At 42.8% G+C, this 143,669-nt stretch overlaps 3 protein-coding genes and 1 non-coding gene across 23 annotated transcripts; 2 read left to right on the forward strand and 2 right to left on the reverse strand.

Annotated features, from left to right (window-relative positions):
* Positions 1-287: 287 nt before the first annotated feature.
* Positions 288-42,177, reverse strand: Atad2 (ATPase family AAA domain containing 2). 2 transcript variants are annotated; one of them, XM_034517584.2, is made up of 28 exons: positions 41,865-42,177; positions 37,856-38,004; positions 33,918-33,967; positions 32,509-32,674; positions 31,962-32,064; positions 31,657-31,744; positions 30,274-30,432; positions 28,937-29,054; positions 26,578-26,682; positions 25,160-25,268; positions 24,689-24,804; positions 23,386-23,560; positions 21,908-21,996; positions 18,178-18,337; positions 17,011-17,101; positions 15,166-15,480; positions 14,858-14,990; positions 13,536-13,722; positions 12,049-12,234; positions 11,011-11,146; positions 9,786-9,982; positions 8,940-9,099; positions 6,713-6,835; positions 6,463-6,603; positions 5,277-5,666; positions 3,801-3,934; positions 3,178-3,306; positions 288-1,507 (listed from the first exon to the last, which is right to left on the reverse strand). In XM_034517584.2, the coding sequence occupies exons 1-28, from the start codon at positions 42,039-42,041 to the stop codon at positions 1,463-1,465; spliced, it is 4,131 nt and encodes a 1,376-aa protein (XP_034373475.1). In that variant the 5' UTR covers positions 42,042-42,177; the 3' UTR covers positions 288-1,462. The 2 variants fall into 2 exon arrangements, with proteins under 2 accessions (XP_034373475.1, XP_076767485.1); XM_076911370.1 differs by lacking the exon at positions 41,865-42,177 and adding an exon at positions 41,285-41,375.
* Positions 42,178-49,724: 7,547 nt separating this feature from the next.
* Positions 49,725-68,164, forward strand: Ntaq1 (N-terminal glutamine amidase 1). 19 transcript variants are annotated; one of them, XM_076911374.1, is made up of 8 exons: positions 50,005-50,098; positions 50,250-50,359; positions 55,038-55,127; positions 55,828-55,935; positions 57,937-57,987; positions 60,808-60,956; positions 61,850-61,974; positions 65,263-66,033. In XM_076911374.1, exons 4-8 carry the CDS (start codon positions 55,891-55,893, stop codon positions 65,370-65,372), a joined length of 480 nt encoding a protein of 159 aa, XP_076767489.1. In that variant the 5' UTR covers positions 50,005-50,098; positions 50,250-50,359; positions 55,038-55,127; positions 55,828-55,890; the 3' UTR covers positions 65,373-66,033. The 19 variants fall into 19 exon arrangements, 17 of the variants coding, with proteins under 17 accessions (XP_076767498.1, XP_034371871.1, XP_076767486.1 ...); XM_076911371.1 differs by lacking the exons at positions 50,005-50,098; positions 50,250-50,359 and adding an exon at positions 49,731-49,989; XR_004608085.2 differs by lacking the exons at positions 50,005-50,098; positions 50,250-50,359; positions 55,038-55,127 and adding exons at positions 49,732-49,989; positions 67,517-68,164 and having other exon boundaries at positions 55,828-55,927; positions 65,263-65,464.
* On the forward strand, positions 54,076-54,200 carry LOC117719446 (small nucleolar RNA SNORA11). The gene has a single exon (XR_004608171.1). It is a non-coding gene; the product is annotated as a small nucleolar RNA SNORA11 (small nucleolar RNA).
* Positions 68,165-93,480: 25,316 nt separating the features above from the next.
* Fbxo32 (F-box protein 32) lies at positions 93,481-127,716 on the reverse strand. The gene is made up of 9 exons (XM_034516317.2): positions 127,207-127,716; positions 120,752-120,864; positions 119,173-119,222; positions 118,161-118,253; positions 105,399-105,492; positions 104,458-104,642; positions 96,828-97,010; positions 95,683-95,826; positions 93,481-94,221 (listed from the first exon to the last, which is right to left on the reverse strand). The coding sequence occupies exons 1-9, from the start codon at positions 127,320-127,322 to the stop codon at positions 94,132-94,134; spliced, it is 1,068 nt and encodes a 355-aa protein (XP_034372208.1). The 5' UTR covers positions 127,323-127,716; the 3' UTR covers positions 93,481-94,131.
* Positions 127,717-143,669: the final 15,953 nt, after the last annotated feature.

Genomic DNA, 143,669 nt, shown 5'->3' on the forward strand with positions numbered 1-143,669 from the left:
TGAGGCAATCCTCCTGCCTTTACTTCCCAAGGGCTGGGATTATTCAAGTAAGCACCATGATGTTTGGCAGTCAGTCCTATATTTATCTCTAAACAGTTTTTAAAAGCTGAAGAAGGGGCAGTAAGATGAGCCAGTAGGCTAATTACCATACAAGCCTAATTACCTAGTTTGATCCCTAGAATTCACATCACGTGAAAGTGGTAGCAGAGAAAGACTTCACAGAACTGTTCTCTGATCCCACATATACATTATGGCTCATATATATTCACACAAGAACTAGAAACAAGTTAACAGTTTTCAACTTTAAATTTTATTATACAAAATGTACAATAAAAGGATACATCTGAAATAAGTTATAATAAACTTCAATCTTAATGTGTGGCTAACCTTGAACTCCTGATCTTCCTGTCTGCCTCAAGGGCTGAGATCCAGATACATATACACTCAACATATACAATATTATCTCTATTAACATGAACATGTTCAAATGTTATCAGTGTTTGGCATTTTTAAATAGGCGTATAGAACAGCATCTACTAATTAAGCTATCCAAATTACTGCATTTTAGAAATATTTTAAATCTTACACTGAGCTCTTAGGTCTGACCCTTACCACCACCATCACATCACCAACAACCCCACAGCCTCTCAAACTTCACTGGCTATTCTCAAACAAGCTTTCCAACACATGCTGTTCTGCAGGCAGAGGTTTGAATGTCCCACTGAATAGTGTATGAAAGAAGCAAACAGTTTCAACTTAAAGAAACGTATTTTTGGTATCAATAATACAAAATTTATATTTATAGTCATATATGCATATAAAGAGTATTTATAGAATATAATCTAAACACAATGGTAGAAAGATAAACAGTTGTCAAAATACAAAAACTGGTCACTAATATTTGTTTGGCATATAATTACAAAAGTAAACAATACATTTAAAAATCTTTATTAAGCCAAATTAGAATTATAAAAATGTTTATCTAAAGACTAATTTTTATACTAAGTACAGAATTGTATTGAGGCCCTCTTGAAAATCACAACTTGAATTTTGGCAAATGGGAGAAAGGCATTAGAGGGAAAAAAAAAAAAAAGAAAGCAAACTACAACAGACATAATTCTAGTCTGACACAATAACCTACCAGGGAAGGGTAAAACTAAAAGTCCTTCAGCTAACAACAAAATATTCCAATGCTGCTAAGTTATTAGTGTTATAAAACATTAATTATCAAAATAGCTTTAAGATTTTGCCAAACTATTACTATTGTTACAGTACTTCCCTCAAACACCTAAGACTTATCAGTTATCTTACTACATGTACAGAAATATCAGGAAATTTAAAATACTTTTACTATTTTAATCTTTTCTTGAAGATGCAAGATTTCATCTTATCTTGCATCAGTTATGAAGATATATCCGAAGATAAATAGAAACTGAATATAAAATACTTGAATGTAATGACTTCATGATTTGGAACAATTGAAGTTTTCTACTGCTTGCTCCATTTTCTGTGTAAAAGACAGGAAGGAAAAACATTTCAATATTGAAAAAAGCTAAAAAAAATAATAATAAAAAAAAAAAATAATTTCTTTGCCTTTCCCCAACAGATAGTAATAAGGATATTAATTATCCATGTAAATATCGGGTCAGTTTGGTATACTTTTATATACAATGTAAGCAGTAGTATTCCATATTTAATATAAGACATTCCTAGTTTTACTGATACCATGGAGCCACTGTTTATCATAAATACAATCTAATTAATTTCTTAGATTTATGATATACACTCTATAATCATCATATAAAAATAGCCTCTATAGACCCAGTCCTTCTTTAACTTTTTTTTTTTTAACAGATTTGAGATGGTCAGCCTGTGAGTTAAGGGACTACAGCAAATTCATGGCTTGGAGTTTATTGATAGGGTGTTTTCTATGTTTTATTTAGAAATAGCTGAGTGGAGTTAACAGACAACAGTCCAGATTACCTTACATGGATAGTTGGTTTTCTTTTCTTTTCTTTCTTTCTTTTTTTTTTTTTTTTTTTGTTTTTTTTTGTTTTTTGAGACAGGGTTTCTCTGTGTAGCCCTGGCTGGCCTCGACCTCAGAAATCCACCTGCCTCTGCCTCCCAAGTGCTGGGATTAAAGGCGTGCGCCACCACCGCCCAGCGATAGTTGGTTTTCAAAACGTCAGAAGTCCACAGAATTGACAATTGACGTTACAAACATGTCTGTAGTAATGTTCATTTTGATTAGAGACCTGTCTGCTCCTGACAGCTTCCTGTATTGAATTCTAAGAAGAAATTGAGCATCTTTGGAGTTACTCCAATTGTGGTGACACAGCCACTAGACAAGAATTGCCTCTTTCTATCTGCAAATTACTGTCCAGAAAAGAACACACTTGCAGAATAGTCAACTGATTATATCTGCCTAGACAGAGTAATCAGCCCTTAATAATTCTGCAGCACTAGGTCTGTCAGATGATCCTGGGCCAGAAAGCTGAAGAGCGGATGCTCCAACGTTTTGTAGTATAGGGACTGTCCAGGTGTTCAGAGGTCTCTATAAATTGGCTAAGTTTTAGAAGCTATGCTTTGTGCTTCCCACAATTTTAGTTAACTCATTCATTCTGGATTTCTGACGGGGTTGAAAACTTATAGGCTCATAGCCAATCCTGGCTATTTACCTTGAGAGAAAAGATTTGAGTGGATGGTTTTTAGCTGACATTCATTCTAAAGCCAAGGAAAAAGCCAGGTTCAGAACTAAGTGTTTTAGTTAGGAGAGATGACAGAGGTTCTGGTTAGTCAACAAAATGACTGGGTATTAGGACTATCTTGTACCTCACTGGTACAAATTGGCATAATTATGCTCTAATTGTATTTTAAGAGAAAAGTTTTATTTTAACAGGAAGGGTGATATGTAGGAGGAGCTAAGGTGGGAGGAGTACTGAGAGGAAGAGAAGGAGTAAGGAGAGGAGAAGGAGAGGAGAAGCTAGGTGATGAGAGAAAGAGAGAAAGAGGGGGGAGACAGGGAGGCAGATGTTCACGTGTCTCCACCAGTCAAAGATATAGATCTCTGTAAATTTGAGGCCAGCCTGGTCTGCATATGTTCTATATAATCAGGGCTATATAGAAAGATACTGTCTCAAAATAAGCAATGAAACCAGTTGTAAGTTCAAACTTTACCTGAACAAGTGCTGTTTTGTCATAGTCCCTGCGGTGCTCATAAATACACTGGCTGATTACCGCATACAAATTTTCCAGTTGGAATATATTATATTCCTGACTTTTTTTAACAACAGTCTTCAAAAGATTCTAAAAGAAAACAAGTGTTTATATGTGCCAGATTAATTCCTTGCAACAATATTTTTAATTCTGAATGCTCAGGGTATAAAGGTAACATGCTAGCAAAGTAAGCTGCTGCAGAGATATATAGGCCTCTGGCAATGATTCTCTTAGATTTCCTTCATTCTATGACACCAGCTTTGGCCCTGGGTTAACTTTAAGTATCCTGAAAACCACAGCATACATTAATTATATCCACAAACTTCCCCAGACAAATTTCTTTATAAAAAATTATTTAAATATTTATCTAATGTGTACTTGGTGGCCAGAGGCCAGAAGAGGGCACAGGATAAGTCCTCACGAGCAGCCAGAGCTCTTAACCTCTGAGCCAGAGTTCCAGCCCAGAAGAGCTTTTCCTTAAGGAAAAGGAATTTAAGAGGAATCCTTATGTTGTTAATTTACCACTAGCTGGCAAGAAAGAACAAAATGTCTAGTGAAAGCATTATGATTTCAGTTTAACATACTTTTAACTGCTTATGGTCCACAACAAGTGAGGGTGTAGGCTGAGAGAGAATTGCCAGAGCCTTCTCCATACTGATGAGCTGCTGCTGTTCTACCTGGGAACGTCTAGCTCGAGTCATTCGCAGAAAACCCATCTCTAATGAGAAAAATTAAACAATTATTATTTGGTTCACAAACATAATGCCTAAGACAAATAACTAGATTATAATGCGTGCCTTTAATCCCAGCACTCAGGAGCCAGAAGATTGATCCTTATGAGTTAGAAACCAGGTTGTCCTACATAATAAGCTCCAGGATAGTTGAGGCTAATTAGTAAAATTTGTAAAAGCAAACAGAATCCTACCAAAACAAAAACAATATAAGAAGTACTTTTCAAATTGATTATTTAGAGGATTCTTCAACAGGCACCTTGAAACTGGCGGAAAGGAGCATACAAGTCAGGTATCATTTTCTCTCAGCAATTAATGGGATAATAATCACTAAAAAAGTTGGTATTAAGCTGGATGCTAGTTATGTAATCTCTCATTTGAACAATGTCTTTTCAGGACCTGAGTGTTTCCTTGCCTCATTCAGCACTCCTTCTCTAGCTGAGAAGTGCCTGCATCTCTGCTTCCCCCTTTTCCCAGCCCCTCCTTGGACATGGGTTAGAGGTTGGTTTGCATTCACTTGTGCAGTAGTTTACTACTGCGGTTGCACTCAAGAGACTTTCTGTAATATCTCCAGCTCATTACAGTACAGCTGAGAAACACGGGACCCTGCCATGACCTTAGAGTGACCACAGGGATCGAGTTCCCAGGACAGTCCATCAACACAAAAGCCTAGGTTATACATGGGTGTTTTGGTCTATTAGCTGAAAGGTTAAGTAAAGATAATGCTATTTTTCTACTTAGTTAACATCTGTGCTCTGAAAAACAGCAGAAGCCAATAAATTGGTATGTAATAACTTTGTTTAAAAATTATCTCAGCCAGGCAATGGTGGCGCACGCCTTTAATCCCAGCACTTGGGAGGCAGAGGCAGGTGGATTTCTGAGTTTGAGGCCAGCCTGGTCTACAGAGTGAGCTCCAGCACAGCCAGGGCTACACAGAGAAACCCTGTCTCGAAAAACCAAAAAAAAAAAAAAAAAAAAACCAAACAAACAAACAAAAAAAAACTCAAGTTTTAAAAGGTGTTTATTATTTTTTTTCTTTCTGTTTCTTTTTTTTTTCCGAGACAGGGTTTCTCTGTGTAGCCCTGGCTGTCCTGGAACTCACTCTGTAGACCAGGCTGGCCTCGACCTCAGAAATCCGCCTGCCTCTGCCTTCCAAGTGCTAGGATTAAAGGCGCCACCACCACCCGGCCTTTCTGTTTCTTGAAACAGGGTTTTTCTTTAATAGGTTAGAGCTAGCCCTATAGACCAGGTTGGCCTCAAACTCAGATCCACCTGCCTCTGCCTCCTGAGTGCTGAGGTATTTCCGTTTTCTGTTTCCATGAGACTTACCTTTTGATTCATTTTCTTCGGGAATGTCTATGACCGGGGAGCTAGAGGCACTGCCACTGCAAACAATCCTGTCTTTTTTCAGTTCTGTGCCCTCTGTTGTTTGCTTAAGCTCTTCAAGTTCATTCTCAATATTAGAGGAACTTGAGTTATTTTTCAAGTCTATGTTGCTTTCAGAGGTATTTTGCTTGTCACTGTCTTCTACTGACGACTCCCCCGTGTTTCCGAGCTCCGTGTGCTCTGCATGTGTACGCTGACTGTCCTCTGTGTCACTCCTGCTCGGACTGCTCATCGCAGTCTGGCTGCTGTCTTCAGCTTGGGAAATTTTCCTTCGCTTTATTTTGGAGCCTACATGCCACTTTGACTTTTTACGGAATTTTCTCTTCAACTGAGCTTCAAGGGATTTAACAAAAGAAAACAAGATGAAGAAGTAAAGAAGTCAAGGAACCACAGTACTTTCACATGGCTGGAATACAGAAACAGTACATTAACTGTGATAAGATGGAGAAGTAAACAATGGCCAGGCCACAAAATGACCTAGTTCTGGTTGATATTTTTAAATTATCAAAAAATCTGAAATAACTTTAAGGAAGGCAATGACATGATTTCTGTGATACACTTTAAGTTACTGCTGAGCAGCTGAGCAGCAGCATGGGATACAAACTGAGTGTGAAGGTCAAGCCTTACAATGACGTCACACACACGAATTCACTGGAACCTCACTTTAGCTGACGAGCTTTGCTGCCATTAGCATTATCAGTTTACAGTGGAAGAAACTAAATATGAAAGAGCTAATTTCTGTCTGGGGTAGACAGTAAAACTGCGCTTCATTTGTCTTGGGAAGAGGTGAAACTTAGCAGACACTACAACTGGAGAAATTCAAAGTGAACTTGAAAAACCACTACAAAAATAAACTTAATACAACTCAGAAGATAGCTGAGTGTTTGGGTGGTAACAGAAGGCAGAACTTCAGCACAACACCAAGGCTTTGTCACTGAACAATTCACTGCATTTGCAAAAATGTATATAGAAAAAGAAGGCTCTGGGTAATTTATAGTTTAGTTGTTTGAATACCAGCAAAATAGGTGCAATTTACTGTGTTAGCAAAGCAAAGTATAAGTCTCAAAGTAAAGGGTGTAAGAAGAGAATAAAGGAACGCCATAAATGAGTATTACTCCAGAGTACTTACCAGGAGTGCTGCACGCCACGGGAGTACAAGGTGCCTTTAGCTTCTCAGTCTGCTCTTGATCTGACTTTTTGTCACCAACAGTAGAATTTTGCTTTGGCATGACGTGGTAGTAAGATGGTGCATATTTGGAGGAGCTACAACCTTATAAACATTTAAACAGGATTTTAAGGATTGTTTCCAGAACTCAAAGTCATACAAAGAAGGAAAGAATTCATCTAAAACAACTTCAGATGCCCAAGCGTTTTCCTACCTCTTTTCTTCCTAGATTCCTGAATTTCTTCACAAAGCTGCTCAAAGTCTTCATCAAGCTCTTCTTTAATTATTGCATAGGCAGTGTCTCTTAAAGCACATGCTCTATGCCTAATAAGACGATCTGAGAAATAAGGAAATAGAATTCTTAATACTTTTACAAAAGTAAACAATATTTTGGGTAAAAATAGTAGCTATTGCAATTCCTTAACTTCATACAAAGAGTAAGTTATATTCTGGTTTGAGTGATAATCTAATGATTTGGATACATGTCAAGGCCAACCTGAGTTATATCATCTTAGGGGGCTGGCATTCTTTAATCCCTATTCTGGGGAAGCAGAGGCAGGCAGATCTCTCTGAGTTTTAGGTCAGCCAGGGCTACATACACTGTGAAACTGACTCAAATCAACCAACCAACCAACCCTAAAAAAAGAACAAAAGGAACTTTAATAGTTCCTTTCATTGGCCTAGAATGTTTTCAGCCTGAGACTTATTACTGAATAAACTCACCCTTTCTTTTTCTTTTTAAACTGTGGCTGGTTCAACTAACTGAGCCATTCTGGCTCAAACTCCTCTTCAAGCTGACTGACTCAACCTGCTTCTCTCCTTGGCAAGTAGACATCCCTTTCAAACATGAACTTTATGTAAAAGTCACTGTTTGGGATTAAAGGTGTGTGCTAGGGAGAGCCACACTACAATAACACAATCTTGGTGTTCACAGTGTGATCAAATATCCTGCAACAGCTCAGCTATTAAAAGCCTGGATTCACACAGCCAAACAGTGGATGCAGCTTGGAGACTCTTAGGGAAGAATAGGAGGAAAAATGGCAGCCCTGAAGATATGAACTCCATAAGAGGACCAACAGAGTCAACTAACCTAGACCCTTAGGGCTCTCAGAGTCTGAATCACCAACAAAAGAGCATACATGGGCTGGACCTAGGCCTCCCCGCACATATGTAACAGATGTGCAGCTTGGTCTACACGTGGGTCCTGAAAAACTGGAACAGGGGCTATCCCAAAAGCTTGTACATGGGGTGTGCTCTTCTAGCTGAGTTGCTTTGTCTGGCCTTACTGGGAGAGGAAGTGCCTAGCCTTGCAGAGACTTGAAGACCCAGGGTAGGGGGATACCAGGGAGGCTCCCACCCGCTCAGAGGAAAAGAGAGGTGGGGGAGGGGGGGAGGATTATGGTGGGGTGGTGACTGGAAGAACAATGAGCAGGATGTAAGGTGAATAAGTTAAAAAAATTTTAATCAAGGAAATTTAAAAAAAGAAATCAAGAAAATTAAAAAAACAAAACAAAACAAAAGCCTGGGTTCAAAGCCCAGCACCCACATGACAGCTCACAACTGCAATTTCAGTTTCAAAGAATCTAATACCCTCAGACAGACATAAGGCAAAACACCAATGCACATAAAATAAGAATAAATACATCATTAAAGAAACTTAAGCCGGGCAGTGGTGGCGCACGCCTTTAATCCCAGCACTTGGGAGGCAGAGACAGGCGGATTTCTGAGTTTGTGGCTAGCCTCTACAGAGTGAGTTCCAGGACAGTCAGAGCTATACAGAGAAACCCTGTCTCAAACAAACAAACAAACAAAACACCCAACAACTTAAAAAGGGGCTGGAGAGATGGCTCAGCGGTTAAAAGCACTGCTCTTCTAGGGTGTTTGAAGACAGCTACAATGTACTCACATACATTAAATAAATAAATCTTTAAAAAAAAGAAAAAAAATACTTTGAAATCTATTTTATTAGTGCTTTATCTGTCTTTACACTTTCAGAAAGAGCAAAACAAGCTACTTTGTGTTTCATTAGAGTAGTGGTTTTCAACTTGTGACTCATGACCACACAGGAGATGCATATCAGACATCCTGCATGACAGATACTACAATTCATAACAGTAGCAGCATTACAGCTTTGAAGTATCAATACATTATGTGGTTCATATTTGGGGATCTGAATGACAAAAACAAGCAAACAAACAGAACCAGGAACTGTGCATTCAAATTCTGCCATTGTCCTTTCCTGGCACTGTGATTCTGAACAAAGTTTTAATTTTCCTAAACTATAACTTTCTCAGCTGTAGAATAAGATAAGATTATTATGAGAATTACATGGTATTTTGAATGTAAAATATTTATAACCAACCAACCAAACATCAACAACCCTTATTAATTTTGAGTATCCCCCAAAGCCACACCTTGAAAGGGAATTCACTAATGCTCACCTCCAGGATCTCTATCTGGATTGTATTCTAAAGCGTTACTACAGATCAGATCAATATCCTTCAAATAGTCTTTCACAGTGAGATATTTATGTAAATCAATTTTACTGATTACAGATGAAAGGTCCATTGGTTGCTTTATGACAGTGATATAATCAGGAACCTAAAATCCAAGCAAATGAGCAAATTATTAACAAACACTATATATTTTAAAAATAAAAATAATAGAAATTTAAAAAGGATTTTCTGTAATAGCAATACAGAATAAGTAAAATAAATAAGGATGCTACTATATTGATATGAATGCTTTGGCTCTATCATAATCTATTTCTGCTTGATATTTACTCCTATTCTTGAGCAGTTATATTCTCTAGTATTATCTTTTATTTCCTTATGAAATTGCTGCCCATTCTTCAATGTCGGTTTAAGAATGGACTCTGCAAAATACTGACACAAGCCTGTAATCCCAGCACTTAGTTCATGGTAGCCTATACTATACAGTAAATCCAGACCAGCCTGTACTACAAAGTAAGTCCCTGTCTCAAAACAAAAAAAACAAAAAAACCCACCTCTAAGTTCAACTTTTGAATCTACACATAATAATACCATGTGTAATTAAAACATTCTAAAGTTCCTTCTGTCTAAATGTGTAGAAAAGTTAACTGTTTATTCTCTGATACAATAGAAATATATTAGCTAGCTCTTAAAGTCTATACATGCTTAGGACACTAAGTTCATGTGCCCATATAGAGACCACAAGTTCAGAGTTCTGCAGGGCACCTACATGAACTATTTTGTTTGTCTATCATTATGACCTAAACATATTTGATCCAAAGACGAAATTAATACCTCATCAGGGTCAACAGGCTTAGTAAAGACTCGGAACCGCTTATCAATAGCAAGCCTATGTGTGACATTTCTTAAGAAAATCCTGAGTTCTCTGAATGTATCTTCTTCTTGTTCTTCAAGTCGTTTAACTTCCTCTGCTGTCAGTGGTCTTGGTTCAGGCGGTGGTGCTACTGGGAGCACCTCCAAGGCCTGCAGAACTTCACATGGAGGGAAGATTTTAGTATATACCCTCCACAGCAAATAACTCAGTGCAAACAGAATAAGGGCTTGAGAGTTATTTTCTTTACAGTGGATAGGAAACTAATAATCAGGATTAAAAGAAGAAATGAGACTAGAGGTTGCTTAGATATAAGTGCCTGCCATCAAACCCCATGACCTGAGTTCCTGAAATGATTTTTGTAAGCTGTGTCCTGACTTATGCATACACACACTAAATAAAACGTAATTTAAACTGGGTGGTGGTGGCACATGCCTTTAATCCTAGCACTTGAAAGGCAGAAAGAAGCGGGTGGATCTCTTTGAGTTCAAGGGCAGCCTGAGTTCAGCCAGAGAGGAGGGTTACACAAAGAAACTGTATTTCAAAAAAACAAAAAGAAAAAAGGAAAAAAGGAGAGAAAGAGTTCAACTTTTTAAGAGCATCCTGTTGATCCTGCAAAGGATCTGGGTTCATTCCTAGCACTGACATCTGTAACTCCAGTTCCAAGTTAATGTTAAGCAGCAATGAGGGACAAAGATAGAAGCATTACAAGAACCTGTGCAATTTAAAGACAGTTTTGTTTTTGTTTGTAAACAGAAAGAGTTGATGGTGGTAGTCCAGCTAAGAAGAGCTCTAGAGCTGGGGCGGTGGCTTGGTGGCTAAGAGCACCTTGATCTGATAGAGGACACACATTCAGTTCCCAGAACTCACATTAGGCAGCTCACAACTACCTAAAACTGTAGCTTCAACCACACTCTTCTGGCCTCCACAGGTTCCAGCTCTCATGTGCCTTTACATAATTAAACATAAGTCTTGAGAAAGAGTAACATAGACAAGCGGGGGCTAGTCTATGAAACATGTGAAACACCTTATGTACCTTAAAAATTTAGTCCATTTTAGCAGGAAGCAGAGCTATTTTAAGTCCTATACATGTCACCACCATAACTGAGGATGAATTTGTGTAATCAGGTCGATGTCAATAACATTAGCTGTAAATTTCTTATAATTATTCTCTATTAGATAACTAACCTGCTTTCTTTTGTGACACAGGAGGCTTTGAAGCTTGTTTTAAAATTAAATCTTCAAAAAATTTGGTTCGTTCTTCTTTATCTGGTAACTGGACATTAAAAATTTCTCCATAATCATGGGTAAACAATTCTTGTACCTAAAAATATATATATATAGAACATAGATGTATGCAATATACACAAACACACATTTATGCTACTAATTATTAATTCAACAGCATTTTTTTTTTTTTTTTGGTTTTTTTCAAGACAGGGTTTCTCTGTATAGCCTTGGCTGTCCTATAGTACATATTTCTATATGTCTTTTAAAGTAGTATACAGAAACAGGGAGATGACTCAGTGGTTAAGAGCACCGGCTGCTCTTCTAGAGGACCTCTGTCTGGGTCCCAGCACCCACATGGCAGCTCATAGCTATCTCTAACTCTTTATTTCCTGGGGATCTGGCCTCTACAGGCCCTGCATGCATGTGGCATATAAACTTGCAAGCAGGAAGGGCACCCCTACACAGAGAATTAAGTGTGAATAGTCGTGCTAAATTAGTAACTAAATATCAGATCATAGTTAGAATTCAAGAATCTAATTAGAATATAGTAACAGTTATTATACTAATTTATGCAATGGGCTTACCAAAGTTATTTAATTAACTCTCACAACCCAAAGACATGAAATGGGAATCAATGTTTTAAAAAAAAGGCATAAAAGCAAGTGATGCTGAAAAGTGGTTACAATTCATTACAAGGTAATAATAAAAAGAACATGCAACTCATAAAGGAAGATGTTAAATATTGATTAATTCAGAAGACTCATGGAAAAGTAAATACAAAATAGTCTGTCATGTAACATTTTTGTAATAGGAAAACTGTGCATCTCCTTACTAGACATGTATATTCTAAACAGTGAGCACACAACACAAACAGCCATCGATGGTGTACCTGATAAAAGTATTCCTTATTGTTTCATTTACCTCAGTAGCACTAGAACTTTTAAGTAAGCTGTTTTAGTATAAAGTAACTCCTATGCACCCCGCCCCCACAATTACCTCTTCAGGCAAAGCTGAGTATGGTTTCTCAGAAGTTGCAAGTAGTAAAACTGGAGCAAATGAAGGTATAGTCTGTAATAATGTTGTAAATGTGGCTTTGAGTGTCGGTCCAACTATTTCCCACCACAAGTGGATATGTGGGATATAGACTATGCTGGGTGCTGTTTTCTTAGCTTCACGAATCATCTAATAAAAAAAAATTTTTTTTTAATTACATTTGGTTTCTTTTTTTTTTTTTTTGGTTTTTTTTGGAGACAGGGTTTCTCTGTATAGCCTTGGCTGTCCCTTGCCTGTCCTGGAACTCACACTGTAGACCAGGCTGGCCTCGAACTCAGAAATCCGCCAGCCTCCCAAGCGCTGGGATTAAAGGCGTGCGCCACCACTGCCCGGCTATATTTGGTTTCAAAGTCGGCATATTAGTAAAATTAGCACTATAGTAATGTCCCAAAATTCTCACATAAAACCTTCACATTTTTGAATGCTTATCCAAAAACCCTTATAACCACTTAAAAGTGTTCAATAAATGCTTTATTTGGGAGAAAATAATTTATTCAGGAAACTAGGAAACAGGCCAAGAAATCTACAAGTCTATTCTGCCGTACAAATATAAAACATTTTTATATTAACCAGTTAAGTCTAAATACGTCAACAATAGAAACAGCAAAGTAGAGCTGGGCAGTGGTGGCGCACGCCTTTAATCCTAGTACTTGGGAGGCAGAGGCAGGTGAATTTCTGAGTTCAAGGTCTACAGAGTGAGTTCCAGGACAAAAACCAAACAAATAAACAAAAAAAAAAAGCAAAGTATTTGTATACCACTAAGAAACAGTAATTTTTAAGTACATCAATTCCCACAATACCCAAATTATCTCATACCTTGCAAACAGGAAAATACAGATCTAATAACTCACCCAAGATCTTACAATTGTTAAGTAGTAGATAAAATATATACTATTTAATAACTAAGCAATTTTATTTTATTATTTTGTAACCTTTTAAAAAATATTTATTTATTTATTTAATATATGTGAGTAAACTGTTGCTGTCTTCAGACACACCAGAAAAGGGCACTGGATCCCATTACAGATGGTTGTGAGCCATCATGTGGTTGCCTGGAATTGAACTCAGGACCTCTGGAAGAGCAAGCAGTCAGTGCTCTTAACTGCTGAGCCATCTCTCCAGACCCTATTTTGTAAACTTTAAGTAAAAATAAAACTTTCTTTTTAAAAGTTCAAGTTTGCTGGGCATGGTGGGCCTTTAGTCCCAGCACTGGAGAGGCAAAGGCATGCAGATCTCTGAGGCCAACCTGGCCTACCATACAAGTTCAGGACAACCAGAGCTCTGTCTAGAAGAAAAAAAAAAAAAAAAAAAAAAAAAAAAAAAAAAAAAAAAAAGTTCAAGTTTAAAAAAACAAAAACAAAAAAGCAGTCAACTCTAGACTTTGTCTCTGAATGACTTTTATCTTATAACTTATTGGTTAGAAAACTTACTTGGGAACATGCCTCTTCAGGAGATGTAGTACTGATGCCAAAGAGAACAGGAATGTCTAATGTATATACAGTAAATTTTTCCAAAACATGGATGACAGCTGGTGCCAAGTGAGAACTCTGTCCAAATCCTGGTTCTCCTACTATCAACAGTCTTGGTCGAAAAGACATGGGTTGATAACAAGCATTTCTGGGGGGGAAAAAAAAATTAAGAAGCTGTATTTGGGGAAAACTTGAATGTTTCCTTTAAATTGCCAATTAAAAATTACAAATCTTCAGAAGTTTTGCCTATTTGACTAGCAATTATAACATGGCAGAACTTCTCACAATAATTGTCCCAGATTTAAGAATACTTTTACATCATAATGACAACAGCAACAATGAATTTTGATTTTTTTCTTTTTTAAGATAGGGTTTCACTATGTAGCTCTGGTTGTCCTGGAGCTCAGTAATAGAGTAGGCTGGCCTCACACTCAGAGAGGTATATGCCTCTGACTCCCAAGTGCTGGGATTAAATGCATGCACCACTACATCTGGCCAAAATTTGATTGTTTAAAAAAAAACAAAGACCAAAAACCAAACCAAACCAAACCAAACCAAACCAAACCAAACCAAACCAAAAAAAAAAAAAAAAAAAAAAAAAAAACCAACCCAAAACAAAACTTCAATTATTGATTACTATATTTAAAATAAATTCAAAAAGATTTTTTTATATTTTTATGTGCATGAGTGCTAAATGCATGTCTGTATCACCAGCATTCAGTGCCCATGGAGGCCAGCATATATCATGTCTTCTCCAGGAACTAGAGTTACAGATGGTTATGGTTATGTGGGTTTTGGGAATTGAACCCAACCAAGGTCCTCTTGAAGAGCAACCAGCGCTCTTAACTGCGTAGTCAATCTCTTCATATCCAAACTTTGTAAAGTGTATGTGGGTACAAATGCTTGTGTGGGGGCAGGCTACAGGATAATCTCAGGTGGCATCCTAAGAAACAGTAGTTACCTTCATTGAGACTGGGTCTCTTATTGGACCTTACTAATTAGGTTAGATTGGATGGCTAGTAAGCCCCAGGGAGCCTGCCTTCCCAATACTGAAATCACACCATTCCTACAATTTTTACATGGGCTTTAGGGGCTGAACTTAGGCTTTCATGATTGTAATGGAAGCATTTAAACAATTGAGGCTTCTTACCAGCCCTAATATTTTAACTTAATAACTTTAATAAAAAGCTGATTAGCTGGTATCTTTTATCCTGTCAAAAAAAAAGACATCTCATTTTTATGGAATTTATACACTAAAACACTCATTTGCAGGGAAAACATACCTATTTAATTGAAGAAAATTTAAATTTTCTTTTGCTTGATTAAAATTTTTTTGAGAAAGTCCATTTTCATACACCGATGGTGTATCATCATCACTGTATGCCAAATCACTTTCTAGAAAGGGGCAAGAAACATCTACAAAATAAAAAAAAAAAACCCTGTCCATTAGTAATCGTAATCTCTCTCTCTTCTCTCTCTTCTCTCTCTTCTCTCTCTTCTCTCTCTTCTCTCTTCTCTCTCTCTCTCTCTCTCTCTCTCTCTCTCTCTCTCTCTCTCTCTCTCTCTCTCAATGGTCAATCAAGTTTTATACCTGAATTTAAAGCTTTGTTTGTTCCAACTTCCACATGTGGAAATACTTTCTGTAGGGCTTCTAAGATCATATGAACAGTATTTTGCAGAAGGGGTTTCACGATGGCAGACAGTGCCTGTCCAGGTGATGTCACAGCTCTCTGGGAAGCTGGTATTATCTTCTGCATAGCTGCCTCAAAATCCTTAGCTGAGATATTAATTGAAGAGAGATCCAACTGTAGCTTCTCACTGGTGGTGTAGATCTGTGGGTAGCGTCGACGCAGGGCACATAAAGCAGCTTCGGCACACAGTGACTTAATATCTGCACCACAGTATCCTATAACCATCAACGGGGGTCGGGGGGAGCAAAACCCTCAAATTATTGACAGTCATAATTTAAAAAAATTTAAATATTAATCTTATTAGAATATTTATAGATGCCGGGTGGTGGTGGCGCACCCCTTTAATCCCAGCACTTGGGAGGCAGAGGCAGGAGGATTTCTGAGTTCGAGGCCAGCCTGGTCTACAGAGTGAGTTCCAGGATAGCCAGGAATACACAGTCTACCCTGTCTTGAAACCCCCCCCCCCCCCAAAAAAAAACCAACCAACCAACCAAACCCCCAAAAACCAACCAAACAAAAAAGAATATAGATAACAAAACTAAATAAAGTGAATTTAAATGGCATCAACAAATCAGTAACTTTTGAATGAAATATGCAAGCACTAAGTACAGAAGGATTAAGAGAAAAATCTCTGTTGTGTTGTTGTTTTGAGACAGGATCTCTGTGTAGTTCTGACTGGCCCAGAACTCTCTCTGCTAGAGCAGGTTGGCTTCAATTTTAGAGAGATCCACCTGCCTCTGCCTCTAGAGTCCTAGGACTAAAGGTGTGTGCCAGCCAAAGTCAGACAAAACTGAAGTTCTAGTTGTCATTTACTGTGTGATCTTCCAAGACTCACTTAAACTCTGCAGAGGACTCTGTATCTCAATTAATACTGTGTAATTCACAGGGCTATTACTCTCTTCATGTTTATGCTGCTCTCAAATTCCCTCAATGATCAATCTGTCCATTAAAAAAAAAAAGATTTAACTATGTATCATGTGGAGATATGTATGTTACAGTGCAGATGCACATGGAGGCCAGAAAGGATACTGGATTCCCTAGAGCTAGAGCTACAGGTAGTTGTGAGCCATCTGACATAGGTTCTGGAAACAGAACTCGGAACCTCTGAAAGTGCAGTGTGAACTTGTAACACTAAGCTATCTCTCTAGTCCTCAACTTTATTTTTATATTTTAATTTTCTTGAGACAAGGTACAATTATATATCCACGGCTGACCAGATACTATACTTAACATGACCTCAAACTCATGGTAATCCTGCCTCAGTTTCCCAAGTGATGGGGATGCAGAGATTATGTCACTACGCTTGGACAAGTACCTATTCTTTAATATCTAAGATCTTAAAGGTAATCACATGAAAGAGATGGAAAACAAATGCACGCGCTCCCTTTTCAGATCAGCTGTTTCTTCCTATGCAGTCAAGGATGACCATAAACTTGCAGTCTGTCTTTGTTTCCTACTACTAGCTCTGCAATATGTGCTACGACATCTACCACATCTGTGGCTTTGTTATGTGTGAGGACAGGTGCACAGAGGTCAGGATGACCTTGTAGAGCCAAGTTCTCTCCTTCCACTTTCCTGTGTCTTCCAGGAACTGAACTCAGGTCCCCAGGCTTGAATTGTAAGCACCTTTATCCACCAGGCCATCTCATCAGCCTTTTAAATCTGAACTTGAAGGCAAGACCTCAACTTGTTTCATTTCAAAAATGAACAGAATATTTTTCACATATGCTCAAAAAAGTATTTACCAACACAGTTTTCTGCTAGTTCTTCTAGAAACATGTCCACTGGTTTTGGATTCCAATCTCTTGTATGAATCTTCAGAATCTCCTTTCGAGCCTTTGGAGGAAAAAAAACAAAAAAACAAAACAAAACAAACAAACAAACAAAACCTCTCTTTTAATATTTTACATCTGTAATCATTAAGTTACTCCAATTAGAAATTCTTGAATCTAAATCTACTTTTGACTATCTAAAATTTTCAAGTAACCAAAACTTAATACAAATAGAAATATGAGACCATGAAAATAAGGGGGAAAAAAAAGACACCTAAAAGCATATAACAAAATTAAGCAATTTCTATTTAATGTGCCCAAGTTATATGCATTATTTATGTAAATTAAAAAATTAAACAGCATTATTCATTCAGGAGCACATTAAGAAACAAGAATACTGACAGCTCTAATCATTTGCTAAGAATACATATTTTAAAGTTTTAACTGTATTGTTCAGTGGGTATATGCACCTAAGTGCAGGTGCTTCTGAGTATAAGAGAAGGGATTCCCCAGTCTGGGTTATAGGTGGTCTTGAGCCACGTGATGTGGGTGTTGGGGACTCTGAAAAAGCTGTAAGTAAGCACTCTTAATCCTGAACTATCATTCCAGTCAGCTCTACTCGTATTGTATTATGTGCTTCTCAGAAACATTAAGTGGTCTTAGCCTAACTAATTGTAGTACAATAGTGCTCTGCAAAGCTAAGTAAGCTGGCTAAAGACTCACGGAGCTATTGAAACTAGCTGGCAATATCCAGGGTATGCTTAACTGAAAACAATTTTAAAAGCAGTTGGGGAAAGAGATATACTTAATGATAATAAATCACCTCTATTGAGTTCTTTTGAATAATCATAAGATCATGATATAAAACTAAATAAAGTCTTCAACTTTTTATTGTATCAGAACTTGTTATATGGGGAGTGGAAGACAGCTCAGCAGGTAAAGTACTTGCAACCAAGCCTGATGAGCTGAATTCTATCCACAGAACCACACAGTACAAAGGAAAAACTTACTCCCACAGGTTGTTGTCTGACCTCCACACCTGCATGGTGGCACAAACACTTTATTTCCCCACCCCCGTCACATAAAGAAATGTAATGTTACAAAACTGTTAATAATAAAAAGCATGTAAACTTTTCTTACATCTTTATCAGGTAGACTAAAAAGGAATTCTCTGTCAAATCGACCGGGCCTTCGTAAAGCAGGGTCTATGGAATCTAGTCTGTTGGTAGCTCCAATAACCACAATTTCTCCTCTGCTGTCCAAACCATCCATAAGAGCTAACAGGGTTGAAACAATAGAACTAAACACAGAAAATAAGAAAACAAATTAGTATTATGGACAAAGAATCATTCTAATATTCCTTTTGGTAAGGTTTATTTTAATGTATAAACGTGCAAATGAAATTTTATGGCACTTAGCTATTTTTCAATGAAAAACAAAACAAAACATAGGGAAACTAGAGATGGTTCAGGGGGTCAAGAACTCATGCTAAGAAAAGAGGACCTGAGTTAAAATCCCCAGCGTCCCCCACAGAAGCCAGGTATCACTGAGTATGCTTTGTCACCTAAGCGGAACAGGTGTCATCAAAGCTCACTGGCCCTAGCCAGCCTAGTCCAAAGTGAGCTTCAGGTTCAGCGAAGAGAACATGTCTCAAAAATTAATGTGGGGATGAGGAGATGGCTCAGCACTTAAAGTGCTTGCTTTGCAAGAAGTATTGGCATTCAGATCCCCAGAATTCATTTAATTTCCAAACTTGCCTATAATTTCCACCTCATAAGGTTAAGACAAGTGACCCAAACAAGTTGACAAGTAATTAGCCAGATTGATGAGCTCCAGGATAAAATGAGACCCTATCAATAAAGTGAAAAGAGGAGCTTTCAAGATAATTTACCACATCAACCACAAACTTCCACATGCACCCCCAAACAGCTTGTCTACATACATGCACATGTGCACATACACACAAAAAATGTAAAGTGGAAAGTGAAAGGCATTCAACATACTCCTCTGGCTTCCACATGAATGCATGTGAGCACCCACGTGCACATATGCACAGACTTAAAAAATAAAAACAAATACACTGAAATCAAGGGCTGGGATGTATGTAGTTCAGGGGTAGAGTGTTTACCTATGCAATGCTGTATGCTCAATCCCCAGGATCAGGGAAAAAAAAAGACAAGTAAATAACCTTTAGAGCCACCAATGGATCCTGGACATGATTTTTATAAAGCATATTTCACAGGGAACTTGAAAGTTCCAAATCAAGACTACAACATGAAAAAATATGAGGACTTACACATAGGACAAATTACCTAAAAACTATCAACAAACTCATGTGCACAATGGCAAACAAGGCAGAATGTATATGGGAGGCACTCATATTCAAACCACCTCAGGTGCTGTGAGGGGGATATCTGGGCTAAGTAGTATCTCAGAGAGTAATTTCGCTGATTTAAGAATACCATCTCAGCACTTGGGAGGCAGAGGCAGGCGGATTTCTTGAGTTCGAGGCCAGCCTGGTCTACAGAGTGAGTGCCAGGACAGCCAGAGCTACACAGAGAAACCCTGTCTCGAAAAACAAAAAAACAAAACAAAACAAAACAAACAAACAAACAAACAAAAAAGAATACCATCTCATTTTAAAGACAGGAAAAAAAAAAAAAGTGAGCTACTTGTGGTAGCACACACCTTTAATCCCAGCACACAGGAAGCAGAGGTTTTTGAAGCTAGCCTGGTCTAGAGTGTTCTAGGATAGCCAGAGCTACACAGAGAAACCCTGTCTTGCTAAAAGAAAGGTCAAAACCTACCTATCAATTACATTGTCTTGTTCATCGCTCATGAAGGCATACAAATATGCTTTCTGGTGTCTCGAAAAATCGGTCCGTTATTTTTAAAATTAGTGAGACTACTTAGAAAGAAGCTCTGAAATACTAAAGCTGACCTAGGACTGAAAGTAACTTATGGCTGCGGACTCTGGTTTATTTGAGGCCTTGGGTTCAGTCCCTATTACTTCAAAGAAAAAGATTTCAAACAAACAAAAAGCTAACAAACTAGACTTGGGGTAGATTTGTAGCTCTCTTCTAATCTTGGGGAAAAAAATGTCAGATGCCAACTAAACACTGGATAAGTTTCACTCAGTACCTGTGGCCCCTCCCAGTACCTCTTAGCCCATTCCTACCCTAACCCTCTCCAGCCCAGGGGCTGGGCTTCCCTTCCCCCAGCTTCTGATTCCTGTATAATCCAGCTTCTTGGCGACTTGGCTCCTGGCCAGTTTGATCATGGTTGCTTTGCCCTCTTCCTCTCTTGCTCTTCTACTCATGGCCTGGTTCAGTCTAGACTCTGGATGAACTACTCTACCTTGTACAACCCTTCTCAACCACACCTAGGAGCAATCATGTCATTTCCATTAAAAAAAAAAAAAAAAAAAAAAAGTACAGCTTTTCCATCTTTTGTTTGTTTGCTCAAGACAAATTTCTCTATTATTCTTGGCTCTCCTGGAGCTCACTCTGTAGAGTAGGCTGGCCTTGAAATCAGAGATCCTCCTGTCTCTGCCTCTTGAGTGTTGGGATCGAAGGCAAGTGCCACCACATACAGCTCAACTTTTCCCTTTAAAATGAGGTTTGGTATTCTTAAACCAGCAGAATTACTGAGATATTTTTATTTGACCCAGGAACCTGTGTCAGTTTAAATAAAAATGCCACCCACAGACTCTTGTATTTGAATACTTAAGTCACCAGGGAGGAAGCTGGAACTTTTTGAAAGGTCTAGAAAGATTAGGAGGTGTGGCCTTGTTAGAGGAATGGTGTCACTGGGGGTGGGCTTTGGGATTTCAAAAGTCCATTCAAGACCTAGTCTCTGCTGCCTGTGGATCAGGAATGTAAAGCTCTCAGCTACTTCTCCAGTGCCTTCCTGCAAGCCACCATGTTCCCTGACACAACAGACTAATCTTAAGCTGTAAGCTTAAGAGTTGCTTTGGTCACAGTGTCTCCACAGCAATAGTCAGTGACTAAGACAGCACCTTAACATTAGGAATACATCTCAGCAGTAAAGCACTTGCAAAGCCTAAGGCCCCGGAACTATCCCCAGTACTTTCAACTTATTACTGGAGTTTAAAAAGGAGAAAGCAACGGAATTAATTGGCAACATTTAAGATATTTAAATATTTGAGCATAAAACTTGATAAAGAAAATCTAATTCTCAGGTCTTAGTTTTAGACAGGCTAGAACTACAGATACCTGGCTAGGTCAGCCACATTTGTTATTATTGATAATAACAGCTGGGCGGTGGTGGCACACGCCTTTAATCCCAGCACTTGGGAGGCAGAGGCAGGTGGATTTCTGAGGTCGAGGCCAGCCTGGTCTACAGAGTGAGTGCCAGGACAGCCAGAGCTACACAGAGAAACCCTGTCTCAAAAAAAACCAAAAAAAAAAAAAAAAAAAAAAAAAAATTTCCTTTTCTTATATATTACATCCTGACTGTAGTTTGCCCTCCCTCCCCTCCCACAAGTTCCTCCCCTACCTCCTTTTATAAAACAGGAGGCCTCCCAGGGACTTCAACCAGACACGGCATGACAAGCATATAGTAACACCAAACACATATTCTCACATCAATGCTGGACTAGGCAACATAGGAGAAAAAGGGTCCCAAAGGCAAGCAAGGGTCAGAGACAACCCTCACTCCCACTGTTAGGAATTCCACAAGAACACGGAGCTATAGAACCATAACATATATTCATAGGAACTAAGTCACATGCTCTCTAATCTGTATAGGCCCACTTGAATCCCCGTCAGTTGATTCTGTGGGCTGAGTTCTTGTTCACCATTTGATTCTTACCTTTTATATAACATTAACACAACTTAATCAAGTTTACCTGTGAATCTGATCTTGCCTGCTAGATCGTACTGGAGCCAAACCATCGATTTCATCAAAGAATATAATTGCTGGGCGCATCTGATAGGCCTAAAAGAGGGTCCAATAGTCCTGTGTTACCACAAAATTCCTCAAGTAGATTTAATCAAAGAGGTTCAATCCATTTTAAATCAAATTTATTATAAATATATAATTTATAAATTGAAAAATATCTTTACAATCTATTTTCATTCAATCTTGCTTGCCAGTTTGTCACTTATAACTATAAGACTATTAGTTCAAAGACTATTTTTGGAACTTTACATATGTAATTATAATTAATTTTATTTGTATTTTTAACTTGAAATATCCAAAATATTCCAGTATTTAGATACCTTGGATTTCATAAAGTTACAGTTACTGGACACACAGAAAAACTTTATTACTGACTATGGAAACAAATAGTGAAGGACAGCTGTATTCTCCCTCCATATTACATAGAAAAACATTCCTCAACAACAAGCAAAACTTAAAAAAACTATTTTAGTGAAGGCAAAATACTTAGTTCTAAAAAGGGTTTCAAACCCATTTTCAATGTCAAGCATGTTGGCATATACCTTTAATCTCAGAACTTGGGAGACAGATCTGATTTCAAGACCAACCTAGTCTTCATAATGAACTGCAGGACAGCCAGGGTTATATAGAAGGACCCTGCCTGAACAAACAACCAAAACCAACCAACCAAAAAAACCACAAAACCCTTCAGCAGTATGCCCCAGTGAAGCAGAATGTTAGTGTTTCACAATATACCGTCAATACAATCCGGCATATGAAACTGAAAGATATGCTAGGGAAGAATTGCCTTGTTTCTATGTTGGCAAATAATCCACTATTAAACTGCTCAGAAGGAGACGCCTCCTCCTTATGAGGTATGAGTTCTCAAAATCCACATGGCAGAGGAAATTTCTGCATGAAGGCCTGAAGAGGGCAACAGGTGAAGACCACTCTGTAAACTGGGAAAGTGAAGCCTAGGCTGCAATGGAGAGCCCAGGATGTTAGAGATGTCAGAACTGGCTCTTCTCTTCTCACTCCCTTACCCTGTCTTCCCCTTTCCTCCCCATACCCCTCCCCCCCTCTCTGCATGCTCATGTCTGGCCTCTACTCCTCTCCTCTCCCTCTCTGCCTGTTTCTACTTCCTCAACTCTTCTCCCCATGCCCTAAATAAACTCTATTTTATACTTTAAGGAAAAAAAAGAGAAATAGATGTCAGAACTGTGAGGATACCTGACAAGGGGAGCTGCACACAAGGAGTGAAACCAGTCTAAGAGAGAGATGAATTCCCAGCTTCCTGTTTCTGCCACCATGCCTGCTGTTGCTGTGCCACCCCAATATGATAGACTCTTATCCCTCTAGAACCATAAGCCCAAGTAAACTTTATTCCATCAAATTAAAAAAAAAAAAAAAGGAAAGAAAATCTATATAGGTAAAATGCAGTCTCACCTGATCAAATAGCAATCGAAGCTGTCTCTCAGACTCTCCTACCCATTTACTCAGACAATCAGCACCTTTCCTCATGAAAAAGGCCACTCTTTTATCCCCTTGGCTGCACTCATTGGCAAGTGCTCTAGCCACCAGTGTTTTTCCAGTTCCAGGTGGTCCATAAAACAAACAACCTCTGGAAAATATGTTAAACACTTTCAGTATTAAACCAAAGGTAGACTACTGAAGCAAACATTCAGAACCAATCTCATGACCATTTTAATTAGTTAATTTAAAACATTAAACAACTGAAATAGTTTCATTGTACAAAGTAAAAACTTTGGCCAGGCAGTGGTGGCACACGCCTTTAATCCCAGCACTTGGGAAGCAGAGGCAGGTGGATTTCTGAGTTCGAGGCCAGCCTGGTCTACAGAATAAGTTCCAGGACAGCCAGGACTACACGGAAAAACCCTGTCTCGAAAAACCAAATAACAAAACAAAAAAAAAAACCTTTGAGAGAGTTAGTATCAATATGAAAACTTGAAAGAATCCTTTATTTGAAACATTGTCCTATATTACCTGATCATGTACATTATATGTTTATTACCTTACCTTGCATATGCAGTCATATAGCACAATCACAATTCTCTCTTGATTTTTATGTGGATGGGATAGTATTTTAAGGAGACATATATAAAAAATTTGTGTGTATTGGTTTAAAAAAATCATTAGAGATTCTGCGTGTAGACTGGAGAATAACTGTGGAGCTGGTTCTCTCCTTCCACCTATTACTATGGTTCTAGATACTCAGGTTGCCAGACGTGTGATTAAGGGCACCTGATGCTCTTCCAGAAGACCAAAGCTTGATGGCTCACAACTGTGCAACCCCAGCCCTAGGGATTGAATTACCTCTTCTGGACTCCAATGTCACTCCAAGACAGGTAGTGCACACTCATACATGCACATTCATACTTAATAGGACTGGGGAAATGGCTGGGCCAGTAAAAGCACTGGCTGTACACCTGAGTTCAACCTCAGAACACAGGCAAAAGCTGACTGTGGTCATGTGTACACCTGTAACCCCAGTGCTGGTGGGAGGATGGGGGAGGGCTGCTCAGGCTTGTTGGTTGCCAGCCTAGCTCCAGACTCAGTGTTTCAAGGTAAGTATCAGAGCAGACACCTGACATCTGCCTGGCCTCCACATGCTTACATGTGCACCTGCACCCATATCGCATACACAAAATTTAAGTAAAAAAAGAAGTCAAAATTATTAACAGCAACACTGCACACACTATGGCTATAAGTAAAAGCATCTTTTTATTACCTTGGGGGTTGAATTTTAAACTTTTCAAAGACTTCTGGATAAAGTAAGGGAAATACCACCATCTCTTTTAGAGCTGCAATGTGACTGGACAGGCCGCCAACACTATCAAATCGCACCTGCAGTGAAACAGGACACAGATCTGAGTTAAAATTAAAATGCTGCCTTATGCCTCCACAGTCAATCCACATCAACTGACTAACAATAGTATTCCAAAGATTTTTTTTTTTAATGCTTGTTTATTTTATATGTAGCTCCACCATGTGGATGCTGGGAATTAAACTCAGGTCCTCTCTAAGAGCCACAAATGCTATAAATGCTGAGCCATCTCTCCAATTCCCCAAAGATTTTTGGTTTTAAAATATATATAAAAATATAAGTTTCTGCTAAAGAAAAAAAGTCTTATTTACCTGTAAGACAAAAATAGTGACTGAAATTACACCTCAAGCCAAGCACAAATTTTAAAATACTCACTGAAGAATCTAGTTGCATTGGATCAACATCAGCAAGGTTTGCTCCAATTTTCATCCGATCTTTATAAATCCCTCTTATTTCATCTTTCCGGAAATTTAGTGGGAGGCACCTATTAAAAAACACATGCACACACACACACACATATATATATAAAGACACATCAAATCATCCTCTCTAAATTCCATGTTACAATATTACTCTTATTAAAAAATGTTTGGGGCTGGGGAAAATGGCTCAGTGGGTAAAGCACTTTTTGCCAAAGCAGAGGACAAGACTGATTTAGTTCTATCAAATCTATTTATACCCAAATCTACTAAAATATGGGTAGAGGTGGCAGGCCCTCTGTAATCTTAGGATCCTGGAGGTAGAGAAAAAGAATCTCCAGAGCAGTTGAGTTAACCCCAAAGATGAGCTCTAGGTCAGTCAGAGACCCTGTCTCAAAACAAAGCGATGTGTACCCAGTGTCAACCTTTGGGTTCTATATGAACACATGGAACTGGAGTTACAGACATCTGTAAGTTACATAGGTACTGCATGGCATGGTGGGTGGTCCCTGCAAGCACTTGGGAAATTAGGGAGTTCAAGATGCTGAACTACTTACAGCAAGTTCTAAGTTGGTGTGAGCTACATCAGACCTTGTCTCAAGAACAACAATCAACCAACCAATCCAGCCACCCAACCCTCCTGTTTCAGTAACCAACCATGTTCTATTCTACCATTTGTTTCAACTATAGATATTTCTAATAAGGCAAGAGTTCGCTTTGTATTAACATCTGGTGCAGCCTTTTAATCAGCTAAACTGTACTTACTATTCCTAAATTATTCTACTGTCTCACCAGCCATAAAAAGGTATTTGAGGGGCTGGAGAAATGGCTCAGCAGTTAAGAGCACTGACTGTTCTTCCAAAGGTCCTGAGTTCAATTCCCAGCAACCACATGGTGGCTCACAACCATCTATAACAGGATCTGATACTTTCTTCTGGTGTGTCTGAAGACAGCTACAATTTACTCATATAAATAAAATAAATAAATCTTTATTAAAAAAAAAAAAACTATTCGAGGCCAGCAACATCTCAGAAGCAATCTCTGGAACCCACACAGCAGAAGGAAAAACCAATTAAATCAATCCTCTGACCTCCACAGGCAAATCATGGCATGCATGTATACAAAAGCTGGCATATCATGTGTTTACAATTGTAAGAAAAATATTTTTAAAATACAGTTGGCAGTTTTAAAAGTCAGCAATGTAGAAGTCATCCATTCCACCTCCCCTCCTTCAATAATTTGTTTGTTTTTGAGATCAGGCTTACCACAAAGCCCAGGCTGGGCCTAGAACTCTTAAGCCTCCAATCTCAGCCCCAGAGTGCTTGAATTAAAGGTGTGAGCCCCCCAGGCCCCCACACCAGGCTCAGTGCTCACCTGTTAATAGTTCTGTTTCGGTTCCTTTTTCTTCTCCTCTCAAAGCATTCATCTTCAGAGGAGGAGGAGGAAGTAGAGTCACTACTGTGGATGGCATGCCTTCGCCTAAACAGCAGAATTGAAATCACAATGAAGGAAATAGAAAAAGGGACAAAAGATTTAAGTATCAGAAATAGCTAATGACCTAAAAAAAATAAACTTAATATATAAATATTCATTTTTATAATTAATATATTATATAATATAAACTTGAGATGATACTGTTACTTGTTATGTGCTACATAATAAGCCCTTGTAAACATTTCCAAAAACCTGACATTTCAACAAAATGATCTCTAGGGTTTTGAGAAATGGTTTGTAAAGCCAGAATAAATGAGAAAATAACTCATTTACATACCCAAGACTATTTCTGTAATCATTAAAATTATCTAATATAAGCCTGCCTATTTAAAATTACCATCAATACTCAAAAATCCCCATTATATGAAAAGATAATATGTAGTCATAGAATTAAGATAGATTTCACAATTAAAAATTTTTTTTAAATGTTGTATTTACTGACTTCTTTTCCATATACCTGACTGACTTATTTATTTCCCATCACCTTACTGCCCCAACGAGTGACTATTAAATCCAGGGCATTGCCTATGTCTAGCAAATGCTCTACCACTGAGCCACACCAACCAGCCTCCTTATTTTGATCTTAATTAAAATTCTGGACAACATACATTATTAGTAGGCTCATTTTATAGTCAGGATCACTGAGGCTCAAGGGTTAAATAACGCGAGCAAAATATCAGAAGAGTGTTCAAATTCAATCCTACATCTGTTCCAATGAGCCAAATACCAGTGTACTGGTGGTTTCTAGTTTATTTCACAAACCAGTAAAAGTTATAAGCCATCAACAAAGCCTTGTAGACCAACAAAAGGTATGTTTTCTAAATAGAAGAACCCTTCAACCACAAAGGCTTCTCTATTAAAGGCTTGTCAGCAGGTAGTGGCACTATTGGGAGGTAAGCATACCATGAGAACACTGACCTCATCAGTGGATTAACCCATTTATGAGTTCATAGATGAATGTGTCATTACAAAGTGAAGCCTAGAGTAAGGACCAGGTCACTGGGAATGTGGTCTTTGAAGAATGTATTTCTCTTTTTGGAGACAGGGTCTTTTGGAGCTAAGTTGACTAGGCTAGCCTTGAACTGCTCTGTTGCCAGGCAGGCCTTAAACTGTCAGTCTTCATGCATCAGTTTCCAGATGGGATTAGAGGACTGCATCACCAAGTCTGGCTCTTAACAGTAGTCCAATGAGCTCATAAAAATACTGAAAACACAGAATCTTTTCAAGCATAACTGATCTTGAGTAGCTCTGACAGGTGGAATCTGCCTTCCTGATCTTCCATCCTTCAGTTTGGTGAAAAGAGATGAGAAAAGAAACTCAGAGTGTCTAGTTGTGATTCTGACAGAATTACAACATGCAAGAATACAAATATACTTATTTTTCCTAAAAGAGATGAGTCTTTACCAGGCGGTGGTGGCACACACCTTTACACCATCTCTCCTCAATGATTCCTCAACACTTAAAACGTTCCTGCTTTCCATGACCAACACATGAGCAGACAGTTTACAGAGTCCCTGACAATTGTTTACATAGCTGAAAACTATGCTTTCAGTCTTATTTCTGATATATTTTATCATTCTTGTCCTTGTTTTTATTTACAGGCCACTGTAACACTGTCCAAACCTTGGTCATTCTATCAGAAAACCTTATACTACATAAGATGGGAAAATAAATACAGGTTATCCCTATAAACTTAAATCAGAAAGAAAACAACTATTGGATTCTCTTTAAAAAGAAATTCTTTAGTGAAACAAAAACAATTTCTTCTAAAACATAAAAGAAATAAACTATAAAATAGATCCAGAAAAAGATGGCCAGTGTCATGATCCAGTCTAGAAGCTGTATAACTTAGAATATTTAAGGTGGAGGGAGATTATGGTTGTGGAAGTATATAAAAAAGGCTACAATCTAAATGTGAATTTTAAATGAAATAATCTTTGTAAAATACTTAACACAAAGCCTAACTACAATATACACTAAGTCAAAGTAGATCCATCATTTGATGTGCTACAACGGAATAAACTACCTTACCAAGTAGTTACTAATACTTCCTATTAATGAAAGCAAAAGCAAAAAAAGTCACTGGTAATGGGAATTAGAGCACTAAATGCATACCAGAGCTCTCCCATGTATGAAATTCTAGAATTCTACCCTAATACGCTCAATCCAAAGACTCTAGAATCCTGTCATAACACGGCCAGTTATGTTATCATAAACTGATCACTATTTCAAACCTAACCTGTTCATTCGTTTACAATAGGGACTTCTTGGTCCTGTAGAAGACAATCGGTATCTTGGTCTTGCAGGAGAAGCTGGGCCACTATAAAACATGTTGGGCTTTCTCTGATGACGAGGTTCTAGAAAAAGAAATTTGAGCACATACATAGAAAATATAAAAAGTAATTTTTTCCTTTAAATATTTACAAAGGTACTACCTTCCATAAAAACGCTAGTATATCTATAGAAGATTTTACTTTTGTCATTTTATTTCTCTGTGGGGTTAATATTAAAAATATAGTGGGGGGGCTGAAGAGAGTTCAGCAGTTGTTGAGCATCTGCTGTGAGAAGACCTGGGTTCCATTCCTAGTATTCACACAAAGTGACTTACAACATCTGTAACTCCAACTATGGGAGACCCAACACCTTTTTGGCCTCTGTGGGTACTTGCATGCAGGTGCTGCACACAGACTCACAGACAGACAAGTATAATGTATGTATAGGACAACCAAGTAAAACACACTAGCCACACGCAAGATTTATGATTATAAAGACATAACTAAAAGCTCTACTGTATTAGGTATGATATAATAAAAATCAAAACAGTTTTATATACATACGATATAAAACAAAAACTCAAATCTCAAAATAGCAAGAAATGACAATGGACTAAACCACCCTTTCACATCTAATTTAGAATACTAAAAAAATACTATTAGAGCATAGTGACACACACCTATAATCCCAATACTCAAGAGGGTCAGGCAGTGGGATCGCCAAGTTTGAGGCCAGCCTGGGCTACACAGAAAATGTCCTGTTGCCAGGCAGTGGTGGTGCACGCCTTTAATCCCAGCACTTGGGAGGCAGAGGCAGGCGGATTTCTGAGTTCGAGGCCAGCCTGGTCTACAGAGTGAGTTCCAGGACAGCCAGGGCTACACAGAGAAACCCTGTCTCGAAAAACAAAAAAATAAAACAAAACAAAACAAAACAAAAAAAAAAAAAAAAACAAAAAAAAAGAAAGAAAGAAAGAAAACAGAAAATGTCCTGTCTCAAATAAAAGCAACATGACCATTTAGCAAAGTAAAAATGAAAAAAAAAAATTTTTTTTTAAGAAATCAAAACCAAAACAAAACAGGGCTAGAAAGGTGAGTAGGTAAAGGCCCTTGCTACATGGAGTTCAAGACAGCTGATTCCAAGTTGTCTTCTGAGTGCACCCCCATGTGCACAATGGCATGTGCACATGCACACATATACCACACAGAATACAGTGTAATAAAGAATGTTTTTAAAAAGGAAAAAAACAGAAAGCGAGTAATAAGGTAATGATCTTTGTCCTGAAAGATCACTTGCAGCACTTACTTTCCAGTGGAGCCTGATAGTAGACAGTCGCTTTTCTCTGCCGAAGATAGTATCTTTTTTGATTATCTTCTTCTCCATCTTCTTCATCTTCTTCATCTTCCTCATCTTCCTCATCTTCACCATCATCATCCTCTTGCTCTTCACCCTCTTCAGATGACTCTACAATTAATATTAAGCAGAAGGCCAGAGAGATGTCAGCAAATAAGGGTAACAGCCACTAAACTAACAAAATGAGTTCCACACCCAGGACCCACAAAGTCAGAAAACCAAGTCCTGCAACTGTCCTCCGACTTCCACATGCACCCTTACCATCAATCCCCAAATTAATGAAATGAAAATTTTACAAAGGAAATACATCCAATATACTCACCAAAGTGTTAATAATTTTTAACATAGGGAGTTAAGAGAAAGGGATTTTTGAAAAATTTACCTCCTTTTCCATTATTTAAATAATAATTAAGAATTTTTCAAAACAGAAGTAAAAATTATAGAATTAAAACTTAGATTCAGGGGTTGGGGATGAAGGGCTGTGGAGGAATTGGAGAATGGCTCAGTGGTTGAGAGCTTCCAGAGATCCTGGGTTTAGTTGCCAGCACTCACATGGTGGCTCACCATAGTCCTAGTTCTCTGGCTATGGGAATTATGTCAGTCTAACAAACACATTTATGATAATGGTAAGATAGCCTTCATCAACATATTTTAGAAAACTGTTTTTACTCAAGAAAAAATAGAATATGCTATTAAGTTTCAAAATCAGTAGCATAATTAACTTTAATTACTTTAAAATACAGAGATGTATGATAAACTATCTGCAGTTTTATTATACAACCAAACCATTTATTTTAAAACTGTTGATTTAGGTTACTTTCTCCAACATACTATCCTTTTCTGATTGACTATATTTCTTTTTTTTTTTTTTTTGGTTTTTCAAGACAGGGTTTCTCTGTATAGTCCTGGCTGTCCTGGAACTCACTCTGTAGACCAGGCTGGCCTCGAACTCAGAAATCCACCTGCCTCTGCCTCCCAAGTGCTGCGATTAAAGGCGTGCGCCACCACCGCCCGGCTGACTATATTTCTTTTAAATTATAACCACTACAAACTACAATAAATGCCACAGAATCTAAATAAGAAAGCTATTGTCTACTAAGTTAAAAATGCTTAACTTTGGGAGCTAGAGAAATCACTCAGCAATTAAGAGCACTAACTGCTCTTCCAGAGGTCCTGAGTTCAATTTCCAGCACCTACATGGTGCTCACAACCATCTGTAATGGAATCTGATGCTCTCTTCTGGTGTACATGCTATAAATAAAATAAATAAACGAGTGGGGTGGGGTGGGGGCTTAACTTTGAAGCCAGAAAACATGAGATAAAAAGAAAACTAACCCACACTGCCGTCTTGGTTATCAGTTGTTTCTTCATCAGCTTGCTGAACAGCCTTCCGTTTTCCTCTTGTGTACATAGTAAGATTACTCTACAAATGTTTAAATAAAATCCTTTAATATTTAGTATATGTTCACACAAAAATTAAAACCTAATTATTCTTAAAATGTAAACATACTATAAACTTTTAATTCTAGTAATAATTTGTGACAAATCAACAAGTGCTGGACAAAATGATTAATTATTACTCCTAAGTGAATCACACACTAAATGGGATGTTAAGTCACTACCTAATGAAGAATAGTTACCTCTTCTGTTTCATTGAACACTCCCAAATCTTCAAGTTTCTTCATTCGCTGTCTACGCATCTTTTTCATGTCATCCATCTTCTGAAGTACAGCTTCAGCAGTGCTTCAGAAATAGTTAGAATTTCAGCCAGGAGGCATTAACATACTTGGGTAAAATATTCAATATTTCTTTCCAAGAAATTAAACACATATATAGAGTAAAAGTTACTAATAGCCATTCTCCTGTATGTTTCACACAAATCAAACAGATTACAATGTTCAGGATGGGGTCAGGAATGCAGCTTAATTGTAGTGCAAGCACAAAATAAATATTCAATACCTAAAACCTAGGGAGAGAAAGGGGGGTGGGGGGAGAACCAGGGCGGTGGCATACACCTTTGGTCCTAGCACTTGGGAGGCAAAGGCAGGGAGATCTGAGTTTAAGGACAGCCAATTACATAGTTTTGTGTCGGGGAGGGGGAGAAAGGATAATAGTAAAATTTCACAATACTTTACCAATAAAGTTTGTTCTAGATACTTAAGTTTGATCTTAAATATTTTTACTTACTTTGTTATAAGCTTGTCAAATAGCACAGACTGGTTCATGGTACTGTAACGACTTCTAATCCTACAACTTCTTCGAACTTCAACATCTCCATTTTGTTCATGCAAACGTTCTGTACTTGAAGTGATGTTTCTATTCCTCAATGAGCGAATAACTGGCATAACTTTGTCTTTACAGATATGTACAGAAAAATAAACAGATTTTAAATAAGTATTAGCAACATATACCTATGGATAATCTACCTCACTTCAGAAAAGATATGTCATGAAAACTCGTATTTGAAAGTTTAAAGCAGTTTGTAATAGCTCACAATAAGTAACAGCTCAAGTCTATCGAAAGACAAGATATAAAGCCAGGTGTAGTGGCACAATGCCTGCAATCTCTGCCCTCAAGAAGCTCAGGCAGATCCTGAGTTAAAAGATCAGTCTGGGGCTGGAGAGATGGCTTAGTGGTTAAGAGCACTGACTGCTCTTCCAGAGTCCTGAGTTCAATTCCCAGCAACCACATGGTTGCTCACAACCACCTGTAATGGGATCTGATGCCTTCTTCTGGCATGTAGGTGTACATGCAAACAGAGCATCCTACATTAATACACACGCACACGCACACACACCAAGTGCTGAGTAAGATCCTGAATGATTTTGCTTATATAAACCTCTAGGTAATACAAACTAATCTACAGTCAAGTGGTGGCAGTGGTGCACACCTCTAATCCCAGCACTTGGGAAGCAGATGAAGGTGGATCTGTCTACAGAGGGAGTTCCAGGACAGTTAAAGCTACATGGAGAAAACCTGTCTATGAAAAAAGAACAGACTGGTGGTTACTTTGGAATCTGAGGGCAAGACAAGAACTAGAAGAGCCAAGATAGATTATATAAGTGTCTTAGCCACTGTTCTATTACTGTGAAGAGATACCATGACCAAGACAACTCTGATAAAAGAAAGCACTGCTTATAGTTTCAGAGAGTTAGTCCACTATCATCATGGTGGGGAGCATAGTCACATACTGGGAGTTATAGTAGCTAAGAACAACATCCTGTTCTGTAGGTGAAAAGAATGAGATGCACTAGGCCTGGTTGGGCTTTTGAAATCTCAAAGTCCACCCTCAGCATCACACTTTCTTCTTCATCAAGGCCATACTTCCTAAGCCTTCTAATTTCACCAGAGTTCCACTGCCTTGGGACTTAGCATTCAAATATATGAACCTATTGGGGCTGCTCTTATCCAAACCATAATAGGAGCTTGAAGCTTTTAGGAGTAAAGGTTATTTTTCCTGAAATTAGTATATGATGGCTTCTTTTACATACTATGACAAATCTAATGAAACAAAAAGGTTTTGGTATGTGCTTCAACAAGTCTATAAATATGAACTACAAGCTTTACAAAGTTGAAATGCTATTAGCACAACTTACCTTCTTTGCACTCTTCTCTTTTTTTATCAGCCTGCTGTTGAGCCAACTGCCTATTATAAAAAATATGCTAAATGAATTAAAAATAAAATTGACAGACGTTTAAATCCCACATTCTATATGACAAACTAAGGTGGAAAGTTAAATAAGTCAAGAAAGTATAATACTCAGATACTTAAAACCCCAAGAAACATTGAAAATATATGTTATGGCTAAACAAGTCAGTTTTGAATTTAATAACAAACCTATTTGCTTTTGTTTTTTGAGACAGTCTTTGTGGTGGTTTGAATAGGTTGGCTCCCATAGACTCATGAGTTTGAATGTTTGGTCCATACATAGTAGCACTATTAGAAGGTGTGGCCTTGTTGGAGAAATTGTGTCACTGTGGAGACAGGCTTTGAGGTTATCATATGCTCCAGCTACACTCAGTGTGATGGACCCCCCTTCTGCTGCCTGCCAATCAAGACATATAACTCTCAGCTCCTTCTCCAGCACCACGCCTACCTTCATGCCGCCCTGCTTCTTACCACAATGATCATGGATGAAACCTCTGAAACTGTAAGCCAGTCCCAATTAAATGTTTTCTAAGAGTTGCCATGGTCATGGTGTCTCTTCACAGCAATGAAAACCCTAACTAAGACAGTCTCACATTGTAGCTCAGGCTAGATTTGAACTAATAGCAGTATGTAGTTACTTAGTGTCTTAGCCTTAAGTTATACTTGTTTTTAATTATATGTACTTGTGCATGTGGAGTCCAGGTGTTGGATCTTCTGGAGCTGAAGTTACAGACCTGAGACAACTGACATAGGTGCTGGGAATTGAATTTGGGATGAGCAGAAGTATTAACTGCTGGGCAATCTTTCTAGTTCCAACCTGACTCAGTCTTCTAAGTGATAGGATTGTAGGTGTAACCTACCACATTGGCTATTAACTCTTAGCCAAACAGAAATATCAAGTCAAAGTATCTCACTTGAAATAATAAGTGAAATCCTTGGACTAAGTATTTAAGTATGATTTTAAAAAAGCATTGCATGAAAACATGTTTCACACAAGGCTATAGCAATCTCATAACCTTTAGAAATTTGGAATTCTAAAGAGAATGAATGAACTTTAGAGATATGGTAATTGTTTTCTATGAACAATCACTTCAAATTATTGCCAACACTGAAAAACTGGGTCAAGAGGATTACCATGGAGTGCTCACACACCCAGAAAGCAAAGAGACACAGATCTCTTGAGTTCAAGGTTAACCTGGACTACATATCGAGTTCCAGGTGAGCCAGGGCTTTATAGGGAGACACTGTCTCAAAAACAAACAAACAGCAACAAAAAACACAAGTCTACAGCTTTGAGTTCAAGGTTAGGCTCCAGCAGAGACCTTGTCTAAAACAAAACAACCCATCCACACCCAAAAATGATATAATCTACTGAATTGGAAAAAAAAAAACCAAAACCAAACCCAAACATTTTACATGGGGGGAAACAAAAACAGAACTTCATCTGATTTTTCAAAACATACATACATACATACACACATATATATGTGTACATATACATATATATAATTATATAAATAATTATATTTATTGACTATTCTCCACAAACAAGGGCTACGACTACAGTTCAGTGATAAAGCACTTCCTGGGGTCTTGGGTTCTATCTTCAGTATCAAAAAAAAAAAAAAAAGGGAAAAAAAAATCAATTTAGTGCCCACTATACAGGCATGAGAATCTGAGTCTGGATTCCCAGTACCCAACTAAAAACTGGGTGTGGCACTGGGGATGAAGTTGAAGGTGGAGATAAACTGAAACAGGTAGATTCTCCAGAGGTCACTGGCCAGCTAGCCCAGCTAAATCGATGAGCTCCAGGCTCAGTGAGAAATCCTGCCTCAAAATAAGGTAAACATTTATGGAAGAAGACAACTGAGATGGACCTCTGGCATCCAAAATGCATGCACCCCTACACACATGTTCACACCTAGACATGAATTCATATCAAACACAGAAGTTAAAAAAATAAGATGGGCAGTGGTGGTACATGCCCTTAATCCCAACACTTGAGAGGCAGAGGCAGGTGGATTTCTGAGTTCAAGGCCAGCCTGGTCTACAGAGTGAGTTCCAGGATAGTCAAGGCTATACAGAGAAACCCTGTTTCAAAACACAAAAAGCAAACAAAAATAAAATAAAAACTTAAAAGGAAACCATCTAGAATAATTCACCCATATATCCTCTGAAAAGCATGAGCAAACATTAATTCCTTATCTTTCTTAGAACACAGGTAAGAACAAAAGAGAAAATAAAGGCTTTTAATTTTAAGTAGGACCAGCAAGATGGCTCAGTGGGTATAAGCACCTGCCCACCAAGGCTGCTGACTTCAGTTTGAACCCTGGAATTTACATAGCAGAGAAAAAAATTCCTGACAATTGCCTTCAATCGATAAGCATAAAGAAAAAAAAAGTTTGAGCAATTTGTTGAACAGTTTTTAGGCTTATAATTTTTTTCTCTAGGAGTCCTGCCCTTCAAACCATATAAAACAATTAAAGTAACAATTTGTTGTTGTTCTGGACCAGATGAGCTTTTTTTTTTTTTTTGGTTTTTCGAGACAGGGTTTCTCTGTGTAGCCCTGGCTGTCCTGGAACTCACTCTGTAGACCAGGCTGGCCTCGAACTCAGAAATCCGCCTGCCTCTGCCTCCCAAGTGCTGGGATTAAAGGTGTGCGGCACCACGCCCGGCCAGATGAGCTTTTAATTTTACAGAAATTATTAAATTTTTTGTGAAGGTGTTTGAAGATAGCTAATATTTTAGTCTTATCAGTCTAAGATAAGTCTAAGCAATTCTGTGCCTGTCAAAACTATCTGACACTGTAAGTATGAAAGTTGCCATAGATGCATATGGCTGTGTGCCAAAGAAATTTGTCAAATCAGGTGGCCAGACTTTAACCCTGTGAATCTGAGTATAGCCTTAGTTTTTTCTACCTAGAAAAGTGCCTATACAAGTTTAAATATTACTTCACAAGTTTCATGTGTTCTCTGAAGGTGACTTATGTGATTATGATCTCTGGACCCAAGTCAAGAACATCATGATCACAAAAATATTTAGGTCTGTTGTGGAATGATTTCAAGTTTTCTTTTTCTTCTTAAAAAGAATTATTTATTTTATGTATGTGAGTACACTGTTGCACCAGAAGAGGGCATTGGATCCCATTACAGATGGTTGTGAGCCACCATGTGGTTGCTGGGAATTGAACTCAGGACCTCTGGAAGAGCAGTCAGTTCTCTTAACTGCTGAGCCATCTCTCCAGCTCTCAAGTTTTCTATATTTTTGCTACAGAATTGATTATCAAGTCTTTCAGACATAAATAAGATTTAAAAAATGGCGCCGGGCAGTGGTGGTGCACGCCTTTAATCCCAGCACTTGGGAGGCAGAGGCAGGCGGATTTCTGAGTTCGAGGCCAGCCTGGTCTACAGAGTTCCAGGATAGCCAGGGCTACACAGAGAAACCCTGTCTCGAAAAACCAAAAAGATTTTAAAAACGGGGTAAAAAGGAAAGAAAAAACAGAGTGCTGGCTATAGTGAAAAAGGCCAGTGGCAGGGAAAGTATATAATTAAGAGTTCCTAGCCGGGCAGTGGTGGCACATACCTTTAATTCCAGCACTTGGGAGGCAGAGACAGGCTGATTTCTGAGTTTGAGGCCAGCCTGGTTTACAGAGTGAGTTCCAGGACAGCTAGGGGCTACACAGAGAAACCCTGTCTCGAAAAACCAAAAAAAAAAAAAAAGTTCCTACAAAGATCAAGGAAGACAATCCACATCAGTCTCTGACCTCCTCGTGTACCCACCCACATACACATTCACATACTTGCCTACATACATGCAAACACATGCATGTACAACTCATGTAAAATAATAAAAACATATAAAAGCAAGCAGTTTTTCTTGTATTACCTTGTGAAATGTCTGCCATTGGAGTATTTCTCTGTTCTTTCCGAATTCTTATCAAAACTAGAATCTGAAGAAGTTTGTGGTTGCTTTCTCAAAGACCTTAAAGAACGTGTATTGTAGTAGATTTTAACTCCTGTAACTGAGGATTCATCCTTTAAGAAAAAAATTAAGAAAGCTGTTTTGACTTTAGTTAAGACCAACTTAACAAGTGGTAATTTCTTCTGATTATGTTAATAGTAAGTTGCTTTTAGTACAGGGTGATTTTTTTATCTCCCCAAGAAACAATAAATCAAAATAATTATTTCATTACAAGTATTAGAACAGGCTATGAAACTGCAAATACAGAATTTATTACCTGGCATGGTGGGTGACACCTGCCTGCAATCCCACCACTTGGGGTAATGGGAATAGGCAGGCATAGGGGGGCACAGCAGCAGGATCAAAAGTTCAAGGTTCCATATGTATGTCAGTTACATTACAGTGTGAGGCTGAGCTGGGATACTCATACCAAAAAATAAATAAGGTCAGCCCAATAGTTCAGTGATAAAGGAACCTGCCTCCAAGCTTTAAGACCTGAATTAAAATTCCAAGACTCAGGGTAGAAGGAGAGAACACTCTCGCAAGCTGTCCTATTTCCTCCTGTGTACAAACATGTGTACACATACACACAGTAAAAAAAAAATTAAAATAAAATTTATATGTTGAAAAGAACTGCCGGGCAGTGGTAGCACATGCCTTTAATCCCAGCACTTGGGAGGCAGAGGCAGGTGGAGTTCGAGGCCAGCCTGGTCTACAGAGTGAGTTCCAGGACAGCCAGGGCTACACAGAGAAACCCTGTCTCAAAAAAAACCTAACCAAACCAAACCAAACCAAAACAACCCACCCCCCACCCCCCAAAAAAAAGACAAAAAAGAAAGGAACTACAAGAGAGTGAAATTTCTTTTCTTTCTTCCTCTTTTTAAGATTTATTTATTTTCTGTATCAGTGTCTTGCCTGCCTGTGTCTGGCACCTGTGGGGGTCAGAAGAGGAAGTTGGATTCCCTGGAATTGGAGCCACAGACAGTTGTGAGCCACAGTATGGGTGCTAGAAATTGAACCTAGGTCCTCTCACCACTGACACATCTCTCTAGCCCCAAACAACTAATATCCCAACAACAAAATCTCAACAGTCAACCAAACTCTGGATTTGCTGACTCAGACCTAACTTACCAAATCCCTACTGTAGCTCTTCAGGGCTTCGTAATACTTCAGCTTCTAAACCTACAATTAAGAGCCCTTTCTGGCTCATACTGCATGCAGACTTGTGTTATGTGTCCCAACTCCACAAGCCCCCTTCAGCACTCCATGTTGAGGTGTCCCTGCACAGGCCTGTAATCCCAGCTACATGGGAAGCTGAAACTGACTATATGTTCAAGTTCTGCCATCAATGAGGTGGTGACCCAAGAATATGCCATCAACTTCCTAAGTACACCCAGAGCGTGGGCTTCAAGAAGTGTGCCCCTTGGGCACTCAAAGAAGTCCAGAAATCTTCCATGAAGGGGATGTGTACTCCAGATGTACATTGATAAACAGGCTCAATAAATAAGGAATGTTCCATATCATACCCACGTTTGTCCAGAAAATGTAACAAGGGTGACGACTCACCAAGCAAACACAATACGTTGGTAGCTTAACTGGCCCACTACCACATTAAAAAAAAAAAATCCAGTGAATGCAGACGAGAACGTGCTGAAAGTCGAAATTACAAAACTGCCTTCAAAACTAAAACAAGGTACATTGTAGTTATGGGTCACTCCTCATGCCTTCAGAATTTAAGGTCAGTCTCCAATATTAAACTAAGAAAAATCTTATTAATGAATTTAAAATGAATAAATTTAACCAACCGAAGTACCATCTCTACCATCTGTTGATAAATATGTGACTGGAAATTAAGAAATATTCAAAGACTAGGGTATGCAGAGAGTTAAGTCTTTGAAACATACATTTCACTTACAGAAGACATGGAACTGAATATAAAGTCCCCAGTTTATAAAACTTTTCAAATACAAAGCTGTATAGATGGTGTTTTGTAATAGGAATCTGTTGTCCTTGAGGAAAATCCAACATGACACTCCCTAATTAACCTCTAATTAGAAGATCTACAAAAGTACCTTGATTAATAGAAGAGAGAACTTCATTTCAAACATATAAAATGTGGCCAGGTAGTAGTGAATGCTTTTAATTCCAGCACTTTAGGTGGTAGTTCTGAGTTTGAGGCTAGCCTGGTCTACATATCCAAAGAGTTCTAGGATAACCTGGGCTACACAAAGAAACCTTACAGACCACAACAGGCTGCTGTATGTATGTACTTTAAAGGCTCAACCCCCATATAGTATGTATGGCATGATCTGTATACCAGGCCTAGCTTATCTCTGTGAATAATAACTAAAAACATATACTGCGCCCCAGCAGTGGTGGCTCACACCTTTAATCCTAGCACTTGGGAGGCAGAGGCAGGCGGATTTCTGAGTTCGAGGCCAGCCTGGTCTACAGAGTGAGTTCCAGGACAGCCAGGGCTATACAGAGAAACCCTGTCTAGGAAAACCACCCCCCCCCTCAAAAAAAATAATATAATATATATTGCATCTACTAAGTGCCGTGTTCTGTTCTAAAATACAGTGCTAATAGAAAATAAAATTAAAAATATACACTCTATAGTTACATTCTGAGTAAGGGAGAAATATAAAGAAAAAAATTAGGAGATTATAGATGTCTTAGACGGTTGTAATTGCTAGGACAGAGGGCAGAATAACAGTTCATGTAAAGAGGACTGGTTTGTAATTCTGAGTAAGAAATGTTTACCTGACCCAGATCTCTGTCACTTCCTGCACCTGACTGAGAAGCAAATCCTAAAAGGTCAGGATTTTCAATTTAAAAGCAACAATTTCAGAGCTTAAAAAAAATTACAGACTAAGTTTCATTCCAGTCCCCACGGAAGCAAGTAAGTCTTGTCTTCAAAACATTCACTTTCTATAGTGCCCTAACACAAGGCTAGCATTGTCTGAACTAAGTGGACAGTGCTGTGTCACTCCTAGCGCAGCGCTCTATCACTGACTTCCAGGCTCCTGACCAGTTATCCGGTTCTATTTTTCCTACTCCCTCACTGCAACACGACCATCACTACCGGTTTTCGGAAACTTTCGTGTTGCTTCCTCAACCTCAGCTTCAACCTTTTTAGCGAACGCTGTCCCCATCTGCCGGAGTGGGGGGACGTCTAATCCCCCCCACCCCCCACCCCCCACCCCCCACCGGTCCCTGAGATGGGCAAGAAGCATTTGCAAACCTCCCACTACAGAGACTGGAAATGCGGCATGAAGTGCCAGAAAAGGAAAGATGTGGGAGGCACAAAAACCTAAGTTCCAATTTCAGAACTGTCTACCACTTTCTGTCTACCTTTCTGGAGTCCATGTCTGCATCTGTCACACTGATAACCACCACTCGCGTCCTCTAAGGCTTGTCAAGAGACTTAAAGGAAGTGCACAGGAAACGATGCCTGCCGTCCGTCCCTCCACATTATGCAACCTGATATTTTACTTCGCTGAGGCTCAGGATGGAACCTCCCTGGACCGTAAATGGAGGTCAGCGGACTCTTTACTGTCTGGGCCCGCAACCCCTTAAAAAAAAAAAAAAATGTTGACGTGCACGCGCTCGAGCAGTCAGGGGGTCGCACTCCCCTCACTGACACGAACCCGGGAAGGAGCCCGGAAGGGGGGGATGGGGGGAGCACAGGGGCGGCCCAAAGCACCTCGGCTCGGCCCTACGCAGCGCTTCGGCTCTCGGTTTCCTCTTGCGTAGAAAGAGGTGGCGGCCAACTGCTCAGCCCGCTTCCAGCCAGTTCTGTCTCTCCAGAACCTTCCACCTCGCTGGTCCGCGACAGCCCACCAGGCCAGCGCGGGGCGCGGGTCCCCTCAGCGCGTCTCCACCCCACCCCCACCCCAGGGCCCAAGGCTCCCCGCCCCAGGCCGGTACTCACGCCCGCCGCCGCCGCCGCTTTGGACGCCGAAGATTTCCCCGCGGCTAGGGGCAAGCTGGGCCGCCTCCGGCCGCTGTCCTCCAGGCTGAGGAACTCAGTGGACAGGTCCAGAGAGTCGGTGGCCGAAGAGCTGGTGGAGCGACTGTGCAGCTCCAGGCTGCTGCGGAGGACCACCATCGTGTCCCGCTGCAAAAGCCGGAACCCGAGGCGAGGGAGACGGAGAAGGGTAGCGAGCTCGGGAGGAAGCTTCCCAGGCGCTCACGCGCTCTGAATTCTGGCGCCACAAACTGCGCGCCCAGCGGCCTCAGCGTACGCGCGCGGGATCCCTCCGCCGCCAGCCACGCCCACTCCGCCGTCGGCCCCGCCTCCTGACCCCCCCTTCCTCCCCCCCCCCCCCCAACTGACGAACCCGAAACTCTCCTTCGATCTGAAGAGCGCGGGAACCTATGCCGAAGCGAACTGGAACTCCAGCAAACTGTGTGGAGCACCGAACTGGAATTTGCGACGTCGTTCCTCCTTCCGTAGTTCCGGCTCTCCGCCCTCCGTGGAAGGAGACGGGAGAGAGCTGTGCAGCGTCTTGTTTGGAATTTTGGCGCGTGCATGCGGAAGGCCCCTTTGGCTACCTGCCGGCGGCTTCCCGCCATCTAGGCTTCAAACGCCAGAGAAAAAGGTCCTTAAACCAAGCCCTTTGCCTTCGATAGGTTTGGCTTTGAGACTGAAGAGGTTTTTAATTGATGAATTGACAAAAATAAATTAACTACACGAAAGAAAGAAAATATAACGGCTCTTCAAGACAGCTGAAAGAACCGACAACAGCCATTGGGATAGAATGTAACTTACCAGGGATAAAACTGTAAAATCCTAATCTTATAAAAGCTACTAACTTGTAAAGTGTTAAGGATAATTATGACATGCAAGTTAATGGTCACTCACTTTATAAATGATGGTTTTCTGTGCTCAGAATTGTTTGTAGTCATGCTAAGTACAAATGTGACTCATTTCCGGGGCAAGCTTAGCCTTCTGTATATGTTGTCAAGGTTAGACTTAAAGAAAGTAATTAAAAACAAGACTTTTTGAAATTAGGGGTATACTTAATAGGTTAGATGATGCTTCTCAAACCCCTCAGAGAGATCTGCTGACTAGCATTTAAGGTGTTTAATTAAAAAAAAAAAAAAAAAAAAAAAAAAAAAGGCTTCCCCTGTTAGACAATACCAGCCTCAGCTGAGGCTATCTCCAAAAACGAGCAGTAACGGACTCAACCTGGACCTGCTTCAAGTGTGGTAAACTGGCCATCTGTCTAAGAACTGCCCCGTTCCTCACCTGCTGCCAGGGCTCTGTCCAAACTGTGGACACTGGTTGGTTGATTGCTCTACTCTGCCTTGCAAAGGTAGTTCAGTTCCCCAAAATTCCTCCTCCACAGAAAAATCTCTCAGACCTTCTGGGTCTGACAGAAGGTTGATGGGGCCCTGTGTGGCAGCTGGTGGTGAGAGACTGACAACCTCTGCCCCAAACAAAACCATCAAGATCACCATGAGTAACCCAGGGTGGCTGTATAGGTAACAGGTAAATCTTTGACATTCTTAATTGATACAGAAGCCATTTGGGATTTAAAAAAAAAAAAAAAAAAGTCCCAATTTTATAGGAACAAATTGCTTGCTTTCCAGCTCTGGCCCACTTTGATTAGAGATACTCTCTTTCTTAATAAAGTTTCTGTAGTTGTTAGTGGTGGTTCATGCCTTTAATCTCAGCACTCAGGAGGTAGAGGCAGGTATATCTCATGAGTAGTAGGCCAGTCTGGTCTACAGAGTGAGTTCCAGGACAGTGGGGACTACACAGAAAAATCTTGTCTCTAAAACAAAACATGGTGTGTGTGTGTGTGTGTGTGTGTGTGTGTGTGTGTGTAGCAGTTCCTGTTTCTACCACTATCCACATGTCCCTGGCTCAATTTTTTGTTCTGAGGTAGAAGAAACTGGAAATCCCAGTGGGCATGTGCTGGACCCTGATACCCACCTATAAAACTCCTGCTTTCAGCCCTTGAGTGCTGAATTACACACCTGGACCATCACACCTTTTATGTGGTGCTGAGGATTGAGTCAAGGGTTTCTGGCATGACAGGCAAATATTCTACCAACTGAGCTACATCTCCAAACATCTGTACCCCAATAAAAAAGGATCTACACCAGGCCTAATGCTGAGACTTTGTTCAGAGAGCATGAGAATTAGAAGCATAATTGCAAAGTGATACACTTATTTATTGTATAGGGTGCTGAGTCAAGTGATACCAACATAGTAACTTCTGCTTTAAGAGACTTGACAAAACATTAACATAGTTTCTAACTTGTATCAGTAAGATGAATTCCTCTCTGTTCCCTGGCCCCCATTAATACTACTGCTTAGAAAAACTAAACACTGCCTCTTGTTCCTATTAAAATGACTGCTTGGAAAAGCTAAACACTGGTAGGAAATCTGTTTTTGCCAACATTGATAGGCCCGGACATCCCCTCACTGGAGCTTACTAAACAGATCTGTCAAGGTGTCTTTTGCAATTCAGAATTATCTCAGTGGCTCTCAAAGGAAGAGCCATTCCTTTTGAATGGAATCGTCAGGAAAGACACAGCTAGCTGACTCTTGAAGTCTCTGTGGGAGGACTATACTTCAAATATCTGTGACTTACATGATTATATGCCATCAACTACTAAGTACATTATATAAACAAACTCAATCCTTGTAGCAAACCTATTTTTAAACCTGATTTTTACAGATGTGGAAACAGGCATGGGGAGTATGGTGGTACAGAAGCAGCTCAACTCAAGGGCACATATCTATTTACTGGTATATCCATTTATGTTCAAAGTCTAGGTGTCTAGGTGTGGTGATGTACCTGGTAATTCTAACACTCAGGAGGTTGAGCAAGGAGGATATGTCAAGGCCATACTTGATTACATAGTAAGTTCAAGACCAATGCAGGCTATATTAAACCCTGTCTCCCAACCACCTTTGCACACACACCTCAAAAATAATCAGGAGACAATCACAGGTTAGGCAGCAGTTGAATACAAAGTAACTACAAAATAGAGACATACTCTGTATGCAGCTAAATTTGGTGTGCTGGTTTGAGAATGCTTAGCTCCCGGAATGACACTGTTAGGCTGTGTGGCCTTGTTAGAGTAGGTGTGGCCTAGTTGGAGGAAGTGTGGCATTATGGGGGTGAGCTGGGCACCAGTGAAGGAATGTGGATTTGAGGACTTGGATTTGGAAAGCATTGGAGTGCTTTGGGTGGGGTTTAATGGGACATCCCAGTAGGAATAAGGAAGACATTGGTGCTGAGTGTGATTTGAACTGTAGGGACCTGGCTCAAGAAGTTTCAGAGGAGAAAGTTAGTATATGGCCTAGAGACTGTTTCTGTGATAGTTTGGTGAAGAATGTGGCTACTTTTGCCTTTGTCTGAAGAATCTGCCTGAGGCTAAGGCTAAAGTGAAGAGAATCAGATTAATTGCATTGACAAAGGAAGTCTCAGAAAAGCCCAGCATACACTTTATCCTCTGGTTTACTAATGAAGAGTGTTTGGGAAATACAAAATGTATGGTTCAAGTAATAAAAGGCAGCAGGAAGTGTAATGGAGCGGATTCCTGGAAATTAAGAGAGTGGTAGCCTCAAGGTAAGACCCCACCCAGCTAAGCTTATTGTTTGTGTGTTTGCAGTAGAACAAGGAATAGGTAGGTATGTCCTGTTAGGTGTTATTACCTGGTTATTGTTTTCATTTGTACTTTTAACAATTCAGAAATGGAGGGCACACTTGTGTATTTTTTTAAAGAATTATTTATTTTATTTCTATGAATATACTGTAGCTGTCATCAGACACACTAGAAGAGGGTATCAGATGCCATTATAGATGGTTGTGAGCCGCCATGTGGTTGCTGGGAATTGAACTCAGGACCTCTGGAAAAGCAGTCATTGCCCTTAACCACTGAGGCATTGAAAGATAGAAAAATCATAAGTTGATCCCCTGAACCCTACTCTTAAAAGCAAAGACATAAAAACCTGTAAGTCAAACATTGTGTTGCCTCAGTCCCAGGAAATTAGCTGACCATTTGAACAGATGGCCCTAACTAAACAAACCTTAAGATTCATGGTGTCAGGATGCTATGGGCCTGAGATTAGCCTGGCCTCGCTTTGAACTAACAGCCCTGAGACAGTTGGTGCCAGGATGCTAAAAGTTTGAGATAAACCTAACCCCCTTGAACTGGAGCTCATGATATATAGTGTGAAACTAGTTCAAAATAGCCAATTATAAAGTGACACACCATCCATCTTAAGAATTTGAGATCAAATGTATCGATTACCTAGTGACCTGTTCCCCCTCCTTCCCCCTTCCCTAACTCCACCCCCACCTGGTTTGTAGATTCCCCCTTAAAGGCTGTAAAATTCTTTTGTTTGGGGCTGAATTCCTCTGCCCCTGCGTGGGCTTGAAGGGAAGACAGCCCTGGCTAGCCAGTAAACCTCATGCGATTGCATCAAGTTGTGTTTCTCGTGAGTGATTTGGGGTGCGTCTGCAGTTCTCCACGGATCGTGAGTTCTTTTTCGAGTGGACTTTACAGCATCTCTCCAGCCCTACACTTGTGATTTTAAGGCTGGAAGACATAGGCTTTTGATCCAGATCTTGAGAAATAGTGACCATGGAAAGCTTTGGCCTAGGCTTGGTAGTACACATCTTTAATCCCAGGAGACAAAGGCAAGCAGATCTCTGAGTTCAAGGCCAGCCTAGGACAGAGCAAGTTCTAAGTGAAGAAAAGCTTCAGTCCAGGCATGGTGGTACATGCCTTTATGTTCCAGGACAGCCAAGCTTAGGCAGTAAAGGAGTTAGAAAGCAGAAAGCTAGTAATAATGTAATAGAATAAGGGGGCCATCCATGTTCCAGCTTCAACAAGCAGCAGAACTCAGCAGTTTGGGCCATATGGCTCTGTATTTAGAGTCAAGAACAGAAAAGACTACTGGGACAATTGATGCTGGTTAGCTGAAGCTAAGAAATTAGCAGTGATTAAGAAAGGAACAACATCACTGAAGTGAAATCTTGGAATCAAAAAGAAGCTGTGTTTCAGAGATAGCCAAGGTTGTACCTCATGCTGCAGCTGGACTTAGTAATCTGTATGAATCATCCACTGGTGTTGATTTTGGAGGCATGAAGGGGTCATGGAGAGCAGCTGAGGCTTGCCAGGGAAGGCCATTGGTGAAGGTGCAGCCTCAGTTGCAGTTGATGGTTCAGGACTGAAGGGGTCATGCAAAGAAGTTGAGCCTTGGAACCATGAAGGGAGCCTATAGCAGTGATTAGTGAAGCCTAGTTGCAGCAGAAGACTCCAGGGAACTGGAGATGCCAGTACCATGGGATGATCACCAAGAAAGCAGTGGCAGTGGAGTGGATGAGCCTGAGCTTAGAGTACTATGGAGAACAGAGCTGGAGAAGTGATGCCAGCCCTTGGAGGAGCCTAGACGATCATGTGTGGACCTCAGACATTGAAACAAGAAGCTGTAACACTGAAGTTGCCTTTGAGACCCCAAGATGTTTGAGATGCCAGAGCAGTGGTCTGTCTTCTGAGGAAAGCTGCTAACAGAGAGTAGAACCAGCCCAGAAGAAAGAAGTTTGTTGCAGTCAACAACGGTGAAAGGAGTTGGAAATCTGAAGAGCACGTTGACATTAGACATGGAGATGCAGAGTCTGGAGTTTGCCCTGCTGGATTTTGGTCTTTTATGGTTTAGTGTTTCCTCGCTATGACGTTTTGGACTGGTAATGTGTTTCCTCTGATGTTTGAGGCATGTGATCTGCTTTTTTATTTTGACAATATAGGGATTGCAGTTAAGTGACTGAATGAATCTCAGAAAAAAAATTGAACTTTGGACTTTTGACATCCTTGACACTGAGACTATGGGGACTTTGGAAATTGGACTAAATATTTTTTATTATGCTATGGGTAGGTATGGCCTCCATAGACTCACATGTTTGGACAAGCCCTATGGGGTCTAGGGAGTGGAATATATTGATTTGAATATGCTTGGCTCAGGGAGTGGCACTATTAGGAGATGTGACTTTGTTGTACTAAGTGTGTCATTGTGGGCATGGGCTTTGAGACCCTCCTCCTAGCCACATGGGAGACAGTCTTTTATTTGCCTTTGGAACAAGATGTAGACCTCTCAGCTACTCCAGCATTCCTGCCATGAGGATGATGGATTGAACCTCTGACACTGTAAGCCAGCCCCTACTAAATGTCATCCCTTATAAGAGTTGCCTTAGTCATGGTGTCTCTTCAGAACAATGGTAACCCTAAGACAGTTGGGGTAGAATACTCACGTAGATACTAACTTGAAACTGGTTCCTATTCTCTGAGGAAGGGTTAATAGAAAGCAGATCAGTCTGCTGGAGTTGTCAAGTTTGGGATGATGTGCAGCTGCAGGGCAGATAGGCAACCCTTGGACCATGCATGGTGTGTGGGGGTAGGTGGGTGGGGTTGGGTGTTGTGTGGGGGCAGTTGAGGGGGAGTCTGAGTAACCGCAGGGCTGAGTCCCATAGCACCTGGAACAAGAGTGCTACGGAAGGAAGGAAGAAAGAGGACAGAAGGCCATTGTGTGACCCTGCTGTCCACCCACAACTGCAAGCAGGCTTCCTGAAGCTCTGATGTCTGTCCAGAGCTGACTCTATCAGAGGGTAGGATGATCACAGGACAAGCTCTGGTCCCTCTAGAAACTGCAGTGATCCTCTGAGAAAGCTTAACTTCACACTCACTTTATACTAACCAAGAGAGGTTTCATGACACCTCCCACCGGATCCCCACCGAGCCTCTGTTGAAGTGAATATTCAAGCTGAAGCAATAAATTGGTAGCAGACACAGACACATGTTTAGTTTGTAGAATTTATGGACTTTGGACAGCAGCTGAAGTTCACCGGTATACCACGAGCACAGGACTTTATGGGGTTTGGGCCTCAGAAGGCTCAGTCTGTGGGTGGCCTATAAACCAGTCGGAAGAAGTACAGCTTTTGCAGGGTACACACAGGAAGCTGGGGTGTCTACAGAGACAGTTCTCTATGTCCTTCATTCACTATGAATAAACACTGATTTAGCAATTTGGTCTTTCCGTTCTGCAAATAAGTATGGTTAACACAAAATGCTATCCAGGCTCTGGCTGTTTGGTTGTTTGTTTTGTTGTTGTTTCTGACTCTTTAAATATTTTAAGAAAAATTCTTTTGTAGTCCAGGCTCACTTTGCACTCGAAGCAATCCTCCTGCCTCAGTCTCCTGCATGCAAGGACTATAGGTGTCCGAGACAACACCTAGTTAAAACTTTTTTCTTTAAAACACACACACAAACACACACACACACACACACATCCAGATTTAAAAAAATTAAATAACAATATGGTGAGATTTGGGTGCACTCCCTCCATTTTAGTCTGTCCCTCTTTCTCGGTTCCTGCTCGATTTCTAAAGCTTCAGCTTTCGTGCCCAAGCATCTCTTATTTTAGAGGTTCTGGTTTCACACAGCTGGCAGCCTTAGCTGGAGTTTCTGGGTATCCGGAACCTCACTGCAACACCGCAAGCAATCCCTCCACCTGAGGGCAACTCGGTCCACACAGCGTAGCTCGAGACCGTCGTTCGGTCGTGGGCGAGGGGGAAGCCTCTAAGTGGATCCCACTCCACCACAGGCTCCACCCACCATACAAGACCTGGCAAGAACTACACAGTTCTTGGTATCCTAAGATTCGCATTCCCAGCACCGACTCCAGCAGCTCCTCCCTACCCCCACCTCAGCCCCCACGCATTCTCCCAGGCTCCGCCCATCCGGAACCACGCAGTCTTCGTCATCCCGGGCTCCGCCCTCACGCCGCACTGTGTCCCGCCCACCCGGCTCCTGGATCGCCCACCCGGCTCCAGGATCTTCCACCCGGAAATTGTCCTGGCCGTGTAGACTCTAGTCCGCTCCTCCCGGGAGACTGGTAACAATTGCGGCAAGCGGGTTGTGTAGTTGTGTGAGCCACAGCTTCGGGTCATGGAGGGGGACGGCCCCGCCGCCGCGGCCCCGCAGTACCAGCCGGTCTGCCCTACGCGAGACGCGTGTGTCTACAGCAGCTGCTATTGGTGAGAGAGCGCGGGCGCCGTCCCCAGGAATCTGCGCGTTTTCCCGCGTCGCCACCAATGCCACCCCCTCCCGGTCTTCCCCGGAGAGCTGCAGGGCTACAGTGCTCAGGTTTGGCGCGGGGATGAGGAGGGTGAGGAACGCATTTCTGGTCTCTGTAGCTGAGCCTGGGCAATGGGGTGGAGTTAAGGCGTCTCGGAGACAAGGTAGGGGAGTTAGGCTGGAGAACCTTCGGTAACTGTTGAAGTCTGTATTGTTTCAGGTTGAAGTATAGGTCTTGTTAATTTTAAAGACAACGGAGACACAGAGTTTGTGGTAGCCGGAAATCCAATTCAGGCAACTGGCCATCCTGATCACCGTACTGGCAAGATGGTAATGGTTGCATTTGCACTGTCCTTGCCATATGCCAAGCAAGCATTGTTTTGGGTGCATGGTGTAAATGAACTCAGATGAACCTCATAGTAACCCCAAGAGGTAGGTACTGTTGTGATCGCCGCTTTGAAGAACTTTGAGGCACCGAAGTGTGCTGCTGGTTTACACAAGGCCTCAGGATTGTGAGGTTAGTGTCCTAGGCTGCCTCTGCAGCTTAAAGCTTTTTTTGCTCCCAGATCTCACCTTCCTTTTGTGTAGGGACTGCTTCTCCAATCCAGGAGAAACCTCAGGGTCATGTAACTGTACTCTTCCCCACTCTACCTGGTCACTCAACCAAGGGCACTAAGAACTTAACGTTTATTCAGCTGTGACCACTTAGGCAAGTCCAAGTGCTTGCTCTGGTTCTCAACCTTCCAATGCTGTGACCCTTTAATACAGTCCCTCGTGTTGTGGTGATCCACAGCTGTAAAAACTTCGTTGCTATTTCACAACTAATTTTGCTGCTGTTATGAGTCATAATGTAAATATCTGATATTCAACCCCACGACCCATAGATTGAGAACAGAAGGTAGAGCGATCGATGTCTTGGAGACAGGCTCTGTGGCAATTACTGACAGTACAAAGGCTGAGCCATAGAATGGTTGTGGTTTGTCCCAGACTACACAACTAAGTAGAATGAAAGTCTGGAGTCTGCGTGGCGGTTAGGAGTCCTCGATTTTTAGCTGTTGCATTGTAGATCTTCTCTGCCTGGTTTCCAAGTCCTGCTAGTTTTTTATCTGAAACACCTTCTCTGTGTCTTCCATTTATTCAGTAGATATTTCTTAGGGATGTGAAATGTACATTGGTTGATTCTATGCACTGAGGATAGAACAGTAAACAACGTAGATAAATTTCCTGGCAGTGCCAAAGACCAGCCTCCACTAGGTCCGAGTTTCTGAAAGGGGTGTTTGGGAGCAGTGGTGCCTTGTGTTCTGCTGATGTGGCCTTCTAGACTGCTCTCTCTCTGTGTTCTGCTTGAGACAGCTTTTCAGACCACTCTCTGTGTCCTGCTCTCCTCTAGACAGCTTTTTTCTTGCTGTTCTGAAAACTCTCTGGTTGAGACAGCTAGCTTTCTGTTCAAGACAGCTCTCTCTGCTAGTAAAAATTCGAAAAGTTCTCTGAATAGCTCATGGGTTTTCTGACCAAAGTCAGGAATCCTGTTAGAAAAATTCAGAAAGTAATTCTTGGGTTTTCTGATCAAAATCAAAAAGCCAGGAAAAAAAAAAAAACTCTAAAAGATCTGTGTTTGTTCTTCAGTCTTCTCTGGATAGCTGTCAGGGAACCTTCTAAAAGACCGTTGGTGTCAGATCTCTAAGGAAATCCTATTAGAAAAAAATCTAAAAGAGCTATGAAAAATTTTGCAAGAGCTGTGTTCACCATCCTTGTATTGTTCCACCATGTTCTAAATCCTGTTAGAAAACAATTCTTGAAGAGCTGTTTTTGATCTCCAGAGATCTCCAATCAGCTCAGCTCTGTAAGAACTGCTATCATGTCTGCTAGCTCATTTCATGCAGACCAAAAGCCCAGTTTTTTTTTTTTCTTTTTTTAACATTGCAAAAGAATTCAGAGATCTGCCTGCTTTTGTAAACTTAGCTCGGTGTCCTGAGATTACCAGTCTGACCATACCTGGAACTAAATTCAATCTGTCCCAGGCTGACCTTGAACTCAGCTGCCTTTGTATCTTTCCGACAAGCTGGCACCTAGTGTAGCTGCCTCTTATTCTGTAGACCAGGCTGGCCTCGAACTTGGAAATCCGCCTGCCTCTGCCTCCCAAGTGCTAGGATTAAAGATGTGCGCCACCACTGCCCAGTGGCAGGCAGGCGGATCTATGAATTCAAGACCAGCCTGGTATACATAGCTAGTTCCAGGATAGCCAAGGCTGTATAGAGAAACCCTATCTCAACCAAAAAGAAAAACAAGCAAAAAGATGTTGCCATAGTAATGGGAAAAGTAACACTTTTCCATCCTTTGCTGGTTTCATAATGCTCAAAACTTCATACTACTCTGTTTGACTGTGTTGAAGACTCGTCTGAGAGCTTGTATAACTCTTCAGTTTTACCTGAGGGTTCTACCTCAGAGAGTTTGGACTTACAGGTGGTACAATGGAGAAGTGTCAGGCTGTTGATTTTTTTTTTTAAAAATGTGTTTACATATATGTCCATGTCCCCTATTGCAGGGTTCCTAGGCTTGGCTTTGTTGGCATTTTGAGTCATCAATTCTTCGTTCCATGAATTTTATAGCATTTCTGTCCTGTATGAGATAGATGATATTACCAGCTCCCCGCCCCCCCACCCCCAGTCGCGACAGCCAAACAAATCTCTAGACATGTCCTGCTGTGATTGGCTTGTCAGTAGGCACAACTGACTGTATGGTTTCTCCAGGTTCTTTTATCTTGCTTAAATGTTGCTTCTGCATTCTGTACTCTGTTTGACATTACTTATCATTCCAGATGATAGTGGCAGCTAAGACTTGTGTAGGACGATGTGGTCTTGGAGCTTCCTGCCCCCCCACCCCCCATCCCAGTGTTTCAGTATAGAACCCCAAAGGGTCTTGAGCCTGTCTAGCATTGTCATTGAGGACCCTTCCTCCCATCATGTTACAGTCCAGTTCACATTGCTGTGGTCTATGGTGCTTTCCTGTGTCTGCCTCTGAATTCAGCCCGTGGGTGGGACCTGCAGCAGTCTCAGCTCTTTGTTGCTTTGTTAGCCGTTTTGCTAGGGATAAGATCAACTGATTTCCTGGAGACTACCATCCCCACTCCCTGGTTTATTTTTCCATTGCCAGGACCTTTGACAGACACTGAGTACTCGCTACTCCTGAGGTAGCTCCCAGTATCTCCAAATGTAAGGACCTCACCCTCAAACCCCTTTAACAGCAGAGACGGCTAAGCAGTTTAGAACACTGACTGCTCTTCCAGAAGACCAGGGTTCTGTTCCTAGAAGCTGGCAATATGGTGGTTCCCAACTGTCTGTAACTCCATCTGCAGGAGATCTCATGCCCTCTTCCTGTCTCCTCAGGCACTTCACAGACGTACATACAGGCAAAACACCCCTACACATAAAATACATCTTTATTTAAAAAAAAAAAAGTTTCATGAGCAGTGTGTGGTGGCTCTTGTCTGTAATGGCAGCTCCCACCGGCAGAAGCTAGGATGTTAACCTCAAGTGGACCAGCCTGGCCTCAGACTCAGAGATGCACCTGCTTCTTCCTCCTGAGTGCTGGGATTAAAGGCATGCGCTGCCACTATCTGGCACATTTTATTTTTTTTACTCTATGTAACATTCACAGAAATTTAAGAAATAAACGGGCAGTGTGTATTCAAGCCGTATCATGTATTCTGCCTGCTTATGGTGTTTGTAGACTCCTGAACTCTGCATTAACTCCAAACCACCTTCAGGATGAAGAGGGGACAAGGCAAAAAGGAGAAACTGCTGACCTTTGCTGTTTCCCCATATCTCAATGATTCCCCCGCTCTTTGTTTATGCATCTTTAATGGACCCTCTGGGATAATTGGTGCTTTGCCTCTAGTCCCTTTTGCATCTGTAATCATTAATTCATTATATAAGTACTTAGCCGTGATTTGTGTCTCATGCCCTAGAAGATGCTTGTGGTTAAGTTCAGAATTCCTGTAGATTGGACCAACACATGTCTTCTCAGAGCTTGAACAAACATTTTATGGGGTGTGCTCAGAGCAGGGGGCCTGAAGAATGGCTTCTCTGTTTACAACACACCCAAGAAGAATCTGGGGCCATTGTAATGAGGGGCATAAGCAGTTTCCTCTCTGATTGGATCCCCTACATGTGTCTCCCCTGTTCATCCACGTGTCTCCCAGGCAAAGCCAGCGGGACAGGACTCAGTATTGGGGGAAGTGCTGCAGTATTTAGTCCATGCGTGGTCTGAGGCATGAAGACTGAACCTGACTTGGTTCTCTCTTCACTACCTGCATCCCCAGTAGTGTGCGCAGGTCTCCAGGCTTGGCCTTCACCCTCTGAGCTACTTTGCCTTCCCTGAATCTTCTCAAAAGGTTCAGTGGAGGGGGCGTGGTGAGGTGGAGCTAAAGGTACTGGCCAGCAAACTTGAGTGCAATCCCTGGAATCCATGATCCCTGAAAAGTTGTTCACTGTGGCATGCATAAATCCCCCCCCCTTCTCCCTCTCCCTCCCTTTCTCTCTCATTCGCTTCCCCCCCCCACACACTATGTAATAGAAAAGGCATATTTCTGTAATACTTTCAGTTTAATATAATTGTATAAATTCCCTGCATGCATTTCTGTCTTTCTTGGGTGTTGAGGTGTGGATGACTCGTTGGTCCTGATACCCTGAGTTATCGATAGGCCGTGAGTAGATTGTCGATGAGACTCATTTTGAGCAGAGGTGTAAGTAATTCGTTACACAGAGACAGGGACCCAGAGTCTGAGCCGGGAAGTGAGCGAGGAGTGCCTGTTCTCCCCTGTGCTTGAGAAGGAGGCTCAATGATACCCTCTGAACATTGCTTAGGCAGGTTCTGACCATGTTAGGTGGCTAACGGCCTGTCCATAGGGAGAGATTTGTCTGGGACAGAGTGTGGGAAGATGAACTTCAGTTTCTAAAAGAACTTTGTTTTGTGTGTGTTTGTTTGTTTTCAAAAATTACTTTTTTAGCCCTGGCTGTCCTGGAACTCATTTTATAGATCAGGTTGGCTTTGAACAGAGAGCTCTGCCTGCCTGTGCCTTGAAGTGCTGGGATTAAAGGTAGGCACCACCACTGCCCAGCTCCTAAAAGAACTCTAAAAATTATTCACCTATTTTTTTAAAAAAAATTATTTATTTATTTTATGTATATGAGTACACCGTCACTCTCTTAGACATGCCAGAAGAGAGTAATTGAATCTCATTACAAATGGTTGTGAGCCACCATGTGGTTGCTGGGAATTGAACTCAGGACCTCTGGACCTTATATTGAAATGGTTTTTGGTTTATTTTAATTTCATGTATGGATGTGAGTATGTCTATGAGTTTGTACTTATGAATGTGTCAGATCCCCCTAGAGCTGGAGTTAATCACCAAGCCTACCCTTCCAGCCATATTTAGTTTTGAAAAGGTCAGTCTGGCTTTGAATTCAAACAGATCTGCCTCCTGAGTACTGGGATTTGTGGCAGGATACAGTGTGGTGTAAGAATAAGTGCAAAGCTGCTTTTCTTGTTAGTGATTGAGTTGGGATTCCAGTGGTATCTCAGCTTCTGGAGTCCTGACATAGTGCTTTATTGGCCACAGTCAGCCTTCTGTGGTACGTAAGGACCCTCTGGACCTGTGCATAGAGTACAGGTTGGCTAGCAGCTGTTGAGGGTGCTAAGGCCACCTGTTAGCCAGCTGTCAGATGGTGGTTAAGGTCCTCTCTAGTTATAGTCCCATCAATCTTTTGTAAATTGTATAAACGATTGTTTTGTTTCAGTGAGGAAAACATTTGGAAGCTCTGTGAATACATCAAAACACACAACCAATATCCACTGGAGGAATGCTACGCTGTCTTCATATCAAACGAGAAGAAGATGGTAAGTTGGTAAGTGATTATAGAATGAGGTTCAGGGGACCTCGGAAGCCAAGTGCAGTACAGATGCTGTGCTGTTCTAACACGTGCTTTGGAACTGCAACCTTTTAAACATTTATTTTCATTTAGATTCAGTTTAGAAGTATTTATTCCCTTAGGCAGAGAACCTTGAGACGGCGTATTTATGCAGATTGCATTTCCTTCCTTCCTTTTTGAGAGGGTGTCTCATAGTGTAGACCTTGGCTGATCTGAAACTCACTGTGTAGACTGGACTGGCCACAAACTGTAGTACCCTTCTGAGTACTGGGATTACAGGCAAGCTCCTTGTATGGCTTAGAGCTTTTGAAAAATTGTATTATTAGAGAAAAATTGTATTATATACAAATTATTGTATTATGTAGTTTAAATAGAGCTGTAGTGAACTTTTGTGAATCATTAGAAGCAGCCCCCTGTGTCATCTCACTTGGGGTTAATAGGGATTCTATGAAATAGGCAAGGTTTATTTTATTGACTTCACTTCTGTTGTTAGAGACGGGGCTCATGTTACCTAAGGCACTGTAGCCCTCGTACTCACTGTGTAGCCAAGGCTGCGATTACAGGCATGGACTGCCATGACTTGCTAACTTTCTCAACTGAAAAAGCAGCAAAGAAGGAAGGAAGTCGGCCAGTAGTAACAGATGTATTCGGGTAGCAGAGGCAGACAGAGTTCAAGGCCAGCCTGGTTTACAGTGTGAGCTTCAGGACAGCCAGGGCTACACAAAGAAACTCTGTCTCAAAACAAAACAAAAAAGAAAAACAAACAACAGCAACAACAAAAAACATGAAGAAGGAAAGATGCAAAGAGGTCTCATGAATAACTAAATAGGAACGTAGGACTTGTCCCTGTCTGGCCTTCTGTCTCCTAATCCAGGCCTTTCTGCTCTCTAGAAAATACTGCAGTGTTCTCACCACGAAGGATACCTTATACTCAGGATTTGGACTTCATTCCTTCACATTGATGCTAATTGCTTAAAAACATAAACATTTTTTTAAAAATAAGTTTTATTTATTTTTATTTCATGTGCATTGGTTGTTTTTTATTTTTAATTAATTATTTATTTATTTAGTTTTTCTTTTTCTTTTCTTTTTTTTTTTTTTTTTTTTTTATTTTTGTTTTTCGAGACAGGGTTTCTCTGTGTAGTCCTGGCTGTCCTGGAACTCACTCTGTAGACCAGGCTGGCCTCGAACTCTGAAATCTGCCTGCCTCTGCCTCCCAAGTGCTGGGATTAAAGGCGTGCGCCACCACCTCCCGGCTATTTGGTTTTTCAAGACAGAGTTTCTCTCTGTATAGCCGTGGCTGTCCTGGAACTCACTCTGTAGACCAGGCTGGCCTCGAACTCAGTACATTGGTGTTTTGCCAGCATGTATGTCTGTGTGAGGATGTCAGATCCTCTGGAACTGGAGTTATAGACGGTTGTGTGCTACCCCATGTGTCTTGGGAATTGAACCTGGGTCTTCTGGAAGAACAGCTTAACCACTGAGCCATCTCTCCAGCCCCAACATTTTTGATTTTTAAATTTAATTATTTTTTTCTGAGATAGGGTCTCACTATGTAGTCTTGGCTGGCCTGGACCTCACTGTGTAGACCAGGCTGGCTTCAAATTCACTGAGAACCACCTGCCTCTGCTTTTGAGTGTTGGGATTAAATGTGTGTGCAAGCATGCTTGACTTTTTTTTGGGGGGGGGTATGGAGAGGACTAATATGTATGGGTGTTTGACTACATATATGTCTGTGTTCCTTGTGTGCATTGTGCCTACAGAAGCCAGAAGGGGTTGGATTCCTTGGAACTGGAGTTACAGATGTTTGTTAAGCTGCCATGTGGATGCTGGGAACAAATCCTGGGTCCTCTGCCAGAGCAGCAAGTAGTCTACATTTCTTAGCCCACTTATGAAGGGCTTCTTGCTCATCAGTGTACTGTTTTAGAGGATCTACAAGGATTTGAGTGAAACTCACAGATACCCTATGTTTTATAGGTACCTATTTGGAAACAGCAGGCAAGATCTGCGAACGGACCTGTGATCTGGGTAAGATGACCACCTGAGCCTCTCTGATGCGTTGTTCTGTGTGGCCTCTGAGTGACCGGTAGTAAAGCAGAACTGAAGAGTCTCTAGAGTGGGTCTATGACAAGTGTTGATAATGATAAAGGATCTTCTGAGAAAGGATGCTATTCTGTCTGTGGTAGAAGCACTACGGATATATGTTTTTCTAAATTTGTCTTTTGGGATCTATAATGGTTTGTGTATGACATGTCCCCTACAGGCTGCCGTGTTTAAATTCCTTTTCCTAGCTGGGGATACTGTTCTGTGAGGTTGTGGAACCCTTGAGACCTGAAGCCCAGCTAGTACATGTGTATTCTGCTTATGTTCTCTTTCTCTCTTCCTCCCAGCCTGTTGTCATGTGAGGAACAGCTACATCCTGTTCCTGTTGCCATGGACAGCTCCTCCCGTCTTACCCCTCCCATAGGGATGGTTGACTGTAGTCTCTGAAACCATGAGCCAAAATAAACGTTTCCTCACTTAGGTTGTCTGTGTCAGGTATGTGGTTCTGGAGCTGAGAAATGTTGGCGAGTACAGAATTACACAGGGAATCTGAGGCAGGGTCTTTCTGTGTAATTTTGGTTGGCCTGAACCTTCCACTTCTCCTGTCCCACCTCCCAAGTGCTGGATTTAGAGATGTGTTTCTGCCACTGTGTCTGGCTTTTAGTCATTTTTATAAATGTCCAGTGTAAGAGAAAAATTTGTGATTCCCTAGTCTTGTGCCTAGGCTGCACTAGGGGCTTTTTACGTATAAACTGGCTGCATGTTTGACTTATCTGGAGACGGATTAAAAGTCTTCAGATTATAAGTTGCTGTATTAGTTTATCTAGAGACGGTGTCAAGATTTAGTGTGCCCACCCACTCTTGTTCTCTTTCTCCCACCCTTCCAACCCTCCCCACACTCAGCTTAGTATTTTTCTGACTATTGAATTTATTATTTGTTTATTGAACGTGTGCATGCATGGATAGCAGGTGCACACAGAGGTGAGAACACAGCTTTGTAGTGTTGCTTCTGCTTTGTGGAAGCAGAGTTTCTTTTGTTTCTGTTTCTGTGTACTCTAGGCTCGCTGGCCTGTGAGCTTACAGGCTCCACTGCACCTTGCATCTCGCTGCAGGAGTGCTGGGATTGCAGATGTTCAACACCACATCCATAGGCTTTTTATGTGGGTTCCAGGAGTTGAAGTTGAACTGTCAGGCTTCTGTGGCTGCTGGTTCCTTTTCCTGCTGAGTCATCCTTGGCTCAGGATTTCCTATCCTTCACTAAGTCCTAGGTGAACTTGAAAAGCAGGGTTGCTGTGGTGGAGGAGAGTGTAAAGGCCATCAGGCCAGGAGGAAGTGGGATTCTTAGGTGGCAGCAGCTCTTAACTCATCTGGAGGGCAGGAGTGCACTGGATAGATCCATTTCTACTTTCCTCAGTTGGAGTTGGAGCTGCAGGGAGCATTGGGCACACAGTGTTTCCTGTGTCGATTATCCTTCCATCTCATAGGGAAAGCATTAGCATGCTGAGGGACCTGAGGTGCTGTAAGAACGGCAGGTGCTGTTAGCACGCTTTAAAACTCAACAGGTATTCTGGTGCATTTTCTCCTGGGTTTGAAGCACCAGCCTGTGTACATGTCCCTTGAGAGTCCCATGTCCTCCTAGGCATCAGCTGGTGCTGGCAGTGCCTTGTATCTGGGAGTGAGAGTAAGAGGTAGGTATTGTCCATTCTGTCACCAGGCAGAGCCGTGACAGCTGCCTTGTCCTTGGGATGAGATCTTCCCACACAGATGAGAACGTGGCTGCTTTGTTTCCTTTTTTTTTTTTTTTTTTTTAATTAGAAGAGTAATAAAAATTGGAAAGTCGCATCCCTCTTTGCCTTAACCTCGGGGAAGCCCCTATGGTTAGCAGTTTGGAGGGCCACTCACTTCCTGTCCCTGTAACTTTTACAGGAGATGAGTCACGGTAGAGGAAAGGTTTATTTTGTGCTCCTTTCTGGTTTTAGTCCATGACTGCTTGGCTCTGCGTTTGCGCCTGGAGAGAGGCAGGAACTCGTGGTAGGGCAGAGCTGTTTGTCTTATGGCCAAGGAGAGAAAGAAGAGGAAAGAGCTGGGCTCCCAATGTCTCCTTCAAGGATATGACTCCAGTGACCAGGAGACTTCTCACTAGGCTTCACTGTTTTTTTGTTTTTAAGGTCTCAATATGTAGTTCTGGCTGGCCTGGAACTCTGATGTGCGTCAGATTGGCTGTGGACTCACAGGGACCCACCTGCCTCTCCCTCTTGAGTGTTGGGATTAAAGTGTGTGTCGCCACATCCATCCTGGCTTCCCCTCTTGAAGCCTCCACAGCCTGTCTAATGCCCCCCTGATAAGTAAACCTTCAACACAAGGGTTTGGCGGAGGGGAAGAGGGGAATATCAAAGATCCAAAGAATAGAAGCCTGTTCTATCCTTGTAGCCTCCTTTTGCGTTCATACATGTGAATAAGTAAGTGTATGCTTCTGAATGCACGTGACTGTCTTTATATGATCAAACTTTAAAATAGAATACAAAATACATCTATGTCCTACGATCAGTTTTCCTGTTTAACTATAGAACATGGGATATCACAGAACATTGTCACACACTGATTGTTTAGACATTTCCCAGTCACTGGCCATTTTTCAGTATTGGCGGCTTTGCGTTTTATTAGCATTTAGCGTTGGTATTTCAGGTAGAGCGATGTTACCCTGACAGCTGCTTTTCTGCAGCTTGTGCATGTGCGCTGACCCTGTAATGTTGGAATCGACTGTCCTCCGCTAACTGGGTTAACCTGAGCGATTGTTATTCCTAGGATTATCATGTCGTTCTGCTTCATGTGTCAAAGGAAGGACAGAGCTTCATTTATGATCTTGATACTATTTTGCCATTTCCCTGCCCTTTCAACATTTACATAGAAGATGCCCTTAAGTCTGATGATGAAATTCATCCACAGTTTAGGAGGTGAGGAAATTCAGTACTAAGTTACTGATTTTCTGAAGTAAGATTTGGTGGTTACACAGAAGTTCTTTCTGCCTCCCTCCTTCTCTCCCTCCCTCTCCTTTTCTCAGTCTTTTCCTTTCTTCTCCCTTCCCCTCCCTTTGCTCCCCTTCCCTCCTCCCTTCTGTCTCGGTCCTCTTTTGTCTGCATTATTGGTGTGCCTGTTCTGTAAGGGCTTACAAGCATCTTAAAGCTTTAAAGGTCCCTCATTGTACAAAGGGTTGGCGGCATTATAAATATTAGTGTGGTGAGGACCAGCCAAGCTTGAAGACCCAAGTTCCATCCCTGGGATCCACATGGTGGAAAGAGAGAATTGATACCTATAGATTACCTTTGACCACACACACACACACACACACACACACACACACACACACACACAAACACACGTTAAGAAAAAAAATGTCTCGAAAAAACAAAAAAAAAAAAAAAGAAAAAAGAAAAAAAAAGAAAGAAAAAAGTGTGATGAGCTTCTCAACATTTTCTTTCAGATGTGTTGAGAATTTTTCTCTTGTTTGCTGGAGTGTGAGCATGGCCAATATTGTCGAAATCAAGAAAGTTGCAAGGCAACCACAAAATTCTTATCCTTTGCCCCTTACGGGCAGTATTATCAGCATTATGTGCCCCTTATGTGTAAATAAAAACAACTGAGTAGATTTACTCTCTGTACTTTCATAGCTTGGGGTTTCAATCATCTTTCAGATTGTTCAATAGTTAATACCCATGTGTTAATTAACATTGGTGCAAAACCTCAGGAGTAGCCTTGTGTGTATCATAAACAGAGTCCACTATAGCAGTGAGTTGGGTTGTCAGCCGTGACACCTCCCTGATATAAGCCTGTATTGATTTACCTGCAGGAAATTCAGAGTGGTTCGTGCCGACTCCTATTTGAAGAACTTCGCTTCTGACCGGTCTCACATGAAAGACTCCAGTGGGAACTGGAGAGAACCTCCTCCAGGGTACCCCTGCATTGAAACTGGAGGTGAGCCAGGGCCTTTGCCTGGTCACTGCTCAGATCCTTGTCTCCCTTAGTTTGAGGTTTTTTTTGTTTTGTTTTGTTTTTTGTTTTTTTGTTTTGTTTTTGTTTTTTTTTTTAGACAAGGTTTCTCTGTGTAGCCTTGGCTGTCTTGGTGCTTGCTCTGTAGACCAGACTGCCCTCTGACTCAACAGAGATCCGCTTGTCTCTGCCTCCCAGCCCTGGGACTAAAGGTATGAGCTACTACCCTGTCTCTGCACTTAGTCATCTTTGGAGAAGCTCCCCGAGTGATGAGGAGAAATGAGGGCTCCCGTCCTCTGTGCTTCCTGGATTCAGCAGTTGAGGTACAGAGAACAGGACTGGAAGGCAAAAGCTCTCTTGGGGAGAGTAAGTGCTGAGGACCAGAAGCCATGACAGTAGCCAGCTGCTTGATTATTTATTGTCAGCATCTGCTGGGATTCTGGCATCACACCGGTGTGTCCTACTGGAATCAGTAGCACATTGCCATGGTGGGGTTTTATTCACTGGTAGAAGAATTCCCCAGTGTATCCTCCCGATGTGAGAGATGTCATTTTAGTAACCCTGTAATAAACCTGTGTTCAGAGAGTTTTATCGCCACTCACTTCCTTCCCGTGCTTCTAGGCAGCAGTCCAGTTGAAGACGCCTTGAGAGTTAAGAATATAGCAGGCCGTTCATCCTTTTACTGTTGCTCGGCATTCACATGCTTTTGAGACATTATCTATGATTGTAGATCGTTCACACCATTCCAGTTATGGGTGAGATCATCCCATCATGTGGCTAATGCGGTCTACAGGAGAGTGGCCTGCAGGCCGGGCAGGATTCTGCAGAAACAGGGCTAGGGCATCAGTAGCTCTTTGGGGGAAGAAAGCATAAAATAGCTAGCGTATTTGAAGGGGGTGAACTCTTAACGAGGGTTCTGACCAAGTCTCAGGGAGAGGCTTCATAATGAAAGGAACAACAAGAACTGTGATTGCTTCCTCATGCCCCATCCTAACTTTCATGTGACAACTATGAAAGCTGTGTTAGGAGAAAGTATCTGGCTACCCAGGGGCTAGCCTGGGCACATAGTGCCTTCAGCAGGGACCCATTTCTCGTGTAGGTATGAATTCTTGAAGCCCAGTACACATACGTCATTAACCCACATGGCCTTATCAGTCCTTTGGCCTTGATGGTAGCTCATTAGGTGCCTTTACTCATTTTATGCTGGGCTTCAGTTAGCTTCTGCACGTATGGATGTATTCTGTAATGTGAACTGGGAAGATGGCTAGCTTGGTCACTGCCTGCCAAACAAGCATGAGGGCCTGATTTGGATCCACACACCTCCTACACCCCTGTCTCCTGGAGGCAGAGTTAGTTCTGGCTGTCCTTGGAACTGACTCCATAGATCAGACTGACCTTGAACTCACAGATCTACCTGCCTCTGCTGGGATTAAAGGTGTATGCCACCCCTGCCCAGCTGAGTTTGGATCTTTGGTGACACTGGAAGGAAGACACTGGATGTTAACCTCTGTTTTCCACACATGTGAAGCAGAGCCCTCCATAATCACATAATCACACACACACACACACACACAATCCTGCACTGTCTTAAGAATATTGTTTTCTTGGGTGGGTGGGGGTGGGCATTTTGGAGGAGTTTTAGGAAAAGAAAGAACATGGCCAAAATAATACATCATATGAAACACTCAATAAATAAAAACTTAAAAATTAGTTTTGTTTTTTTTTTCTTCTTTGAGACAGGGTTTCTCTGTATAGCCCTGGCTATCCTGGAACTCACTCTGTAGACCAGGCTGGCCTCAAACTCAGAAACCCGCCTACCTCTGCCTCCCAAGTGCTGGGATCAAAGGCGTGCATTTTATTTAAAGCATTTTTTGTTAGCTAGCCTGTGGTGGCTCATACCCTTAATCTCAGCACTTGGGAGGCAGAACCAAGAAGGTCTCTGTGAGTTCAAGGCCAGCCTGGTCTACAAACCAAGTTCCAGGAGAGCCAGGGCTACACTCAAAGAAACCCTGTCTTGGAAAACAAAAACAACATACAAACCAAAGATTTTTTTTGTTGTTTATTTTAAAATTTTAGGTATTTTAAATTTAATTTTATTTTAAAATTAAAACATAATTATACTGTTTTCCCCTTTCCCTTTTATTTTTTAAATTTTATTTTTAGAATATTTGATTTCACACGTATGAATGTTTTGCTTGCATGTGCGTCTGTATACCACATGGTGCTGAGAAGGTCAAATGAGGGCATTGCCTCTCTTGAAACTGGAGTTGTGAGTCACTAGGTGCTGGGACTCAAACCTGGGTCCTCTGCAAGAACAGGTGTCCTTAACCGCTGAGCCATCTCTCCAGCTCTGAGTATGTTTTAATATGTGTATGCTCTTTCCTTGCCATGTATATTGAAAACACTGGGAATAGGAGTGACAGCTTGCTGTTTGTGACTGTGTCCTTGTGACTGTGTTCCGTTGGATTTCCTGTAACTTGTCCATTAAGCTTGGAAACTGGCAGGTTGATTATGTATGCACCCTTTCTATAATCTTTTATTTTTAAATAATTTCAGGCTTCTAGAAAATTCGCTAAGTAGGACAGAGTTCTTACATAACCCTCCCTCAGGTTCCCTTAGTCTTAAAGTCTTTTTTTTTTAAAGATACATTTATTTTCAATTTTTTGATGCATACGGGGGTTTCATCTGCATGCAAGCCAGTATACCCTATGTGTCCAGTGCCCAGTCAGAAAAGGGCATCAGATTTTGATTGGAAGTTACAGATGGTTGTGAGCCACCATGTATGTGGCTGTTGGGCATCAAACCCAGGAGCCCTGGAAGAGCAGCCAGTGTGCTCTTAATTGCTGAGCCACCTCTCCACGTCTTTGGTGCTAACGGTAGCATATAACCGTAGAAGCATTAAGGATAACACTGTTCAGTTTTTCAGGGCTTCTCGCTTATTTCTTATTCCTGATGCAGAATCTAACTCAGACATGTAGTTGTCCTATCTTTTTATACTTCCCCCAGTCGGTCACCATTCTCCTTCTTCCTCTCTTGCCCAACCTTGATATTTGTAAAGACTACTGAACATAGCACGCTGAAGCATCCTTCCGTAGGCTGATGTGATGCTGTGTCTTGATGAAATTGCAGTGTGTTTGAGGCGAGAACGTTGCAAGAGTGATCTTGAACTCCTGTTTATTTGAATGGACTCCTCACTCCTTAGGGTTCTGGGTTCTTCTGTTGCTGCTAACCTGAAATTGTTTCAGCAGATGCTTCTCCCCTGTTCTTTTCTAGACTCCAAAATGAACCTGAATGACTTCATCAGCATGGACCCTGCAGTAGGATGGGGAGCTGTCTACACTCTGCCTGAGTTTGTGCATCAGTTCAGCAGCAAAACTTACTGAGCCTGATGCTCGGCGCGTAACTAGAGAAACTCCGGGGTTTGAATAAGCCATCCTTCCATTTAAGAGAGCAGCGTGGTGCAGGGGTCCTAGAGGTATATATTTCTCATTAAATTTGAGTGGAAACATTAGTGAACACAAATAAAAATGAATGAATAAGCCCTCTGCCCTCTTTTTTTTTTTTTTTTTTTTTTTTAGCTTGGGGACCTACCCCAGAGTTCTATCTCCAACCCTAATCAGTCAGTCTCCAGCCTCAGATATCGATATGCCACACTTGGTATATGGTTGCTAAAATGTTTCCGTGGCTTACTTGCTTCAATGTGTGATGACGTAGGCCAGCAATTGCTTTTGTCAAAGTAGAAGTGTGGACTTGGAGTCAGCTCCTTTTGTCTGCTCTCTGCTTCCTGTCTGGCTAGACCTAATCTCCTTGAGTACAGGCAGGGTTGTGGCCTGTGGCTCTAAGACTCTGTTGCCCTTAGAGGTACCGGTAAAATGTTTCTAGAGACAGCTCTGCTGCTTGGAAAGGGACAGTATTGTGAGCTGAATCAGCTGTAAGTATTAGTCTTTTTGGACTACAATGTTTCAAAAAGTTGCAGATATCTTGTCTGAGTGTTATTTGGCCCATTTATATATGTAGTTTTAAATAAAATTGACTTGAAATTAATTTTGCTTTTGAAGAATCTGTGCATTTTTTTTCCTGAGGTGGAATTGGGCAGTGTTGATGATTGAATCCATAGCCATGTTGAATATGTGGCAAGTACCAAACCACTGAGATAAACTCATGTCAGTCTTTCTGTGTATATGTGTGCGTGTGTGTGTCTGTATATGTGTGTCTGTGCCCATGTGTGGTGTGTGTGTGTGTTCGTGTGTAGGCCAGAAGTTGATGTCAAGTATCTTTCTCAATGACTGTCCCTTATTTTTGGGGACAGGGTATCTCACTGAATCTAGAGCTCACTGATTGTGCCACCCTGGCTGTCCAGTGAGCCCAGAAGTTCTCTTGTCTCTGTCTCCTCAGCATGGGGGTTCTAGGCACATGCTGTCTCGCTTAGCTTTTTGTGTGTCTTGGGGGTTGAACTCAGCTCCTCATGTGGCCACCACTTTACTGGCAGCCATTTTCCCCCATCTCCTTTATATCCTTATATAGTCTTGTTCAGAAATACCTAAGAATGTCTCAGTTATAGATTGCTTTCTAGAAGATATGAAAAAACAAAACCTGCTTTCTAGACGATAATTTGACTTTAGTTTTATAATTTTAAATAAAGATTTTTACATGAAAGATACATATCGTAATGACATCTCTCATTTATGGTTCTGCTGTAAAACAAACATTTATTTATTTATTTATTTATATTTTTATTTTTTGAGACAGTCTTTTTGTGGAAACATAGGCTGACCCTGTGCAGTCTGGGCTGGGTCTTGAACCCATGGAAGTCTTCCCACACCCAGCTTAATGAGTAATTTCTTAGAGAAAATATGCCTGACCTTTAGCTCTTTTTTTAGATTAATTTATTCATTTTAATGTATGAGTACACTGATGTTGTCTTCAGACACACCAGAAGAGGGCATTAGGTCCCATTACAGATAGTTGTGAGCCACCATGTAGTTGCTAGGAACTGAACCCAGGACCACTGGAAAGCAGTCAGTGCTCTTAACCTCTGAGCTATCTCTCCAGCCCAACCTTTTGCTCTTAAGATCAGTTTTCTACTTAAACTTTCCAGGCTGGAGAGATGGCTCAGCAGTTAAGAGCACTGGCTACATTTTCAGAGGTCCTAAGTTCAATTCCCAGCAACCACATGGGATCCGTAATGGGATTTGGTGCCCTCTTCTGGTGTGTCTGAAGATGGCTACAGTGTTGGCATTTAAAATAAATTAAGAAATCTTAAATAAAAAAAAAAAAAGAAACTTTGCATTTGATAGCAGTCCTATACCGTTTGATTTATTCAGGGGTCTTATTAGGTTAGGAAATGTCACTTTCTCACTGGGTTCATGTGTTTAGGACGATTCTGGTGGGAAGCCGTTGAACTCTTGTGTAAGTGGGAAATGTCTCTCTTTTTCTTTGTGTGTGGGGTACACAGGAGTATATGTAGAGACCAGAAGTCAACTTTTGGTGTTACTCTTCAGTAACTGTCCACCTTAATTTTTTTTAGGCAGTGGCTCACAATGGGACCTGAGACTGCCTGCCTGATTCTTGTCAGCAAGCGCCAAGGAGCTTCCTGTCCCTGCCTCCCTTGGTTTGATATAGCAAGTGGATCCTACTGTACCTGGCTCTCAAAGTTTTTAATTTAGCTGGGTGGTGGTGGTGCAAACCTTTAATCCCAGTGCTTGGGAGGCAGAAGCAGTCAGGTCTCTGTGAGTTGGAGGACAGCCTGGTCTATAGAGTGAGTTCCAGGACAGCTAGGGCTACCTAGAAAAACCCTGTTTCAAAAACAACAACCACAAAAATTTAATTTAAAATTTAGAGCGATGGCTCTTATCAGTTGATGGTATGTCATTCTTGCAGAGGATCTGAATTTTATTCCCAACACCCACATGAGGCAGCTCACAACTGCCTGTAACTGTATGCACACACGTATATAAATAAATGAATAAAAAATGTTTTTCAGGGGCTAGAGATAAGAGTCAGCAGATAAGAGTCAGAGGACCTGGGTTGCCAGCCACCCACATGGCAGCTCACACCTGTCTGTCACTCCAGTCCATAATTCCAGTTCCAGGGTTTCTGACACCCTCAGACATACATGCATGCAAAACACCAATGAACATAAATTAAAAATAAAGTTAATTTCTTTTTCAATTCAGTTAATTTGTGTGTGTGTGTGTGTGTGTGTGTGTGTGTGTGTGTGTAGGTGCTGGGATTGAGCTCAGTTTCTCTGGTTTGCATGGCAAGTACTTTATTGACTGAGCCACCTTCCCAGCCCCAGAACAAGACAGTTTCTTTTTTATGATTTTAAGATAAAGTGGACCCCACACTTAAATACCCTCATGGATATTTGAGTGACCATGGGAGGTCATTTAAAAGATTCGTGGCTAAACCAAAGAAGGTAAGTTTTGGCATGCTGTCTCCCGGAAATACTTTACCCTGAGCAAAAAGTATCAAGGCCCAGAGGATTGTACTTCGATTTACAAATTGCATTTAGAAAGGGCTTGCTTTTTATTTTGGCCTATTTTATGAGCATGTGTCAAATTTGCACTTGAAATGTATGTCTAGTACAAGCCAATGGGAAAAGCCACTTGCAGCCAAGTCCGATGACCTAAGTTCAATTCCAGAACGTACGTGATGGAAGGGAGAATTCACACACAATTTAAAACAAAAGTTTGCCTAATACAGTTCAGATAATTTCTGTATGGATGTTTGGGCTTCCCAGCCACCGTAGAATTGAAATTGCCTAACCTTAAACAGTAGCCATCCCTTTGTATCCCTGGCTATACTTGAACTTCCTGACTCTTCCGAGTATTTGGATCATAGGTGTCTACCACCATGTCCAGCTTGATTTCTGTCAGTTCTATCAGAAGCATGGGGTCCTTAGAAGATCAACCTTGCCTGCCTGCCTGCCTGCCTGCCTGCCTCCCTCCCTCCCTCCCTCTCGTTACCCCCCTCTCTCATTTGTGATTCTTCTTCAAAGTTGTCATTGTTACTAGCCTTAGGACTGCCCCCTGTGTATTTCTGGTTGCTTTGTTTATCTTTGCTTTTGAGTCAAGGTCCTCCTCTGGAGCTCAGGCTGTCATGGAACTCACCACGTGGCCCAGCCTGGCCTCAACTATATGGCAGTCATCTTGTCCTCAGCCTCCCAGCTGTTGGGATTATGGATGTAAGCCATCATGTGTAGCTTGGGGTCCGAATGCCAAGTCCCCATTCCACCTGATCTCTGGCCAATGATAGTGAAGTGCCTTTGAATAGTGTATCCAGTTACTTTTGCATCTCTGTGACTCAGCTACAATTTGACAGTTTAAGGGACGAAGGGCTTTTTTGCCTCGTGGTTTCAGAGCATCCTTGCAAGGAATGATGGATCAGGAGACAGAATGTACCAAGGCATGGTAGGAACCAGGGCATGGATATAACCTTCAAAGACCTGTCCCTGGTAGCCTACTTCTGCCATCTTGGCACACCTAAAGATTCCATAGCTTCTCAGTTCAGCAAGAACCGCTGAGAAGTGAACATGCAAACACCAGCCTATGGGAGATGTCTTATGTTCAAACAGTGACAACTCAGTTCTGTCTCTTTCTTCAGATTTATGCCATTCTTTTCCAGACAGGTGCTTCAGGCCTTAACTCTGAGTTTATTCTACCTTTTGGTCTGCAAATAACTTGTACATAGCAAAGAGCACAAGGAATTGGTTTAATTTTATTTCGCCATTCTTGGTGAACATCTAGTTCCAGTCCCTGGTTGAAAACATGGATGTAAAGTCTCAGGTCTTATGTCTGTACTGAGACTAGGCGCTCGCACACACAATGTTTTCTCCCTTTCCTTTTAGCTAACCGCAGTGTTGGGGGGTGAACTGCCTTTTACCCTCAGTCCACAGAGACTGGCCTTGCCCAGAAGCTACAGTAGGTGTCTCATGGAACCTGACTTTTAATAATAACTATTCATTATCAAGGGAGGAGTACCAGCAACATTTCCCTTAGAGTCAATAGTCTTTCCTGAGGTTTCCATGGAGACTGGAGGTTTTGAGCAATTTCTTGGAAGAATTTTGGAAGCGAATTGAAGGGCAGAGTGTTAATACAGTCAGACTGTGCTGGCACATGTCTTTCCTGCTATCATGGATGATGGATGAGTCTCTCCATTCAAGACCTGCAGGGTGCAGAGCTTCATTCAAACTCATTAGGACCAGATCCTAAGATCTTGTTCCTGTATTCAGATTACGAAAAATAAAATAAAAATAAAATTTCAGTCATAGCTCTCAGTGCTTGATATTTGCTAGTCTGGGAAGCCTCCCTGGGCTGTCTCACCTCATAGAGTTGTTTCGAGCCTCAAATGAGACTATATAGGAGAGAAGAGGAAGAAGAGAGAGAATGGCTTATATTCTGAAAGTCAACTTTGTGTATTTGTATTTTTGGTGTGTATGCCTGTGTATACATTTGAGTGTGTGTGTGCATGTGTGTACATGTGTGTTTTTGGGGGCTTAAAGTTGATGCCACATGTCTTCCTTGATCCCTCTCTACTTCCCGAAGCAGGATTTCTTGTTGAACTCGGTGCTTGGCAACTCTGCCCCAGGGTTCCTCTACCTCCTCCCTGCTGCTCTTACAGGTAGCTGCCATACCTGCCCAGCTTTCTGGCTGGTTCTGGGATCCATATTCTTGTTGGTTCTTTTTTTTTTTTTTTTTTGTTTTTTTTTTTTTTTTTTTTTTTTTTTTTTTTTTTTTTTTTTTTTTCCGGTTTCCCTGTATAGCCTTGGCTGTCCTGGAATTCACTCTGTAGACCAGGCTGGCCTCGAACTCAGAAATCCGCCTGCCTCTGCCTCCCAAGTGCTAGGATTATAGGCGTGCGCCACCACTGCCTGGCTCTTATTGGTTCTTATCTTAGGGTTTCTGTTGCTGTGATGAAACACCATTAACAAAAGTAACTTGGCAAGGAAAGTTTAATTTATAGTTCATCATGGAAGGCCGTCAGGGCAGGAACAGAAACCTGGTGGCAGGAGCTGGTGCAGAGGCTGTGGAGGGTGCTGCTTACTGGCTTGCTCCTCATGGCTCCTCAGCCTGCTTTCTTATAGCAACTGGGCCCTCCAGCCCAGTGATAGCTCCACCCACAATGGACTGGAGGTCCCTCTCCTATCAATCACTAATGGAGGAGATGGCTTCCAGACTTGCCTACGGCCTGGTCTATGGAAGCAATTTTTCAATTGAGGTTTCCTCTGCTAACTCTAGCTAGTGTCAGTTGACATAAAACAGCTGGCAAAAACTATATTATGTGTATGGATGTTTTGCCTACATGTGCATCTGTGTATCATATACATGTCATGCCTGCAGAGCCAGAAGAGGCCATTGTATCCTCTAGAACTGGAATCTAGAGACTGTGAGCCTCCAAGTGGGTTCTGGAAACCAAGCCCTGGTCCTCTGCAAGAGCAGTGAGTATTCGTAACTGCTGAGCCATCTCTCTGGCCCCTCAGTTCTACTTCATCGTCTATAATCAGACTTCATCCTGGCTTCAGCTACTACGTGGCATATGCCTTGTAATCTCAGTAGTCAGGAGACAGAGGCAGGGGCATCAGCAGTTCAAAGTCATTCCTGTCTACACAGCAAGTTTGACGACAGTTATGAGACTCTTCTTCAAAACCCTCAAAGAGATGTCTTAGTGGGAACCTGAATTCAAGTCTTCAGCATCCATGTGAAAGACGGGTGTATAGCTCATGTCTACAACCCCAGCATCACTGTTGTAGCAACAGATGGGTCCCAGGGACTCACTGGACAACCACCCTGGCTGACACTGCTAGATCTAGGCTTGGTCAGAAGCTCTGTCTCAAAAAACTGGTAAGCTGTAAAGGAGCCTATGTTGACCTCTGGTCTCCAGATGTGCTGACATAGGCAAGTGCACATCGCTACACACACACACACACACACACACACACACACAGACAGACACACACACTTTTTAAAATTAGCACAAATTCTTTTTTTTTTTTTTTTTTTTTGAGACTGGGTCTCACTATAAATGAAGTCCTGGATGTCCTGGGAATCTCTATGTAGACCAGTCTAGCCTTGGACTCAGAGAGATCTACTCCCCCCTTCCTCTCCCCCCCCCCCCCGCCTCCCGAGTGCTGGGATGAAAACGTGCCTAACCTGAATACAAGTATTTTAACAGGTGTAGCTTGAGCTACTTTGTGCAGTTCAAATTTGATTGATCAAAAGCAGGAAAAGCCATGGCACATCGGTGTTCTCTTCTGGTGTTAGCATGATTATTTTAGATGCTCTCATGTGGCCCAGGCTGACCTCAACTCATCATCTCATCCTGAGATGACAGGCTTTCACTACCAGGCCTGTTACTACACGTTGCTAGGATCAACTTAGGATTCCACTTGGCTTGGCTCTCCTCAGGCCCTGGCTAGCTTGCTTCTTCATCGGTGCTGACCCTTCTGACTTGGCTTTGAGATAGGAGACCTTTGGACTGCTAAGGCAAGGTCTATGTGCTGCTAGGGGGTATGTTTCTATGTCCTGAAGAACTTTGAGCAGCCATCCAGTGAAGTCTCAGAAGGCCCAGAGCACATACAAAGAGAGGAAACTTCATAGTAGACAAACCAGATGAAATAGCCAGATCCTTCCCTACTGTCACAGGAACTCCACACCAGACTTCAGGGAAGTTAAACTCAGGTATCTTCTTCATCCAGATAAGCTCTTAGAAACAGTGATCATGGGACTTTGTCTATTGCCTTGCTTGTTCCTTAACTATTTGCATCTATTGTCTTGCTTCTTCCTTAACCTAAAATTGATCTTAATACTTGCATGTAATTAAAGTGGTATAAAAGCAGATTGGGAAAACAATAAACCCACCTCAGCCTCAGAACTGGCTGGGGTCGTGCTACAATGTTTCTAATTGTCTGTTTTCTTTTTAATCCTTGATGGCTCCTAAGTGCTGGAGAAACTGTTGACTCACTCGGCTGGCTTGGTCATTGTTGCCCATTAATAAAACTTTATTGGCAACTGAGAATAGGTCACTGTTACATATCTTATGAAACCAAGTATCATCGCATTGTCTTGGTAAAGTAAAGTAACTGAATTTAAAGCTGAGAAAACACACTCTGGAACTCATGTGGCTTGTTAGTATTGGTTTCCTGAAGAAACAACCTTCTGTGAGTCTACCCTTTGTTCCTATAGGCTGGCGGGACACTGTTGGGTAACCTACACCGAGAGTCCACTGAACATGTCTGAAAACTGTGGCAATCCTGAAGCAATTTATATTTTACAACCGCAAAATAAGAATTTGGATTTTGGACTAGTTGTTTCTTATGTTTTTTCCTTTTCCTCTTCCAAAGACGGATGTCATAAATCTCTAGACAAAAACATGGTAATATTTTCACAAGGCCAGCTACTGAAGATCTCTCAGGCAAGCAGCACATAACCAAGTTTTTGAAATTAGTTTAAACACTACAGGTTTGATGCTGGATATGCAGGGTCATTCAATAATCCGGAGACTTAACTGGGTGCCTTGGAATTCCTTTCTGATGGCACCTGTTGTTTCAATCAGATCCGTGGGTTAAGGTCTCAGACTAATAACCTGTGTGCTACTTCAAATGCCAAACACAAGTAGTAGGTTATTATATGCCCTTCAGCCTTCTAACTGCCTTGCTATAAGTTGAGGTCCCCATGACTTTCTGGTTCACAGAATTTAGGAACGCATTTAATGTTGTCTGGGTCTGGTTATGGAGCTGACTGGCAGGTGAAGACATGGGCGTGGTAAATGCAAATAAGCAGCGCAGGGGAAGCCAATCATGGCGAGATTGAGAAGGGTCCCTTTCCGGAGGTCTTTGCCTGTGGGCATTTAGTCACTTACTGCTCACCTCAGAAGTTCCAATCAAGTTGGGTTTATGGAAGGATCATCACTTTTTCCCCTTGAAGATTATTCAATGTATCTGAGTACACTGTAGCTGCCTTCAGACACACCAGAAGAGGGCATCGGATCTCATGAGAGATGGCTGTGAGCCGCCATGTAGTTGCTGGGAATTGAACTCTGGAAGAGCAGTCAGTGCTCTTAACCACTGAGCCATCTCCAGCCTGAAAGGATTACCATTTTTTTGTTGTTGTTGTTTTTTGTTTGTTGTTTAGTTTTTGTTTTTCGAGACAAGGTTTCTCTGTGTAGTCCTGGCTGTCCTGGAACTCACTCTGTAGACCAGGCTGGCCTTGAACTCAGAAATCCGCCTGCCTCTGCCTCCCAAGTGCTGGGATTAAAGGCGTGCGCCACCACCGCCCGGCAAGGATTACCATTTTATGAACATAAAATGGTCTAGGTTGTTACAAGATTACTACAGTTTTCAGTCATGCTCTGTGATTGTACCAGCCTCTCAGTACACAGAAATGTTCACCCATCCAGGAGCTCTGTGAACCCAACAGTGCGGGGATTTAAAAAGTTTTTTTCCCCTGTGTAGTCCTGGCTGTCCTGAAACTCATTCTGTAGACCAGGCTAGCCTTGAACTCTGTTGATTCACCTGCCTCTGCCTCCCGAGTGCTGGGATTGAAGGGGTGTGCCACCACTGCCCCTTAGTGCATGAATTTTTAAATGAAGCCTTCATTCTACAGATATGGATTTTCTCCATTTTCAGCCCTCTTCCTCTGGGGAACATGGGGTAGGGCTGAAAACAGACTTCTTATCTTGGCCTGGGCTTCCTGGCCATAGAAGGCCAGCCAGCAAGAGACTCAGCATTACAATTGGAGCATGCTGGCTCATGCCTCTATTCTCAGCACTTGGGAGGCTGAGGCAGGAAGAACTCAGTGTTAGCCTGGGCTATAGGGTGGGACCCTGCTTCCTAAGCCAAACCAAAACAAGAGAGAAGAGTTTGTCTTCGAACAAGAGATGTTTTAGGAGTCCCCAAGAGATGCCTAAGATCCCAGCATCTCTGTCGACAAGGCCTTTAGGAGCTCTGTGTCAATAACCTGGACCCCAGACCAAAGATTAGAACAAATGATTTATTTTTTCTAGCATTTCTATTTCTTAGAAATGTAGGAACTCCGTGATAGCAACTAAGGATGGGCGCCTGTATTTATTATTTAATGTGTCTTTTCATGGTGGATGTTGTGATTTCTCTAAACAATTAATTAATATTGATTTTTATTAATGTATTAATTTGGTTTTTGAAGACAAGGTCTCTCTGTGCAACTTGCTTTGTAGACCAGGCTGGCCTCAAACTCAGAGAGATCCACCTGCCATTGAGTTTAAATGTTAGGATTAAAGGCATGCACCACCATGGCTTTCTAAACGTATTTAAAAGAGCATACTAGAAGCCATAATAATAGCTGATGCTCGGTGCTTATTTGCTTGGTTCCAGGTACCACCCAAAGCTTAAATATAAATAATCTCTACGTTAACTTTATGAAGGAGGAATTGTTCCTCCTATTTTTCAGATGAGGATATAGACATGGGTAACTTGCCCAGAGCAGTTAGTAATGAATACCATTTGAACCTGGCTCTGACTTGAGAATGACTGCATCCTAAGAGGATGACCCAGTTACATCGGAACACTGGACCTTCTCAGGTCCCCTTTAATCTATGTCCAGTTGTATTCCCAGGTCATGGGTACAGGGGCTGCTGCTTTAAGAGGTCTCTGAGCTTATAAGCAACATAGGGATGCATCCCAGAGCTCAGCCTCCAAGATTATGCCCATCATAGGCAAGGTTAAGACAGGTTCCTCAACTGCAGCCTTTCTGCAGCTGTGACTTCCCTTTACCCCAAACAGACTTAGGTATTCACATGATGGAGGTTCAATGGGAGCCATATTGGTAGTTAGGGGTGGGGAGTGGGCATGTTAAAAAAAAAAAAGCGTGGCTCCTTTTGGAAACAGAACCCCACTGTGGCCTAGAATGGCTTGTAACTCCTGACCCTCCTTCAATCTCGGGCCTGACACAGGTGTGCCACTTCGACCATCTCTGAAAGCCTTGCTGTCTCACCGTGGGGCATGGTTTTGAAATCCATTTTGATATACATTTTGCTCTCTTGGTACACAAGGGGGAGCATCTAGCCTAGGAAAGAGAACTCTAGACGGATGAATAGTCTTTGCTCTTGGCAGGGAAGAATTCTCTTGCTCTTAGTAAAGATCCTTTCAGTTTCCCCCTGAATGAACTGAAAGCAACTTTGCAGACACCATGAAACTTCACCTATAACAAAGACATTATAAACATCCTTCCTAATTATAGTATTCTTATTGTGTCCATGAAGTTTAATACTGATGCAGCAACCTGGTGTCTGGTCAGATGTCTTCCAGTGTCTCCAAGGAGTTCCTTCTCTTCCATTTTAAAGATGGGTTTGTGTGTGTGTGTGTGTGTGTGTGTGTGTGTGTGTGTGTAGTTGTACATGCATGCCTTTAATCCCAGCATTTGGGAGGCAGAAAGGAGGATCTGAGTTTGAGACCAGCCTGGTCTACACAGAAAGTTCTAGGCCAGCCTGGTCTACACAGAAAGTTCTAGGGCAGCCTGGTCTACACAGAAAGTTCTAGGCCAGCCATGTCTGCATAATAAAAGCCTGATTCAAACAAAACAACAACAAAAATGTGTTTTCTAGAAAAATTGTATATTCAAAACAGTAATAATCTGATACTTTATGAAGCAGCTGATAGGACAAGAACAATAAATAAACCCGGTAGGACCAGGTAGGAGTGGGGCTGGGAGGGGCTGGTCAAAATACATTGTGCACAAGTATGAGATTCTCAATTGGTAAATATTACATTAGTAAAAAAAGTCAACATATCCAGTTCATATGCATTCAGTAGTAACACGCTTATTTGGGATTAAAGTCTGTGTAATAACTCGAAATATTTCTATATTCCTTCCTAAGAAAGCTGCCATAAATTGTGTCTTGAAGTGCCTTTTAAAATCTAGGGAAAGGCCAGATGTGGTAGTGCACGCCTTTAATTCTAGCACTGAGGAGACAGAGGGTTGGAGCTCTGTGTGTTTAAGACTAGTCTGATCTACCTGTGAGTTCCAAGACAGAGCTACATCTTGAGACCTTCTAGTAAACAAACAAACAAAAAACCAAAAAAACCAACTCTTGTTCCCTTCAACAAATGCAAATAAAACTTAGGGGGAAACCCGCATTAAGATTATCAAGGGACAAATATATTCTTAGGGAAAAAAGATGTTTTTTATTCCTGCATTAAAATATAGCTTCACACAAAGGTGGCGGCTCACACTTTTGATCGCAATACTCAGGAGGCAGACGCAGGCTGATCTCTTAAGTTTGAGGCCAACCTGGTCATCTACAGAGTGTGTTCCAGGACAGCTAGGGCTGTCTGAAACCCTGTCTCAGAAAAAAACAAAAAACAAACAACATATATTTATATAAAACAAAACAAAACACACACACACACACACACACACACACACACACAGAGCTCTGTAGGGCTTAACGGAAAGCGTGGTAATGAAGGTGAAACATCCTGCTTCAAGGGAGTCACTGGACAAAGGTAGAAGCCTGCAATCTTCCTGTGGTTGCATTCAGATGTAACCTGCTCTTTTTAACCTAATACTTATGAGATCTGTGTCTAGACAGTTGAGCAAAACAGGAAATGAGTTACACTGTCTTAGCTTCAGAGAATTTAACCTCATGGTTTTCTTCTCGAAGCTGCATCTACATAAAAAAAAAAAAAAAAGCATGCTTTCTGGCCAGAGAATTTTTGGGACATTTCAGGAACTATAGAAATTCAGGGCCTCTCTCAGGGTATACAGATAGCTATTTCAAAAAAGGAAATGAGAAGATGATTTTATGGTGGTGCTTGGATCATAAACTGAACGCAGTTGTTTGTAGGAATACATTTGCCGGGCTTCTTCTGGATTCCAAGGAGTACGTAGCAGATTAATTCTTGAGCTCCTCAAGGGCAAGCTCAGCCGGGTGACTCATTCTCTGTGCTGGAAGCAGTATGATGCTGTAAACTCATCAGGAGGCCCTTGAAGAGCAGTTTGTAACAAAGTAACTAACATCACAGGGACACTTTCTAAGTGCCAAGCATTGAGCAAATCCTAAGTGTTACATTATTACATTATGTTGTTTATGTTGCTGAGATTTTAAAACACTCTGCCCCAAAACAACTGAGGGGAGGAAAGGGTTTCTTTGGCTTACACTCTTCCAGGTCACAGCCTATCACTGCGGGAAGTCAGAGCAAAGACTCAAGCAGGGCCTCGAAGGAAAAAAAAAAAAAAACATGGAGGAATGCTGCTTGCTTGCCCACTCGGTGGCTCACACTTAGTTAGCTTTCTCATGCTCATACAGCGCAGGCCCTCCTGTGCAGGAGATAGTGCTGCTCACAGTGGGCTGTGCCTTCTACATCAATTTAAAATCAAGACACTCCATCACAGAGATGCCCAGACAACAACCCTATAAACCATTTACTCAATTGAGACTATTTTTTCAAGTGATTCTGGCCTGTGTCCAGTGACAGTTAATGTTAATTAGGACACATATTTAACACTTGCAATGATCATAACCGGTGGTTACCACTGTAATACTAATTTTTGCCCCTGATTTTCTAAAATGAATTATTTTATTTATTTATACTCCAAATGTTGATCTCCCTCCCAGTTCCCCTTCCCAGAGTTCTTCACCCCCCTCCTTTGCCTTTGAGAGGGTGTGCCCCAAACCCCTCCTCTACTCTCTCCCTACCCTCATTCCAATCACTAATTTTCTAGCTGAAGAAAGGGAAGTTAAGGCTGAAGAATTTGCAAGGGTAGTAACCCTGGCATGTGCATTTAAATCATGAGTCTAGAATCTGTGCTCTTGGCTAATGTATTAATTTTCAGACAAAAATACTTGACAGAAGCAGTTTCAGAGAAGAAATTTTCAACTCTGTTTCCAGGGTATCAGTCCACCATGGTGGGGAGGTCAAGGGTAGTTCATGGCATAGTAGACAGGAAGCAGAGAAAGAGGAAGGCAGGAAGAGGTCAGGGCAGGCTATGTTCCCCAAGAACATACTCCCAGTGATCTATTTTTTCCAGCTAGTCTCATGCCTTTTGTCACATCCTGATTATGCCATTTTATTCTGACTACATTGAAGGATGAATCCCTTCATCAGGTCAGTGTCCTCAAGAGCTAGTGGTTTCTGGTGACACTCCTACAGACGGATCTGGGGGTACACTTTACTAATCTAGGTGCCTCTCTATCAAGCTGATAATCAAAATTAGCCATCAGAGATGGTATGGTGCCCTGGGTAGAGTTTGGCATAAGCCGTGGTCATCTGGGAAGAGAGGACCTCAACTGAGAAATTGCATCCATCAGACTGCCCCGTGGGCATATCTGTCCGGCATTTTCTTAAAAATTGATGTGGGAGATCCCAGCATACTGTGGGCGGTGCCACTCCTAGACAAATAGTCCCAGGTTACACAAGAAAGCAAGCTGAGCAAGCCGTGGGAAGCAAGCGAGTTAGCAGCATGCCATCGTAGGCACTGCTTCAGCTTCTATCTCTCCGTTCCTGCCTGAGTTCCCTCAATGTTGGCCCACGATCTGGGAGTTATATGCTTGAATGAACCCTTTCCTCCTCAAGTTGAGTTTTGGTCATGATGTTTATCACAGCATCGGAGAAGGACAGTATACCCTGTGATTATACAGCTATTGTGAGAAGTAAATGAGACGTTTGTAGTAAATTGATTGTAGTGCTGAGTCCATAATAAACATCATAATTCCAGTTGATGTTTACATATATTAACCAAAGTATGCTGTTCTTCGGTGTGGAGGTGATTTTCATCTTTGTCCTGTGAAAGCGACGTGTGCTCGGTATTCCTAAGTATCTATTGAAATGGCTTTCTACTCAAAGTTTTGCATGCAATATGACAGAAATTTAGTGATGGTCACAGCTGCTTAGGAGTTCACAAACAACGAGAATTGGCTCATGCTAAAAGAAAGTCTAACCGTCACTTCTAACAGTCTAAGATATAACTGCACAGCGCATGTAACAAATGCTTTGTGTCACCCAAAGACTGTTGAGACACATCCCCTTTGCTCAACGATCTAGCAGTCAAGGAGAGAATACATAAAAAAAAAAACCCCAAAAAAAAAAAAAAAAACCCACTCAAATAGTTACATAATAAGTTAAATGGCGTAATAAAAGAATTAAGATATAAAATAATAAATTTGAACCGTGGGTGTGCATCCAGATCTTACTTTGCGTGGTGGAAGTCATCTTTGAGTAGGTGACTTTTCATTAATGAGAAAGGGCCCAGGAAGAAGGGACTCTACAAAGGGCCAGAGATGGGTAAAAACTTGATAAATTCAAAGACCTGAATGAAGGTGACCATGGCTGGAGCGTAGCAGGATGGGGGGATTCTGGGCCTTCCTCCTCCTTATACTAGGTCCTTTGCCATGGCGATTTAGATGCCAAGTCCACAAGAAAGGTTTGTCAGCTGGAGAGATTGGCAAGACCAATGTTTATGTGGGACCTAGGGAATACTGAAGCTGGATATGCAGGCCAGAGTACAGTCTCTGGGTTAGAGGTCTGAAAGGAAACCAGGACTCTGATTGGATAGTTGGTGTTAGTATTCCGTCTAAACTCCACCTCCCCAGTTACCTGGCAACAGCCAGGTATGCTCCTCCCTACAGTTACCTGGCAACCGCCAGGTAGTCTGATCCACTATAAAAGGGCCCCCTCCTCCCTCTCTTCCTCTCTTGCTGTCTTACTCTCTTACCCCCCCCCCCCCCCCCCGCTCTTACACCCTCTCTCTCTCTCTCTGTCCCCTCCCCACTTCCTCTCTCTCCACGTGGTCATGGCCGGCCTCTACTTCTCTTCTCTCCCCACCTTTGCCCTTTCCCCTGAATAAACTTTTCCCACTTGGAACCGCATGGTCTGGAGTGGTCTGTTCTGAGCTGCGGTCGGACTTCTTCTTAAAACAACAACAGTTGGAAGAGAGTTTAACAAATGGAGTAAAGGTATGGACATTGGTAGGCGGAGCAACAGAGGATGCAGTCAATGTAGTTGGCCGAGGTCATTAACACTGCGGATCTACAGCAAGCAGTGTCCTTAGTTCTCTAAGACCTCCTTGTCCCAGTCACTCCAGCATGTGGCATGTGAAGATGCTACTGTAACCAGCAAGGCTGACTTTACAGATGGGACTGAAGGATTCTGAGATGATCCTGGCTTACTTAGTGGGGATCAGTAAAGTAAGAATACATTATGATGATCAGGGGGCGTCCTCGTTGGTGACTTCCAAATCTTAAGATACATAGTTTCAAACTGAGTATAGAAACAATAGAAAAATACATTTTGGGAGGTATTCCAGTGATAGAGCAAATTGGCTAGCACTGGCAAGGTCCTGGATCTTTAACACTGAAAAAAAAAAAAAAAAAAAAAGATAAAAGATGGGCGAGGTAGAGGGGAAAAGGGAGGAAAATCAGAACAAAGATTTTACTCGTTTAAATTATTGAATATTATAAATAGGGAAATGATTCAACTAAATATAAAACGGTGAATTAGGGACAATGCTATTTATGAGGCTACGGCCATGTTCCAGTCAAGGTAGCCTGAGTCTGATTATTTAATATGAATGGATGTTTTGCATGGCTTCTCTACAGCTATCGGCTGCCTTTTAGAGAGTGCTTCTATTTCGCAGGCAGATGGGGCTATTGTCCACATTTTCTTATCTAGCCTACAAGAGCGCAGCTATAAACCAGCACTCTTTGGGGACTGCTATGGTTATGTAAACACCATGAGCAAGCACAGTGTTTGCTTCGGGAACCAGAAATTCACCTTTGAAGGGTGTGGCATCCGGTTTCAAACAGCAGCCTGGATGAGGGGCAGCCGTTGATCTGAGAAGAAGAGCAGGGTGCAAGGTTGCAAACTCAATGTGGCAGGATGGCCCCTCTGTCACAGTTTATGCTCAGGACCCTAGAATGAAGTTAGGCCTCTTCTAATTTGAATTTGGATCTAAAAATGCATGGAAAGGTTTTTAAAATCAGAGCTGGGTTGCTGAGTTGTGAGTTAATGTAAAACAACGTTTTATCGGTCCCTGATTTGGAAAAAGGAGTTGTGTCTTTGCATTCCCAGGAGGGCCCAGCAAGACTTGTCACGCATAGGCTCAGTTTAAATGAATCCCACTGCTACCGAGTGCTTCTGAGTGAGCTCTATGTGTTCCCTGGGCCTCAGCTTCCTCCTTTTAAAAGTGTGACATGAAACAGAACCCAGTTAGCAGAATCTAGAAGGTCAGGCATTTATCATGCTTAGATCAGCTCACCACTCAATACAAAAACATCAAATAACTTCAGAATTGATTGACTTCTCAATTTACTGTCTCAGGTGCCTACCCGCTTGGCTTCTCACCTCTCTTTCTCCTCTGGTTTTTTGTTTGTTTGTTGTTGTTTTATTAGGTTTCTCCTCCACCCCCTGGAGACAGTCTCTCTATGTAGCTTGGCTGTCCTGGAGATCACTATGGAGACCAATTGTCCTTGAATTCACAGAGGTCTGCTGGCCTCTGCCTTCCCAGTGCTGGAATTAGAGTCTCCTGTACCACGCCTGGCTAGGACCTTTTCTCTGTTCAGTCTTCCCAACAGTCCGATGAGCACTTGCTGCTTTCACCCCGTGTTGTGCATGAGGACATAGGTGCAGAAAACCAGATTCAGTAAACGTGTTAAATGTCATGGTGTCTGCACTACACCGTGTATCCTGATTGCGGAATATTGTTTTTTTATTTTATTTTTTTATTTTTAGTTCACATATAAATAGTAGGTATCATTATGACATTTTATATATTCAAACTATATATATATATATATATATATATATATATATATATATATATATATATACATGTATATAGTCTTATTTACCGTCCATTATCATTTTTTAAAAAATTCACTTTACATCCTGGTCACAGATCCCCTCCTTCCTCCCAATCCCACCCTTACTAATCCCTCCCCCATTGCCCTTCCCCTTCTCCTCAGAGAAGAGAAGCCCCGTTGTTACCCTGGTACCTGTCCTCATCCCTCCTTTTCTCTTTATTTATTTATTTTTAAAGATGTATGTATGTATGTATGTATGTATGTATGTATGTATGTATGTATACAACTACACTGTGGCCATGTTCAGACACACCAGAAGAGGGCATTACAGATGGTTGTGAGCCACCGTGTGGTTGCTGGGAATCAAACTCAGGACCTCTGGAAGAGCAGTCAGTGCTCTTAACCGATGAGCCATCTCCCCAGCCCCCTCCTTTTCTCTTTTAGTCACCTCCTTTCCTCCATAGTTCCCCTTCTGCTTCCAACACACACACAAACATGCACACACACACACACACACACATAGACACACATGCATTCACTGTGCAACCTAGCTTCTGAATAGGAGAGAAAATGTGATATTTTATTTCTCCACACTGGACTGTAGACTACTGTAAATACTGCTTTACGTATTTAGGGTATTTACATACCCTAGTATGTAGGGCTCTCAAATATAGCTTGCTGTCCTCTTTGTTTCTTTAATCAATTTTTTGATATTAGGTCTCATATGTAACCCAGGTTAGGTTTGAAATTTCTGTAACCCTCCTGCTTCAGCTGCCTGAGAGCTAGGATTATGAACCACAATGACCAGGTTTGTTTTCTCTGAGATAGGATCTTGCCAGGTTAGCTTCAAACTTGCAATCCTCCTGCTGTAGTGCTCCTCTCTGGCCTCCCCATCTCAGTGCTATGTAATGTGACTCATTTATTTATTTATTTATTTATTGACTTGATAGACTTAGTCCCACGCATTAAGCAGACACATAATGATGGGTAATCGGGAGCAGCTTGCTGGGGGGGGGGGGGGCTTAATTTGGACCATAAATGTGAAAAGATGATTTTATCTTTTTCAAGTATTGGCTCTCAACTAGATCATATGTCCCTCCCCAAGTCTTCTTTCCTCTGATGACTTTCAGGTAAAATCTACTGTTTCAGGCAACTTTTTAGCTCCTGAGACATAAATCTGGTTTCGGTTTAAAACAGATGTTTCCTATAAAATGGCTGCTACTACTGTTTTAAACAATATGCAGAGACTAGCACCATGGTGGAACATGGACTGGCTGTTTCTCTTTGTCTTTTCTCAGGCCCATAGCACTAAGCAGAGAACGCAAAGTGAAGTTAGTAAATTGCAAAGGGTGCTTCTGTAAAACTGACTCCAAGTCGGACAGCCACTTGGATGCATCTTACCACACAAAAAGTGCCAACTCAGTCACTCTTCTTTGTGCGTGCCATCACAGACTGTGTCATCACACCCATTTTTCAGATGAGACAACGAAGGCACACCCAGGGCTAGCCCACTGTCCACTGCAACTAGAAGGCTGGGCTGGCTGACTCTATAGTCTATGTTCTGGAAGCTCTGTTGTCTCTTGGAAGGAAGCAGGGGCTGTGTAGAATAATTCTGAAGTGAAGAAAAGACTGACTTGTAAAATATAATTAAAACAACCCAAGGCAGGTTGGGGGAGTGCAGAAAGGGTGAGCCACACGCACTTTCCCGTGGGTGGGAACCTCCGCTGTCACCATCATGGCATCTGCCAAGTCTGGTTCCTCAGGATGTGGCAGCTGGCTGAGTGCCTCTAGTGGCCACTCGATTCTACCCTCCCCCTGCCTTTTGCCTTCTGACATCTCCTGTGTCCCAAGACATCTCCATCTGACTTTCCTCTCCCTCCTCTTTCTAGGAGGCTGTCTGAATCAGCTGCCGAGAGAGACTAGCTCTGGGCTGCCTCTATCTGTGTTTGTAGAAATAAATGCATAAATAAATGACCTTTAAAATAAAAAACAAAATGATTTCTTTAGTGCATGGATAAGTAGCAGGAGTTGGTTTTCTCCATCCACCACGTGAGTCCCAGGGCTCAAACTCAGGTGGTTGGTCTTGGTGGCTGGCATGTCTACGTACTGAGCCATCTTATTGGCTGTTCTTTATATGTATATATTTATCTATATCTCTATTTTGATACATACATTATTTAAAGAAGAATATTTTGTCCCTGAAATACCATTCCCTCTCCTCTCTTTCCTGTGTCTGTACTTAGATCAACTATTCATTATTAGTGATTTTTGTCTCTACCTTCTGAGGCCTTGTGCTCATTTGGCAGTCACGTGGGTTGTGGGGATCTGAACCACAGTCATCCTGGTTAGCAAATGCTTTAACTGTTGAGCTGCTCCATAGGACCTGATTTGACTTGCTTTGTTTTCCAAGACAGGGTTTCTCAGTGTAACCAGCTCTGGCTGTCCTGAACTCACTTTTAGACCAGCCGTCCCGCCCCTACCTCTACTTATTCACTTTACATCTCTCTCACTGCACTCTTCTGGTCACCCCCTCCCACAATCCTTTCCCTACCCCACTACCCTTCTCCTCTGAGCAGGTGGGCCCCCCACTGAGTATCCCCCCCCTACCCTGACATTGCAAGTCTCTATGAGGCTAGCAGCTTCCTCTCCCACTGAGGCCAGACAAGGCAGCCTAGCTGGAAGAGCATATCTCATGTATAGGCAACAGCTTTTGGGATAGCCACCTCCCCCTCCAGTTGTTCAGGACCCACATGAAGACCGAGTTGCACATCTGCTACATATTTGCAGGGAGGCCTAGGTCCAGCTTGGGCATGTTCTTTGGTTGGTGGGTCAGTTTCTGAGAGCTCCAAGGGTCCAGGTTAGTTGATTCTGTTGGTCTTCCTGTGGAGTTCCTATCGACTTAGGGCTTCAATCTTTCCTCCTATTCTCCCATAAGAGTCCCCAGGCTCCATCCGCTGTTTGGCTGTGGGTGTCTGCATCTGTCTGAGTCAGATCCCGGGTGGAGCCTCTCAGAGGACAACCAAGCTAGACTCCTGTCTGCAAGCATAAGAGTATCATTAATAGTGTCAGGGATTGGTGCTTGCCCATGGGATGAGTCTCACATTGAGCTGGTTATTGGTTGGTCATTCCCTCAGCCTCTGCTCCATCACCCGTCCCTGCATTTCTTGTAGACAGGATACATTTGAGGTTGAAAGTTTTTTGGCTGGGTTGGTGTCCCTATCGCTCCACTGTTGTTTCCTGCCTGGCTACATACAGGACATGGCCTCTTCAGGTTCCATATCCTCAATGTTGTAAGTCACAGCTAAGGTCACCCCCATCAATTCTTGGGTACCTTCCTTATTCCAGGTCTCTGTCTCTTCCCAGAGATGTCCCCCACCTCCCCACCCCCAACAGTTGCAGATTTCCATTTGTTCTCATGGCCATCCCTCTTGTCCCTCCCCACACCTGACCCAGCACCTCCCCCCAACTCCCCTGCCCACCCCCTCTCCCACCCAATTCCTTCTCTCCATCTGCCTATTACCACTATTTTATTTCTAGTTGTCCTTTTTATGTCATTTTTTTTTTGAAGGAAAATTAGTGGCAGGTCTGGGTTACATTTCAAAATTCAAGTGTTAAGTAAAAGATCTACCGGTAGGAAGCCCAAGCAAGCCACAGGCAATTGAATGAGAGTTCCCAACTCAGTTCTTAAACTCTTGTTGCTCAATGAACAATAATGATGGTTAACATCTCTTGAATTCCTATTATTGTCAGTCTCCAAGAACTTTACATATCTTCCTACTTGGGTAATCCTTACCATGTCTTGAATGTGAAATGTCTTCTGTAGGCTCATGTGTTTGAACTCTTGGGTCTGCAGCTGGTGGCAGTGTTTTGCACATTTCTGAAACCTTTAGGGGGTGGTGGACTCTGGCTAGAGTCACTAAGGGCTGGTCTAAAAGTGTTGAAGGCTGGCCCTCCTTCCTACCTGCTGTTTCCTAGCTGCCTCAGGCTTATGCCTGCATGGTGATGCCTGGTGCGATGCACTGTATCCTTTCTTGAAGCGTCAGCCAGCAAAACCTCTTCTTATCTCAATTGCTCTGCTCAGATATTTCTCATAACAACAAAGAACTAGTATATTTCTCAACTGCAAGAAATAGGCCCTGTGGGTGAGAGTCCCTGGGAAGCAGCATTGACTACCAAGGCAGATTGATTAGAACCCCACTGCAGTGGGGAGGTTAGACTGTGGCAAGTCCCCATCCATTTTTTAAAGTGGTCCTTAGCTTCTTTAATGATCGTTTACTACCCATCTCTGTATGTGGCCTGATATCCTTATAAGCATTAGATAAGTCCTTTGGAATGCAGGAACAGACTCTTCTAGGGTCTACCAACCCCCAAACTAAGAACCCCACCATCAGACAGCATCTGAAGCCAAAAGCAGGAATTTCTTCTACTTTGCTATAACCCACTGTGATGGCTTGCATATGCTTGGCCTGGGGAGTGGCACTGTTGGGAGGTGTGGCCCTGTTGGAGTAGGTGTGTCATTGTGGGTGTGGGCTTAAGACCCTCACCCTAGCTGCCTGGAAGTCAGTATTCTCCTAGCAGCCTTCAGATGAAGATGTAGAACTCTCAGCTCCTCCTATACCGTGCCTGCCTAGATGCTTCCATGTTCCTGCCTGGATGATAATGGACTGAACCTCTGAACCTGTAAGCCAGCCTCAGTTAAATGTTGTCCTTATGAGAGTTACCTTGGTCATGGTGTCTGTTCACGGCAGTAAAACCCTAACTAAGACACTCATTTACCTGATTTCAATGTATTTGAGAAACATGTTGACTCATGACTTTCTTTGTTAGTGAGACTATAAAAACTTCAGTTATTTAGAGTAAACTAAACCTGTGTTCCTGGACCATGGTCACCCTATCTGGTCCAGAATGAACTGTCTCTCCTTCCCTTTGAGGTGAGAAGCGTGTTTCTTGCATTGACATCTTCCTAATGACATCTTAGAGACACCAACAGAGGGAGTTACGTAAACCTATGGCAGACCAAACTACACATAAGAGCTGGGTCCGTGGTACTAACCTCTTGTTCTCTTGAACATTTTAACCTTCATTCTTCTGAGGCTGCGTGACTGACAGCACACACCTCAGCAAAACGTGTTCTCAGTCTATTTCAAAACATCGCAGCACCATTCCATTCATAACACTCCTGGCAAGCTGCTTCTCTTTGCTTGCTATTTTCTCTTGTGTGCGTGCGTGTGTCTGTCTCTCCGGTCAGAATCTGGACTCCACCAAGGCAAAGGCCATTTCTGTCATGTTCATCATCTTGTTCTCAGTGCTTTGCACAGATCTAGCAAACACTAGCTGTTCTGTAAGGGTTTGTCGGTAAATAAATGACAATGACTTCAGAATCCACTTCCTCCCAATCATTCTATAATATAGTCAATACATAGAAATACCCTATTCAAACGGAGCTGTGTAGTTTGGACTCTGGTTGGTATTCAACCACAAACTTATTTTTCTATGTATTCCCAGGAACTTTTATAATCCTCATTAACAAATTTCTTGGAGCAGGAACATAAGTCTCAAAGACAAAAGATAAACATATCCATTACAACACAAAGCTGAGTTGAATCGATGTGCATCAAAAATACACCAGGGTGTGTTGTAGGAAAAAACATTTATTGCCATTCGGTGTCAAAAAATGTTTACAAAAATATGCCACTGTCTTATACAAACAACTATAAAAATGTCAGTTCATCATGCAAGAAAAGGTGTGCAAATAAGTTATACAGGATTCAGATTACTCATTATTAAACCATCATCTTTGCATGTAATCTGTCCAATCTTATGCATTTAGTTAAAACGTTCAACCCACCCACTCTGTTTTTCTTTAAAACATACATTTAAAGCTTCTAAGCTTAGACATGGACTATAATATACTCTCTTTAGCCAGTGTGACTGGCATTTGGTAGTATAAAGATGGTACCAAATGCTACCAAGTATGGAGCAAGGCTTGGAGCCATCTGTTAAACAGCCTTGTGCATAGTTAATAAACATGTCTATACTCAAAGACAGAGTCATATTCTGTAATGTTGAAGCATATGACACATCCAGAAATCTGGAGTTTGGATATGGCCATCCATCATTTCCAGCCAAATGGAGAGAGAGAGACTAAGTTTAGAGAGCTTTCTCAAGAAGGGTTGCTTGCTGAATTCAAGGACACTTTGAAAAAGGCCCAGCCAACAAAAAAAAAAAAAAAAAAAAAAAACCATGGCTACCACCATCCCTTGCTTTACAGGATAAAACTCTGCTTATTTCAAACAAGGTTGAACAGAATGAACCTCACTGGATCTTATAGTGGGGCTTACTGGTAAGAGAGGAGCAGGAAAGAGGATAGATGGCTTAAATGTACCTTTCCATTTCAGGGGAGAAGAAAGACCTGTATGGGTACCAGCAGGAGCTGGGTCAGTGTGTGCGTGTGTATGTGTGTGCATTTGCATGTATATGGGTGCATGCCTGGGGATTTCTGTGCACATGCATATGCCTTTGGTGTTTGGGGCAGATGTTGGGTGTATCCCTAGATCTCTGTCCATTTTTATTTTTTGAGATAAGATCTCTCGATGAGCCTGGGTGCCACTTCATTCTTAAGGCTGGCTGGCCAGCGAACCCCCCTTGCACTTAAGTTCATGCCTGGCTTTCACATGGATGCTGGAATCTGAATTCAGGTCCTCACGCTTACACAGCAGACACTTTATCAACCAAGCCATCTCCCCAGTCCGTTTCTGTTCTTATAAGGGAATTATGTAAGTGCCCGAGGGAAAGATGAATATGTTAAAACATGCTATTTGTTTTCTGCTGTTTTTGAAACAAGGCCTTGATATGTAGCCCAGGTTAGAAGTCCTGCCTCTGTAAAGATTACAGGCATGCACCACTGGCATGCTATGCTGGCTACTTCCTCGTAACTCAGCAGAATGTTGTACACACAACAGACTAAGAGGGTATGAAAATGAAAAAAGGGACTCTAACTTCCCCAGGAAGAATCAGTCTTAAGTGGTTTGGAAGACTTTGTGGTAGATGCCCATCATGGGATTATCTCTCATATCTCCCACCGTGAAGAGCTTGGGAAACATTACAGTGGGCATCATGAATTTACACATGTCCACAAGGTGCTTGGGTGGGAGATGAACTCAAGAGCTCTGGCATCAGGAAGCTTCAGGTTTCTGTTCAACCTTGTTGCTGATTTCCCAGGGAGCACAGAGGAAGCCCCTGCACCCCCATTTCTGGAGAGGCTTCCTCATCTTCAAAGGCAGAAATGTTAGAGTCTATACTTCTCTCTAACAATCCTTTTTGGTCTAAAGTCTGGGATAGGAGTTTCTTTTACTTGGAAAACCATAAAGATATTCTCTCTCTCTCTCTCTCTCTCTCTCTCTCTCTCTCTCTCTCTGTTTTAGCAGAGCTGAGAAGAAAACATTTACAGAAAACATAGAATTTACAGGAATTATGAGCTTGTTTGTTGAAGCCACGGAGGGCCCATGATATATCAAAGAATAACACCCCTGCATTTGCCCAGAGCTCCAGGGTTGTTTCTGAGTCTGTTTAAGCACTAACAGGTTTCAAGCCAGCATCCAGTCAGGAGAGATGGTTCACAGACTCAGATAGTTGGAGACAGATTAAAAAAAACCAAACAAAACCAAACCAACAACAGATGTCAACATAGAAAATGATAGAGTTTAGTTTAAAAAAATGCACACATAAAATTACAGTCGAAAATTCACACATAAAATTTAGTGTTTGCATAGCAAGATGTTATTGCCCTACAGTCAGGCAGAAAAATACAAACCCAGGTGCATGTTTTATAATAAACAGTGTGCCGAATGCTGAGAGCCGTAGACCACTAACCATCTCCTGAGATGATTTATCTCTCTGTGAATCATACCAATTGCTTAGACAAGTCAAGTTCCCAGCCTTTTTGTCTTCCGTATAAAACAGCAGAAATAAGGAGCTGTGTCAATAGCCAATGCCTCCTGGGGAAGGGTTTGTGAGGCCACCCACCAGCTGGCTTCATGGTCACAGTTATAGCAACTCTTCTGTTGAAAGCTTTGCAGTGGAAACTTTGTCCCTTAAAAATATCTCCTCTAAACCACTGCCATCTGAAATTGATCACTAACCAGAAAGCCCCTCCCAGCTGATGGGCTGGAGATCCCACCCTGTAATGTCTGCTCCTTTCTGTCACACCTTTTCCTTCCCATTCAACTGAGATACCCACTTGAAGCAATGGTAGTGATGACACGGTCTAGTTGACAGTGACATTGAGTTTTTCTTTTATTGACTCTGGCTATAAAAGGATTGTGGCAGATGCCCATCATGGGATCATCTCCCATGCCGGGTATCATGAATTTACACACGTCTACAACATGCGTGGGTGGGAGATGGACTCAAGAGCACTGGCATATATATATTCCTCATATATATAAGGTTGCACACACACACATATATACGTATGTGTGTGTGTGTGTATAAGGGATGGTTCTCATTCAGAGACTCTCAGCTGATTGCTCTTAAATAAAGTTACCAGTGACCATGTTCCTCAGTTTGCTTGGACAGAACTCTTCTTTCTCCAGATATCTGAATCATTTTAAAGTGGGCATAACTCTCGTTCTGTATTCTAACATGCAAAGGAGGGGAAGGCAGGTACAGAGAAACAGTGCCATTTCTCCCAGCAATTTCTATAGCCACATCCCTCTTGCTTTTTTGTACTAGTAGTTCTGGGTCAGGAATTCTTAGGTTTTGTGTTTTTAGGTCTGGGAGTACTGCCTGGGTTTGCCAAGAGGAATTCTATAGACTATTAATGTCATAAGAGCTTTTCTTTTTAACTCCCAGTACTTGAATGTGAGGCTCTGGCCATGACCTAATATGGGTATCTTGCTTGCCCTACTCTCTCCATTGCTCCCCCATACAGCATCAAAGATACATCATTTCTACTCCTCTCCCACTCCCTCTCCACCTTCCACATCCTTCCTGTTTCCTACCAACCAATAACAGTGACCAATACATGTTCCTTTCTTCTTTTTCATCCTTCAAACGATTCTTCAGTTCTGTCACATACCATATCCAATGACACCAAGGGTCATGAAGAATCTGCAGGCACCTACTAAATATTTCAAGAAGCTGTGACCTCACTGCTTGGGGCAAGGGCCATTTTACATAAGGACAGGTTGTTGCCTGGGATGTTTGTATGCTATATGACTTTGTGTACTGCTGTCCCATCCATGACACTGGCTAACCAGTGTTATGCTGGCACAGTTCAAAGTTGGTAAAGTTGATGGATCTGTAAACCCCAAGGTCCCAACAACTTCCCATCTCTGAACAGCACAACAGAGCAGTTGTTAACAGGCTGAGGACATGTGAAAGGCATGATCCCCTAACCTCAACTCTGTCACTCAGAATCACTGTGGCGGCCACTTTCCTTCCTTCCTTCCTTCCTTCCTTCCTTCCTTCCTTCCTTCCTTCCTTCCATCAAGGCCCTACATTCCTAGTGTAAAATTGATTCTGGGGAGACTAGTCAAAAAACCAAAACCTAACAGGGAAGTCTTATTTGTTACAATGTTTGTAGTCTCCAAGGTTCAACTGTGGACTTTCAACTTTTCTATGTGAAAGAAATCTTGTTCTTTTACATATCCCTTTTCTCATTATGAACCTTTAAATTCAACTTAATTTTGCCACCAGGAGATGGTGCTGAAAAAGAGAGCATGGAGAACGGCTCTGGTGTAAGTACAGGTGTAAGGTCCTGCAAATCAGAGAGCCCCACAGACTCCATCTGCCTGCACAGTACTGACCCGAGGGTGCTCTAACGACTGAAGGAAGAGGTGTTGACTGCCCCTGGCCTTCTTCCTGTTCTTTCTCAGCCATCTTTCCTCTCCTCCTGGGACCACCCCAAGCATCAATGCTTCAGGTCACACCACACCTTAACATTTATGTGGACAAAATTCCTATTTCTGCTTATTTGCCGAGGGCATGCGTAGTGGGAATTTTATTTGGAGATTGAAAAAAAAAAGCAAATACAATTGCAAATATATATACATTGTAGAAAAGCAATATAATCTATAAAAAGTAAAAAATAAAAACATTTCACCCACCCCAGGAATTAACTCCTTAAGCCCTGAGATCTTTCTTCCACAGTGTTCGTGTCTCTGCCCAGCAAGAACCCCTGGGATCCTTTATCTTTTAACTCTCTTTGTCCTAACTCAGTCCTGAAACAAGTTTAAGATGAACACATCTATCTGGCGGGAACTCCAGGCTTTCTTTTAAGTCATGCTTGTGAAAAGTCCCAGTTCAGGATGACTCAAATTTGATGTTGGACCTAAAAGAACAGATGGGGCCTCAGCTCATTGCCCCACCGAGGTGAAGTAGCAGCTGGCAGAATGTTTGACTGGCTAGCATAAAAAAATGTGTCTCAAGCCTCAGTTCTTGGGCTCCACGAAGGTCCCAAACATCCACTTATCCATGAAGACACCCAAGGAAGCCCAGACAAGCCCAGAAGTTAGGCTAGAAGAAGGAAGAGTTAAATCAAAAGTGCTGGGCATGCAAAGGTGCCTAATTCTCTCTTCACGACCTTTGCTGTTCTTTAGCTGGCCTCCTGGTTCCCTACAGGAGCTACAACATAAAAGGAAAAAAGGCGCAGGTACTGAGGGGGATTGGGAGAACAGGAAGTCAGAGCCAAGGGAGGGTTTTTTTTTTTTTTTTTTTCTAACAGCCTTCCCATCTTAAATCACTTCACAGAGTATAGAACTTACATGAAACACAGACACTGACTGCTAGATACTCTATGTTACCAGAGAGCACACTATGCTTTTAGAGGTAGACCATTGTGTGGCATCTTCATAGGATAAGGACATAAGCCCGTGCAGATTTCAGGTGGATAGACTTCTTTGCCTCTTCAAAACAAACCCACATTCCAAACCCAAAGCCCAAGGATTTCTCGATCATAGCATTAGTTTTCCTTCTTCCTTCTTTTGTCTTAACAACATTTTCACATTGTAAACAGAGAGTTCCATCTTGTCTTTGAGTTTTGCCTTTTTCTTCCTAGGGAACTCAAGAGGACTCCATTTTCATGGCTGACAGAGTTCTTGCCCTTATAGTCTTGCTTGCAAATTGTTAGGGAAAAAAAAAGTCTATTTACAATACTTCTGCTTTTTCGTTACCAGTTCTCATGTGAAATTCACATTTGCAAATTTCCATTGGCAACTGCATCTTTTCCCACCAACATCTTCTCAATGACTGTGTATCCCCGCAGTTTCAAGCCAATGCTTAAAATGTAAGCTATTTACAAATGAAGTGTCCGGACTCCCAGCCATCCAATCAGGGGCCTTCTGAAGTGTTGTCATGTGCTGGGATTATTCAGAACTTGAACAAGTTGATAAAGTCTTGGGGCGAAAGTGAGACAGAGCAGCTCTCTGGGTTGTTAGCTGTGCAGGGATGGTCAGTGCCCTAGGGAGAGCATCATGGTTAGAGTTGAGTTCTCAGGGGCAGCTCCCTGGTGCTGTAAATCGTTCCCCAATCTTTAACAATTCTCTATCAAGAATGCCACTGCAGGGGCTGGAAAGATAGCTCAGTGGGTAAGAACATGCAGGAAACCCAAGTTCGCATCTTGTACCTGGGTCAAGCAGGTCAAAATCACCTGTAACTCTGGCTCCAAGGTAGCTGACATCCTTTCAGCTCTGTAGGCTAGAGCTCATATGCGCATAACTACACGTAAACATGCATGCATGTACGTGATTAAAAGTAACAATACATCTTTAAAAAAAGAAAGAATGACACTGAATTAAGGTGCTGAGGATAGCAGTTAGTGGGTCAAGTGACTGGTGTGTGATCACGAGGACCTGAGTTTGGATTCCCAGTACCCACACAAAAGCTGGGCATGGAGGTATGCATCTTGAAGCCCTAGCACTGGGGACGGGGGAGGTAGGGTTGAGGTCGGTGGATCTCTGGAGTTCATTGGTTTAGTCAAACTGCCAACTAGTCAAACAGTCTAGTCAAACTGGTGAGCCCCAGAGAAAAAAATTAAAACATTAAAAAGTGGAGAAAAACAGTAGACTATGACCTCTGACCTCAACACTCGTGTGCTCATTCATATGTGCACCTGCACAGACATGTGTATACACAGAGCACATTCACAGATTATTCTCCCCTCCCCCCCCCCCATAAAAAGAATTCCACTGTGAAGCTAAAGAATTAGTGCTTGTGGGGCTGGAGAGATGGCTCAGCAGTTAAGAGCAATCCCCAGCACCCACACGGTGGCTCACAACCATCTGTAATGGACCCGATACCCTCTTCTGGTGTGTCTGAAGACAGCTAAAGTGTTACTTATATATAAAATAAATAAATCTTAAAAAAAAAAACCAACCTAGTGCTTGTCTATGTAAGTACCTGTGCACACAAAGACAGATGGTGAACGGGTCTCAGAGACAAATCAATATAAGGAGTAGAGGAAATGAAAGGCTTTGAGTTTCCTTCCCTGTCCAAGTGCTGAATGAGTCTTACTCTCCTCATAAGTTGGGGGCTGAGATAGGAAGGAACAGTTTTGTGTTGCTGGCACTGCTGCCCCTTAGGATCTGGCTCAGGGAAATTAGGGCAGGAACTCAAGGCAGGAACCTGGAGGCAGGGACTGGAGCAGAGGCCACGAAGGAGCACTTGCTGCTTACTGGCTTGCTCCCCATAGCTTTTCCAGCCTGCTTTGCTATAGCATCCAGGGCCACCAGCCCAGGAGTGGCACTGCCCACAGTCAGCTAGGTCCTTCTACATCGACCACCAATCAAGAGATTGCCACACAGGCTTGCCCACAAGCCAGTTTGGTGGGGACATTTTCTAAATCGAGGGTCCCTCTTCCAAAATGACTTTAACTTATGTCAAGTCGCTAGGACACTGGCCAGCACGGATGCGGATGCATACCTTCCAGGAGAGAATGTGGCAGTGTTTGCAAAGCTGCAGGGTGACCCCATACTGCTCTCTTCTCGGGTAACATCGTACAAGCTTAAAATACATCTTCTTCCAATCCAGCTGCCCTTTGTCAGACAAGATCAATCGCTTTCGGATCTAAAAATGAAACAGAGCAAAGTGATTTCAGGAGACATCATCAAGACGATAGTTTGGGGCTTTCTGGTTCTGAAAAGATCTGCTCTCACTCTTCCCCACCCCCACATTTTTACATGGACCCTCTCATGCCCGGGGGTGGGGGGATGTCAAGCTATAAAGCCACAGATCCTCAACTCTCCCCACTCACAGCACTGAGTACCCAGCTCTCCAAACAAACAGGCAGCCATGATTTCTTTCCTAGTGACTGTTTTTATGGTGCTCCTGGCTGCTCCTTCAAAGCTTAGGTCAATGTTTTCTTTGCTGTAGACCTGAGTGATAATTTCTATAAAGACACAGTTGTTATTAGCACTGTGGCTTTATTTTACATTGAAGTATTAGTGTATTCAAGAATAGAACCTGCTGGATGAATGCACTTATAGGAAGAATTGGAGAAACAGCCCTGAGGCAGCATGAGGGGAAGAACACGTTTCTAGGGTCTCCACAGGCCCAGTTCAAACGTAGGGCCAGTTGTCACACTCCGAGAATGAGTACTTCGAATATACAGGTCATTTGTGGCCTTGGTCTCTTTGCCTGTTAGAAGTGGGCATGACAATATCTATATTTCTTAGGTGGCTGGATAAAAGGAAGCAATGTTTATAAAAGGGCTTAAATATAAAGCAGCATAAAATGTCTTGTCTTTTTTTTTTTTTTTTTGAGGCAATACTGGTTTGTGAAAATTTGGGGTGAGCCGTGAAATATAACCTGGGCCAAGGCTTTATTCTTCCTCTACCAAGACTATGGTGATGACAATGAGGAACCAAAAAGCAGAAACTTCACATTGACTTGGAAACGCCTCAGAACAATGGTTCTCAACCTGTGGGTCCTAACCCCGCCCCCCCATGGTGGGGTCAAATACCCCTCTCACAGGGGTCTCCTAGACCATCAGAAAACACAGATGTTTACATTACAATTCACAACGGTAGTAAAATTACAGTTGGGGCAGGCCACTGGGCTTCACTGACCTGCCGCTCTGAGAAGTGGTACTGGCAGAGTCTCTTCCACAGTAGCCGGTCTTCACTGAGCACATGCAAGTCTGGGGCTGCCTGGCCCAGGCTGACCAGGTCCCGCCCGTCGCTCAGCCTCTGCATGATGTTCAGTTGTAAGCACACAGGCAGGTCGGTGATCGTGAGGCCTTTGAAGGCAGGCTGCAGAGAGAGGGTGGATGATGAGCAGAGAAGAGCCATTTTCCAGGCAACTTGTTCCCAGAATGCCCTGGTCTTGTAATCAACTACTAGATTCCTAAAGCAATGCTCCCTGTCCAACACGTAGAAGCAGGAGCCATGGCAGAGCCTCGTGGAGAACAGCCTGGAGTGGCTTCGATGATGGTGGCCAGCAGGCTTTCCCTGTGTTTGCAAGCTTCTGCTCTGAAGAGCTTTCTACACAGCACGTGTTGGATTCGTGTGTGTGTGTGTGTGTGTGTGTGTGTGTGTGTGTGTGTGTTTGAGGGGGATGGGTAGTGGAGAGGGTTTTTCTGTGTAGATCTTTCTGGCTGCCCTGGAACTTGCTCTGTAGACCAGGCTGGCCTTGAACTCAGAGATCTGCCTGCCTCTTGCCTCTTGAGTGCTAGGATTAAAGGCATGTGCCACCACTGCCTGGCTATATTTTCCTTTATTCCTGGAGAATTTCATATATGTATATAATGAAAACTGTTCATCCTATTCTAACCCCCTCATATCTTTCCTTCACAGGTCTCTCCCAACTTCAAGTCTCTTTAAGATGATTTATTTTTATTTTATGTGTATGAGTCTACATGTATATAAATGCACCACATCCATGCTTTGTGCCTGTAGAGGTTACAAGAGTGCGATGAATTCCTTGGAACTGGAGTTACGAATAGTTATTAGCTGCCATGTGGATGCTAGGAACTGAACCCAGATCCTCTGCAAGAGCAGCCAGTACTCTTAACCACTGAACTGTCTCTCTAGCCCCTCATCTTTTTTTCTTTGACAACCCACTAAGTACAATTACTACTGCCCATACATGCACAATGTGGGGCAAGCCATGTCCATTCGTGCATGGTATGGGGCCATTCACTGTCTATGTGCATGGTGTGTGGCCATTCACCACCCATACTTGTATGGTGTGGGGCCATCCACTGCCCAGAGCATAAAAACATATTGAATTCTTATATTTCATCCACTTCACTATTAAACTGCACGACTCACTACCTTCCAAAAGTGCTGCTGCCCAGGACAGGTGGTCCGAGAAGACCCCTGGCCTCCCAACTCACCATTCTCTGTGGCCTCAGATTGTTCCATTTTGGTATAGTCTCTGGCACCCAAACCACATCTCAACTACCTGTGCACAATGCATCTCACCCCTCCTGGCCTTCCCTTGTCTCAGATTCACTTCAGACCCATTACCATTGGTCATGGTGGCACACGCCTTTCACCCCAGCATTTGGGAGGTAGAGATAGGAGGATCTCTAAGCGTTTATGGCCAGCCTGATCTATATAGCGAGTTCTAGAACAGCCTCCTGGCTGTCCTACATAGAGAGACCATGTCTCAAAAACAAAACAAAACAAAAACAAAAACAAAATGCCGGGCGCACGCCTTTAATCCCAGCACTTGGGAGGCAGAGGCAGGCGGATTTCTGAGTTCGAGGTCAGCCTGATCTACAGAGTGAGTTCCAGGACAGCCAAGGCTACACAGAGAAACCCTGTCTCAAAAAAACCGAAAAACAAACCAAAAAACAAACCAAAAAACAAAACAACAACAACAAAAAAAAAACCCCAAAACAAAACAAAAAACCAATACCAAAGAAAGCAAAATAAAACAAAACAGAAAAGCAACCATTTCCTCTGAAGACTCTTTCTGCGTATGTATTTTCCAGAAGTCTCCTTCACTGCATCTTCCTAGAACTGCTAAAAGCTCCTCAGTGGCCAGCTGAAACTCTCTCTTCTGCATAGCCCCTTTCCCTTAGCAAACACCGAGTTGAGTATTCCTTTCAGAACTTAAGGTCCTTTGGACAGCAGGGGTTTTGCTTTGTTTCCCCGTTGTTTTGGTGTTTGGCACATCATAAGCACTCAACAAAAATATTAGTGCAACGAGACCCCCGTGCTTGTGCATGTGTGTGTGTCCCTGTGCTTGTGCATGTGCGTGTATGTATGTGTGGGTTTATAGGAATATATGTATGCGCACAACTCGCTACCTTCCAAAAGTGCTACTGCCCAGGACAGTAGGAATGTATGTATGTATTTGTATGCATATGTGGAAGTTTGTGCATATTTCTGTTTGAGTTTATATGTATGCATGTTTCTGTATATGTTTGTGCTTCTATCTGTGTATACACACTGGGAATGGTTGACCCCAAACCCTTTGAACTAAGCTACACTGTAACTGAGGCAGCACTATTCACATCACAGAACATTTAATTTAAAAAAAACCTTTTATTTATTCTACATGTATGAGTGTTTTGCCTGCATGTATATATGTGCTGCCCATGGAGGTCAGAAGAAGTTATCAGATCCTTGCAACTGGAGTTCAGATGGTTATAAGCCACCATGTGGGTGGGGGAGTGGGAAATGAACCCAGATCTCTTGCAAGAGCAACAGTGAGAGAGCTCTCCAGCCCCTGCAGGGAATGTTTCAAAACCAGCGCATCTACATAGAGTATTCCTTTTTTTTTTTTTTAAGATTTATTTTTATTATTTACATGAGTACAAGGTAGCTCTCTTCAGACACACCAGAAGAGGGCATCAGATCCAATTACAGATGGTTGTGAGCCACCATGTGGTTGCTAGGAATTGAACTCAGGGCCTTTGGAAGAGTAATCATTGCTCTTAACCGCTGAGCCATCTCTCCAGCCCTACATATAGTATTCACCTGCAACCAATCATGAGCTTCTGAGGGAACCCCAAGCTTATATTCGAGACTTTTCTTATTTTAAATCTTAATGATCTCAAGATACTTCACCTAGACCTACATCCTTGAAGGCAGGTGTATCTTGTAGGCCTTGGAGACCAGTCCAAAACAAAGAGCTCTCGTGGCGTTTACTGTGGCCAGGTGCAGAGCCACACAGGGGAAAGTAATGCTCTGGGAATAGGGATTATTTTTTTCATCAAATTTCTGGGGGAGAAACTGTAGGAAGCAAAGCAGAGCCCAGTCACACGTGAGACCCCAGGCTTTTCTCGGTACCAGCCTCACTGCGATTCCCAGTGTCAGTTAGTCTTGGCAATCATCTGAGTCCCTTGGCAGGCAGGGCAGGTACTAGTGGGAAGATGGGCCACAGAGGAACTTAAGGGGGGGTTGTGAGAAGACTGGATGTGCCATGGAAGGGATGTCACATGGGAGGGATGTCACTTGGGAAGGATGTCACATGGGCAAAGAGCAGATCCAAATGGCATCCTGAGGAGTCTGGGTCTCAGTTTCCCCGGCTCCCAAAGCCCGTGTTTAGAGTACTAATGATAATCCCTCCAGCTCCAGTGATCTTGGACCTGCAGTGGACGCAGGCCTCCTGTTTCTTCAGAAGTGTCTGTGACCTGACAGTTTTTACTGCTCTCTTCTACCCCAGGCTGTTGGGCTGAACTTTCAATTGTTTGCAGCCTCCAGGACTTGGTATGACTGCAGAAAACCCTCGACCTAGCTGTCATTTATCATCTGCTGTTGATCTCGTATGAGCTAATAAAGCTGCCATGGGATTTTCTTCTTGTTTCCAGCACTTCAAAGCCTCTACTTTTTTGGTTAAAACTCCCAGGCCAATTATTACATTAACTCCCATTAAAGGCACGCTTGCTTGGCAGAGTTTGCTCTGTCAGATTTTCAAACCTGAACTTTTCCAAAACCCTTGCCCAGACCTCAAGCCAAGCCCTTATTCCTGATAAATGGTTAACTGCTTGCATGCCTTCTTCCTTTTGAATATAAACATATAAAAGGAAACATACGTCACTCTTGCAGCCCAGTCGAACATTTGGCTAAACTCCATTTGTGTCTACCCAGCTCCCGTTTTTCCAAAACACTGCTTTGCCCACAGCACTGTAATTATATCTTATTTTTCCTACAAACCAGTGCTCTTAATTTTGCCCTTCATCCTTCATTATATAAATTATGTCTGCCAATAAAAATTGGCTTGAAAGAATTAGATATGAAGCTTTCTAAGGCAAAGAAGGGCAACGCAGCAGGACTCCGGAAAAGAGAAAACATTTACTGTGAGAGACACTTGAATGTTTTCATGGATTAACATACTTCTCTTTTTGACAGATATAAAAATATAGTCCAGACTGAAGTAGAGTGTTCTCATTTTCTCCTTCTCCCTCCCTCTTTCCCTCCTTCCCCCTCTCTTCTTCCATGCCCCCACCCCCACCCCCCAGGATCTCACAGTCAAGGCTGGTTTCAAATGTGTTAGGTAGTTGAGGATGACCTTGAACTTCCCATTCCCCTGACTCCTCTTCCCGAGTGTGTGTTGAGATCACAGGCCTGAGCCACCAAGCCCCTTAAGAGCTGGGGATTTATGTTCTCAGAACAAAACAGCTCAGAGCCCCCTAGTGGGTTCAGGAGAGGATGGAGTGTAGAAAGGACCAGTAGTTAAAATTGTAGCTTCCTGAGCAGCCTGGAGACTGATGCCAGACCTCCTATGTAGAGGCCCCCACACAATTACACTCTGCCCGCCATGTTTTTGGTTTCTACGTCCTTGAATTCAATAAGCCACAGATGGAAAATAACTCAGAAAAAATTGCATCTGTACTGACTGTGTACATACAGGCTCTTTTTCTTGTCCTCGTGTCCTTTGTCCATAGCATCTTACAAGGTTTTAAAATTGGGCTAGAGATGATCGGCAGTGCAGAGGAGGATGTGTTGTAGGCTATTGCACAGTCACTAGGCACTGTATGCACGACACTTGATCCAGGGCATCCTCAGGGTGTCTTTGAATCTATCCCCTGTGGATACCTAGGATGATTTTTCTCATTTACAAAACAAGGGAACGAGTATCCTGCAGTGTGGCTGGGTAGAAGAGATGACATAATGTACTCAGCATGGTGTCCAGTAAATCTCAGTCATTTATCTTAATTACAATTAATTACTAGATAAGTTAATTATTACTTGGGAAGGATTTACAGTGTGTGTGTGTGTGTGTGTGTGTGTGTGTGTGTGCAGGCAAGCCCTTGATCATAACACCTAATGCATCTATAATAATGCTTACCGCACACCAGGCCCTGTTCCAGCTGCTGTCTGTAGACTAGTTTATGCAAACCCATGCAAACCCATGTTAAATCTCACACAGGGCGATGAGATGGCCTCTGTTTTCCAAATGAGGAAAGCAAAGCATGGGGAGACTGAATACTATGTCCGAATCTTGTAGCTGCTAACTTATCCTTGTCATCCAGAATCTAGGACGATATTCTCCAACCCTGTCCCTCTGAACCCGGAACATAAACTTCAGCAGGCAGGGGTGGGGAGCTGTCTCTTCAAATAAATATTCACCTCTTCGACTAAAATGGGCTGACTGCCTCTGCCAGGTACAGAGCAGGAGATGGCAGTGTCTTTTCCTTTGACAATTATAAAGCAGAGGACAGAGAGAGAGAGAGAGAGAGAGAGAGAGAGAGAGAGACAGAGACAGAGAGAGAGATGTATGTTCATGAGAACATTTTACCTAGTCAGAGCGGTTCTGAAGAAGACTAAGTGATAGGGGCTGTAAGAGATGGAATGGACCAGGAAGACTGGGAGCCAAGGGGCCTTGAGGCCAGAGAAGTGTGGGGTTCTGCTGGAGCACCTAAAGCAGATGCTGGAGCACCTAAAGCAGATGCTGGAGGAGATGCAGATGCTGGAGGAGATGAGCTTTAGTGTTGGATCTCTTCTGTAGAAGATTTCATTGGACTAAAGAGTTTTTTTTTTTTTTTTTTTTTTTTAAATAAGCTGAATCAGTGGATAAATACATAGAAGAAAAGTAGATGGGAAAAAGTTTGGAAGCCACTGATGCTAAGCACACTTTGCCATTTTAGGAATAAACAGTCCGAGCTTCTGACTTCAGCTCTTAGCCTAATTGTTGTGTGGTGCTGGGAAGGTCACTGGAATCCTCTCGTCCCCACTTCAATGTCATCCTATGTAGGGTAATGGTAATTACGATGGCTGCTTTTCAAGAGTGTTTGGGGATCAACTAAGGAGGGTTTTAAGGAGGAAAGGTCACAGAAGTGCAAAGAATGGGAGGTCAGCGTAGGTAACACACTCATCTGAGGTGGCCAGAGGGAGCAGAGCTCAGGGCAAGCATGACTATCTAAATGGATGCTCCAAAGTTGCTAGAGGACAGATGTCATTGAAACAAGTGGGCTTTGTTAATTTCTATCACTGGTTGCAAATTTTCTTTGGGGAATAAGATGGAAAGTATTCAGGGCTGGCCATAGAGAGTGCTAGAAATCAGGTAGCAGGTTTACTCGAGTTTTCAGTGAGAGATGAATGGAATTCTGGTCTTAAATGTACACTGTTAAGCTATGTCTATATTTTGGAGAGAGACTGGGATAAATTATTCAATTATACTGTTCATAATACATGCTTAACTTTCTTAAAACAATACAACAGTGGGGATAATTTCTGGAAGATGACCTACATTTGGGCTCTGTTCTTTTGCATGCATGTGTTTGCAGGGACTCACATGTGTGTGTCCATACGTAGGTATGTGGGTGTGCATAAGCATGGGTTTGTAGCCTAAGTGACTCTTTGGAAGCCACATAGAGGTTTCTATTATTCCCTGTGCGTCAGACTTTAAGAAACCAAGGCCCAGAAAGATCATTAGTTGTAGAGAGGGAATGCTTTTTTGGAACTATCACATGGCGAGGTGATTATGTACAAGAGGTCATGGGGTTTTCTCCATGTCACCTTCACCTGATACATGGTACAGTTCCAAACTGTATGGGTCCCGGAAGCCACTTAACCAGCCCAGGGTGTGATTAGATAAGTAAGCAAAGTGTCCCGTGAGGCTCCTGAGTGTGCCTGTCCATCGGGGAGACTGAGAGATGACACCAGCAGTAGCCACAGGTTAGCGTGTGTCTCAGCCTTCCAGCTCACCATTAAGACAATGGGAGCCAACAACGACTTTTTAATTCGGAAAACCAAAATAAATGTCTGATATATGTAGCCATATGCTGATAATCTACAGGTTCTGGGTGAGTCTTGCTCAGTTATTTCTTTCACATGTACGTTCAGGCTTGATTCAAATGCATCCCTTGTCATCACTACCAATAAATGGAACTGAAAATTTTCAAAGGCTGGCGGTACCAGTTCTCCGAGCCCGTCTTCTGGGTACTATTGTATTGACAGCAGCAACCCTATTCCACAAACAGCTCATTCTTTTTGAGGAAATGAGAGCTCCCCCAAGCCACACTGAAGACTTCAGCAGGACAGCCAGCAAGCACCCTGCCCCCAACAGCGTTCTGCACAATGCTCCAGTTGGCTGTTATCCGTCACATTCCTTCCACCTGCTTCTGCCAAGTTCTTCTTCCCACTCCCCTCTATCAGGATGTGCCTCATACCACCCTCCAGGATGAGGCATCAAATCAGAAGCGACTAGCTTCTGCATCACTGGAGTAGACTTTATGTCCTGGACTTCTGCTTAGTGTCTAAGTGGAGGAAACCATGGTGGGTGGCTGGGGCCCCCACTTACCCTGCTGATCTGGATGCTGTTCAGCTGCTGCTGCCAGTGTAGAATGGTCTCCATCCGATACACCCACATGTTAATGTTGCCCACCAGCACAGACTTGCCAACTCTCTGGACCAGTGTGCATAAGGATGTGTAGAGGGTCTGGAGAAGTTCTCGTATGAGTCTTATGTTTTGCTGGTCTTCAAGAACTTGAGTGGAAAAAAATGAAAATCAAAGTTATGTTATTGAAGCCAGGCATGTTACAAGTGGGCTTTTCTTCTTCTTTGCTGTGGGCTCCTGTTACTGGGCACCGCCTCTGTCTTTCTTTCTCACCAGTGATAATTCTATCCTCGGCTAATGGATAGGGTTTCCATCATCTGGGTCCCTTTTTGTTCCCTTCTCCTGGGCTTCTAAACAACTCTTTTTTTGTTTCCATTGCTCCACCAGTGCCAAGTGTCCACCTGATCAGAAAGCAGTGTTTTTGTTCAACAGAGGACCGCAGTTTGGGGGGTTCAGATGGTTGGTTCTAAGCCTGTCTGTCACGATCATTTGTCATATGCCTCAGTTTCCCTGTGTGTGAAATGACTCAGTTGACCCAGAGGTCTTAAGGTCCCCTCCAGTTCAAACAGTCTATGACTGGATTCTGCTCCGTTTCCTAGGAATATCGAAACTCCAGAGTCAAGGGTGGGGTATGTGCCCTCATTGAGAAGCCAGTCAAACTTGAAGCAGGGCAAACATGTGATCCTAAAGAAATGACAAGGGGCGGTGCTCTTGGTCTTTGCCAAGGGTATGGGTGGCACCTCTTTTCTGAGCTGGAAGCTGGTACGCCTGAAGCTCAGCTGGCATTACTCATTTCCATCCGCTCCTATGCCCTTTACACCTGGTGGCATGCTACTTGATGAGAAAATCCACCTGCCTGTTCCTACGCTCAGAGAAGGGGCTGAGAGAAGGTGGGGGGAGCTCACCTTTCAGCACCACTTTTTCCAAAATGTTCATGAAGTTCTTTTGGGCGATGCCACTCAGGGATGTGAGCTGTGACTTTGCTATCAGCTCCAACAGCTGTGGATAAAAATAGAAGTTGCCAGGCTTAGAATACAGAGATTTTTTTTTTAAACTCTAATCTTCACTCTTGAGTCACATGACATGCAGATACAGACTGATGGGGGTGGGGAGGAGAGAGAGAGAGAGAGAGAGAGAGAGAGAGAGAGAGAGAGAGAGAGAGAGCAGGTAAGGCCACCAGGCAATAAAAAGCAGGTGCTCAGAGTGAAAGGCAAATGGGGGTAATTCAAAACCAGGAGTCAGGCTGGATATTTAATTGCTTTTTTTCTTTTTTATATAAAGGGTTTGGGCTTCAGCCAGGGCTGATCCATTCTATTTGGTCCACTTTAGAAGGAGAGCTGACACTATTCCAAAGGGGACAGAATCTCTCATGACCTGTGAACACCAGAGCTCTGCATAATCACCCCAGGGGGATCTGTTCTTGCCCCGACTTGAAGCTTCATCCACTGGCACCGACTGCTCTCAGGGCACAGCAAAGCCCATGATTGGTGACCATGTGTGTGTCCCATGGAAAGGATGATTTTTTTTAGATAGTACCTGCTTTTCATGTTCAGTAAACTTGCCTGATTATTAGACTCCTTTGCTGAATGCAATATATATATATATATATATATACACATATATATATTATATATTAAGGAAGAGAAGCAGGATGTATAGTGAGTCTACCTCTCTTTCCCCAGAGGCTCAAAGGAGAACCCCAGTGTCCGTCAGCTTTGATATAATCGTTCTGAAAGCTTTATTTTATGTGTGTAAGTATACCATGTGTGTGCCTTGTGCTAATGGAGGTCAAAAGAGGACATAAGATCCCCTGGAACTGGAGTTACAGACAGTTGTGAGCCACCATATGGGTGCTCGAACTGAGCCTGGGCTCTCTACAAGAGCAGCAAGTGCTCTTACTGGCTGAGCCATCTCTCCAGCCCATGCTATAGAATCTTCATGTGGTAAATTCTTAGCTCTTTGATTATGGGCATGCCATTACATGTATTTTGCTATCTAGGTTCTTTATCTTTATGAATAATATTCAGGGTCTTTGAGGTGGTGAGCTTTCAATGGGAGAGTATAGACAGAAACCCCACCAAAGGGCCTGATGTGAATTAGATGCCAGGTAAGTTTGGTTTGTTTGTCAAGGGCCTATGTTAATTTCTACTGCTCCCATTATTCCCAAACAAAAAGAAAAGAAATTGTAATACCATAATGGATACACACACACACACACACACACACACCATATTGGATGCTGGAATCAAGGCAGAAGGGGGAAGAAACAAAGAAGAACCTAAAACTCTGCACTACAAAACCAAAACTGTATAAGAACATAAGACCTGACTATAAAAGGATTGCAGGGGACTCGCTTTGAACCCGTTCCCCCACATCAGCGGTTCTCAGCCCATGGGTCATGACTCTTTGGTAACCCTTCATCTCCAAAAATATTTACATTACAATTCATAACAGTAGCAAAATTACAGTTAGGAAGTAGCAACAAAAATAATTCTATGGGTTGAGGCCTCCACAGCATGAGAAACTGTATTAAAGGGTCGCAGCATTAGGAAGGTTGACAGCCACAGCCCTCGGTGGTTCAGAGCACCTCCGTGCACCAGGCCCTTATTTAAAACATTTGTCTTTATTGAACCCTTTGTACCTTTGTCAAACACAGACAGACCTAGTTCCTTGAACATAATTTTATTTTAAATTGGAAACAAAAAAGTTCTAAACCTTGCATGCCTTCGTGCTAGATGTGGTATCTTTCATATGTGCAGGGGGTGGTGTGGCCTCCTGACTTGGAGAAGGAGGAAGAGGAAGAGGAGAAGAAGAGGAGGGGAAGGAGGAAGAGAAGGAAGAAGAGGAGGAAGAAGAGAAGGAGGAGAAAGAGATGACACCCTGCTTAGTGCTGGAGACCTAAACTTAGAAGTCAGGAGCCGACAAGAGTGTTGCTGACAAGAAAGGCATCAAAACATGCCCGTGGATGGGGTGGGGGAGGGGAGGCTCTGTCCATGCATGGTGACCGCAGGGCTCCATGCCCGCTTGGTTCAGTTCTGCCACCAATCAGCATGTGACAGTGGAAAAAGAACACAAACCTTTCATTTTCTCCCCGAGGCTCTAGAAGGCCAGGCTGATGGTTTATTAATGCCCAGAGCCTCACATGACTAGCATAAAGCGAGATGAAAGAAAACAAAGGGCTGGAAGTCTGGAGCCTGCTCCTGCAGGGCAGGCGGCTGAGTACTGTGACTCATCCTTGGGTAGGAGGTGAGGCAGGGGGCAGCCTTCTATCAGATCAGCCAGAAATGCTTCCCTAACACGAGTGCCATGTGACCACCAGCGCCCCAGAGTGTCAGTCTTAATCTCATCTAAAAGGGCACCAATCACAAACAAAAAAAAAAAAAAAAAAACCAAAAAACAAAAAAACCCCCCTCTGGAGCAGGCCTGGACTGTGCATCTAAGGAGCCTCTGCTGACTCTATGCTTAGGGGAAGCAGAGAGCTCTTTGGGCTGGCTTATCTTCATTACCTGAAGAGGGAGAGGGGGGCAGCACACTGGCAAGTGACAGCAGAGTGACATGTAATCTCATTTCTGTTTCACCCTATCTTCAGGGAAAGTCCCCCCGCTTTCATTGCTAGGCAGCTGTGGGGCCCTGGAATAGGAGAATCAGATTTTCTGTCTGGGTGACCTTTATAACTGTCATTCATTTAGCAAGAATCTCTGTGTCCACTCTGTTGTAGCATTGAGGCAGACGGCAGGGAAGGGCTGAGTGTGTGATCCCTGGACTCATGGCGTTTACTGTCTAGCCATCTAGCTTGTTGTTGGGTTTCTAAACGCCAATAAAAAGACTACCCACAGGAAACCCAAACCAAAACAGCAACAACAAAAGACTACCTCTAGGATTGCTATGAGAATCAACCCAGATACAGAGAAAAACAAAACTTGCTTGAGTACCATACAGAGTGTTATTATCATTATTAAAATTATTCTTTTTCCCCAATGCCAGTCTTTTAGGGAAGTTTAAAGTTGACAGCTGGAGTAGGCAAACTTTCTAAAGGGCCAAATAGAAATTTTGTTTGTTTGTTTGTTTTTGAGGCAGGGTTTCTCTCTGTAATAGCCCTGGATGTCCTGGAACTCACACTGTAGATCAGGCTGGCCTCGAACTCACAGAGATTCACTTGCTTCTGCCTCCCCAAGTGCTAGGATTAAAGAAATGCACCACCATACCTGGCCCCCAAATAGTAACTGTTTTAAGGTTCGTGGGTCATACAGTCTTTACTGAAAATGCTCTGCAGTTGCAGCACAAAAGCAACCCTAGACAATATGTAAATTAATGTGTGTGTGTGTGTATAAACAAAACTTTATTTACAAAAATAAACAGAGGGCCAGATGTGGTCCTGGGGTCCCTTGCGATACATATGATAGAGATTATAAGTGAAGGTCCCAGAGCCAAACGACTGGCTTCAGTTTTTTCCTATCTGTAAATTTTGTATAATGATATCACACTTAAGAATAGTTGTGAAGATCAAATAGATCATCCAGCACTTGGAAAGTGCCAGGTGCCAAGAATATACTTATCATTACCACAGCTTTTTATCATAATCCAGCGAAGACAGCTAGGTAAAATTATTGTGAGGCAGAATATAGAGAACTACTAAGGTAAAATATAGCTCCTTTAAAGACTGTATTTCAATTGTACGTGTCGTCAACTAGATGAGTTAAGACGTTAACATTCCTCTGACATCGTTATTATGTTTGTGATGTATTTAACAGCTCTCTGCTGATATGTGTCATGACTTGCAGAGATGCTTCAACCATGAAGTCATGTTTTGCTAAAAACAATGGATATTTGCTGTGTGCAGAGATAGTGCCACAGGGTCCATCTGTCTGGTCTCAGTTTTCAACGACGAAGAGGTTAAGTTGCCCGTTTGACAAATGAAGACACTAAGGCTCAGAGCAGTTAGGCAGCAGCGCTAAATTGGTGAGTCAAGACTTGAGTCCAGATGTGTCTGGCTGGGAATATGTATTTGGATAATCAATAATTTGGCACGTAGGGCCAAATTTTTATTCTAACAATTGCAGCAACGCCATGCCTTGCTATTATCTGCAGAAAGAATCTGGAAATTTTATATTAACACTGTGCCATGACTAGTGATCAGCTCCCACGCTGTGGTGAAATAATACCCAGAAAAATATTATGGACACATTTAGGCAGAAGCAATGGTTTCGCATTACCTAAGGAGTCTACCTCTTACAGCAATACAACTCTACTGCCAAGAACCAGCAGAGAGTCATGTGTTATTAATGATGATGGGATGAATCTGTCTATCACTTTTGTTGCTAAGAGAGCTGTTTGCTCCAGAGAGCAGAGTTGTATCCAGTAATTTGTTTACCAAGACGACGGAGCCAATTACCTCCTTTGCCCTTAGCCACAAGGAAAGGAGAGTAGAGGAAAATGTCTTGTTTGGAAGTAGCTGTTTCCTGCTGACAAATTTTAGCTCAGGTGCCAGTAATTTGTGGCTTTGTTGAAGAAGAGGCTGAGGTGAGGAGGAACAGGGAGTCAAGCTCTAGGCTGCCCCTCGGCGCTGTGGTGGTCACTGTGAGTGGACAGCTTGGGACAGCTTGGACAGCCATTGTGTGCAGGGACTCACTGTGCAATGAGGGAATGAAGCTTTCTACTGGAGGGAGGAGGCGGCCTCGACATGCCCAAACCACATCCTGCCCTTTAGCCTCAGCTCATGCTGGTTCTGGAGATGATGGATAGGAGAAAAGTCTAGTTGCAAGCTGTTACTCCAACAGCAAGCAAAACTATGTGGCAACTCTCAGAGTGCATATCATCTACAGTTTGATGTGATGTTTGGAGAGTCACTGGGCAAAAGCAATTTCCTTCCCATTGTTCTTTCCTGAAAAACAGGTTTCCTCTGCAACTCATCCTAGTATAGCACGTACATTTATTAACATACATACACATGTGTGTGCACGCATGCGCGTGTGTACCATCATATGTGAGTAGACGTGAAGGAACACTGTGTGACGGTTAGTTCGGTTCTCCACTTGACCTATATGTGGGCTCCAGAATTGAATTCACCAGGCTTAGTGGCAAGTGCTGTACCAGCTGAACCATCTTGCTAGCCTAGCACTAATATTTTGAAAAATATGTCACTTTCCCACTCAAAATCCTCAAATGCTTTCTCTCTGCATGTGGGAAAAATCCCCAAGCTCCTTTTCACAACTGACAAGGTCCTCCTGGAACTACTTCCTGCCCTTCTGTTTCCTTTTTGTACAATGGTCCCCAAGTTCATTCTGTCCCTGCCATACAGCCCACCTGCATTCCTTCATTCCCATTGGTGGATATCTGTCTCTTCCACATCTTTACACGTCTGGCCAATGTTGATGAACCAATGTTGCCCAGAAGGAGCTCAGAGAAATCACCCCTGACATCTTAATTAAAAGCCAACCCCCTGTCCCCTCCTATCTAACTTTCCCGATCCTTCACTGTTACTTAATGCACAGCTCATACACTTGCTGCCTGTCCAATCAGAAGCTCTCCCTCAAAACCCTGGAGGGAACTAGGTTTACTATTTCACCCCTGCCTACATCACACTAGTCACTACACACACAAACACACACACAATATACAATATATATATATATATATATATATATATATATATATACACACACACACTACACACACACACACACATTTATCTTTGAGAGTCAAAGAGTATTATTTCAGGAAGGACCTGGAAAGAGTTGACCCAAATGCCCTGCTGCTTGGGATAAGGTTCTTCATGATAGTCAAATGACTTGATTCTAGATCACATGAACTTTCAGGTTAGAGGAGGTCATCTTGTTTCAGAGTGATCCTCCAGGGGCTGCACAGAGGGCTGAGGAGGAAGTTACCTACCATGAAAAAAAAAAATTCTCAAACACTCACTGAAGGGCAAGCAAGCCCCACCTTCTACAGGGATGCCGACAATTAAGCCTTCAGAAGTACTGGTAAAAATAGCAGCTTCTGCTTCCCGTCAGTTTAAAAGGTCAAGTCCAAAAGGAGGTTGACCACATATATCCTATCTCTCAAGAGATATTGTTAAGACTATATAAGAATGTATTTGTGTCTTGGCTGGGTGTGACGGCACACCCCTTTAATCACAGCACTTGGGAGGCAGACCAGGTAGATCTCTGTGAGTTCAAGGCCAGCCAGGTTAACATAGAGACCCTGTCTAAAGATAAACAAGCAAACAACAAAGAGAAAAGGATAGAGTTGTTCTACATTCTTCCATCTCCCAAGAAGAGGCTCTTCATACCTTGCATGGAAAATCTACCAGCATGATCCAAAGCAGAGAAAGGAAGTCCAAGTTATGTCTCACGTGCTCAGTGCCCAAGCTGGGTGCCCACTGGAAGTAGGCATCATTTATAACAAGCCTTCAGTTACATTAGGCAGCACCTCTGCCTGCACTGAGTATTGTGTACTTCCAAGATCCTTATTTATTCAATGGATAACACAGATCACATACCTGGAAAGTTTTGCCCTGACTTTGAGCTTGAACACTGGCAGGTTGTAAGAAGAAAAATGTCAGCCACATTAATAATCTCCAGGCATGTCAAGATTGGGTAAATATTATTTGCAAGAGAAACAGCTCTTGAACTAAGAGAGTTAAAATGGCGAGGAGGGCCAAGTTTATATGAATGAGTTGTATCCTCAGCCAAGAGAAACCTGTCTCTCCACCTTTCAACTATCTCAGTTACTTTGGTACTTACAAAGCATCCCTGACTCCTGCTGTATAGCTCTGAGCAGCCATGACTTTCTTGTTGCCACTATTTACACCAAGCCTCCAAATTCTTCCGTGGTCTCTTTACTCCAGAATGTCCCACCCCTCCCCATGCTCCTGTGAGGCTGAATGTGACATCGTCCTTAGCCTCAAGCCTACACCACTCTCCTTCGCTTCTGTCCCTTCCCATCTCCAGGTTTCTGCACACGCCTTTTGTTCCTGCAAAACCTTCTGCCTGTCCCTGCCTCTGGCCAAATCCTGGCCAACCCTGAAGGAAGCGTCTGGGGTTCTGCTTCTTTCAAGAAGTTATATGCAGCACTCCTAGACAACATCAAACCCAACCAATTGCTTGCATAGTTGTAAAAAAAAAAAAAAAAAAAAAAAAAAAAAAAAAAAAAACCACACACCTGGTAGCAGAGGCAAGGTCCCATGCAATTCTCAAGGGGCTGAGGCACACTGGTATGTGGGCTCCGTACAAATTAGGGCTTCAAAAATATTCACTTGAAGCATTTTGCCATGTACAGAACATAGCAGGGGGATAATGTCAACTCTTTCATCCTTGGCATTGGAGACCCTTCACAGGCTCAGGAGGCTTTGAGTTCTTGGTCACATCTAGTATCAGTTGCTTTCATAAGCATCCTTCTTGGATGGGCACTAAACTGGTACTTAAAACTCAGTTCACCTGTTCACCCTGTAATAAGTACCAATTCAGCCTAGAGTCCAAAGTAGACTTCAATATAAAATATTTCTAAGACCTATGTTACTATGTGTTTAGATTCTGGCTCCCCACCAAAAAAAAAAAAAAAAAAAAGAACACGTTTTGGAGCCAGTAGTTCTGAAAGTGGGCTAAGAAAAGTCACTTAGAAAAATATGGAAACATATGGAAACATGGCCAGTCATGTCACGTCGCTGTTCTGCTGCCTCGTTGCTCCTGCAGTGGCTGCAGTGGCTGCAGTGGCTGGCTTCTTTCCCCGCTATGTCAGACACTGAGAGTTTTAAGGCCCCGAGCTCCGAGGCCCCTTGCATCTCAGAAAGGCCACCAAGTGTGTAAAGCACCAATTTAATCCAAGGTTACTGTGGCCGAGGAACCTGCATGAAGAGCCAGGCTATTATGCACATCGCAACCCACTGGGGCTTGGCATCCGCATGCCCTTAATTTCAGCACTGGGTTTAAATTTGACTCGTTGGCTCATATTTGGTCTTTTGTTTGCCAAACCACCCATCGCCTTAAACTGAAACATGTTTTTTGGAAAATGCATTTTTTTTGGGGGGGGGGGGTTGTAGGAATGCAACAACTTGCTGGAAATATTCAAACAGACTTAGGGTGGTAGTGTGGTAAACAGCAAGAATGTGCCTTGAGCTCATGATTCTCTTTGCTGCAGAGGGACAGAGAATAGGGCTATAGGCTTTCTTTGTCCTTCCTGTACTCCTAGCACACAAGGGGCCAGTTTACCCCAGTCAGGAAGTGGGTATTCAAGTTCTGCATGGACTTCCTGGGTTGATAATTGCAGCTATGGTTGCCAGGTGGCTGGTCTCGTTTTCATCCCATGGAAGAACTGAGAATGATGGCCAAACTTATCTCGGCATCATGGTCTTTTCCTGTGACTGTGTGTCCATGTGATACAGACATATATGTTATTCGATACAAAAGGCAGAGGGGGGGCATGATGGTGCAACAGGTAAACACGTTTGCTGCACACAAGCCTGCTGGCTTGAGCTCGATTGGAAGGAGAGAACCAATGCTCAGAAGTCATCCTGTGACCTCCATGTATGCACTGTAGCAGGTACATGTCTGCACTCACATGCACACATCAAATCAAAGAAGGGAGACTCCATTCTAAGTTTCTCTGTCTGAGCATTTGGTGGAGGGCACTAAGTACAGAACCACAGGACAGAGGATCAGGGTTAGATTCCCTGTGTTTCTTCTTGGCTAAGCAACCTTGTAAGAATCGCTTGATTCCCTGATGTGTGCTTTCTTGTCTTCAGATGAGTTCAGCACATCTGCCCACTGAACAGCCTGACCTCATTGAAGAAGCAGATGTACAGGGTTGGAATCAGTGGACTGCAAAGAGATAGCTGGGAACTGGTTTAATGTCAGAAGCTGCCATAAATCATGACTACTAAAATAACCTTTCCAACATTCTCTAGACCCTGACTTTCTTCTTCCCCCATGGATGCTTCCTGGCTACTAGATGACATCACATAAAGAAGCCTCGCACTCAGAGCCTTTCCTCAAGTCTGCCTCCTTGTTTAGACGTATTTAACTGACCCATCATCATCAACACTCAAAACCTTTCAAACCTCACTTACTCCTTCCTGGTAGTTCTTGGGTAAGTTGCTTACAATGATCCTACTTCCGGAGACTTAACAGGCTACCTCCTGTATGCTACCTACCTCCTCAAACTCTGTCTTATGATGATAGCTCCGCTAACTGCAGTACGTATTGCCCAGCTCACCCACTAGAAGCACCAGTAGAGGACCAAACAGTTTTAAAGGATACTAAATGTTCCAGGCTTCCAGGCCACAAGAACTGCCATGAAACTCTGAATCCAACTTCCACTTAGCACAGAAAGAGCCACAGACAATATGTAACAAGTCTTCAGAGACACTGAGTTTTGGGTTGTGCATAATTTATGCATCTTATTAATGATTATACAAGGCCAAATTCAATTACAGCTATACCTTACACTGTATTCAGCCACACCAGGTAAAGAATTGCACTCCTCTACATATATATGTATATAGAAACATTTTTTCGACATTGGAGCTAGAATCCAGGGAATGACACCCTAAGTAAGTGCTCCCTCATGGAGCCATGTCTGCAACCCTAGGCTTTTTTTTTTTTTTTTTTAAATTGTTGCTATAGAGTTTTAACTCAATTCCATTTTATCCTTCCCAAGAAGGTTTTTTTTTTCCTCACTTGAATAATGGGATGTCTTAGAGAGAGTTCCATCTCCAAAAATATTTCAAAAATATTTTTAAAAAAATATTTATTTTTCTTTTGTGTGTATGTAATGTGTATATTGAGTGTGTATGTGTGTGTGTGCATGTCACAGTAAGTGTATGGAGAGCACAAGACATCTTTTTTTCCTCTTCCTTCCGTCTTGCTTTGAGGTGGGGTCTCTCTCATTTCTTAAAAAAAAAAAAAAAAATTAAAAAACCCCAACCACTTATTTAGTGTGTGTATGTGTGTGTGTGTATGTGTGTACATGTGTGTGTGTGTGTGTGTGTGCATGTATGCTCACATGGTCCCTGCTTACCACAGTGAACATAGGGAGATCAAAGGACAACTCGTGGGATCAGTTTCTCCTTCCACAGTATGGGTCCCGGGGGCTGAATCCCAGTCACCAGGTTTGTGTAGCAAGAGCCCTTAGCTGGTGCGCCATCTCCCTGGTCCCTGATAATGCAGCCTCCTAAGTGACTCACTGAGGCATGGCTGTTTTGCTAAGTGTTGATGTTTACCATTGTCCAGCCACGCTGCAGAGAGAGTAAGGACCAAAAACCAAAGATGTTCAGCTATTTTTAGCACCTCACAAGTCCAACTGCAAATAGGTCAATTCTGAATTGTACCCCATTGGCAAACCCAGACTCTATCTTAATCACTCAAGAAAGATGGCTGCACATACTTCAATCACTGAAAGTTACAGAACATCTCCCACACCCTTCCTCTTCATCTTCACACTGCATTTTCCCAGTCTCAGAGAAAGGCTTTGACACAGCCTCATGGGTTAGAGGGTCAAAGCAATTGATTTATGAAAGGTACCATAGCTACTATGGCTTGGATTTGGAGTCGGAAAGTGGGAGGGGCTCCCTTCTTTCCATCATGCATTACACGCAGACCACAGTACACCCTTCAGAAGCCATAATTCCATGCTGTGTATACTGGTTTTAAAAGTTCATATGCAAAATACACCATTTGGGCCCTGAATAAATTTCTCAATTAGTTTGCAGACTCTAAAGCTCACTGGGCTTTCTTTCCCTGATAGATAGTTAAAAGATGCCATCACCTGCACACAACTTGCAGTTTATTACTTCAGAAGCTCTTGGGGCAGGGGCCCACAGCCTATCAGCTTCCTAGGTGATTACAGTGTGCAGCCAGTTCTGAGGTTGGTCAGCTGATGTTCTGAGTTACCAACTTCCAACCCCCTTTTATGGGGGTTCAACGGTGGTTTTGGCAAGCAGGCAATATTAAATATTAGTGGCTGAGTCTGCACAGCTGGTTCTAATCTGCAGAGCTCACCCATGTGTAAAAGTGTCTCAGGGTTTAGACACTTTCCCTTTGAAACTGGGGACACCCCTCTTACGGAAGAGGAACCCAAGTGGGGCCTGACTTCAGGACATTTACTTTAATTCCCCGCTTACAAAGAACCCAGGGAAGCAGATACAAGTATCTTAAGAATACCCAGTTTTCATATCCACTGTTTGTTCCTTCTCCAGTCCTGTGACATCGGCTAAGTCAGTTGCCTGGCTGTCCTGTTTGTTTACATGGAAGTTATATAAGCACCCACAATTCATAGGAACACTGAAAAGAGTAAAGGTGACAAACGATCGCTGCCGTGTTATAATCTGGGCCCTCCGCCTTATTTCTTCTGAAAAGAAAAAATAGGTGGGAAGAAAAGCCACCTAAAACCAGATCGTTCTGATGATCGATTTGTAACACGAAATCAGACCCGAGTGTCTCCTTTAACACAGATGATGGAAACTAGTCATATTCTTAGCAACAGAAGTTTCCAGATCTCCCTGGGACCATTTCCAATCATCCAGACTAGTTTGCAGGCATTGCAAGGACTAGGTGACCTCTCTAGACCGGTGGAGTCATGCTGAATGACAGGAACATTTTGCCCAAGAAGGGCTCTTATTTTTATCCCTCCTGGACTGAAGAACGGCTCAGCCAGAGACTGGACAGAACTGCCTATACGTCATGGACTCAGCCCAGGGCTTCCAATCTGCCGCTTGAAGGCTTGGGCTTTTGCCAGGTCACTCCGTCCAGGCAGCCTGCATCTGCCCAGATGACAGGTGAATGAACCAGGCCTCAAGGGGGCTTGAATGTCATCCCCTTGGCCGAGTCTCTTCAGTCATCTGACTGTGTTATGGGCACCGAGAAGCTGCACAACCCAGAAAAAGAAAACAAAAGCTAACCCAAGCAACCCCCACAGGAGAAAAACTCCCTCTCACTCCAGAGCCCCAGACCTAAACAGCTGCTTCCTCCCAGGGAGAACCATCAATAAAAAAATGTACAATGGTGTGCGTGCGTGCATGTGTCCATGAAAAGCAATCACACAAATAAACTCAATAGCTTTCAAGTCATGTTAACCTTCCCTGTGTTGCTTCATTAACAGTTTCAAAAGGTTTAAAATAGAAAGATCACAAAGGAGGTGTCAGGCTTAGGTAGATGGAGAGACTTAGTATGAGATGGGAGGCATGGGAGGGCCACACTGGGGCTTTGAGCTCAACCATTTTGTGGCCTACATGACTGATGTGACCCAGAGCCAGCTGAAGCAGGAGAGTGAGAACAATCTGGAGGTTTCCACACAAGTTTAATTTGGGGCTTATTTCCTGAGAAGCTCTCCTTTGCTGGTGTTGCTGCCTGCCACTTAGCCAGGGTAGGTGTGAGAGGACCAGGAGTGGATTCTCACTTGGGGTAGCCTTACCCATGGACAGATTCACTGAGGAATTATGACCCTCCATGTCAGAGGGGGCCATTTCAGAAATAGCAGCAGCACAGCTACCTACCCTCAAGTATTGGGGGTTGGGGAAAGAGTTGTTTTCTGATTGCCCTGAAACAACTCTGCCATGAAAATATGAAAATTCTCTCTCTCTCTCTCTCTCTCTCTCTCTCTCTCTCTTTCTCTCTCTCTCTCATGTTAACAATCCAGTTCAAGAGTCTGGATAAGCTTGGGCTCTTGAAACTCACCCTTACTACATAGTTGAATCTTCTGGAATCCAGGATGGCAGTCGAGAAGTCCAGTCTGTTGAAAGCTTCCCCCAACGTACAGTATCCATGTCGCTGCATGAGGGACAGAGGCACACATTACTCCTGCCATGCAGAGGTTTTTCTCCAGTACAGCCCAGAGGACTCCACTGAGCCAGTTGGCTGCTCGTCTTAGAGAACCAGGCTCTGCCTTTCCTCCTGCATCTGAATCCCAGGAGACACAAGGTGTGTGGTAGAGCTCACATCTACTTGGGTTGGGGACTAACCTGGACTAACCTGTGGATACCCATTCCCATGACTAGTACCAGTTTAGCTCTCTACACTAGTCTTGGAGTACGGATGCAGAGTGTGTCACTGGGAACTGAGTATACGCTAGTAGGGTTTGTGAGAGTGTCTGTTAAAATCTTCACAGGAAGAGGATGGGTTCTACCCGCCTTCACCGCAGCATCACACCACTGATAACGCTTTGCTTTGGGAGGAAAAAAAAAAAAAAAACAAGTTTTGGACTTTTAGAATGGATGTACAGAGAATTGCGAAGACAGAGTTCTGCCATATCATCTCCTCCTGTCCTAAGTTTCTGGGTTTGTCACTGATCCACTCTCTCTGTGTCTGATGCCATAGAGAAACAAGGTGTTTTCCATGTTAATTGAGAGAAACAGGAATGCTGTCACTATCTATCCTATTGCCTCCTGTCCTAGTGATCAAATTGTCTGTTTTATCACATGCCATAGACGATGGCTTGAGGAAGGTCCCCACCTACAGCTCAAAGAGCAGGCACTGAAAAGACCTGCTGGACTTAATCATTAGTCCTCTCAAAGCTAAGATCTAGCCAAGCCGAAATCCAAAGAGAGCTCTCTCCTCTCTCCTCTCCCTGACAGAAAGTGGATACCCTCCAACCTTCTGTTGGAATTAAAGGACTGTTGTTGCCCAATTATCTCTTAGGAAGGCACAGCATTACTAAGCACAGGGCTTTAGTAAATGGATGGCCACTTACCTCCTTGGTACTCCCTTTGTGAACATAGATCCACTTTTCCTGATGGAAATCTACAGAGTCCAAAAAAAAAGGAAACAGAAATATATCTGAAAAATTGGTAGCAGGCCTACCAAGATTTTAAATACGACTCATTTTTTTTTTTTAAATTTATTCCAGAGTTCAAAATGTTTTGACAAAAAAGACTTCACCAATAATCTACAAGAATAAAAATACTCAATTTCTGTGGTCTCTAAATATGGGATCTGTAATTTGCTTCAACTGAAGCAATCTGAGTCTTTGATATCAGATGTGGTGTTCTCAAACCTCCAGATTGAAAAGATAACCTAATACTCGAGAACCTTTGTTTTAAAGGCCAAACCTAAAACTTATACAAGGCCATGAAAAGTGGATACAGAACAGGTAACATGGGGAAATATGCAAATCAAGAGGATTAAATTATTCTAATTTATAATTCATGTTCTTTAATAGAACCTTATATCCTCTGCTAATATTTAAGCATCTAGACCATGTGAATACGATTTGTCCAAGAAGGACAAAACTATTTTTTTCCAGCCTTTTGCATTTTGAGACACAGTCCGTGTATTCTAGGTTGGCCTCAAACTCACTATGTGGCTGATGTGATCTTGAACACCTTTAAAACTTCTGTTATTTTTGTCCCCACCCCAAGCCCTGAAGCTGAGAACAGAACCCAGGGCCCACTGAGCTAATCCCCCACCCCTTTGTTATTTCTTTTCCTTTTTAAAAATCTTCTGATTCTCCCCACTTCTACCTTCTGAGAGTCAAGGCGTCTAGCTCATTCAGTATTGAGGATGGACCCAGGCCTCAGCCTGGGAGGCAAGCACAGAGCTACATCCTTAGCCTCACAATTCTACTTCCAAAGCGTCAAAACACAGTTGAAAAATCAAAACACTGCTGGAATGGAGTAAGCTGGTCATGTTCCTGTGCTGTAACTGTCTTACGTCAAATGCAAGTGACAAGCAGGGATAAGCTCACCTGGCAAAGGCAGCAAAGAATAGGCTGATTTTGTCTGGGAAATGCACAGTCCAGAAATCAACTCAGTTAAGTGATATCAGAGGCATCAGGGCAGCCAGCTGTCTAATAAGAGAGGCACGACTTTGTTTTTCAAGATCCACTCATAAGAATTGACAAACAGCCCGGCTGAAGAGATGAGGTTTAGATTGTTAACTGCTCTTGCAGAGGTCCCGAGTTCAATTCCCAGCAACCACATGGGTGCTCACAACCATCTGTAATGGGATCTGATATCCTCTTCTGTCATGCAGGCATATATGCAAGTAGAGCATATACTTAAATAAATAAATTTTCAAAAACCAGAGATTGTTAGACAGCCTTTCCTTTTCTTTTTAGGCAGTTCCAGGCTGGCTTTGGATTTGCTTTGTAGTGAGGATGAGACCCTGAACATCTGATCCTCCTGTTGGAAGGACAGGCCAGAGCCACCATGTTTAATTTATGCAGTACTAAGGGACTGAACCCAGGACTTTTTGCATCCTAGGCAGCCACTCTTCCAAGTGAGCTCTGTTCCCAGACACCTTTCTTCTTATATTCAAAACAAACTACTTACACTGAGTTTTGGTTTTGCTGTTCTGTATGTCTTTCTTTCTCTTCTTGGCCGCAACATCGTAGTTCAGGCTGTTGAACAGATTCTCCTTACTGTACACCTCCTTGTTGCAGTAACTGTAATGGAAGAGAAGAGGGCAGCAACTATATTGTAAATAGCTATAAATAATTTACCAGATTATCAAACACACCAACATATATGCTTCCCAGACAAGACAGAAAAAAAACTAATAAAATCATCTAACAAAACAAAACAAAACAAAACAAAACAAAAACAGTCCATGCAGACACAGTCTTCTTTCTCTTAGTAAAAATATCATCACCTCCATTTGGAAGGCCGGGATGGGGGCATGCGTTTCTTTTGAATTCCCTAACAGAGCATTCCATTATAATTTGGTACAGAACACTATACTCTCTAAGAGCAATGCAGTCCATTACATTATCTCTTTAAACAAAAGGGGAGGGTGATGGCTGGTGTCACTGTGCCACACAATGCTTGCATTTTGCAAGACGCAGAGCATCTAGGCCAAGCTACTGTGGCGTCTTCCTTCCCTTTCCCCATCCTCCCTCCCTCCACCCTCCTTGCCCTCCTCTTTATCCTCCTTTCCCATCATCTCCAGCCCTCTACCCCTTCTCTTTTTGAGACAGGTCTCACCTTGTGTATCAAGCTGGCCTCAAACTCTAAGATTCACCTGCCTTTGCCTCCTCAATGCTGGGATCAAAGGTGTATGCCACCACGTCCAACCTGACCTTTCTGTTTTATTTTAAGACAAGATTTTACTATGTAGCTCAGGCTGCCCTTGATTTACTATGTAGTACAGGCTATTTTTTAACATAGTGGTCCTCAGTCTCAGCCCCCCCCCCAATACTGGGTGTACAGAATGCTACAGATTGTAGGCACGTGGTATCCCATCCTGCTCTTTATAAATGGTTTTATTGATCTATAATTCACATACTATACAATTCATCCATGTAACGGATAACCAAGTCACTTTAGCTAGTGTGTTCCTGTCCTGTTTTAAAACATGAACATGATCACAATTACAAACATCTGACTTACAAACTCCCTTTCTAGCAGGTATTTTGCATACAATGCTAGTTGTTTTAGGTTTCTGACCTAAGACAGGAGGCCTCAGGCTGGAGGATTAAGATGTTGGTTCCTCACTGAAACCAGAAAATTTTAATTCATAAACTTAGAGGGGCCGAAAAGATGTCAAATATACTTTGTAGATCACTGAAAAATGGGCACTATGGCCGGGTACCCATTTCCCCTAGCAAGCTGAGGTGTCATGGGAATAAGGATGATACTCTCATGATTTAAGGAAAAAAAAAAAAACTCTGAATACTTTCTACAGAAATGATGAGGAAGAAATACTAAAATTTAACAGGACAATGGGTTCCCTGCCTCTTTGAACCCCAAGAGGCAGGCAGGATTTATAACAACAACTTGTACGAATTAGGTATGTGTTGTGTCCGCTAACATACTAAGAGATCTTAAATTTTCCAATGTCCTCTGCAGGATTTAAAATGTGATTTGTATCATGTGTGTGTGTGTGTGTGTGTGTGTGAGAATAATAAGCATATATGCCTTTTCTGTTCCCTGCTTTGTGTAAATGATAAAAGGGAGAAGATAGCTGAAAACAGCATCCAGTGTTCTTTCACTGTGACTGGTGTCTCAGTAAGACTTGCCTAAGGGTCTTCCTGAGATGCTGCCATCACAGCTAGATACCCTGTGCTGCTTTTAGAACCTATAGGGAGAAACTTGATGGACCACCAACCAGTCAACCGCTCATTTTCCTTCTCCCAGCCACACCTAATACCATTTACTGAGTTCCCTAATGTCTTTAGCCTTCTCTTTTTCATTCAGGGAAACAGGGTATTTTTAGGTTTCAGACTGGGTGTTGCAGAAATGACTTCTCTCAGAGGCACTTGCTTAAGTGAGCCAAGGGTGAGTGTTTTGGGTCAGGCTTTGTACAACTCCGGAGTGTGTGTCTGTCTGTCTGCTTGCATGGCTGTGTTGGGTACAAAGTCACTGACCAGGGATGATCTGCTTCAGGTCAACAGAAAGAAAAGGGGCAGAACAAACAGCAGAACTCCGAGTCTCGGAGGCTGACTTAAAAAATTTTAATCAAAGCCAAGGAAGAGGAAAAGATGGAAAGTCAATCGAGTGGCCCCTGGTGTCCCAAAGCTTCAGAAAACAAAGATAGAACATTCAGTGTACAAAAATAACCGGGAAGGCTTATTTCTTAAAGAAATATGCACAGAGGCACACAGCCTACATCACCATGCTACATGGTGATGTAGTTTGTATACCCTGAAAACTATGGCAGAAATTCCTTATGTAGAGAAGCACAAAACGAAGCCATTTTATTTTGAGCCATACATATAAGGGTCTGCAGAAGCTTTGGGTGCAGATAGTGACCTTCTAATGGGAAGTGTTCCAGGGGATTTGAACGTTTGCTTTCTTTACGGATACAAGAAGGAACTACTTTAAGTTTGAGTGACTCATTTCAAAAGCCAGTTCGAGAAGGATTTCAAATAATTTATGATGCTCGCTTGTTGCAGAGTGTAGAAAAGCTTTAAGCACAGGGAAAAGCCTATGCGTCTCATTTTATATTAGGGGTTGAGTTCTGGAGGCTTGGGAACAAGGCCGTAAAGTTTATTTGTGTTGTCTACTTATTTTTTTTAAGCAATAATATATTCAATTGCTATTTTGAGACTTCAGCTGTGTCTTGTTCCAGGAAATGTAAAATCAATGGAAAATTACAGCTCAAAAATTTAACAAGAAAACAACCATCATTTACAAATCATGGCATATATATATATATATATATATATATATATATATATATATATATCCATTTCAAGGATGTTGGTTTCCTCCACCAAATGCAATAACAGTTGAGGAGTGGTTACTTTGTAACTACTTCTTACTAATCCTGTTGTGAGTTGTTACTTTGTAACTACTTCTTACTAATCTTGATGTTTACAGGCACAGGCCAAGAATAAAGAAAAAGCCCTTTCCCACCCAACACCCACAGCCATCAAACACATGCAAAATACTATCAGGCAACTGTAGAAGAAGTGGAAAGTTTTCAAACTAAGACAATAAATAGGAACATTAGTGCAGCAGATAAAGGAGGGGATGGGAAACATGAGCTTTATTTCTTACTTCATTTGTAATTAAGAAAAACACTTAAAACCATTTCCTGACCCAAAGCAGTTATATAGTCCTGATTATGTTCAGTGAGATTTTGATGCTCAAAGTCATATCTAGGTTGCCAAACTTGAAAAGGCTACTTCCTGGATTGCTTTGGGAAAACAGGCTAGTGCATGAGGCTTATTACAATACTGTCCTGCACAGGGTAAGTGCTTGTAAAAATATCTCTATTATTTTTATTCAAGGTTTCAAGGCTAACTTCCTCCTTCCTGGGCCAACCTTAGCAACATACAGTATGTAACACTGGAATGGGCTTTTAACAGCAGAAGTGCAGACTTGGAGAAGAGAGTTGAGATTACTCATCCTGGAGTTGGGGCGGGCCAGGGGTGGCTGGGGAGGAGGCAGTGTGGGTCATCTCAACCACCACTTCCTTGAAGCATTCTTGGATGGCTCCAGCTCATACAGTGTTCCTTCCTTGAAATTCTAATCTGCCCCACAAACCTAACACTTGCCATCTCTTCTGTATCTTACAGTTTCAAATTTTTATTTTGTTTTCAGAGACAGGGTTTCTCTGTGTAGTCCTGGCCATCTTGGAATTTGCTCTCTAGACCAGGCTGGCCTTCAACTCAGATCTACCTGCCTCTGCCTCTGTGCCGGGGATAAAAGGTATGTACCATCACAGCTGGGCTCAGTTGCAACTTTTTAAGGGGTCAGCTTTAAGCTTATCTAAATCCCTCTATTATCTCAGGAGGCATTTGGCTATTCTGAGACTGCAACATTAATTGGCTGTTGGATGGCAGGGCCCTGGACCACAGAGACAATGGCAGGCAGAGTCTATAACAGGTGTACTGTGCAGACAAGCCATGGTTTAAACAATAACCCCGACAGAGTATGCCTTTATTCTTTACTCTTGCTGGGCAACTTTCAGGATGGTACATGGAATTAGAGAAGCCTCAGTAGTTCACTTTACAGTCACCCACCCTCTTTTATAAAGGACCTGCCTTTTGTTTTCTTAGAACAAGAGAGGGCATTCAAGCTCACCTGTGCTGCCAGGCACTGGGCCCAAACCTTACATCACAGGAAAACCAAGACGGAAAACAGAGAGATATCTGAGATCACAAACCCAGACTCAGAAGGCCACTGCTTTCAAGAAGTTGGCAGACTCTTCTGCTGTGGAAGGAGGGGATTGTTTATGGTTGCTGGGGGAAAAAAATACCCTGCAAACAGTCAGCTGCTCTGCTGAGAGGCAGATGACCAAACCATTCCTCAAGTGTGACTCAGCAGAGGACCGCAGGTGGCCACTGTATTGATCACTGCTGAGACCATGATGAGTGACAGCTTCAGCTCACAGGTGTGACCCCCAAGAAAAGAAAGGGGATAGGGAAGGGACAGAAGGACAGGGTTTCATTTTGTTTTTTTGAGATAGAGTTTCTCTGTGTAACCCTGGCTGTTCTGAGACTGAAATCTGTAGACCAGTCTGGCCTCGAACTCAGAGATCCAGCTGCCTCTGCCTCCCAAGTAGTGGGATTAAAGGCATGTGCGCCACCACCTCCATCAGAGGCAGGTTTAAATCATCTTCAGATTTTTTGGAATAGGGAGAGTGAGGTGTCCTATTTCTGTCTCATGGAGCAAGGATGGATTGAGCATCCAGATGAAGTGGGTTCTCTCCAGTTTGGTTCCCAGCCTGCTGAGACACAGTGGGCTGTTACCCTATTTTACTAGGTAGGGCAAGTCACTATAATGCAGAGGGCTGGACCCCTGCTGGTCACCCTGGAAAGAGGCTCAGTTTTTTATACAGAAACAAAGAGCTGGGATGTTAGATTCAGGCTCCTAAGATGGATGGTTCCAAGGAGGAGAAAGCTTCTGGTGTACCCCCTTCTCACTCAGTCGAGGAAAAAGTACTAGGTATAACTGTTAACTTCATTCACTGGAAAACAGTCAAGTGACAACGGTTGGTAATTTATTTGATTTTCTGTGAATAAGATTTCTTTATAGTGTTCTAAACTCCCCTAGGACTTGCTCAAAGAACCTAACACAAGGTTAAAATATTTGATTCTCCTGCAAGGCTCCAAGTTCAGTGATTTGTTTCACCTCATTAAGAGACAAAGGGAATTCAAGCGTTTCAAATCGCAAAGAAATGGGAGACACTGGAGGTCACCCCCGCTCACAGAACCACCGTTTCCTGATAATTAATCACCAAACCTTTATTTAAACAACCATTGGCAAATCTCACTCAGTGGGACATGCTCCACTCACAGAATGATTCTTGTGAAGTCAGCTTAGGGGTGCAGGGGTGTGTGTGTGTTAATCAAAGGACAGTGGGAAGGGATAGCACCTAAGGGTGGCCTCAACTGCACCAGCCCCTCCAAACAAACTTCTGTAGGTTCCTCAGGTGTCTCAAGGAGTCAGCTGTCCAGGTTGGGGATTGATTCTCGACCTCATAATTTATGAGTGGGCACTTGTTCTGACCTCAGATTTTCCACTAGACGACGACGTCGAAGCTCAGGTGAGATTCCAAGTCTGGGTAGTCTTTCTGCACTAAGGATGGGAGTGTGCTCATGGTATAAAGACCAAGGGCCACGGAGGAAACAGGTGCAAGCGCCTGGCCCTTCCTGAAGCAGAGCATTGTTCCTGCATTTCTTCCCTGCCTCCCTCTGCAACCCCTAAGCGTTACCACTACAACCCACTCCACAAGTCTGCCCAGGAGGGCTGTTGTCCCGGGGCCCAGCGTCTGCCCCTCCCAGTTACTCTTTTTTTTTTCTCAGCCCACTCAGCCGTCGACTGTGCGTGGGAAGAGCTTTCATGCACTCATGGCAGGGCCCACGACCAATCCCATCATCCGGCTTTGTGACTACTACCGCTCTTGTACTCTTGGGGTCCTGTCATGGGACAGTGAAAGGCAAACAGCCAAGTCGCTAGCTCCCACTTAAAGCAGTAACTGTGCGATTCCGGGATCTAAAGGAAGAGTCCGTGAGTTGCGCGCCTGTGTTCAAGTGTTTAGGGACATAATCCCCTATTGCCAGATTGAGGGATTCCGGTTTCTGTATGGGAACTTTTCTTCTGGGACACCTGACCTTGATCAGTAAATTACTCATCTCTAGTGTTCTGGCGACCTTTGCCGAAATCCCGGCACCTCACTCCTGTCCCTTCATCCGGAAGCCCCCTCTCTATTCTGGCCCAGACCTGCTTGCCCTTCTTCACCTGCTCCTGAGGTCCGCACTTCTCCCCTCGCCCCCCACTCCCAGCCCCCACCAGCTAAGACCGTTTTTGTGGGGCTGAAAGTCGGCGAATGTCCTCACCTGCCGAGGTCGCTCACGAAGCTGCCGCTTTTCTCATCTAAGAAGCGCTTCCAGCCGTCCGCCGTCTTCACCCAGCTCTGTCCCGGGGACCGCCAGTCCTGTCCAAGGAACGGCATGGTACCGAGCGTGGACGCGACGGACGGACGGGACGGATTGACAGTCAGGAACCGGCCTGGCTTGCCCAGGGGATGGGGAGCGCTGGGAAGATGTTGGAGAACGCAGGCGGCGGCCGGGACAAGAGTGGGGAAACTGGTGTGGAGGGCTGCGGGTCCTTGCACTCACAGAGGCTCAAGCTCTGGGGAGGGTCGAGTGTCGCGTCCTGACTCCGGGAATGCTGCGTGGTTGCCGGAGCGCAGTATTTATCCCGGGCCGCTGCCCCGTCTCTTTGTTGCCGGAAGAGCCGCCTGCTCTTAGCCCGCCCCCCTCCCCTGCGCCCCAAGGCCACGTGGCTTTGTTTATGGGCTCGCCTTGTTTTCCGAGGCGCCCGCGGCTCTCGCTCTGCTCGCAGTTGCAAAACCTTGCGCCCGTGGAAACTTGAAGCCGCATGGCCAGGCCAGATGTCCCGCTGACCCTCGGTGCCCTGGCACCTCTGCACCTCCCCTACTCCCCCATCGGGCGTAGCTGCTGCTACCAAGATCCTGGCCTTGCACTAAGCACTACGTTCCCTCTACCCGTCCGGGACAAGCTAGGTGCATCAAGGAAGCCGACTTAGAGAGTTGGGAACCGTCAGTCCCAGGCCGGTCTGGAAGCGGCGGGACCAATCTTTTGCAGGCAGATCAGCCTTGGGGTGGGCCAGAGAGTCTGGGGCTGGGTAGGGGCGCAGTCTCTGGACCCCTCTCACTGCCAGTACCGACTCCAGGCGCCAGGGTGTGCTAAGTGAAAGAGGGGACCCAGTGCAGCAGGAGTGGGGCGGGACTACCCCCACCCCTTCCGCCTTAAAGCTGTCACTTGATGCGTTTGCTGTCAAGCTCGACTCCCCCAGTGGCAAAGAAGGGGGAAAGAAGAGACCTCGCAGCATCTGGACCCCATGGCGTGGAAGTGAAGAGCTGAGACAGTCTTGTGTCACACTCTGAGGGATCCTGAGCAAGCGGCGCTGGCATCGAGGCTCCTGGCCCAGAACAAAGCCTCCAGGAAGGAGTCTCTGACTATGCTCACTGTACTTGCTCTAGTGCCCCAGGGTTGGGCTTTTATCCTGTGGAACCACTGAAACCCTCCTCTCCTTTCCTTTACGCAGTTGCAGTTCAATTCCTGGTGTCCTCTGGCTTCTAGCTATAAAATCCTCCTGGCTTTCATGTCCACTTCAGAAAGGGAAGAGAGCCTGTTATGAACTTAACTCTCCTAACATGAGGGGGTGGCCAGTCTGGCTGATATTCTGGTTTTCAGGTGAAAAAAAAAACTGAAACTGTGGGGTCCTCAGAGACGGTTAAGTCCCTGACTAGCTAGAGCCTTATGACTACTCAATTCAGAGCAACCCTCCTTGGTATTCAGAACATTAACTCGCTTTTATTCTAGAGACATCTCAGCCCAGTGCCTTACCACCAGGCTCAGAATTGGCCGTTCATAACCATTCTGTGAGTCTCCCTCCTCTGAGTGTGTGTGCATTTGTGTGCATGTGGAGGCCAGAGGTCAATGCCAGGTATCTTCCTTGATCACTTTTGGCCTTATTTATCTTTGAGGCACACTCATTGAGCTTGGAGCTCATCTATTGGCTGTACTGGCAGGCCGATGGACCTCTGGATTCTTTGGGTTGAGGCAAATTTGAACCAAGCTTTAATTAAATACTGACCAGGATGAATTTTGGTGAGGACCACTCTCTGGAATTACCAGCTTAGCAGCCCCTAGACATTGTTTTACAGAGGCTTTTAAAACCATTGTATTTTCCTTTGTGGCTTTGATATTTTCCAAGGACTACAACTCCCAGCATTCCAAGAAGTTACCTAGTCTTTGTCCTTGGGCTGGTGGGACTTGCAGGTTAATTTTTGGACCTTACAACATCTCCCTACCAAATCAACTCACCAGCCTCTCCATAGCTAATTCTTGTGTGAACAAGTGACTACTGTGGCCTTCCACCATCACTAGTCAGACCTGGGAAGTCACATTCACCTGGACCTACATGGCACCAGGCACTAGCAGAGAAACAAAAACCTCATGCTAGAGAATTAGCCTCCAGTTTTTTTTTTTTTTTTTTTTTTTTTCTTCTACACCCCAGCATCTGCAGCCACTGGCAGTATGTCTTCTACTGTGCATAGAGGCTGGGTAGGCAGAGGAACTGAGTGTGTCTTGTGGGCTCTGTGTTGCAAGGAGGAAGGAGATGTTTTTAATAAAATCTGTCTTCAAGTAGCCAGGATTTTCTGATTTAGGTTTCCCACCATAAATAATTTATTAGTGCAGCAATAATAAAAACGGCTTATAAAGGCCCCGCAGAAGATCCCAAACACAAGTTAAACACCAACCATGCTAAGAGATGAGGCAAAGTTGAATCTGAACTTTGTTGGGGGAGAGCTGGTATCTTCAAGAGAACACAATTAAGGAATACAGTTATTAAAGATGCAGGGGGGCTACTTCCAGGAAGAAACTACAGAGGTCTGGAAGGCAGAGGTTTTGAATCTAATTCTGCTAAAGCACCTTGTACTTTGTTGGATGAACAGCAAGATGCTCCAGGTACTCAGAATGATGTTGGGAGAGAGGGAGATGCCTGCTGTTCAGATTGTTTAGAAAGGGTAGTAGTTGGGGTTATTAGTGCCATTTCTTCTCTTCCCTCTTTGTAGTAGGAATGTGTATCTACACTCTTAACCTGGTAACTTGCATAAGAGTGAAGGAAGCCTTGGGTAAATGTGTAAAGAGCAGATGAAATCCTGAGTACATATTGTTGACATGTTCACAGATATGCCATGGGTCCAAGTGCATTGGACTCTTGAGAGTGGCAAAGTCTTCTCGAAGTTTGGCTCAGGGAATTGGCAAATTTTTTTTTTTTTGTTTGCTCGTTTGTTTGTTTATATGTTGTGTAACAGTGTCTTCCAAAATTGAAACATTTCATCCTACAGGGAAGTTTTTTAAGGAGGGAGGTGAGCAACTCAAAATAGCTTAAAGGAAGTCCCTAAAACTGAGCAGATTCATTAGGCCCCTCCCTGCCAGAGTAAGCAATAAAGATTACTGAGAGTCATCCTCAGAGAAGGCAAGTTGCAAAGGAGATAGTCAGCCAAACTGTAAAATAGACTCTAAGGCCAGACCAGCTGCCAGGAAAAAGCACAGATCACCTACTGGCCTGGAAAAGGTTTAGACCAGAGTTACTTGGAAAGGACATTCACTGACCTGTTGAGCTGCCTACAGGCTGTGCAGAGTGCTCCAGGTTCCCATTTTGTGAGCTGTCACCCATGGTGTGGTGGGCCTTGGTGATGCAGCTGTCTCTGAGTCATTTCTGCTCCTGTAAGTAACCCCTCACCCATTTTCCTGTAAGCAATCCTGACAATATTCGTTGATTTACCAAGCTGGACTTTGATGGTATCTGTACTTTAGTCTGTCATGAGTTCTCAGTCAAGGGTGAGTAGACATGTATAGTGTCTCCCCAGGAAAAGTTTTGTTACATATCACCGTGGCCCACGAATGATTTTTATGGATGATAGACCAGTGTGTATAAAAACTATCAACCACCAGCTCCCTCCTGTGATGACTGCAGCCCGAGACTCCTTGCCTACAGAGACCTTCCACTGAGTCTAGGTAAACCTGCCCTTAACTTGTATACAATTGACCCGCCTCCTTGATTTAGGTGAGTTTCTGGGCTGCTCCTGTTGTTGATGTATGAGTGTATGGTCCAGCCCACCCAATCCCAGATTTTCTGTGCCTATGCCTGTGTATCCTTTCTTCATTCTTTTATCATCCCTGCCAGGTTTCCAGAACCAAAGCCAGGCAGCCATGGCAGCATCTGGATGGGCAATGTGTACCTTTTGAGTTATTGGCCATGTGACTTGCTGATGCCATAGTTCCCAGTGGAATCCTAGGACATATGATGACAGCAGAGGTTGCTTGCCTGTGTGGGCTAGAGCTTTTTTGTTTTCTAGCCATCCATACCCTGGCTAGTCAGTCGTCTTTGAACTGCTTGAGTGGCACCAGATGTCCTGGGATGTGACACATGAAACATGTTAAATATGTTATCCTACATATATTACCAAGAAATGAATGTTTCTTTTAGAATTCTCCTGAGCTTTGTCCCACGTTATCGTCTCAATAGATGGCTGATAGTAAGACACAGGTGGCTGAAACTGATGCAAGGTTTTTTTTTTTTAATCTCTAAAATTCAAAAAAGTAAAGCAACCAATTTTCTCCTCCCTTTCTTTCCTCCCTCTCTCCCTCCCTTCCTCCTTCTCTTCTTTTCTCCCTTATTTCTTTCTTCCTTTGTGGCTACGAACTCCAGAAGCCTCAGTGTTTGTCTTGAGTCTTTCAACTTTCTCCTTTAAACAAACATTTCAAACTTATGAGAGAGAGAGAGAGAGAGAGAGAGAGAGAGAGAGAGACAAAAGAGAGAGGAGAGAGGAGAGAGAGGAGAGAGAGAGAGAGAAGAAGGGAGGGAGAGAGACAGAGAGGGAGAGGGAGGGAAGGAGACAGAGAGGGAGAGAGAGGGTGTGGGGAGAGTCCCTTGGAACTAGAGTTACAGGCAGTTGTGGTGTGGGTACTGACTGGGAACTTAACTCTGGTCTTCTGGAAGGGCAGGGTGTGCTCTTAAGCTCAGAACTCCCTCTTCAGCCTCAAGTTTACTCTTTCTTTTTCTAAAAAAAAAAAGTGCCTATCATGCTTGAACCCAGACTACTTTGAAAGTATAATTCCAGTGCTTTAGATTTCCTCTACCACCAAAAGTCTAACTGGCCCCTTCCTCAAAGACAGGTTCCAGTTAGGAAGGCTCGCAGTGCCGGGCCCTTGAAGATGGAAAGCTTGTTGGGCTGCGTCTGGTTGCAGCTTGGCTATCTTCACATTTGGTGCTCGCCATGCTGTACAGAGACTGTGACTGGCAGCTGTCTTCTAGCTGCGCAGTTGAGAATCACCAAAACAGAGCTACGGATGCTGCGGTGCTAGGCTGAAGATACAGAGGCGGATGCAGGCGTGGAGGCTCTCACCAGGCATAGTCCTGCTAGGACCTGGCACCATTGCACAGTACCTGCCATGATGCACGATGCATGGCTGGCAGCCAGGCAACAAGTCAACAGATGTTGGCCTGTCCTGGAAGGCTGCTCTGCCCATGGCTTCCACCTGTGGTCATTTTATCAGGGATGCTGGGATAGCGGCCTATCTTTGACCCTGTAGCTACCCGTTTTGATCAAAGGTGTTTTATGGATGGATTGGTGAGAAAAAGAGAGATTGTTAAAGATGCCTTTTTAGAGAAACCCATGTGAAGATGTTGCCCTGCTGATGGCCGATGCTGGCCATGATGAGGCCAGTGATGAATACTTTGCCAACCCTGTCCTGTGTAGTCCTCCTTGCAAACCTGTGATCTAGGATGAACAGATCCAGACAACTGGTTTTTTTCCCCCCAAAGCTTTTGTGGAGTGACTTCTCACTGAATTGCAATAGTATTTTGTCTTTTTTTTTTTTTTTTTTTTGTAGTCTCTGTTTCTGAAATTTTTTTTTAATGTGAAAAATCCTTATCAGCCAATGCTGTAAGCTAAAAATAACTTGCTGGTTGGGTGGGGCAGGGATAAGAAACCACCGGATCTGTTCGAGTCAGTGACTTTTACAGAGATGAGCCGCATGAACTCAGGGTATTAGGCTTGACCTGCTGGTGGTGTCACAGGAATGTATGTTTAATGTCACAACAATTTGCATATGGCCTTACAGCCCATCGGTCTAGGGCGGGGCATCCTTAAAGCAGTGTGAAATACTTCTTCAGAGTGTATTTTAGCAGGGCCGGCCAGCCATGAGTTATTTTGGAGGCTTTGGCGGTTGTAAGCCTTGCCAACTAAACTCACGTCAGTCAGACATATGTCACTGAAAATATCCTCATTACTTTAATGAGGATCACTTGGCATTCCTCAAGTGTGGGCCCGGCTCCGTTTATGAGAAAAAGTCCAGAATGTTTTTGTTATAGCTCTTTCTTTCATAAGATAATTGCACATTCTTTTGTTGAAAATTATTTTTACTATTTAAACATCTTTAGTTACATGCATACACACAAATATATATATATAAATATATATACACACAAATATATATATACATACATATATACATATATGTATGTGTATATGTGTATGTGTATATGTGTATGCATATATATATGTGTATATATATATATATTTATGCCAGGGACAAAGTATGGAGGTCAAGAGGATAACTTGTAAGAGCTGGTTCTCTCCTCTGTAATTTGGGTCCTGGGGAATCAAACTCAAGTCATCAGGTTTAGTGGCAGGCATCTTTATCTGCTGAGTACATAGGTAGCCAGAAAAGACATTGAGACAAGGCTAACTCTTTTTTTTCCCCCTTGAAAACCAATTAATTTGACTGGGATTGCTTACAGGAATGTGGGTGAACCAATTAATGCTACTGCGACTTATTTATTCACAGGAATATGGGTGAAGGATTACTTACAGGAGCAAAGCTGACTAAGAGACAACACCACCACCAAAGGCAGGGCTAACTTGTGTATGATCTAAGGAAGAAGAGAAGACTGAAACATCACACCGAGGAAAGGACAAACTTCCATCAGTGACTTGTTCTCCTTCCTTTAAAACTAGGTTTTATGGGGGCTGTAGAAATGGTTCAGTGGTTAAGAGTCCATACTGCTTGTGGTGGTTTGAATGAAAATGGTCCCCATTGGCTCTTTGGGAGTGGCATTATTTGAAAGAATTAAGATATGTGGTCTTGTTGGAGTGGGTGTGGCCTTGTTGGAGGAAGTGTGTCACAGTGGCGGGGAGCTTCTGACTTTTTTGTTTTGTTTTGTTTTCGAGACAGGGTTTCTCTGTAGCCCTGGCTGTCCTGGAACTCACTCTGTAGACCAGGCTGGCCTCGAACTCAGAAATCCACCTGTCTCTGCCTCCCAAGTGCTGGGATTAAAGGCGTGTGCCACCACTGCCTGGCGGCCGGGAGCTTCTGAAACCTCAGAGTTTCAGAAGCTCAAGCCAGGATATCCTCCTCTTCCTGCTATCTGCTGATCCAGATGTAGAGCTTTCTAGTACCATGTCTGCCTGCATCCCACCATGCTTCCCATCATGATGAATAGGGACTAAACTTTTGAACCTATAAGTGATCCTTAATTAAATGTTTTTCTTTATAAGAGTTACAGTAGTCATGGTGTCTCTGCACAGCAATAGGGCATTGACTAAGACTGCTCTTGCAGTGGACACAAGTTTGGTCCCTAGCACCCATCCTGAGCATCTCACAACTGCCAGCGACTCCAGCTGCAGAGGGATTTGATACCTCTGCCTTCTGAGGGGCCCTGCACTCATGTGCACATACCCACACACATACATTTACCTAAAAATCAGAGACATCTTTAAAACCTCTGATTTATTTATTTATTATTTAATTATTTAATTAATTTATTTTTGAGACAGAGTTTCATGTAGTCCAGACTAGTCTTAAGAAAATCTCTGTGTAGTCAAGATTGGCTTTGAGAACTCCTGATCCTCAAGCTTTTATTCTCAAGTGTTGGGATTACGTGTGTGCACCACCATTTCCCACTGAAAACTATGTTCTTAAATAGAGTTTGTTTTGGATATTAAGTTTACTATGTATTGCACAGCTTTCAATACAAAATTAGTAGGTGGTACTGATTAAATTGAGACTTGGTAATCCTCTAAATGGTGTTTGGAATTGTTGGACAGGAAGCTCTAGTTCTGAGATCTTACAATCACAGATACAGCTTGCACTCAAGTTTATGTCGACAGTGTCTGGTGGCTTACTTAAGAACCAAAATGGTCACATGGCTTTTCTAGTTAGATGTCTTTACCCACATTAGAGGTGAAAAATTGAGCCATAGGTTTGATAGTGACCTTAGGAGTATTCTTAAAAATCAGAGCAACACATGGAGACAAGCTTTGGTCCCAAGAAGTGCTGAGGTCCACAGAGCACAGACTCAGTGTGATTTCACAGCAGGCCTGGGAGTTGGGTGTCAGTGACTGAACCCAATGCTCATGAATGCCAGGCAAGCACTCTGCCAAGTGAGCCACATCTCCAGCCCTGCTTATTATTTTTGACAAATTCTTGTCATCACGGCTTGTTGCGACTGGTTGACCTTCGTGAGCCTTTAGTGAGTCAGGTTAAGTGTGTTTCCTTGTGTGAGTCAGCTCCATGTTTATGGAATCCCAGAGAAGTCATTTGTTTGTGGTTCTGAGTTCATGTCTGAACATACATATGCGTTACAGAGGTGACTGTAGGGCACTTTGACAACACTGTCAGAAGGTTGATATATATATATATATATATATATATATATATATATATATATGCCAAGAAACAAATCATCAATATCTCCAGTTTCCATGGGTGTGTTGTATGGACCTTGTACATATCTGCTGCCTGTTGTATCTGTAGGTTTTGAATCCAGAGATTCACATTGTTTCCTGTTGTATACCAGAGGCCTACAGGTATGTGATTTGGAGTATTCAGAATTGCATCTCCAAGTTAAGCTCAGCAGTTGCAAACCGTAAACCATTTCACTGCCTCCCTTAGATGATTTGGTAAACATAAGAACAAAATGAGCCCAAGGTTTCTTTTAAATGGCAGTACATTTGCTTAAGAAAGAAGAAAATAGAGTTTACAAAGGAGCACGGAACATTCATCTTCCTTTCTACCCTGACTTCAGCCTGAGAAATCAGGTCCCTTAAGGGAATATATTATTTTTAACTAGCCTTTACCGCCCATAGTAATTTAAGAAATAATTTAGTCTTTTAAACATCTGCTTTGCTAAAAGTGGCATTCTATTAAAGCCTGCTGCCTTTTGTCTTCTGACTGTACACTTATGGAGGAGCTGGGGCATAATTTGTATCTTCTACCCCCCCCTCCTCCCCAGACTCTGTCAGCCAAGCAGAAGGGGTGATTATCTTAAATTCTTGTCTCGATCGTTTTACAGGTAGTAAAATTTATCATAGAGTGTCATTCATTCCCCATCATGCTTCACTGTGTTCCTGGCAATGTTCTAAAGCCTCTTAGGGAACACAAAACACTCAGGAGTTTTGGGGCTGTGTAGGTCTGTGTATCTGAAGTAGTATGATCCAGGCAGTGAGAGTGTAGGTCCAGGTATTACCAGACTCTTGTCATGGTTTCACTCTTTTATGCCCTGCATAGGCTCATGTTCTGTTTGGTCTCCATCTTGTGTTGTCCGAAGGTTGTGGGGCCTTTAGGAGATAGGAAATGACTGGTAGAAGTGGGGCTTCAGGGATGGGCCTTTGGGGATTACACCCACTCTTGATTTCTGACTATGCTCTCTGGTTCTTGGTCTGCTGGCATATGAGGAAATTCTGCCACATGCTCACACTGCCATGAACTCCCCTCTCCCACCCCATGATAGACTGAAATTCTTCTAAAACCATGATCCCAAGCAAATTTTCCTCTTTTGAGTTGTTTCTGTCACAGTGATATGAAAGTAACTAATTTAGAGACAAATCAACTAACCCAGCCTGGAACAGTAAGAGGAAACTTACAGTATTTGCTCTTGAGTTAGGTCTATAGGACAGGCTTGAAACTGCCAAGCAACTGGAGGGGAGATTAGGAATGGGCTGGGCAATGGAGATACAGTTAGTGAGACACTTCAGAAGGCTCCATGGGCCATGGCAGAAAGGCAGGGTTTTATGTGATGCAGGAAGCCCTGGAACAGCAGTGGGTAGGAGTCACCAATGTGTAGGCTATTGGAAGATCACTCATGGAGGCTGGATGGACGGAAGCAGTGTATGGTAGGAGGCAAGAGACGGGTTAGGAGGCTGGGCACCAGAGCAGCACAAGTAGCCACTGAGGCTAGTTGGAGGACAAGCATGGAGAGATGCAGGGACTGATGAGGTAGAAGGGAAGAGGCAAGGGAAGCACCCAGGAGGGTGTGATGGCGCTCAGATGAGATTTAGAATCGCCTAGGAGACATATCTGGGTGTATCTCTGAAGTGTTTTCTGAGACATTTAATTAAAGAAGGCTAAGCCCGAATGTGGGTGACACCCCCGTGGGCTGATGTCCTGGATTGAATAAAAAGGAGAAAGCAAGTTGACCGCCAACATTCACACCCCCTCCCACTTTTTTTTTTTTCTTCCTGGCTGTGACCAATTGTGTCAGATTCTGTCAGATTCCTGTTGCCATGTTTAGAACCAGACTCACCATCACACTAACCTTGCTGCAATACAGTATATCCTCAAACTGATGCTTTTGCAAATGTGTTGATTGGTTTTGTCCACATGTCACAAACTAGAGCCACCTGGGAAGAGGGAATCTTAACTGAGGAATTACTTCCACCAGACGGCCCAATGGGCATATTTATGGCAATATTTTCTTGATTGATGTGGGAAGGCCCGGCCCACTCTAGGTAGTGCCATCCCAGAGTAGGTGGTCATGGACTGTATAAGAAAGCAAGCTGTGTGAGCCGTGGAGAACAAGACAACAAGCAGCTCTTCTGTGGTCTCTTCGTCAACTTCTGCTCCTGGTTCTGCCCTGATTTTCCTCCATAACGGGCTGTCATTAGGCCATGAAGGTCAAATAAACCCTTTCCTTCTCAAGTTGATATTTTATCACAGCAACAACAGAAAGTAGCTAGGATAGTCATGTAGTTTGAAAAGCAACTATATGAACAGATTTCAAGATTCTGGCTTATTTAGGTGAAAGAAAAAAATAGATGTTGGATGTTGTGCTTTGGACTAGAATTTGACTGTTCTGAGTGAGACTCACTCTTGGCTTTAGGGCTAAGAACAGAACAAACTCTGTTTCTTGTAGCTTGGGAAACTTGCACATGTTACTGGAGGATTTCCTCAGAGCAGAACTGCCCAGACCAGAGAGGTGGGGACTCTGCATGGGCTACCACTCAAAAAGGCCTGTCTGCCTGCCTTTCATCCTTCCTTCCTTCCTTCCTTCCTTCCTTCCTTCCTTCCTTCCTTCCTTCCCTCCTTCCTTCCTCCCTCCCTCTTTCCCTTCCTTTCTTCCTTCTTCCCTCCCTTCTCTGCATTCCTTTCTTTTAAATTTGTATATATAGCTGGGTGTGGTGGCATACACTTTTAATTCTTTAATCAGGAGGCAGAAGCAGGTGGACTTTAGTGAGTTTGAGGCCAGCCTGTTCTAAATGGGATCCAAGACAGCTAGGGCTAGGTAGAGAGACCCTGCCTCAACTATGATTTCGCACCAAATCCATATATATGTACTGTATTTACATCTTCCCTCCCTTCCTCCAATTCCTGCATCCCCCTCTTGCTCTAATTCATGGCCTCTTTTTCTTTAATTATTATTGTTATACGTATATGTGAATTAATCTATAAATAAAACCCGCCAAGTCCATTTAGAATCAGAATGTTGTTTATATACATGAGGGGGCTCATCCCTGGGGAAGACTAATCCTCATCTCACAGTAATCATTAACTGCCTGCAGTTCTTCATCCAGGGGTGATTTTCCCACCCATGTTGACATGCCAACTGTTACTGTCATTGTTTATGTCTTGTTTAGGCAGCCATATTTTTTGAGATTTCATGCCTGCAGCTTTACTTTCACATATAGAAGACACAATCTTTAAAAAAAAAAAAGTTTATGTATTTTTATTTATCTCTATTCAGACACACACCAGAAGCATGCATCAGATCTCATTACAGATGGTTGTGAGCCACCATGTGGTTGCTGGGAATTGAACCCAGGACCTCTGGAAGAGCAGTCAGTGCTCTTAACCTCTAAGCCATCTCTCCAGCCCTAGAAGACACAATCTTAAAGCAGACATCCTGCTTCTCTGGGTCTTACAGCCTTTCCATCCTCCCTTCTATGATGCTTCCTGAGACTTGGGCCTACGGGCTGTATTGTAGATTTATCAATTGGAGGTGGGTACCTGATAATCAACAATTAAGTAAATAAGTAAGTAAATGAATGAATAAATAAGACATCAAGGATTGACTTTAAGAAGACAGAAAAAGGCAGAGAGATAGAGCCTTAGAAAGAAATTTCTTCTATAGAAATGAAAATTGGGGTTGGTAATATATGTGCTATTGAGTAGTCTAGAAGACATTTAATTGTCTTGGTTTTTTGCCATGGTATCACCTCTAAAAGAACCAAGAAGACTTAGTTTTCCATGCAACTCATCATTTAAGAACGTTCTAGATCACGAATTTCCCAAGAGCATATGGGAAATACCTTAAATGATGGGCTGCTGTCCTATAGAATGTAATTCAAGTGTTTCTTCTATGCCCATCACACAGGCTTGGAGGCAGGCGTAGTAGCTCCCCTCTGTCAGACCGTTCGTCCAAACACATTGAGCAGCTTGGGTTCCCATCATCACAACTTTAGGTCCTAGTTTCTACAAGGCAATACAGGCATCATTCTATTAAGCCTGAAGCTGAAACTGTTGCCTGGTCATTTTAAGCTCCTCATCCTGCTGCACCAAGAGGTTACTGTAGTCACTGTTCTGATGAAACTTCATTGTTAAGGAGAATTAGTTTATTGCTACTTGACAATGGTGATCAAACCTATCCCAGATATGGAGGACCAACTCCGTATCCCTCCTATACACAGTTATAATGCTTTATGCAAAGCCATGGTAACTCAGTAAATACATAGATCACTGGGCTTAGAACAGGGCTTATTCTACCAGGTCAAAATGCCAACCTTCTGATGTGCTGAGGAGTGGATGGTGAAAAAAGAGGCTATAATTGTTGATCTTGGTCCCAAGGCCAGCTTCTGAAGAGGCTTGCCTTGTTTCTAGGAAGTTAGGTTCTGAGGAAACCATCCCAAGTTGAAAATTTCATTAAGTCCAACTACATGGAAACTAGTCTTCCGGATTTCATAGCTCTGTTTCCCCCAACTAAACAAGCTTAACAGAAGTTAAGTTGTAAAAGTTGTTAAGTTGTAAAACAAGCTTATTAGCTAATAGTTGTGCATGACATCCATAACAAATCCTATTGTATGATAAAGTGCTAAGTACCTCATATTGTTTCTTGAGTGCAGCGCACCTTACATTGGATAGCTGAGGTGGAACTGTTGCCTTACCTAGCAGCTAGTGAGGGAAGATTCTGCTTGCTATATAGAGCTAGCTTGGGATATCAAGAACAGTATTGCTTTTGCATTGATGTAAAGTTATGTTAAATTTGGCGGCTGGTTTTTAACTGAACAGAGCAGTCTCCATTCCCCACAGGATGTGTAGCAGTCTACATTGAAAGAACAAGAGTCCTTATGACATTTCAATCAATCTACTCTACAAACATCTGATTTACATGCAGGTCTCCAGGAGAAATTCATACTAAGAGTAACACAAAACAAAAAGGGAGCTATTTCAAAGGTCTAATTTAGCTCAGAAACTTAGCCAAATGTAATTTACTCTCAGGTCAGTTATAAAAAAAAATTGTTTATGTTATAAATGCGCAGATTGGTTTCTGCCAACGTGGAGAGGGTACCTGCTTTTTTGTTTTCTTCACTATTCTCAGTTAGTTGACTGGCACTGTACTGTGATCCTGGGGGAATCTACAGAAACCAAGCATCCAACATCTTCTTCTCTAAGCTTTTATTGAGGCCACACAAAGTCTCCAGACTGTGATATATGGCCCCTTACCAAGCATACCCAGGGTACTGTGTGAACAAACCTGTGTGTGAATTCAACCGGTCACCAGTTTGCAGTGTGATTATGTACAACCTCAACCAACTCTCTGCTTATGAGGGTTCTTGTGTGTAAATATATGACTACCTTGCATTCATTTGTCCCACAGATATTTGTTGCTTTCTTGCTTCATGTTACTGTTGGGGGGACCAGAGCTGTAAGGTTGAGGGGAAAACAAAGAAGGATCAAGCTAAAAAACCAAACTAAACCAAAATCCTAAATCACAACATCAAAGCAGAAACAAAACTGATCCTCAGTAAACCTACTTAGTGCATTACTTCTGTTGTTAGACACTTTGGGGCCTAGAGATCTACTGTAAACCTACTCGGTGCATTACTTCTGTTGTTAGACACTTTGGGGCCTAGAGAGCTACTTTACAGAGTTGTGGTGAGAATAAACTGTGATTCTGAGAAAGCAGAAGGCGCATTGTACATGCTTCAAAAATGCTAGAGACTGTGATCATGTCTTGCAGAGCTAGACCTGTAGCACTAAAATATAACACGTACAAACAGCAGAGGAGGGCAGAGAAGGTAACTGGGATAGTAACCGGGATGCCTGAAATAGGCGGGGCAGCTGGGTACAGTGTAGTAACAGGATGCTGACAAAATATGGGCATCGTAAAGGACATAAAAGGGGGTGGGGGTGTGAATGGTTTGGGTCTGGGCTAAAGGACAAATGGAAGGAGAAGTTCAGGAATCCTGCAGGAGGGATCCTGGGTCTCTACATAGGAGCTGTGGTCTGCTAGAAGGATGCAGCCATATTCCAATGATTGAGACGAAAGGGGTCAAGAAATCTTACCATCATCCTCCTTTGAAACTTCCTGCTGGTGCCTCTACTGGTACAACCCACCCAAGAGCTGGAGGTCCAATAAGCCCACTCGTGCATATCGTCAGGGTCAGCCTCCTGGGGTATGCTGGAGGCCAAGAGGGTACAGTCTGAAAAGGCATTGTGTCTGAGGAGGCAAACGACTGTTTGGCTCTGGTTCATGGTGCCTGCCTTTCCTATGCTCCTCACATCTCCCATGCAGCCTGTACAATTGCCCCACAAGATAACATGCACAGTCAGCAGAGCAGGACTACATGGCGTGACGAATCAGAGACCCGTTGTTTCTGGCTATTCTGATATTCATTCCCTTCCTCCTTTTTTTTTTAGCAACATTTATTCTTGGTTAACACGCACATTTTGGGTACTTCCCACAGTTCCTTTGTCAAGTTGTGCCATTTGGTTCTTGTATCTGTGTTCCAGAACAATTTCTTACTGGGTGGGTCATATCATTTTGATATATGGCCACATACATGCAATGTTAGGTATATGTTAAAGTTATGATAATATCATCTCAGAGTCACACATGGGTCAAATGACAATGATAAAATGCTAACAGTGCCCAGAGTGTGGGCTTCAGTGTCAGTATCATGTGATCATGATCAAAGTACCTGACAGAAACAGCCTGAGGGAGAAAAGGTTTAGTTTAGCTCTCAGTTTCATTGGGACTTCAGTCCATCATGGAGGCCGGGAGGTGTGGCCCAGTCAGTGGCGGTGGGCATGCGAGGCAGTGGCGGTTCACATTTGTACAGACCAGGGAGCAGAGTGAGAAGGCTGGAGACCAGGAGGCAGGTTGTAAACGTCAAAGGCCTGCACCTACTGACCTGATTCTGCGACCCAAACCCACTTCCACAAGGCTTCATAGCATCTTAAAATAGTGCCACAACCTGGGGACTAAGTACGCAAAATATGAGGCTGTGAAACACATCCCAGGTTGGAATCAGCAGGGCTAGTGAAGGGTGGTGAAGGCGTTGAGCATAACCTTATCACTGATTGTCTGGGTATGGGGAAAGCATTCACAGCAGGCGGTCCAAATCCAGCCAGTCAGAGCCAGATGTGGGCACCCTGCTGGTAAGACAGGGATAACAAGCCCTATAGCCTTTGTTAGTAGGGTTGCCCAGAGATGCTGAAGGTAGCTTAGAGAACAGCACAGTTGGAGGTGTAGATACCCCCAACTTAGCCCATTCTACCAGGAATCCTACTGATTTTGAAACTTGAGTCTCACAGCCTAGGAATTCCTCAGTCCTCAGACCAGGACATCTGGTCATCCAGACTGGAAAGTGAGAGTGTGTCCTGTTGACATTAATGGAGTTCTCAGATCCAGCCCTGTCTGTGAACTTTCACTGGTTTCAAATAGGTTCTCAGGAACTAGCTCCTCTGGGAACAAAGACATCTGTGTGCCCCGCCCCCAGCCAGTTCTTGGGGGTTTTTTGATCTTTGAGATGAGTAGCTGAATATTTTTCACATTCTCCTCCAGTCTTATAAAAGCTATGTATTTGTATCAGGCTAGCCTTGCAACCTCCCCTTCTTCCAATTAGCCATAAAAAAAAAAAAAAAAAACCAAAAACCCAACAACAACACCCCCTCTTCCAAACAAAGAAGAAAAGAGCAAATCTGTGCAGAGTGTTCCGAGATGCAAGCAGTGAGTCCGAGCTGATTTTATCAGCTTGTAGCTCATCTTTACCTAGATGAAAGCAAGGGCCATTAAAATATCTGCTTGGAATTTTTTTATATGAGACCAAGGCTGAAACACGGGGCATGAAATGCTATTTATTCTGCTTGTAATGCTCAACAGCCGAGAGCCTTCAAGAAGTTGTTCCCAGGAGGAACTATTCTCAGGGCTGAGCCTCTGCAGGACAAAACTTGGGGCAAGATGTTTTCTGTAGCCTAGTTTT

Source organism: Arvicanthis niloticus, chromosome 13 (genome assembly GCF_011762505.2).
Source record: "Arvicanthis niloticus isolate mArvNil1 chromosome 13, mArvNil1.pat.X, whole genome shotgun sequence".
In the NCBI taxonomy this organism is placed as follows: domain Eukaryota; kingdom Metazoa; phylum Chordata; class Mammalia; order Rodentia; family Muridae; genus Arvicanthis; species Arvicanthis niloticus.

Coding starts and splice junctions, on each gene's coding strand:
- Atad2 (XM_034517584.2), bottom strand. CDS start 42,041: ATGGTGGTCCTCCGCAGCAGCCTGGAGCTGCACAGTCGCTCCACCAGC. Junction 18,338..21,907: donor AGGCAAGATCAGATTCACAG/GTAAACTTGATT, acceptor TTCTGTGTTTAG/TTCTATTGTTTCAACCCTGT. Junction 1,508..3,177: donor ACAAAACAGCACTTGTTCAG/GTAAAGTTTGAA, acceptor TCTTTTACACAG/AAAATGGAGCAAGCAGTAGA.
- Fbxo32 (XM_034516317.2), bottom strand. CDS start 127,322: ATGCCGTTCCTTGGACAGGACTGGCGGTCCCCGGGACAGAGCTGGGTG. Junction 120,865..127,206: donor TTCGTGAGCGACCTCGGCAG/GTGAGGACATTC, acceptor CTTCCATTACAG/TTACTGCAACAAGGAGGTGT. Junction 104,643..105,398: donor GGAAAAAGTGGTGCTGAAAG/GTGAGCTCCCCC, acceptor TTTCCACTCAAG/TTCTTGAAGACCAGCAAAAC.
- Ntaq1 (XM_034515974.2), top strand. CDS start 49,901: ATGGAGGGGGACGGCCCCGCCGCCGCGGCCCCGCAGTACCAGCCGGTC. Junction 49,990..55,827: donor GTCTACAGCAGCTGCTATTG/GTGAGAGAGCGC, acceptor GTTTTGTTTCAG/TGAGGAAAACATTTGGAAGC. Junction 55,928..57,936: donor TATCAAACGAGAAGAAGATG/GTAAGTTGGTAA, acceptor TATGTTTTATAG/GTACCTATTTGGAAACAGCA.